Source organism: Ruditapes philippinarum, unplaced genomic scaffold (assembly GCF_026571515.1).
Source record: "Ruditapes philippinarum isolate M1 unplaced genomic scaffold, ASM2657151v2 ctg6136_1_1_1_1, whole genome shotgun sequence".
NCBI classification, from domain to species: domain Eukaryota; kingdom Metazoa; phylum Mollusca; class Bivalvia; order Venerida; family Veneridae; genus Ruditapes; species Ruditapes philippinarum.
In genome coordinates, this window is record NW_026856500.1 from 54 (window position 1) to 144,232 (window position 144,179).

The window sequence follows — 144,179 nt, forward strand, 5'->3', positions numbered from 1 at the left end:
ACTGTATCATTCAGATCATTTCATATTACAGTATAATTCAGAATCATTTTCTACATTACTGTATAATTCAGATCATCATTTAAATTACTTTATAATTCAGATCATCTAAATAACTATATCATTCAGATCATCTTCATATTACAGTATAATTCAGATCAATTTCTTCAGAACTGTATCATTCAGATCATCTACATAATTGTATCATTCAAGGTATCTTGAAGGAAATTCATTGTTTCCCTGGAATTTCATGAATGATGAAATTTCACTTTCATAAATATAAACAAAGCTTTGACCAGTATCAGAAAGATGACTTGTGGTCTGTTTTACTGCATTTAGAATAAATGTCCTACAAAACAAACAATTTAAAATGTTGATCAAACATTTTGTGACACTTTGATTGTACAAGAAACTTTTGCATTCATTAACTGTAACAACCCTGTTATCTTACTGTGGTCCCTGGATCATCAAAGAATTTGGTGTTGATTTTCTTGCTAATGATCTGTGTACGTATATAATCTTTCTTAGCAATACAAAGTCTCATCTGTTCTAATATAAACTCCACTTTCTCTTTCTTCTCCATTGAACCAAATGTTTCAACCTGCAAATATACAATATATTCACGTTCAGTCTCGTGTTAAAAAGATACCTGATACCTGAATTCAAATATTTTTTTACCAAAACACCGAAAAAAGTTTCTGATTTATGAACATTTACCTAAAGACTCAAAAATGTTATACCTTAGCCAATCAAACACTCAAGGTAAATTCAATATTTAATAATTCTTTTTTATATCAAAAGAGCCAACTTGAAACTAAGAGCCAACTTGAAACTTTCAATGCTCAGTGATCTCTTTCACTGAGTCTTCAAAGAACTGAATCTTCTTAATCTTAAACTCTCAATAAAATATTAACAACAATGTTATATGTATATTTAATATTTGTATATCTAACATCATCTGAATTTCATTTTTTGAGAAGCAATCAAGCTGTATTATTATTATATAACATTGTTGGCTAATCCTAAGGAGCATTAACTTCTATATAATTCAATGCAAATTAATGCACATGTATACAATGAGTCAACAAAAACTTCTTGAGAAGCAGTCAATATACTATAAACAAGCTTTAAAACAAAGAACTGCTTATTTGCCAGTATGTATATGAGTGGCAAGCAATACATATAGATAAACAATAACAGTTTGATTAACTGACCTGAAGTTCCTGGAGTATATCAGCTGCCTCTGCAATTTTCCCAGCATCCTCCCTTATTTTAGCAAGAGTTCTGGTGAGTCGAGCTCGTTCAATCTCAACATAGATCTGTAGTACACCAGAAATAAATATTCTACAGTACGATAGACATAAGAATACTATTTTTAAAATAATATAAAGAAATTCTTCAAATTTAGTTCTGTACTTTGTAAGGTATTATCATTATTTATAAAATATATACACTTGACAAATGTATTTTATCATAATGGAATAACAGATTTAAAACAATGCAAGATATTTGCAAGCAAACATGCTTATAAGTTATTATATAAATTCTAAATACTAATTCAGTTGGCTAATAAGTGACTATCATGTGTTGTTTAAATAAAAACCCAGTACTGCAGATTACTGATTAAACCATACCATGATGTAGAAATTGTGCAACGGAAATGTCTTGCTTTCAATTTGGAAATAGTCCATTTGTTATTTAAGAGATTTCAATTTCAAAATAAAACCAACAGTGTACAGGCTGGAAAGACTGAAACAATGTAAGTCTAGCTCTATACTGGTCAGATACTAATATGACAAAGATTTATTAGCTTTTTAGTGGCACTTGTAGTGTAACTGATGACGATCTTACCTTTCCAGCAGTCACTGTTCTGAGTGTATCAATTAACTTGAGTTTGGTGTCAAGATTTGGTGTCTTCTCAACATACGAACAGGCCTCCTGTATCATTTTTGTGACTGACTGAAAATTAAACACAATATTTAACATTCAATATTATATTTACTGTGTTGTTTATGTCAAATGAAAACTTATATAATGGACAAAGCCTAAGGTGGCTTGACATGAATTTTAAAGCTGCTTTTTCAAATATGTAAAAATATTTTGCTGTCAGCTTTATGGTGCACTAAGTCTGTCAATAAAATATTCATTTCATAAAGTTTGTATGAAAACGTCATTATATGCATAAATATAAATGCAAACAAGCTATGTTTGTTGATTTTCTTTGATGTTTGGATTACCCAGAAGTGGAGTTTCTCTTGCAAACAGAAACGCCTATATTACTCATTTTGGCTATCTTGACGCTATAATAAGAATGACAGCCCATATGTAACCCATTTTATTAACAAATTGTAGCTTATTATTTCTGTTTTTGTGAAATTTATAAAATGAAGCTTTAATAGGCTAAAGCTTCCTTACTGGATACGCAAAATCTTCCTAACTGGATATGGGTAAAGAAGAAGCCACCTAAATAGTTTGAGTAATATAACTGCTCACTATCAAAGTCAGTTGATAAGAAGTATAACACAAACCTGTTTGATCTGTCCTCTTTTCTTTGTCAGTAGAACAATATTCTCATTGAGGGCATCCCAACTTTTTGTCTCGAAACATAATCTTACCACTGTTTCTAGTACTTTACTCAAGGAATGGGTGTCTGCTCCCTGAAAAAATGTATTTTATTACAAATAAACTTGAACTGACTACTAACACAATATCAAAGAAAGGTGATGAAAAAAAAAAGAAACAAGCAAATGTTACATAGAAAACAGATGATTTTTATTTTCTCTCTCATCATGATCTATCATTTAAAAGTTAAAGGTAAATAAATAGAGGATATTGAATGAGTGTTTCTTTAGTACTAAATTTATTGAATAAGTTGAATAAAATCAAAATGTGCCAGCCTCTGACAAGCATAATATTGTTTAATTGGACAAGTTGATTTAATTTAGTATTGAATCTACACAAATATAATATTCTATTTATCACATATCTAAAATAAGAATGGTAAACTGTTAGAAAGAGTCATTTTTTTTATCGACATGCCTATAACTAAGATGTGCTACATGTATAAACTTTGTCTTATTAATAAAAACAAGAACGTGTTTGTTAAACACAAATGCCCCTGGCTCAGATTCTTGTCAGTAACAATATTTAAAATAAAGGCTGTATGGGCAAAAGTGTAAAAAATCTATTTTTAGCACTGGTGACCTTGACCCAACTGACCCCTAACTCCATCCAAAGGATGAATATCATGCAACTTATTTTCCTACCAAATATGAAATAAATCTGTCAATATATAAAGGCTTTATAGGCAAAAGTGTAAAAATCTATTTTTAGCACTGTTGACTTTGACCCAACTGACCCCTAACTCCATCCAAAGGAAGAATACCGTCCATGTAAGTTATCTTCTTACCAATTATATAACAAATCTGTCAATAAATAAAGGCTGTTTATAATGAGCAAAAGTGTAAAAATCTATTTTTATCACTGGTGACCTTGACCCAACTGACCCCTACCTCCATCCAAATGAGAATAATTCAATTTTATGTTCCTACAAAATATACAAGAAATCTGTTGATAGAATAAGGTTAATACACCTGTAAAAGTGTAAAAAATCTATTTTTGACATTGGTGACCTTGACCCAAATGACCCCTTACTAAAGGAAAAGGAAGAGGACCTCCCAATGGTATGACTATTATAAACATGAAAGACATTAACTTAAAAATAAAGGCTGCATGAGCAGAAATGTTTAGATTTATTATTTTACACAAGTGACCTTGACCTAGAGACGCCTAACGCTAGAAAAAATTAGAGGACTGTTAAAGGTATCCACCTACCAAATATGAAAGATATCATTAAATAAATTAAGTAATTAGGTGAAATTTTTTGATAAATCCAACTTGGCGGAATAGGTTAACCATACAAGGCCCTATTTTCAAAGTGATAAAAAGGGAAATTACTGGGAAAATGGATGGCACATTTATATAACTTGGCAATATCATGCACATTGTATTGATAAGTTAGTGTGAAAATTATTAAGCCATTAGTTCAGACAGAACATAAGATATTTCCAACTTGCCGGTTTAGGTTAACCATTATTCATTTTCTAAGTGCTGAAAAGGGCCATAACTTGGTGCAAATGGAAGCCATAGTTATGTAACTTGCCCAGATCATATACTTTGTATGGATTAGTAAGTGTGTAAATTATGAAGCCATTGGTACAGGTAGAACTTAGGAAAAATCCAATTTGCCGTTCTAGGTGAACCTCGTACGGATGGACGGACAGACAGACGGTTCAATTACTATGTGCCCGGGGGCATAAAAAACACTTCATACAACTGGGAGAGAATTCCCTCACATGCACACTTCTGTGGCTTAAAAACTAAATTAGTCAGTCATATCAGTGGAAATTGTAAAGAACTTGTCTGTTTGTTACCTTAGGAAAGTTTTCAAGTAAGAGAACTACAAGACTATCCAAAATATTAATTTATTCAATATGTTTACTGACCTACAAGTTACATTTCATTAAATTATAAGTCAAGACTCAAATTAAACGCCAGTGAAAAGAATCTTATAAATGTTGTCTTTATTTGTGAAAACTGGCAAACTAATATACATGTATATAAAAAAACCAATCACAAATTAATGAATCATGTAAAATGCTGCTAAAAAAAACGCATGTTCAGTTTGGCTTTACAATTGAAATTTTGGGTACTCACAAAAAAATTTCAAGTGCAAAAAGTTATATTCTAGACTTTAGATATTTAAAACATTATTATTTACATTTCTTTAATTATGACAAGCTACTTACAGTTCTTGTCTGTTTTTCAAGGATGAGCAAAATATCCAGGGCCTCCGTTAATTTCCCTTGCTGCAAATATAAAAGAAATATGTCAATAATATTAGGAAAATATATTACAGTAAATATACTGAACAAAATCATACACTTTTTTCTATACTAAATGATTCTTTCTTGTAAAAAACTTCTAACAAGATAATGTACTCTACATGCATGTAGTTAAATCTAAGTTAATTAAAGGATTTAAACATTATTTTAGTTTTTACAGATGTGATAGTTTAATTATTTTGTAAAATGTAATTCTTGTTCATGAACAGCTCAAAGTCTTGGAATATACTGAAAATCTCAGACATAAAGGGGTGCCACTGTGCATGATGTGTTAAAGTAACTTTTTATATTTATAATTGTTACTATAGTTCTTATCAATGAAATATATGTTTACTTTCTGATTTTGTACATCATTCTTTCACCGAAAGTGTTATTTAGCAAGTGTCTGCTAGCAAAAGTCTGAATTATGTAGACGCTCATTAAGCGCTGTGAAATAATTTTTTAATCAAATAATACTAGAAATAATTAAAATAAACATATAAAAGCATTATGTTGTTGACTTATTTACTTAACTTTATAGAAAACAAGAGCTGTCTGTAGGACAGCATGCTCGACTATTCTAAGTGCTTGATAGTAAAAGAGCCTTGATATTGTTAAATTTTTTAAGTTCACAAAAGGGCTAATTTTTTTTTATAAATTCATGTTATAGGCCTTAGAGAGAGTCTAATTATACAGAATTGGGTTGACTATTCGGAAGGTAATGTCACAAGGGTTTTTTATTGAGTATAATAATACTAATTACCTATGAATACATTAATTTGACAGAAAAGGTACAAAGGCTTGTTATTAAGATGTTTTATCAAGTAAATCACTACTTTATTATTATGAATGCATAAAATTGTCCAAAAAAAGGCACAAACCCTTCAGTAGTTATTGAGATAACAGCTTACAAGCAAAACTTTATCATGAATTTTTAAGTTGAAAAAGGGGAGAAAAATCAGCCTAAATGCAAGATAAGAATTATGGATCTTTGTCAGTGACCTACAATTATGACCCTAAATGCATATGTGAAGTTTTAAATAAATATCTTTAATAGTTATTGAGATATGTAAAACTTGCATGTAAACATTAACCAAGAGACTAAGTAGAAAAGGGGATATGAATCAGCCTTAATGCAAGATAGAGTTATGGAACTTGGTCAGTGACATACAATTATGACCCTCCAATTATGACCCTAAGTGATGTGTAAAGTTTTCAAGTAATATCTTTGAAGACCGTTAACCTTTAACCAAAAATTTCTAAGTTTCAAAGGGGTAAATAATTCTGCAAATATTGCAGATAGAGTTATGCAATTTTGCAAACTGATGTACATTGTTACTATAAAATAAGTATTTTAAATTTCAATTGATTATCTCAAGCAATAATTGAGATATTTGACTTTACAAAAAACTTTAACCAAAATTTCTAAGTTCCAAAGGGGCATAATTCTGTCAATATGGTAGGCAGAGTTATCCAACTTGTCAATCTGATGTACATTGTTACTATAAATAAGTATTGTAAGTTTCAATTGAATATCTCAAGCAATAATTGAGATATTTGACTTTACAAAAAACTTTAACCGAAATTTCTAAGTTAAAAAGGGGCATTATTCTGTCAATATTGTAGGCAGAGTTATCCAACTTGTCAATCTGATGTACCTTGTTACTATAAATAAGTATTGTAAGTTTCAATTGAATATCTCAAGCAATAATTGAGATATTTGACTTTACAAAAAACTTTAACCAAAATTTCTAAGTTAAAAAGGGGCATAATTCTGTCAATATTGTAGGCAGAGTTATCCAACTTGTCAATCTGATGTACCTTGTTACTATAAATAAGTATTGTAAGTTTCAATTGAATATCTCAAGTAATAATTGAGATATTTGACTTTACAAAAAACTTTAACCAACGCAGACGCCGACGCGGACGCCGACGCCGGGGCGACTACAATAGCTCTCATATTCTTCGAATAGTCGAGCTAAAAATGGATGTGGGGTGAAGTGTCTTACTAATTTTGGGGGGTGAAGTGTATTGAGGGGTGGTAAGGAATCCAGGTAATCCTCGCATGTATCATGCAGTGCTATACACTGGAATCCGGGTCAGCTCGGCCCTTAAACGTACTCGGCCCCCGAGTCAGCTCGGCCCTATTCCAACTCGGCATGGGTCAACTCGGCCCACTTTTCAATTATTAATATTTAGGTTTGTGTTATCACTATTTATTGTAATTATTGTAATCATTAATAATACACGGATTGAGAGTTTCCGAACTAGCAGCAGACATGCTTTTCTTATCAGTAGAATTGTGAGTAAAGATGACCGATTGAGTATCTCACTGTATTTCTGACTCCTGGTAGGTTTAACCGTAAATTTAAATACCTTCAGTGTCAAACAATGTGTTGAAATATATACTGAGAGGAAGCTAAGATCACCAGCTTTTAATAAATGTAATAAATTTTAAAATCGAACATTAAATCGCACTAGCGATTTAAACACGACTAAATTTGCATTAGTGAAACTAAGGGAAACAACTCTTGTTTTTTCACTCGATTTACCTCGGTTATTAACGTAGTTCATAAAGAGACTGTGGAGACAGAGAGAGTTTATAAATATAACAAAGAGCAAACAGTGCTAATATATAGAAGCTAATGATATTAAGTAAACACGTTTTTGTTTCATATTTTTTTGAATGTTACTTACAAACAAAATGCATCTAAGGAAACACATTTTTATTAGATCTATATTAATTTTATCGAATCTACAAGACAAATAAATAACATTTTTTTCTAAATATACTTTATTTCGACAGAAGTACAATTATAGATGATCAGATATTTCTTATTATTCATTTACCTTAACAACATGCAAAGCAAAGTTAATACGCGGAAAGTCAGAGCGGGGCCAAAGGCCCCGCGAGGGCTGTAGCGCTCTTAGATAACATGTATGACGCGTATCAATTAAAATAAAATCAAATTAAAAGTTAATGAAAATTTCAAAAAAAATATATATCCTATACCTAATGAGGTTTGAAAAAATCCTTAGTTAATGGGCGCCGCCATTTTGAAATCCTTTTGAGCTAAGTATAGATATCAGAGCACTTTTAATGAGCGTCTACATAATTTAGACTATTGCTAGCGTCTGCAAAATTACACTTCCGGTGAGAGAATGATGTGCAAAATCAGAAAGTAAACATGCATTTCATTGATAAGAACTAATGTAATGATTATTAATATAAAAAAGTGTTATTTTAAATATCATTTTTGCTAAATTAGCACATTAAAAAAAACTTTAAAACAACAACTGTGATTATAGATTTAACAAAAAATGGCGGACAAGATTTCCAAACGGTGGTCCCCCTTTAGAGATTTTCAGAATATTCCGAGCGCTCCGACGATAGGTTGAACGCCACCAATTTACGGTAAAAAATACCTGCAAGAATGATCTGGTTTACATGTACACTAAACATGTTATGCTCAAATCATAATTCATAAGAGCTTTCCGCGCCATAGGTAGCACCTAATTTCATATTAGTATTGTTATACATTTTACATGTCACAATATAAAAGCACCAGCAGTGTTTAGTTTGAAATGTCAGAACAACAATTGTATCTGGGACTTTAAATAATATTTTTTAGTCCCAGATTGTATGTTCCAAAATGTACACTTTATAAGTGGAAAGTCCGAGCGGGGCCAAAGGCCCCGCGAGGGCTGCTAAGCGCTATTAGATAACATGTATGACGCGTATCAATTCAAATTAAAAGTAAATGAAAATTTTCAAAAAAATATATATCCTATACCTAATGAGATGTGAAAAAATCCTTAGTTAACTGGGCGCCGCCATTTTGAAATCATTTGAGCTAAATATAGATATCACAGCGCTTTTAATGAGCGTCTACATCATTCAGACTATTGCTAGCAGACGCATGCTTAATAACACTTCCGGTGAAAGATTGATGTACAAAATCAGAAAATAAACATTCATTTCATTCATAAGAACTGTAGTAACAATGATTAATGTAAAAAGTTACTTTTAAATCCTTTTTGATAAATTAGCACATTAAAAATAACGTAAAAACAACATATGTGATTAGAGATTAACAGAAAATGGCGGACGGGATTTTCCAAACGCCGACGCATGCGCAGTGGTCCCTCTTCCGATGATAGGTTGAACACCACCAATTTATTCGTTTCTGTTTACGGTACAAAATACCTGAATTTACTTATTAACGAATTGCATTATAGATCTGGTTAACATGTACACTAAACATGTTATGCTTAAATCATAAGAGCTTTCCGCACCATAGGTAGCACCTAATTTCATATTACCGTATATATATTTTGTAAAGTGGGCTGAGTTGACCCGTGCCGAGTTGACCCGTTCCGAGATGGTGTAGGGCCTAGTTGACTCTTTTCCAGATAGAGGGCGCTCTACCGAAAGTAAACATTTTAGTCGTCTCAAAAAAAGTAAAAGAAAGGAAAGAAAATCTAAAATAATGCATGGATTTGATAGAAATGAAGCTGGGTAAAATATATTTGCAAATACTGACTTTTATTTCAATTGTTAAATCATGTGATAAGACCAACAGTCAACTATTATATATATTTTGTAAAGTGGGCCGAGTTGACCCTTGCCGAGTTGACCCGTGCCGAGATGGTGTAGGGCCGAGTTGACTCTTTTCCTATACACTGGGCATGTATACTGTGCTCCTCTTAGTTCACGGTACTTAACACTTTAAAACAGTAAAGAACACAAACAATAAACTTACACTACAAAAACGGTCATAAACTGTATTATTTAGTCATTTTTCTGCTATATGACACAAGGAAACAACAATATATTCAATCAAAATTAGTTTTAATTTGTCAGATGTAAACCGTGTGTCGGCCATTTTGAAAACAGTATGTCATCATTTACCTCGCGGTAATGGTGTTTCATTTCAGTTTTTCATGTTTCAGTTAAAATTTCTCTAAGTTATTTTACATAATTTTAAATATCAAAAATATTTTTACATTGTAACTCAAAATTTATTTTTTCAACAAACAAGAACATTTAGAAAATGATGATTGTTTCAGACGTATGCACAAATTAAGGACTATTGTTGTTTTTTGCAGAAGTTTGTAAAATGTTGTTCAGTTTTACGTAAAAATCTATAGATTTAAATTATTTTGCACAAAAACTTTGTTGTTAAGGTGTTTGAATAAAATATGTCAATTCTGACCAATTATAACACTGGTCACATGAAAATATGCCATTACCGTGAGATAAGTGATGACGAATTACGGACATCTCGGACCACGGACGTTTCGGACCAGACACTTCGGACCAGATTTTTTGGTCATTTCGGACCAGATTTTTGGACATTTCGGACCATGTGATGGTCATTTCGGACCATGATGGAGACACTTCGGTCCAGGTCATAATTATATTCCTTTTTATATGTAATTATTTGTTATTTCAGGATGTATTTAATATATTTTCTAATAATAAATGCAACAAATATTTGACAATTTTATATTTTATGATATTCAAAATGCATGCAGTAATGACCTGTCCGTCAATTTTAACCAAATTAAATCGTGTTCTAGCAGGTATTAAAGAACAACGACATCCTTGTCAATGCAGTTTTTCACACATTTTAATTGCTGAATAGAACTTGTTTAAGTTACGTTTCACTCAATTAAAGAAGTATATGTACAGTACTGGACACGCGAAACCCGCACAATTCGCGTATTCGCGGCGAACTCTCATGCTTTATAACGCGAGCGAATTCGCGGCAACTTGAGACAATTGCCGCGAATTCAACTCGCGGCGATTTTGCCGTGAACATTTGCCGTGATTCGCGGGGAATAATACATGTTCATTTGTATAATAAATGTAGATCTATTTATAATTGTACTCTGTGAACTTGAAACCAGATATACATGTACAAGTACGAAAATTAATTAGTAGATCTACATGAAGTTGTATCAAGAAAATCTTGTAATTTGCTAAAATGCCCTTTCTCTATTTATCTTTGATGCCAACAGCAAATATAAATAACCACGGCGAAATCAAATAACACCGTTAAAAACTTTCCGTGAATGGCGGAATCATGACCTCAATGTATAAATGCGACGCAGTACAAGTATGCGGCTCCATCGGCAGGTAAATAGTGTACATGTACACGTGTAAAAATATTTTTTAGGGGGGATACATATTGAGTTTAAAGTAGAGATATAAATATAATATACACATGTGTATGTGTAAAAAGATATTTAGTTACATAAAAAGATACATAATTGATACGACATTAACTTGTTCATTTCTAAATGTATCCCCATATTGAAAACGTTACATAAGACATAAATTCAAGCATGGTCAAATTACCGATGTGATAAACTAATCCTGCGTAAATATTCCCGTACGACCTGGAAGAGTTATAGTGGATCACCGGGACATTTCGTTCTCTCGGGTGATCATTACTCAATTTATTACACGTCTGTAAAAAATAACACACGCAAGATTTGTCTCCTATAATTTCTGAATGGCGGATATTTGCACCCCTGTTTTAAAAATGTTAAAATATTTAATTGTTAGTTACCGAAAATTATCGCCGATTGTTGAAATTCCATAGCGCTAAAAGACACAAAAACACTCGCGCAAAAAGAAGCATCCATAAATAAAAGGAATATAATGTTTCCATTGTAAAATAATAAATACAAAATTTACACACGAAATGACTTCTGACAAATGACTGGTCGGCTCTTCTGAAGAATCTGTGAATCTTTGATGTTTACACACCTGTAGTTGTTGCCGAATCATCAAAGAAATGCCGACACTCGATTGACTTCCACCTCTTTTTTATATATCAGAAAAAAACTGTCATTTCTTTTTGTCAAGGAATGATTACACATGTTTAATTATTGCTCAAGTAAAAAAAAATGTTGGATATTGATTGTGTCAATTATTGACATATTATTAATCGTAAGTGCATTTTGATTGTGATATTTTATTTACATTTTTATGATCTTGAAGATATTGTGCAATACTTGTGTCTGCTATCAAAACAATAATGCATATGAAAGGACCACAGCTTCCAAAAATTTATTTTTTCGGTCAATTTTATGACAGAATCCCCGCTGCTACCAGAAATGTTTTATTGCATGGGCTTAGTATTTAATCTGTGTCGTCAGTCATAAACAAACGAACATGTACCCCAAAGCACATTAAAATTACCACATGGTAAACTAGTGACCATATAAATGCTTTACAAATATTCATTAATTGAACAAAAAAATTTTTAATCCCGTTTCCACACCTTAATTTGATACGTGCTATTATTAGTTAATTCAACTTAATTGCCGCGCGCATGCAGTACTGCGTGACGTAAGGAAAATATCCTTCCCTGGTTGGTCGCTATTTATGTAAATACTTTAAATAGTAACACCCTAATTTTATGCACAGAATGCCCTCATGAATGGCATTTTTTACTAGTGAAATTGAAGGTAAAGAATGTCTCAATTTAAGTGATAAAACTTTTACAATTTTCAACAATCATAATTAGCGTATTAGACGTAATAATTAGTTACACCTGTGAATCGGTGCTAAATGTCGCTTTGCATTGTTCTAAAAATAGAATATGTGCGAAAGTAAACAATGGATTTTAATTACATTTGTATTATTATCAAAATAACAATTGGACAATTTGTTATCGTGCGTTCTTTGATGTAGTACCAATTACCTTTTGTAATTTCAATCTCGTTTTATTGTTAACTAATTTTCACCAGCACCTGATTGCTTTGTTTTAGTATACAAAATGTATACGCTGTACATGTTCAAATGCTAAATATTTATAAATATACATGGCATTTACAAGATTTTTTTAAAGTTTTAGAAATTAAAGACCACGGGAATGACCAAGTAGTACTTTCTAATACAATTCTTGCTGAAGATTCGCCGTAAATTACGGCGATACATCGCGGCGATTTTTCGTGAACCGCAATGAAATTCGGCGAACTTGCACGCGGCGATGTTTTACCGCGTAGTGACCTGTCGCGACATAGACTACACTCGCGGCATAACGCGACTTTTGCGGGTTTCGCATGTCCAGTACTGTATGCAATTTTCACCTAATTTGACAACAAATATTGAAATTGATGTGAATGCTATTAAAGTACAGTTTTAATCATCATTAAACAAAATGATTATAATTGTAAACAAGAGCTGTCAGAAGGACAGCGCGCTCGACTTTTTTAGTGCTTGCCTATAAAACAAAACTTTGACAGTTAAGGGCACACAAGACTTTAACTAGGAATTTCTAAGTACAAATCAAGAAACATTTTCACAGAGTTATCTTCTCTTGCTTACAGATAGGTCTCATGATGGCACATAAGAACTCCAACTTCCAAAGTAATATCTCAAATGGTTAGGTCAACAAGTGGACAAGAATGAAAATTTTAACTGAGTTTCTAAGTCAAAAAGGGCCATAATTCAAATAAAATCCTTAACAGAATTACCTTCTCCTGCCCATGTTTGGGACCATGATGGTAAACAAGTATTCCAACTTTCAATTTAATATCTCAACCAGTTCAGTCAAAAAGTTGACTGGTACAAAAAACTTAACCAAGATTCTAAGTCGATAAAAGGCCTTAATTTTTAAAACAAATCCCTGACAGAGTTACCTTCTCTTGCGTACAGATGGGGTAATGATGTGAAATAGCATTAAAAGTTTCAAAGCAATATCTCAAAGGGTTAAGGCAATAAGTGGATTTTACCCATATTCAATGTATTTTCTAAGTCAAAAAGGGGCATAATTCTGTCAAAAACCTTGACAGAGTTATGTCCTCTTGTCTGTTGATGAAGGTCGTGATGGTAAACAAGTATGGTCAGTTTCAAAGCAATACCTCCAATGGTTTTGAAATAAAGTGAGGTGGTACAAAAAACTTAACCAAGCTCAATACACTTTCTAAGTCAAAAAAGGGCCATAATTCTGTCAAAAACCTTGACAGAGTTATGTACTCTTGTCTGTAGATGGAGGTTATGATGGTGAACAAGTATGGTAAGTTTCAAAGCCATACTTGTAATACTTCTGAAATAAAGTGGGGTGGTACGAAAAACTTAACCAAGGTGTGACCCCAACGCTAACGCTAACGCCGACGCCGGGGCGAGTAGGATAGCTCCCCTTTTCATAGAAAAGTCGAGCTAAAAATTGATGTCCAGACTGCAATATAAAAATGTATTTTCTACAATAAATTGTTTGCAAACGAGTCATTAAAACGAAGTTTGTTTGTTTTTTAATTTTCTTCATTTATAGTGCAAAATATATTAAATCTAAATCGGGATAGGTGTAAAATCGTTCCATGGTGTCTCATATATTCTAAAGTTACACTTTAGTTTATAGAATAATTGATGCATAATATAGAAAAAAAATATTTATTCTGGTCCGAAACGCCCAAAATAATGGCCCGAAGTGTCTAACACATGATCCCAAGTTCAACACATGGTCCGAAATGTCTAACGCATGATCCGAAATGTCCAACACATGGTCCGAAATGTCCAAAAATCTGGTCCGAAATGTCCCTAAATATGGTCCGAAGTGTCCCAAAATCTGGTCCGAAATGTCTGGTCCGAAACGTCCATGGTCCGAAATGTCCTATTACCGTGATGACAACCAAGGGAGCTATTTTTGAATTTCAATAAGAGCTAGGGACTGGTCCCCGGATTCCCTTGTAACGCATAGCTGTCTCTCAATTCAATGTATACAATGTATACCTGTTTAGTGTTATCGTAAACGATTTTGAAGCAGTATGTAGATGTTAAGTTTTCGCAAATTTCCCCACCCACTCACAAATACATGAGAATGACAAGTCATTTTCTTGAAGTGTTATTATCCAGAAACTCGCACTCAAATAGAAAATGATATAAAAACTATAAAATAACAGTAAAAACCTTTGCCAATTTTTCGCATTTCGGTATCTTCTCATCAACAGTAGAGCTGTAATCTACTTCCATTTTTTGAACACGATCATCACTGCCGGTGTCAGCCATTTTGAAAACTTGACTGTATTTCTAATTTTATCAACAAAAAAAGAAAAATATCATAATGTGGTTACCATTCTATTGACTGGTCTTCAGTGTTGTTATATTTTCTGGTCCTTCGGGATCATTGATGCCAACACTATAAAGTGTTGAGAATTGAGTACCGCTCAGCCGGTGCTAGGGGGCGTGAGGGATGTTGCACTTACTCATTATCCCTCATGTACAGACTCAATCAAACCGAGTCTGCAATTCTTACGTTATTTTGTTGTGATTAATGCTTCCGAGGGATCACTTTGTTTCCAGAATTTTGTACTTCACAACAGCAGGTGTCAAGTGCAGTGTGGCAGCCGTAAAAAGTTGCCCCGTACTTCACTTCAGTGTTGTTATATTTTCTGGTCCTTCGGGATCATTGATGCCAACACTATAAAGTGTTGAGAATTGAGTACCGCTCAAGCCGGTGCTAGGGGGCGTGAGGGATGTTGCACTTACTCATTATCCCTCATGTACAGACTCAATCAAACCGAGTCTGCAATTCTTATGTTATTTTGTTGTGATTAATGCTTCCGAGGGATCACTTTGTTTCCAGAATTTTGTACTTCACAACAGCAGGTGTCAAGTGCAGTGTGGCAGCCGTAAAAAGTTGCCCCGTACTTCACTTCAGTGTTGTTATATTTTCTGGTCCTTCGTGATCATTGATGACAACACTATAAAGTGTTGAGAATTGAGTACCGCTCAAGCCGGTGCTAGGGGGCGTGAGGGATGTTGCACTTATTCATTATCCCTCATGTTCAGACTCAATCAAACCGAGTCTGCAATTCTTACGTTATTTTATTGTGATTAAAGCTTTCGAGGGATCACTTTGTTTCCAGAATTTTGTACTTCACAACAGCAGGTGTCAAGTGCAGTGTGGCAGCCGTAAAAAGTTGCCCCGTACTTCACTTCAGTGTTGTTATATTTTCTGGTCCTTCGGGATCATTGATGCCAACACTATAAAGTGTTGAGAATTGAGTACCGCTCAGCCGGTGCTAGGGGGCGTGAGGGATGTTGCACTTATTCATTATCCCTCATGTACAGACTCAATCAAACCGAGTCTGCAATTCTTATGTTATTTTGTTGTGATTAATGCTTCCGAGGGATCACTTTGTTTCCAGAATTTTGTACTTCACAACAGCAGGTGTCAAGTGCAGTGTGGCAGCCGTAAAAAGTTGCCCCGTACTTCACTTCAGTGTTGTTATATTTTCTGGTCCTTCGGGATCATTGATGCCAACACTATAAAGTGTTGAGAATTGAGTACCGCTCAAGCCGGTGCTAGGGGGCGTGAGGGATGTTGCACTTACTCATTATCCCTCATGTACAGACTCAATCAAAACCGAGTCTGCAATTCTTACGTTATTTTGTTGTGATTAATGCTTCCGAGGGATCACTTTGTTTCCAGAATTTTGTACTTCACAACAGCAGGTGTCAAGTGCAGTGTGGCAGCCGTAAAAAGTTGCCCCGTACTTCACTTCAGTGTTGTTATATTTTCTGGTCCTTCGGGATCATTGATGCCAACACTATAAAGTGTTGAGAATTGAGTACCGCTCAAGCCGGTGCTAGGGGGCGTGAAAGATGTTTCACTTATTCATTATCCCTCATGTACAGACTCAATCAGGCCGAGTCTGCAATTCTTACGTAATTTTGTTGTGATTAATGCTTCCGAGGGATCACTTTGTTTCCAGATTTTTATACTTTACAACAGCAGGTGTCAAGTGCTGTGTGGCAGCTGTAAAAAGTTGCCCCGTGCTTCACTTCAGTGTTGTTATATTTTTCTGGTCCTTCGGGATCAATGATGCCAGCACTATTAAGTGTTGAGAATTGAGTACCGCTAAAGCCGGTGCAGGGGCGCGTGAGGGATGTTGCACTCATTCATTATCCCTCATGTACAGACTCAATCAGGCCGAGTCTGCAATTCTTACGTTATTTTGTTGTGATTAATGCTTCCGAGGGATCACTTTGTTTCCAGAATTTTGTACTTCACAACAGCAGGTGTCAAGTGCAGTGTGGCAGCCGTAAAAAGTTGCCCCGTACTTCACTTCAGTGTTGTTATATTTTCTGGTCCTTCGGGATCATTGATGCCAACACTATAAAGTGTTGAGAATTGAGTACCGCTCAAGCCGGTGCTAGGGGGCGTGAGGGATGTTGCACTTACTCATTATCCCTCATGTACAGACTCAATCAAACCGAGTCTGCAATTCTTACGTTATTTTGTTGTGATTAATGCTTCCGAGGGATCACTTTGTTTCCAGAATTTTGTACTTCACAACAGCAGGTGTCAAGTGCAGTGTGGCAGCCGTAAAAAGTTGCCCCGTACTTCACTTCAGTGTTGTTATATTTTCTGGTCCTTCGGGATCATTGATGCCAACACTATAAAGTGTTGAGAATTGAGTACCGCTCAAGCCGGTGCTAGGGGGCGTGAGGGATGTTGCACTTACTCATTATCCCTCATGTACAGACTCAATCAAACCGAGTCTGCAATTCTTACGTTATTTTGTTGTGATTAATGCTTCCGAGGGATCACTTTGTTTCCAGAATTTTTTCTAATTATTTTTCACACAAACGGACATCCAAACCTACTCTCTACAAACCAGTCTAGCACAAATTACCAACCAAAACAAGGAAACGACCTGAAAATTATTGATCAAGTATTTGACATTTAGGTGGATGTGATTTTATTGACAGAAAGTGACAGTAGTTGCCTGTTGATCAACAAGTATTTTTCATCACAGAATATAAGTTTGCAAAATGTATCTCAAGGAATATAGAATTTGTATGCCTCTTACAGTTGACGAGGTTAGTGATTTAGTAGATTTCTAGTTTACAATTTATTTTGGAATAATTTAAAATCGTTTTTGTTTAAACGCATTAAATGATTTAAAGGCTGGCGCTCAAATAAGACCTAAGAGCCGTTGTTGTGAAATTTCAGGTATCTAATCATAGGTAGTTTTATTTATTTATTTTTTTTTTTTTTTTTTTTCATTTACCTTTATCTTCTCCTTCTGAGCATTTAAGCCAAGATGGCTTGTAAGCTCCTCCTATACAGTATTATCAAGATAACTTCAGTAAATGTCAATTGTATTAAATCTTTTACTTTGCCAGCTCCGGTCAAGTAAAGTTTTAAATGTCAAAACACTTTCACTGAGAACAATGTTTTCATCTAAATTATTCCACTGGTCAATGCATCTAAATGAAATTTTCCTTAGTGTTTTATTCACACTTGGTTTAAATAGCTGGAATATATGTCCACGTGTACAGTTATCATTGAACACAAAAAATTTATCCGGGTCAACATTATCAAACCCATTAAATATTTATTTTTTTTATTTATAAACTTGCATGTTTAAATGTATTCGTTTCAATTTTCATTCGTAAATGTTTATGATATCTTTTACCGTTTAAACGAAATCAGGACAATTCAGGGTGTCCGTTTGACCCTTGAAATGACTCTTTGACCCTTCAAATTTCCAAAAGGCCTGATTTGACAGTCAAAATTTTAACTGGAGGGTCAAATTTTGTTAAGTTCATGGGGATTTGGCCTTGTAGTCGGTTAAACTTAGTCAAATGACCCTCATGATTTCATGGCTAGTGAACACCCTGACAATTCTATCAATTCTAACTGATTAACTCCCATACGTAAAAAAACAGAAAATGGGTGTTTGCAACCCTCCACACAGCATCACCATGCAATTATAATCGCTCGTGACATTAATTTATACATTTTTGGCATATTTGATTTTCCTTTGATCTTTCAAAAGAGTGAAATGGGGATACAATGCAGAAAAATTAAATATGTGCCGACTCCCTTGCGATGAGCCCTGAACATTATTTATTTGTACATGTATGCATTTAATAGAAAGTAACTCCTCATTTGGCAATTCGAATACATGGTATAGCATAGTAAATAAAAGTACCACTGTTTAAACGGTTTCTTTTCAATTTTTAGCAATCATGTAAACGTTTACAAAAAATTGTAAATGTGAGAGCCTTACTTACAAGTAGTATATCGTCACCTTAGTGCAAAAACTCAATAACTGCATATAGATAAAGAAGCAGATATTGAGTTCTTGCACTAAGGTGACGATATCATTATCACATTCAAGTGGATGTTTCTAATTTTCCAGTAAATAAACTAAGGGTCTTTATCAAATTGCTTAAAGGCATGCAGTGTTTATGCTGTCAGAGTTTTATGACAGGAAGCTCAGCAGGGGTCCAAGCTGCAATTAACTAGAATTTAGTGACTTCAATTGTCTAAAATAGGGCCAATTTTTCTGAAACATTCATTTTACACTTTATGTCCATGTTTAGTTAGAAAAAAAAATCAACTGCCACCCCCTCCCCCAGCCCACTCCTCCATTCACAAAAAGTAAACATTTAAAATATTTTTAATGTACAACAAAGTGAAATCTAGGGGTCTTTGAAATCTTGTTCAGTCCTTAGGCAAGTCATGTTTTGCTTATACAATGCTTGGATACATTGCAAAATAAATAAAATGAAACAAAAATTCATCTCAAACACTGTGTCTCTTTTGTCTCTCACTGCTGGTTAAGAAATCATTGGTCTCTTATGAAGAAATTAGTGGTTAGTTACCCCTGAGGAAAGCCAGTTAGGTGGACTGACTCCAGAGATATGACCTAAACAAAAGTTTTTGGAAACTCAATGGTGTAAAAACTTATGGATACAGGAATGATTCTTTGTCACTTAAATCTTCGTTTTGACTGGAAAAGCCGCTTCTTACCTCTATTCAAATATAATAACTTAACCAATATGTTTCCAGTAAAGATAAAAGTACAACTTTATACTGTGGGGTTACCCAGTTGGGGCCTCAAAAAAACAACAACAAAAAACAACTTTATACTGCTTCTTGTAATTCAGCCTTATAATAATTGGCAAATTTTCATGGGAAAAGCGGTCAAATTCATAATACACATGTACATGTATTTATATATATGTGTATATTCAGCACAGTAAAGGTTTTCATCAGTAAAAAATTATAAAAACAACTGATCAAAATATGTTTTTCATATAAATAAACTGGAGTATATAATATTTTAACATTTTCCCATGCTTGATAAACATCTTTCAGTTTAATTGATAATAGGATGTTTTGCTTGACTGCCTCAGTCATTTTATGTGAGATAATTCACTATTTTGTTATGCAAGCCTGAGTTTTGAGAAAAAATCATAATGATTACCTTTTAAATTGATTTTGTTAAAAGAACACCTTTTTAGCTCACCTGAGCTTGCTCAGGGTGAGCTTTTAGGATCGATGAATGTCCGTCGTCCGTCGTCCGTCCGGCCGTCCACAATTGCTTGTGAACACTCTAGCGGTCGCATTTTTGCCTCAATCATCATCAAACTTGGTCAGGATGCTTATCTAGTTGAAAGCTCGGATGAGTTCGAACATGGGTCATCTCAGATGAAAAACTAGGTCACAAGAGCTAAAAATAGAAAAACCTTGTGAACACTCTAGAGGTCACATTTTTGACCCAATCTTCATCAAACTTGGTCAGGATGTTTGTCTAGGTGATAGCTTGGATGAGTTCGAACATGGGTCATCTCGGATGAAAAAGTAGGTCACAGGAGCTATAAATAGAAAAACCTTGTGAACACTCTAGTGGTCACATTTTTGAACCAATCATCATCAAACTTGGTCAGAATGCTTGTCTAGTCAATTGCTTGGATGAGTTCGAAAATGGGTCATCTCTGATGAAAAACTAGGTCACAGGAGCTAAAAATAGAAAAACCTTGTGACCACTCTAGTGGTCACATTTTTGACCCAATCATCATCAAACTTTGTCAGGATGCTTGTTTAGATAATAGCTCGGATGAGTTCGAATATGGGTCATCTCGGATGAAAAACTAGGTCACCGGAGCTATAAATAGAAAAACCTTGTTAACACTCTAGCGGTCACATTTTTGCATCAATCATCATCAAACTTGGTCAGGATGCTTATCTAGTTGATAGCTTGGATGAGTTCGAACATGGGTCATCTCGGATGAAAAAGTAGGTCACCGGAGCTAAAAATAGAAAAACCTTGTTAACACTTTAGCGGTCACATTTTTGCATCAATCATCATCAAACTTGATCAAGATGCTTGTCTAGGTAATAACTCGGATGAGTTCGAACATGGGTCATCTCGGATGAAAAACTAGGTCACAGGAGCTAAAAATAGAAAAACCTTGTTAACACTCTAGTGGTCACAAGTTTGACTCAATTGTCATCAAACTTGGTCAGGAAACTTGTCTAGGTCATTGCTGGGAATAAATCGAACATGGGACATCTCGGATGAAAAACTAGGTCACAGGAGCTAAAAATAGAAAAATCTTGTTAACACTCTAGTGGCTACTGTTGTGATCCAAATATTCTGTTAATTGGTCTGAAAGTTTGTTTTGATGATTTCTAAGTCAAGATCGATCATGGGTCATCTTGGATGAAAAACTAGGTCACACCGCCCAAATATGGAAAAACCTTGTTAACATTCTAGTGGTCACATTTTCGACTCCATTATCATCAAACTTGGTCAGAATGCTTGTCTAGGTAATTGCTTGGATGAGTTCGAAATCGCATGTGAAACTAGGTCACCGGAGCTAAAAATAGAAAAATCTTGTTAACACTCTAGTTGCTACTGTTTTGATCCAAGTATCCTGGAAATTGGTCTGAAAGTTTGTTTTGATGATTTCTAGGTCAAGTTTGAATATGTGTCACCTGGGTAAAAAACTAGGTCGCACTGCTCAAATATGGATAATCCTTGTTAACACTGTAGTGGTCACATTTTTGACTCACCTGTCATGAGACTTGGTCAGAATGCTTGTCTAGGTAATTGTTTGGATGAGTTTGATAATTCAGGTGAGCGATCTAGGGCCATCATGGCCCTCTTGTTATTGTATATTATTTAAACCAAAGTTTATTTCAAGAAAGGTTGATAAGAAACAAATATTTTCTGGAATCAAATAATATTTTGTGAAAAAAAAAGACAAGATTTTCCAGACTTCAGCATTCTACTTGCAAAATGTATGTATCTCCTCTCAGATGGTTAATTTACGGTCAAGTAAAAAAGCTTAACTTGTGAAGGCCATGCTACAAATCAGAACTCTGACAACATACATGACTGTATTGCCCAATATTGATCATACATATTCTCTCATCAGTGACAATTACATTATTGGATTGACGTCTTGTGATATTTCCTCACTATAGCTGAGCTTTTCCCTAAAACTGTTTGATCTTATTTCTCTAGATGGCTTTCACAATGTTGTTTTTGATATAAAAAACATATTGTTTCTTCCAAGTCATTAATAAAGATAAATGCAATCATTCCTGGAGACAAATTGTCATAAGTGTCTGTATTGATTTCTCCATCTTCTCTGAATATATTTGTAGCTTTAGTTCTATACAGGAAACTGCAAGCCACGATGTAGTTCTCACACTTTAGATAAACTGCTAAGTCATTTGAATAATTGTACTTTCAGATAATGTGTTTTATTATAAAAAAAATAAGTCTGAGAGACATAAGAGGAAATAAATTGTTGTACACAGATTTTTTATATGATTGTTTATCTTATATAATTTCAAATTACTTACAGATATAAAGAATAGCACTTCAAACTGCAGCAATCATTAATGAAGGGTAGTGATCTGTAAAGTGTAAAGTTGTATTTTTTCTTTTTAGAATTTGAACTTGAAGTTCATCTTTGATTTTCCTTGACTGTCAGGTTATTAATCAGTTCATTCATTCACATTCATTCATTCATTCATTCATTCATTCATTCATTCATTCATTTATTCATCAGATTATTTTCTTATTCATTCATCCATTTTCTTATTTATTAATTCTGTCATTCAATCATGTATCTTTATATTAGTACAAAGCAGAAGATCTCTTGTTAAATAATACTTACTTATTGTCATGTGTAAATACAATTTAGCAGGTCTCTTAAGGGTAATCGCTACATGACTGTGTTTGTATTGATTCTATTTATTTTTTTCCTCTTTTTCTTGAGAATCAAACCACTGATTCATATCATGTCCTGACTCTTTATTCATTTGAACATAATATGGAAAGTGAATTTATACCGGAGAGTTTTTTTTGTATAAAACATTGATTTTATTTTGTTCTTTGACAAGAATCATCTATTCAGCAGAATGCATTCATTTTTACAAGGAAAATTCCTAAAATGTCTGATAGATAAAAAAAAAATCTGGATGATATTCACGTTGATTTATATAATTTTGGCCTGATTTTGACAGTACAGTTTGCTATAAAATCAAAATAACTTTTCAACTCGCTTATAATTTGTAAAAAGGTCAGGCCTATGCTACATGTACAAGTATAGAGAGTGATTCATATATTCTCATTTTATTCTGTTTAATTTAAATTTTAAATTTCAAAGATCTGCAATTTGAATTATTACATTGACAACATAAGTTCCAAATTCAGGCTACAGGGTATGTCTTGGAAGAGACCCCGGGGTCTAAACCAGGAGTATATATAAGATTCATTTCGTTTTCTTTAGTGTATTATATACAAGTTTTATTTTTGAAATAATACATAGGGGTCTAATCCAGGAGATTGCCGAAATTCAAAGTAAGACGTGTCTAGTACAAAAATTATTCACAACTAAAGTAACTGGAAGTTGATGTAACAATTAAGAACATTATTATATTGTAGTCCATTAGTGAAAGATTTATAATGCATTCTATTGTCATTCTTGTTATCCATTTAGTTTATGTTATTTGTTTATTTTCAGTATCGGATAGGGCAGTTGTTTATGATAGCCAAGCATAGTCATGAACAAAGTCAGAAAGGTGAGGGTGTGGAAGTTGTTACTAATGAACCCTGTGAGCATCCTGAACATGGTAAAGGTCAATATACAGAAAAAAGAGTTCATTTATCAAGGTAGGTTAACACATCTAATATGAGTGACTCAGGGTACCATATAAAAATAGCTTACTGTAATGACAGCCATGTATATTTCATTATCAGAACACAACTGTCAAATGACATCACACTAGCATGACATAATTGTTTTAGATTAGAAAATGCAGAATGACTGACAAAACTTTTACAAACTATGCTGCAAGTTTGGTGCAAATGCACATTTTTCATGCATTAACGTCTGCAGAAGACCTCAGTCTTATTAATTCCCACACTCTGTGGGGTTGGCTTTAAATAACTCTTCCTGCATCTGCAGATGTAAATGCATGAAAAAAGGTGCATTCACCCTCTATTATAGCGTAATATTATACTATGCAATTGTGAAGATAAATGGTTCGTTGAAAATATTAAGGTAAATGGTTTCAATTACAATGTACAAGTTAAAAAAGGATAAACAAAATCACTGTACCATGTCTTGTGAGGGCTTTACAATTTGACAAGTGCCTTCTTCTATAAGTGTACTTTCATTTGAGCATATTTATTGTTACTTGTACCTTTCTTGGGAAACATAAAGTAGACTTGTTTATCCAATGTGATGTTAAACCTTGTTAGTTTATTAATCCCTTGACAAAAGGAAGTAGTATTTCTAAAAGCTTTGATTTTTTCAATTTATCAGATGATATTCCTTTCTTAATTTTTTATTTTACAGACGGAAAAAGTTAAATTGTACAATTTATTTCCTATACCCTTTGAGGTATTGCTTTGAAACTTTGAATATTTGTAAGTGACTTTCACCCCCACTTCTAGTCAAGAGGACATAACTCTGTCATAGATGTAAACAAAATAATGCCCCTTTTTCGACTGAAAATGATAATTAATTTTTGTTTTATTTATGTAACATTACAGCAAGTTGCCAGCTTGGATCAGGTCAATGATTCCAGCCATATTTTATATCACAGAAAAAGCCTGGAACTATTATCCTCATACAATTACAGGTATGTCAGATTGCTCAATATAATCTTATTATTGTTGAACATAAAGGACATTATGTTTGATTTGTATTTTATCGTTTATTTTATATTTGAAAAAATACTGATAATTGCTAAACCATTTTCTTTTAAATGTAAAACAAACAACTTTTCAAGTTTTGAGTACACACAGAGAAGATATTTTATGTTTTAAACTCTGCACTAATTAAACACAGTATAAAAACATAGTGTCATTGAAAAAACGGGTAATTTATTTTAACCCTTTCACTGCCATAGGGAAGGCATATGCCGTCCCTATTATTTTCGGCGTATTTGCCATATGAATGGCTTTTGCCGTTTCTATAATAATAAAATAATAATTATAATAATAATAATCATAATAAATATATAGATAATTATACCATTGACAATAATTATTATTATACTAGTAGATTTGGAAACATATATAATTATTATAATACTAATAACAAATAATAATAATAATATTAATTAATAATATAGTAATTTCTTAGAAAACCTTCTGGCAAATACGTGATCAATGAATGAATAACCCTTTGGCAGCGAAAGGGTTAAACAGAGGATCTAACTATATTTACCAGTAGTAAGGAATGCAGCTTCCCAAACATATCTCTTACTCAAATTAGACAAATTCAATAAGAATTTCCTACATTTTAATAAGTTTCTGTCATAAAAGTAAAGTTTTTTTTCCCAAAGATGAATTTACTTTTATCTCTAAAAGAGTCTTATCACTTTGTAAAAAGATAAGCCTCATATAAGAAACTAAATCAATGGCATGTGATACTAGTGTAAATGTGAACTAGAAAATCAATGTGTTGAGAGAATAAAGGTACTGATACTTCTAAATGTATGAATTTCAACCATGTCATATAAGATATTAATTATTAAGGTAATACAAGTATATATATAACGTCGTAACTATCTTTGTACAAAACCAAAGAAATAACAACTCTGTTGTGCATTGGTGAGAAATTCTTATGAAACATGTTATTAATTATTTAGATAATACAAGTATATATTACATAAAAATCTGATTATTTGTCAAATTTCTCACAACTTTGCATGCCATATAAAAGCTGAACAAGTGTAAATATGATACATATAACATGATATCTTGTCATCTTGCCATATCTGAATAGATCTTAGTTACATCTCCGATATTTTGTTCAACAAATAATAATTTTTATGACTTTTACTTGATTTAGTTATTGAGTGAGTAAATGTGCAATTTTACTAATAAAAAACAACTTCAGCCGTCTCTTTTTCTTTTTTTTTGAAAAAAAAAATAGCATGAGCATAATTATTATAATTTATGTTTTTGCTTTATCTCAAAAGAAAAGTTTGAATTTGCTAAACACTGAAATCTTACTGATTAATCATTTAAACATGCTTAGTTAACTTCATTTTACTAACTTTATTTGCAATGGAAAATATTAATTTGTAATGAATATTATATATATGTACATGCCTAAATTGCAAATATTTATATTTTTCATAAGCTTTAACTCAAAGCATGTGTAGATGGAATGGAATAGTACCAATAGTATAGTTTTTATGGTCCCCGAAAAAATTTTGGGGGAGCATATAGTCGCCGCCTTGTCGGTCCGTCCGTCCGTCTTTCCGTCCGTCCGTCCGTCCCCTTTTCTTGTCCGGGACATAACTTTGAAACAACAAGAGGTATCAACATGAAACTTTGTAGGTAGATAGATCTCATTGAGTAGGTGTGCAGTGCACAAGAACCGCAACTCTGCCGTGCCTAATTTTTGAATTATTCCCCTTTGTTTATTTTTACACTTTGAACTTTGTCCGGGACATAACTCTAAAAGTATAAGAGGTATCAACATGAAACTTTGTAGGTAGATAGATCTCATTGAGTAGAAGTGCAGTGCACAAGAACCGTAACTCTGCCTTGCCTAATTTTGAATTATCCCCCTTTGTTTATTTTTACACTTTGAACTTTGTCCGGGACATAACTCTAAAAGAATAAGAGGTATCAACATGAAAATTTGTAGGTAGATAGATCTCATTGAGTAGGTGTGCAGTGCACAAGAACCGTAACTCTGCCTTGCCTAATTTTTGAATTACCCCCCTTTGTTTATTTTACACTTTGAAATTTGTCCAGGACATAACTCTAAAAGTATAAGAGGTATCAACATGAAAACTATGTAGGTAGATAGATTTCATTGAGTAGAAGTGCAGTGCAAAAGAACTGTAACTCGGTCTTGCCTAACTTTGGAGTTATTGCCCTTTTTCAATTGAACACTTTGTACTTTGTCCAGGACATAACTCTAAAAGTATAAGAGGTATCAACATGAAACTTTGTAGGTAGATAGATCTCATTGAGTAGGTGTGCAGTGCACAAGAACTGTAACTCTGCCTTGCCGAATTTTTGAATTATCCCCCTTTGTTTATTTTACACTTTGAAATTTGTCCGGGACATAACTCTAAAAGTATAAGAGGTATCAACATGAAACTTTGTAGGTAGATAGTTCTCATTGAGTAGGTATGCAGTGCACAAGAACCGTAACTCTGCCTTGTCTAATTTTTGAATTATCCCCCTTTGTTTATTTTACACTTTGAACTTTGTCCGGGACATAACACTAAAAGTATAAGAGGTATCAACATGAAACTTTGTAGGTATATAGATCTCATTGAGTAGGTGTGCAGTGAACAAGAACCTTAACTCTGCCTTGCCTAATTTTTGAATTATCCCCCTTTGTTTATTTTTTACACTTTGAACTTTGTCCAGGACATATTTCTTAATGTATAAGAGATATCAACATGAAACTTTGTAGGTAGATAGATCTCATTGAGTAAGTTTGCAGTGCACAAGAACTGTAACACTGTCTTGCCTTCTTTTGTAGTTATTGCCCTTTGTTCATTTTGACACTTTGAACTTTGTCTGGGACATTATTCTAAAATTATAAGAGATATCAACATGAAACTTTGTAGATAGATAGGTCTCATTGGTAGGAAGTGCAGTGCTTAAGAATCATTACTCTGCCTTGCCTTATTTATTAAGTAATTGCCCTTTGTTTATTTTTACTTTTTGACTTTTGTCCTGGACATTACTTTAAAACTATTAGAGATATCAACATGAAACTTTGTAGGTAGCTAGATATAATTGGATAGAACTGCAACGCTTCAAGAACCTAAACAAAGCCTGGTGTAATTTTGGAGTTATTGCCCTTTGTTCATTTTTTTTATACTTTCCTGTGTCCAGAACCTTCTCGGGGAGCATCACCCGGTTCAACCGGTTCTTGTTTAAATATTGATAATATTTTTTACATTTATTTACATTAATATATTTCATATGTTTTCCTTTGCATGTGATGTATACCCCACCATACAGAATATACTGTAAGTATATTTATATTTTATATATAATTGTATTTCAAATGCTGTTTAGGGTGGAATATGAAACAGTTATGTTAGTTTTTCTGTCTAGGGCTCATGGGCTTACTTTTTAAGATGTTGTTGGGTCCCAACCATTTCTGTTTTGCACACGATAGCAGGACTTGTTAAATCTGTGAAGTGGACTCAAAATGAAGTGTTTGGCTTTTCTTAAACAAAAATTAGGGACTTGTTAGGAGCCTAGATACTAAGCTTATGTTTGCTTTACTTCATACATGTTGATATGTTTATTGTCCAACAACATGTAACAGCACAAACTTAATTTCCGAATAGAAATGCAGGTTCATTTCCATTTGTTTTACAAACTCACATAGCCTTAATTGGTAGGTGTAATAAGTTAGCTTTATTGCAGGTGCTTTGAATATATGCTACCATATTGCTTCATAAGTTATGTATTTTATTGCTTGATCATTTTCTAATGACACTGAATGTTCATGTTAAGACTTTTTTATACTGTTTAAATGTTTGTCCTCTTTTCATCGTTCATGTATATATATTTTCAGTGTTCATTCATTCCCAGATTTGTTGTCAATATTACAACAAGATATGAAAATAATAATGGGTCCACAGAAAATGTGAGTAGTATGATTGTTGGAATTGTTTATTTAACTTGACAAAAAGTAGATGCTGAAAATAACTGAATAACCATAAACAAGTCATATGAGCCGCGTCATGACAAAACCAACATAATGGGTTTGCGACCAGCATGGATCCAGACCAGCCTGCACATCCGCGCAGTCTGATCAGGATCCATGCTGTTCGCTTATCAACTCTATTACAAGTGGAGAAACTGACAGCGAACAGCATGGATCCTGATCAGGCTGGTCTGGATCCATGCTGGTCGCAAACCCATTATGTTGGTTTTGTCATGACACAAGTCGTATGCTCATTTGCCTGAAATAATGCACATTTGATTTAGAAAATCTAGGGTCTTCCTCCACCAGTACAGCTGGAATTATAGTTTAAACTACTGTAAAGGTAATAGACATTTTTAGTTGAACTATCACAGTAAAAAATGAGACCAACGTTAGGCAAGCTGCCATCTGCGCTTGAATAACTCTTGATTAGAGTTTTGTGTAAAACTTCATTTTTCATGAACCACACAAGATATTCACTAAATATTTACTTTTACTTCAAACAAATCTAGTTTTCCCCTGAATTATTTGACTGAAATGCTGAAAATCAATTACGGATGTTTACAGTATTATTTCCTTTTTTAAAATAGAAAATATCTAAATTATGATTTTTGTTACACTAACAAGCATTGAAAATAACCGAGAAAGTTGTTTCATGTTTTATGATTTCCAGATTTGATTTTTTTTTCTTATGGTTTTTCTGTTTTTGTCTATCAGTGTTTAGATTTAACAGAAGAAGAATTAGGAGTTCGAGAAGTAGATTTTGTAGATATAGTAAATGATCCAATAGATGAAAGTAAATATAAAGAGTCAGAGGTTTGTAACATGTAAATTTTTTAGTGTACATTTTGGCTGGACTATATAAAGTATATGGAGAGCTCTCCTGTCCACCCCTGCTTTCGATTGTCTCCTCTTACAGCTTTATGTTAATTGATACTTTTTTGGTAAGGATTTTATAAATGTTCACTTTTCCTGAAAATGATCTTTAATTGTTTAATTTAAATATGAAATACTTGTTTAATGTGAGAAAATCTAGACATTTATCTTGATACAGCAACATGTCTATATTAACATGACTTAATGAAAATTAGATTTGTTTTGTTGAAAAGCATGTGTGAATCACGTAAGGCTGTAATTTCTTTTATTTCAGGATCTCACAAAAGTCAAATCAAATAAAACAGGTAGAGGACCATTCTCTAAAGATTGGAGGGTAAGACATTATAGTATCTTATATCTTCCATCCTTTTATTTTGAACAAATAAAAAATCAGTTTTTAAAGTGTTTTTTATTTTATTTTATTCAATGTATCAAAATATTTTAATTGATTTAAAAAAAAGACCATTGAAGAGGATTCTTTATTCGTTGAACAATTTTCATTAGCTTGACTTTCTATTCATCACAGCTACAATGATGGCATAACACGTTTTAAAGGTTTCAGTGCAACTTCATTTCTAATCAACTATCAAATGTATGGATTTTGTTTTATTGTAAAACTGTTATATATTTTTCAGGATTTAAATCAAAACAAAATTACAAAAAAATAATAAGTAGTATGTGATTTTTAAATATACATGTGTATGTTCCAGGATACCACAAAACCAATTATGTGTTCATACAAGGTTGTACGTTGTTGTTTTGAAGTATGGGGTTTACAAACAAAAGTTGAAGGATATGCACAAAAGGTAATTGTCATTTTTTTCATTCTTAAAGATAATAGAGAATTAGTGAATATCTTTCGAAGTTGTTTGTTATATTTTTATCTATAAAAAATGTTTGATGGGTTATATGGCTGAGTATGAATGGATGTAAGCTGCAACTTGGGTAATATTGCAAACCACTATATGAGCCGTGTCACGACAAAACCAACATAGTGCGTTTGCGACCAGCATGGATCCAGACCAGCCTGCGCATCCGCGCAGTCTGATCAGGATCCATGCAGAGTGTTCGCTATCAGTTTCTCTACTTGTTATAGGGATTGTAAGCGAACAGAATGGATCCTGATCAGACTGCGCGGATGCGCAGGCTGGTCTGAATCCATGCCGGTCGCAAACCCATTATGTTGGTTTTGTAGTGATGCCGCTCATATATACATGGCCAAATAACATGTCACAAATTTATAACTGGATTTGAGGAATATCAAAAATTTCTAAGTAAATTGACAACAGCCTTGTATATAGATTATATAAATGTCAAAATAATGTGAATCAGATTTCCTGTGCAGTAATATTGCTATACTACTGCCCTAATTCATCAGTGTCAGAGTTTTAAGATTATGTATAAAATAAAAATTTTGGTAAAGAAATGCACTATTTTGTCCTTGCTTTTTATTTTATTCTGTAGTATATCTAAATTGATTGATAACAAGTGTACAAGAATACAAAATTAACAATATGGTATATTTGTATTAAAGCTGTCTCCAAACACATGGAGACATGTGAATCAGTAGACTGTTTGTTAATGTTTGACTAAGTGAATGAATGTTGTTTGTTTTCTAGGCATGTAGAGACATAAATCTTCTAGGTCATAGACAAGCAATTTCCTGGTTAGATCAGTGGATAGGTAAGATTGTAATTTTAAAACTTCATCATAACACCACCTTAGTACAACCATTCTGTAATTTCCATTTGAACAATAATATTGTAAAAATTACTTACTTAAGACCTGTGTAAAGACCACTTAGTCTGTTTACGTATATTACCTGTACTTGTAACTGTAAACATTCTTATTATAGTTGCATTTTGATAAAAAAAAAATAATTAGAGAGTGTTTAAAGCTCCATCAAGAATATATAATGAAATTACATCAGGAATGAATTTTTGTGTTGCCAGCTACTAAGTAGCGGTGACATATACTATAGTCATCACTTTTCTGATGTCTGTCTGTCCGTCACATAACTTGTCCTGTCTACCCCTCAGCAACTACTGGTGCAATTCCATCCAAACTTTACAGGAATTATCAAGTTCTTGTGCATATAAAACAGGTTTTCTGGTTGAATCATTTTGGCCTGAGTTATGGCTCTTGAATAACAACTGTTCTGGCCTGTTAATGAATTTTGTATCTCCTGCAAAACAATAGCTGCAGCATGCAATTGGCTATCATCAGGCAACAGATGTGATCATTGATTGCTTTTGTGTTTAATTTAAATAATCAATTGTTCATGAGGTTTCAAAAAGAATGAGTGTACAAAAATGTAATCTGAATTCTAATTCAGTTTGATATAGGTTTCTGTAATTCTGTGATGAATTGTTTTCAGACATGTCATTAGAAGATATACGTTCATATGAAGGTAAAATGCAGAAGGAAACAAATGAGAAGGTGATGCAGGAAATGGGCGAGGTTCCGCCAGCTCAAGAAATCAAAATTCAATAACATCAACTCTCTACAGAGCCTTTCATTAACATAATATAGTCTGTTTTTAAAATCAACATAGTGTGGATATAAAGTTCTCTATAGCCTGTTTCTGAAAAAAAATAATATGGAAATTGTGTGTATAATATGTCTAAACAGTGTTCTTTTTTTAAGTTTAATTAAATCATGGAATTTACTGAAAACACAAAAAATAATAGAAATAATATGTTAAAATTGCTTTATGATCTGCTTTTTATGCCACCGCAGCATCTGCGATGCGGTGGCATATAGCGATTCACCTGTGTGTGTGTTTGTTTGTGTGTGTGTGTGTTATATAGGTTATATATAGTGAACTTCAAAAATCTTCTTGTGAAAAACCACTAGTCCAATTTCAACCAAACTTGGCAGGATTGATCCTTGGGTGAAGGGCTTCCAAAGTTGTTCAAAGAATTTCATTCCATGCAGAAATCTGGTTGCCATGGCAACCAAAAGGGATTATAAGAATAAATTTAAAAAATCTTCTTGTAAAGACCCAAAAGGCCTAGAGCTTAGATATTTTGCATAAAGCATTGTCTGGTAGACCTCTACCAATATTGTTCAAATTATAGCCCTGGGGTCAAAATCGGCCCCGCCCCGGGGTCATTGATTTTAACTATATGTACATATAGTAAAAACTTAAAATACCTTCATGTAAATACCCAAAAGGCCTAGAGCTTAGATATTTTGCATAAGGCATTGTCTGGTAGACCCTTACCAAGATTGTTCAAATGATAGCCCTGGGGTCAAAATCGGCCCCGCCCCGGGGGTCATTGATTTTCACTATATGTACATATAGTAAAAACTTAAAATACCTTCTTGTAAAGACCCAAAAGGCCTAGAGCTTAGATATTTTGCATAAGGCATTGTATGGTAGACCTCTACCCAGATTTTTCAAATTATAGCCCTGGGGTCAAAATCGGCCCCGTCCCGGGGGTCATTGGTTTTCCTTATATGTATATAGTAAAAACTTATAGTAAAAACTTTAAAAAAAAAATTTCTAGCAATTGACAAATGCTAGAGGTTAGATATTTTGCATGAAACATTGTGTAGTGATATCAGCTGACCTAGATTTTGACAAAGTGTCTAACTGTGTTGTCCTTTGATGTAGTCATGAAATTAATAGGCTGTGTGAAATATGACCTTCACCACCAAATTCACCAGACTCAAGTGCATTGATATATTCCTACACTGATCTTTTATTGGATTAACAATAGATTTAACCACTAATCTGATAATAAGAATTAGATAGGTCAGGGATCTATGCATTATGACAATCTTCAATTGCATAGAAACAAAAAAAAATCTGTTCCTACACTACTATTTAGTGTTGTATTAATGCGGTGGCATAGCATTTTTCTCAAATGCAATCTTGTTTTAATAGTTTTTTTTTATTATTCATCATGTCATGGCAGTTAAAATCTACAAGTCATGGAAATTACACACAAGCAAATCATGGAAGTTACATGATTTTGTATTACAATATCAATAGTCTGTTTTGATTCACCAGTCACTTGTTCATTTAGAATTATTGTCTTTTGATACTAATTGTTAATAATCTGCAATATCTAACATTTTTGTCATATCTTACATATTAACAATTTTAAATATCTGTATTAAGGAAATAAAAAAAAATTTCATTTATTCATGGATTTCAAATTTTAAAAATTATACTTATTACTTTGAAAGGAAGGAATTAGAATGTTCTTTGTTGATGATAAGGAAATGAAATTTAGATTATAAAACTGTATTATATTGGATACGGAAATGATGTAAAAGTTGATATAAACACAGAATTTGTATGTTAAAGCATTAAACATTTTACAAAAATTATTGAAATTGTGAATAGAAAGGGAGATAATTGTAGATGGGAAGTGAAAGAACTATGTGTTTACAAAATTCTTAATCAGCGCAACCTTTTGATAAGGAGTCTCAGGTATATTAAAATGTGGGTATATTATACATGAATATTGAATATAAAGATTTATTTGCTTGCCAAGATAGAAAGATATATGTAATGACACCTCAATATGTTAGCATAGAAAACTCATATAACTTGTATAATCATTTGCATATATGAATGATACTCTTCTGTTACTTTATCCTTACCACACTAAGTATCTTAAATGGACTTGCCCATCTTTAAATCTGGACAATACCATTCATAATTTTCAGGGAATATTTCGAAATTAGAACCGACTGAATACCATGCAGACCGTGATTGATGGCTTAGATGTGCCAGCTGATGTTGGTATGCACATGTCACATGAATTCTTTCAGCCAGAAGTGTGAAGTTTAAGCTTGTTACGTCTTAAATAGAGGGATATTAAATGAGTGTAGGTTCAGTATTGAATTTATTGAACAAGTTGATTATATTATTAGTTTATTCAATGAGTTCAATAAATTTAGTAATGAACCAACACGAATATAATATTCTATTTATCATATATTCAAAATAAGAACTGTTTACTGTTAAAAAAAAAATTCCATTGACTTTTTCATTGACGTGCCTATAGTGTAATAATAATATTTAGCGAGTCTTTACGTTATGTTATATGCACAACGCAAATGACAACACGACAAAAAAAATCTATGGTGGTGAAATACTGTTTTTACAGAGTTGCAAAAGCAACATGGGTATGTGAAAGAACATGTCATTTTAGACATAATTTGTGTTATGATTCCAAACTGTTGTTAGTTACCTCAAAGGGTCATCAGAAGAGTTCTTATTGTAAATGCTTCTTGGAGTATATTTTAGCTGCATTTTTTTCTTGTAATCAAAATTCATCTTTTGCGAAGCTTTTTCATTGATTTGTCTTTAGATTTTATAATTGTATATAAGCAAAATTGCCTGCTTTGCAGTTTATCAAGAATTTTTTGCTTTGATAGATCTGTGTCAAAATATATATACCATAATGCTTAATAGAACTTCTGCTATTGACACAATGCAGGTTTTTATTATTTTGTTGTTTTTTGTTTTTTTGTTTGTAAATAGTTTTATTTTCAGTTCTGCTCAACTATTTATTCAGAAATCAAAACCGGTACTGATTTATCAATATGTGTGCTTTGTTTGAAACTTTTTTATCTGTGTGTCCAAGGTGTGACTGTTGAAAAGTTTCTTGAAAAATTGTTTCTCAAAATTCTTTTTTGTAATTAGATTTAAGATCATTTAATTTCCTTTGCTTTATAATTTATGCATAAGTTTTTAAACTTTTTGTGTGTGTAAACTTGTTTCTAGAATAATGTCTAGGTATTTTGACTACTTTTTCCTTTCAACTTGTATGTGAAATAAGTTAAGGTCATTGTTGTACACAAGGAGAAAAAACTCATTCATATGAAGGTCAAGTACCCACTGTTCTAGCAAAGCAATTTCTTTTGAAGAAGTTTTTATTACCTGCTGATCAGATAAGGAAAACATTTACTAACATCAGGTGTTATAGAAAATATTAACTGGCATTGATTAAACCCATTAGATTTAGAAGTGTAATTTTACAACTGTACGGATAGCTTTAAACACAAAGTAGATTAGACCATCCCTGTGAATTCAGATTTTTAAGTAATGTTAGTAAGACATCTAATAACTTAAGTGTTTGCTTTATTTTATTGTATGCTAGTAACATTTTTTTTTTTTGCTGAACATTCTGACGGTACAATTTGGAATTAGCATAGAAAGAGCTTGTGGTAAAAGTGTTAGCAGAACATGATTTTTTTTAATTCAGGAGTTGTGCAAAAGTCTCAATACTCATAGTTTATATGCTCGCATGATGATTAAAATAATTTGTGAGGCCATTGTTTAATGCATTTATTTAATGATTGCAATTAAAGTGGCATTATGCCCATCCAAAGGTATATAGTGAGTGAACGGGTGAAGATCAATATAGGTTTTCATTTTGCCATAATCCCTTTCAATTTAATAATTAAGTTCACATAAACATTAGATAACACACAGATCCAAATGAAATTTCTGTAAATATCCGTTAGAATTTACGTATAATGCTTAGTTTATAAAAAGAGTGGGGCAGTCTTTTTAAATTTTAGGTAGATTAATAATTTTATCCTAAACATTTTCCAATATCAACTGTTGGTCAAACACCATTTTGACAGTCAATCTTTAGAAATATAAAGAAAATTCAGCTAAACTTGACTATGAAAATATGAGCATAATGTCACTTTAAGGGAAGTATTGTTTTTTTGTTTTTTTTAATTTTTGAAATATTTTTTTTCCCCATCCTGGACAAACATATTGAAAATATTTTGGCTGTTGATTTTACCAGATATATTTAACGTAATAAAATGTCATTTTTCTGCTGGTAAGTTTATCTAATTTTAAAATGTAAACTTATTTAAAAGAGGTATTATTCTACAAATTGATGTAAAAATAATCTTAAAAATGCTTGGAATGTGTTAATCAAAGTCTCACTTATCAGTAATTGCTAACAACTCTGTATATTTTTTCAGTAGGAAATTGATAATGTTTTTGTGAATTATTGGTATTTTCAAGAAGCCAATTTTACCACATTGTTTATTATTTGAACCCTAGATGTTAAAAAGCATTTGTTTCTTGCATTTTTGTTGTTAACAATATAGTTGCACATGGCCCTAGTTAAATTTAATTTATATTGCTTGGCTGGAGTTTGAGGTAAATATCCTAGAGTCATTAGTTTTGACGCCCTTAAGCAGTTTAACTAATGCATTTTTTTATATTGAACTTGATCATTAAATAATATACAATATAAAGTTACTATGGCATGTTGTTTATCACTGCAAACCATTTTTATGTTTGTTAAAAATCCAAAATCAGTTAAGTTTTGTACTTAAGTAAACAGACCGTGGAGGCATCCATTGTTGTTTACAGTCATATGAAATGACGCCTTTTCATTGGGTGGTTATTTTAAAAGGATATGTCACTATAATGTAATATGAACAGCAAAAGAAGGTTTTAAATGAGCAAACCTGCAATGTAACAACATTGTGAAAACTTAAAATTATAATTTATTTCATATAAAACTATCCATTAATTAGGAATGCCACACACTCTGGCAGTGGTCTCATTAGGTGCAACTGTTTCTTTAACCTTGAATGTATTTACCATTAATCTTGATGAATAGCATCTGTATTTGGCTTAAAGGACTGAAAAATATATCTAAAATCAATGGTGTTGTAAAGATGTGTATATGTTGATTTGAAAAATGATTTTTTTAATTTCTTTTTTAAACTTTATATACAATTATTAACCCATTATGAATTTTACTCAGTATCAATTAAAAACCAATTAACGTTTTCAAACAATATAAGCTGTACACCTTATGCTACAGTGAATATTAAGGACACTTTGCAAAGTTTTGGTCACATGACACTCATTAGACATTTTAAAATGGAGGATAGAAACAGAAAAGTGTGGGTCAAGATTTTTCAAAGGCTATATTTGCAAAATTATGGCTTGCATAAACATCGATTGAATTTGCATTAGTAAAAAGATGAAAAACTACAGTACATATGATAAAGGTGTAGTCTTTTCAGTGAAATGTCTCTATCTTTTAACATGTTTTAGTTATACGTTGTAAATATATGCTTGCAGTGCAGTCAGCAAATTATGACGTCATACGAGGTCGTTTTCGTCATTTGCTAGGTCAAAACAAAAATGGCGTCAAAATAGATGAGCGTCAAAACACATGACCTGACGATATGTAAAAATGTTAAACGAAAAATCTAGATTTTTATATATTTCTAACATTATTTTGCCGGAATAGTTCAAAGAAGATTACAGTTCTGAATGATGTAATTTATGCGTAGGACACCCTGTGAGTATTTTATAAAAAAATAATCTTAAAATCAGATTGCAGATGAAATTTTTTACAATGGTACATAGCACGAATGTGCTTTCACATTATGGTAAGATTTTTTTTCTATTACTGCTGTGAATATATTCTGCTGAGTCCCAACATAAGGAAGCAGATTTACGTTTTAGGTAAATTCACTTTTCAATTTATATGTATATATATTTATGAAACTTATATTTTTAATGTTGCCTTTTTTGTAAAAATGCTGACATTTGTTATAAAGATATACAAGACAGCTATCTATTTAGGAAGTAATTTTCATTGTTTTTCTTAAAAAGGAATTTGCTGTTTTATAAAATTTTGTTTTATAGATTTTTGGCATGTTATATGACTGCATATTCTAAATGGTTGTTTGCAATATATAACCTTAGCTTAGCAGCTTTGGTTTTATTACCTTACAACTGCTGATATTGGGCTATATAACCTGTCATTGAAAATATGTACATGTACGGTATGTCTTTCTACAAAAGTTTATATAACTCAAAAGTTTGTCATGCCTTTTGAAATGGATCAAAATTAATCTGTTTTATACTCAATAATTTCATTAAATCATATCATTTAATATTTTACACATATCTTTTTAGTCACTTTTTTATACATTTGTAGTTTTCTTTACAAATTAGCGTTACATTTTTGTGACAAAAGTCAATTTAGAGAAGAAAAAAAGAGAGAGAGAAAAAAGGTTATTCATTTCAAGTGGTCATGTAATTTACATACCAATTAACAAATCTTGTTATGGTTAGCCTAACAAAACCAAAAAAATCTAAACAAATACTATATATAAGAAATGTTATTATGATATACATGTATTGAGAAATTTTCATCAGATTATCTTCACTTCACAGTTTTGTGTGACATACAATGTATATATGATTCTAGTTTACTGAGATTTAGTAAATGCCATTGAACAAGATTGGTAAAAGTGTATTATTACCGGCAGTTGATTTTTTATTTGTTAGTTATTTGCTCATCATATTTTTTAGTCTGGTTTATAGTTTACATTCCCCACCCATCCATTGTTATAATTTTTATAGTGTGTTAATATTTGGTATATGTTTAAGAGTTTGTGAAACTGGTGGATATAATTTTATGTATTTGAGTGTGTTTTTCAGTAAATGTAAATTGTTGCTTTATGATTAAATGCAAATATTAATGTTCTATCTATCTAACTCATGAGTACTGCCAACTCCTCTTGTGAGTGTTAAAGACAGGAGTAGTGCATGATATGTGTACATCACAAACTTGCGTCATCACTTATCTCACAGTAAAGGTGTAATTTTACATGGCCAATGTTAACGTAAGTCAAATATTGACCTGTATTTTTCATGCACCTTAAACCTTAAGTTTTAAGACAAAGTATTTTTAAGTCTGTGAGTGTCTTGCTGGTAAAGATTAACATATTAATCATTTCTGCAAAACATGTGTTAATATCAAGTGTGCCTGAAACATAGGTAGGTTTCTAAATGTTCTTGCTTTTAGATAAAATAACTTTGTGTTAGAAAGGAAAAAACAGTATAAATATTTATCTTAAGCGCTTTCCAATTAATTATTGTGTTTTACTGATGTATCATTGTCAGTACTGCAAGCTATGAGGAGAACAGTGTATGTTTGTAAATTATAGATACCTGGTATGTGTTTCTGAAAGTGTGTGTGTAAATGGTGGATATGACAGTAACAATAATAGTAAATGAAGTTCATATTTATAGATTTTAAATTGTGAACATTATAATTTTCAGTTTAGCATGTGTGTTTAGAAAGAAAATAAAAGATCATAGAAAGTGTCTGCTTTTGAGACAACCTGCATTTTACAGCTTGAAAATATAATCTGAAAGGTGCCTGTGTTCATACTTATTTCATATGCTAACAATTATTGCGCTTTGAATTTAACATTTGGTTGTTATGGTACAGAAATCTCATATTTTGGAGATAAAATTTGATAATTAAATAACATCTCATAATTTGAATGATTTTTATTTTTAGCTCGACTTTTCTATGAAAAGGGGAGCTATCCTACTCGCCCCGGCGTCGGCGTCGGCGTTAGCGTTGGCGTCACACCTTGGTTAAGTTTTTCGTACCACCCCACTTTATTTCAGAAGTATTACAAGTATGGCTTTGAAACTTACCATACTTGTTCACCATCATAACCTCCATCTACAGACAAGAGTACATAACTCTGTCAAGGTTTTTGACAGAATTATGGCCCTTTTTTGACTTAGAAAGTGTATTGAGCTTGGTTAAGTTTTTTGTACCACCTCACTTTATTTCAAAACCATTGGAGGTATTGCTTTGAAACTGACCATACTTGTTTACCATCACGACCTTCATCAACAGACAAGAGGACATAACTCTGTCAAGGTTTTTGACAGAATTATGCCCCTTTTTGACTTAGAAAATACATTGAATATGGGTAAAATCCACTTATTGCCTTAACCCTTTGAGATATTGCTTTGAAACTTTTAATGCTATTTCACATCATTACCCCCATCTGTACGCAAGAGAAGGTAACTCTGTCAAGGATTTGTTTTAAAAATTAAGGCCTTTTATCGACTTAGAATCTTGGTTAAGTTTTTAGTACCAGTCCACTTTTTGACTGAACTGTTTGAGATATTAATTTGAAAGTTGGAATACTTGTTTACAATCATGATTCCCAAACATGTCCAGGAGAAGGTAATTCTGTCAAAGATTTTATTTGAATTATGGCCCTTAACTGTCAATGTTTTGACTTAAACATTTCAAACTTTGCTGCAGTGTTCAAGGGTATCACACAATTCAGTAAAATAATTCTTCACTAAATATCTTAATGCTCATGGCCATTGTTCACTTTAAAAATACAGAGATTCTTGTATTGCCTTTTACTGCAAAAACTTTTTTTATTGGCAAGCAATAAAAAAGTCGAGCGCGCTGTCTTACGGACAGCTCTTGTTTAAAGAAAGGAGTTAATAAAGTAATCATCTTGTCACCTATATCAATAAATCTGATTTGATTTTATGACTATGTAGTTATTAAAGTGTTCATTTGGGTAAATATTATTTTTGGCAATAGTTTTGTTTATGATCTGTTATAGTACATGTAGTACTATATGTTAGTATTTAATGAGACTGTTTTTATAAGTAAATTTATAACAATATTAAAGGGTATAAGGTTATTGTTGGCTAAATATACACTCAAAATTCAAAAAACTGTATATTAATCAGATTGTTTTCATATTCATATTTTGAGAAGTGTCTCTGTTATTAAACACACACATTTATTATATTGGAAAACAGAATAAAACCATTCCACATAAAAAAAATTTTTAACTACATTGTATTGTTCTTAATATTTTTGGTGACATTTTCATGCATGAGCAATTCTCTTGATCATAAATATATTTGCTTCATTCTTTTAGTTATGGTATCTGGAGGGTCTGTTTGGGTGGGTTTTTTTGTCTGTTTTTCACTTCTTTTTTTAAAATTTGACCACAACACGGAAATCCTTTTAACTACAGCTACCCAGCAGATCCTTTAGAGGTTATAGGGTGAAAGGTCATCACTTGGGTCAAGGTCAAACATGTTGATAAGGTTTTGATCAAAATGTATTCAAATAGTTTGCCAATTAAAGATAGCCTTTGACAGCTTTATACCCTATAATGTCTTAGATTTTTAAATATCAAAACTTATAATGTTTGAGCAGATCATTTTCAGATCTAGTGTTGAGGACAGGCCATACTTAAAGGTTTGTGATTGTTGCATTTTTTGTGTATTTCAAGGATTTTGTTGTGTTATAATATTTGGAATATTCAAGTTTACAAATCCATATCTGTTGTTGCATAATGTGTAGAATTCCCCTTTCTTTTGAAAGTTTTACAATAGAAATAAAACAGTCACAATTTATTATGCATTTGTAATTCCATTGTATGTTTAATATTGCATATTTGTTGTTGTTTTCTTATGTTTTCTTTAACATTTACAAAATATAACAACACATTTATAATAAATGTGAATAACAAAATTATTATCAAAAACTTTTTGATATTGTTTACAGATAGGCAATGTGGAAACATTACTATATATATTATTTGCTGAATGTTTAATTAAAATCATACTTATTTTCGAAATATGCTTAAACTTTAAAGCCCCATTATGCACCAGAAATTTGATTATTCTTATAAAGGTATCTTGTTATAGTTTTAAAAAAGTTACTTTTTGCAAACTATTCGGACCACCTTATGCTTCTGTTCCTTTTTGGCATTTAGTACAAGTATAGTGTTTAAGTACTAGTATTGAGTATACTGCTATGTTTACATTTTACTACTTTAATTACAAACAATTTCACATTCATTGCTAATTTCTTCAGGTAATAAGCACCTAGCAGATGCTAAAATCATTATTTAAATGATATAAAACTCACTTTTGCCCTTTCTAAAGAAGGAAAAAGATATTTATTTCTGAGGCCTAGTGTGTCTTTAACTAGGAGGATAATCCTTTGAAATTGCATGTTGCTAAGAACTGTTTATGCTCATTCTGGTGCAATTCACACTTGCATTATATTTGTTGAAGTGGGAAAACAAAATATTCATTTTGACAGGATTCTTTATACATGTATATTGTCTTTAAATACAATTAAATTGAAACATTGCTGTATATTCTTAGAGATAATTTTCATAAGAAAATATATGCTGGTTTTTTTTCCATAATAATTTGAAAATTTATAGTCTTGAAAGAAAAGTATTCAGAAATAAAAGATTTGGGTGCTGACATGTTTTATCTTGTAACTTCTGCTATATAATTCAGTTAAACATTCTGTTACTGAAATATTGGATAAACGATATTTCATTGGTTTCTGATCTATAAACTTTTTTATATTTTTTTTTTAGTATTTTTCCCCATTTTTAAGAGAAAGTAGAGGTATCCGCCAAAATGTGTTGAATATAGCTGTGCGCAGAATTTATGAAAAAACCTTAAAAAAGTTTAAGAATTTGTTGGAGTTTTATATAATGTCATTTGTTAATAAATGTCAACGTTTTATGGAAATAAAAAATACTTGAAATATGTTCTTGTTATCTTGATTTTGTAACTTTATTTCTTGTGGAAAAAGTACATTTAATGTTTACCTTGTGTTGTCAATATCACCTGTGGCTTTACATAAAGAACATTCTATCCTGTTTTCACCTATTGCAGTTTGTGGGAAATACACCCTCAATATAAAGTACTGGTAAAATTGTTATAGTAGTTTTACAATAAGAATTGTACTTGTGGGCCCAGTATTAAACATGTAAATGGGAAAAGTTGCTCTTCCTAATAGCGGTTGTTTATATGATCATTTTAGGCCCTCGCCTTGATTTGCTGTTGTGTGTATGACAAACAAAATGACCTTCAACTTCAACCGAGTCAAATGTTCTAAATTTAGGAAATTCCTGATCTAAAAACAGATATTGGACAGGGACGTGTGTGTGCGTGTGTGTGTGCGTTTGTGTGTGTGTGTGCGTGTGTTTGTTTTTTTATAGGTCTTTGCCAAGCACATCTTGGTATTGAAGCACTGTTTTATTCTTTTAAAAAGATCCTTTCATAAACATTTGCACACCTTATACAGAACTCTTGTGACGTGTTTTGACATAAAGGGACTGATCTTTTTCTTATCAATAATATGTGTGTGTACCATTTGATCTAGGTATGGACCATGACAAGAATTTGTGTGTGTAAAATTTCTGGGTATATCTCTCTACTAGTTTTTGCATAAACATGTATTTCGTTTACCATTTGATCTATCCAATGGCACCGCAATTATCCAGTAACGCAGAAATGGTTTCAAATTAAATATTCTTAGGCGGTTGGTCCTAAGCTTTTAAGCCACATTATGCATCGGAAATGAATATTTTTTCTTTAGGAGATGGAGCAGATTTGGATTTTAATGATATTGTAATAATGCATTTAAAGTGTTTAAAGCTATATTTTATGAAATAATTTTAAAAGAATAATTTACAATAAAATTATATAATTTCCAAAATCTTATGGTCAATTCTTATAAGATTTATAACATACAATGTTTCTGTTATTTAACAAAATAAAAATTGTAAGAAGGTCTTATTTGTTAACGTTTCGTCGTTGAGCTTGATTTTAAGTAGAAGTCAAAAATTGGGGTCATGTTCATTTCCCCCTCATACGACACCATGCAGTACTGGTTAGTTCAACATGCATTCTCCTTATTTTTGTCCTGTCAATAAAAGGTAGAATTGTTATAAAGTAATTAAAATTTTATCCGTTGATAATCAAGTTCAGTACCCAACACCCGTTTACTTTGTATATAATCTCGTGAGTTAGGGTACAGAAGTTAGACTCCGGCATGATCAAACAATTTATAGGTTTTCATCACAATTAATCCAGATGAAACTGTTAAAACAAATTTAAATGTCATTTTTATCTTTCTAAAATAACACCTATATTTAATTTTATAATTACTTCCTCGTTTGATTTAATACTGTCAAAGGATCGTCGATCATATTGCACGCTGGACATTTAGTTTGCTCATGGCAAATGCGGGAAAATTTTATTTCGTGTGAACTTGTATTGTACATTTATAATAGCTGAAAATAAAGTATTAAGGAAAAGTATAAAGGTAAGGTGCAGCGCATTTTATTTATCTATTTTTATTCATTTTAGGTTTTAAACTAACTATATAATTGACATTACTATATAATAAAACAATGTGTGAAAAAATATTTTATGATTAAAATCACTTTTATCAATAAATAGAATACAGTTCAATCGTTTTAAGTTTAAAAAAACATTCTCTTCAGATTTAAATTAAATTTTACGTTTACATATAAGCATTTTTAATAAATTATATAAACAATCATTGGTATTTGTAGAATTATTCTGGTGATACGATGTCATCTACATATGGAGTACATTTCCGGACAATGTTCGTCGTTATTGTCGGAATCTCTGTGCTTATTTTACTCTATCTTGGAAATATGTTCCCAGATATTTTCTTCGGCGTAAATATTGTGGACAGAAATAATATGTTAAAACATATGGTAGACGGAATGCAGACGAAAAATTCAACTTTAGATAATGAAGTTCTTTTGAAAAAATTTTCAACACAAAGTGATGTAAATGACGAGACAGATTATAAAACGACTACTGGTGATCCACTCAAAACAGAGAATGGATTTAATAAACTATATTCACCGTATATAGATACAAAGTTCCATCTAAATTCGACAGGGGTGATAAAAAATAAAACGATTTTATGGTGGAATCCACCAGGCTGGTTGAAAAATTGGTTTGCTGATTTTAATATGGACCAGTGCGATTATAAAAATTGTCGGGTCTCTTTCAATCAAAATCACTTTCAACAAAGTGACGCTGTCGTTTATTCTATTGTTGATTCAGGTATGGGTCGTAAACCACCGATTCCCGCAAATCTACGGAATCCCGATCAAGCTTGGATATTTTTTACTCTGGAGTCACCAGTGCACGTGAAAATGGAGAAAAGAGAGTTTATGAACCCTTATTGGCAGAATGCATTTAATTGGTCCTGGACTTACAGGACGGACGCGGATATTTTTCATCCGTATGGAACACTTATTACCAAAGATATCGTGCCAAAGAAAAATTATTCTGACATATTCCGGAGAAAAAATAAATCTGCGGCATGGGCCGTCAGTCATTGCCGGACATACTCTGAAAGAGAAAAGTACACACGATTGTTAAACAAGTATGTAAATGTTGACATATTTGGCAAATGTGGACTTAAACCACCGGTGAATTTGAAAGAATACATTAACAATAATTACAAATTTTATCTTGGTTTTGAGAATTCACTTTGTGACGAGTACATGACAGAAAAGTTTTTTAATTATTACAAAATGGATATTATCACAATTGTTAGAGGGAGGGGTGACTATAACAAATACTTGCCAAAAGGTTCTTTTATAAACACGGCAGATTTCTCATCAGTTAAAGCTTTAGCAATGTTTTTACACAAGTTAGGGTCAAATGAAGAGGAATATATAAATTATCTAAAGATTAAGGACAAGTATAAAGTGTTTGAGAGAGATTTCATGTACAGAGATGCAACTTGCAATATATGTGAAAAACTGAACAATTTAGAACAAAATAGAAAAACTTACGAAGATATAAATAAATGGTTAGGATTGTGTTATGCAGCTAACGATTTGAAAGAAACAAAATAAAACTATTAAGAAATTTCCTATACAGTATTTGTTGTTTGTATCTACACCGATATCCATCAAGGAAAAGCAGGCCTCTGCGCATGTTGGGTTGTTCCTAAAGTAGATGGTTGGTTGGCTGGCTGGCTAGCTAGCTAGTTAAAATGAATTAGTACAGTGTGGCCACTCAGTGATCCAGAGTGAAAAACTACCAACACCACCACCAAATTCAAATAGCATTGCAAGCAGTAATATATATTTACATCCTCTAAGCACTTGTCTAAAACAAGATGTTTGTAAAACATGTATGCCCCAAATCGACAGCCAAATTAGTCATGTGGTCAAGTTATTGTAACTGACATTTGACCTAGTGCAAAAAATTAATAGGGGTTATCTACTGGTCATGACTAGTCACTACAGATCATTTTGACCGTAAAGGTTGTGTGCAGCAATTTTATGACAAAGTAATTGCAAACCTTACCAAATACATGCATATGCATAAATTTTATGAACCATGTAGGCCTCCTTAATGACAGCCATTTTGTTATATTACATTAGACCTTGATATGTGTATACCAAAAGCATGTTTAGTTTAATAAAAATATCAACCAAGGTAATTTGAGTTATTGGTCCGAAAAGGTCAATGTGACTGACCGTTGACCCTTAATTCAATAGGGACTATCTACTGGCTAAGACCAATGCACATGTAAAGTTTGAAAATAAAGGGCCCATGGGTTGTTGAGATATGGATCATATACCGTTGTTACCTACAAGGTCAATGTGATCGTGACCTCTGACCCTGAAAATCCACTGAGGTCATCTTCTGACCAAAAGCAATGCATTTGTTTGTTTTATTTTACGCCTTTTTCCAACAGTATTTCAGTCAATTGTGAAGTTTGAAGGTCCATTGGTTGTTGAGTTATCGATAGGCATACAAAGCTAATGTGACCTTAACCTTTGACCCCCTGGCCCGAAAATCAATAGGGGCTATCTACTGGCCAAGACCAATGCACCTATATAGTTTGATGGCCCATAGCTAGGTTTTCAAGTTATTGATCGCAAACCGTTTAAACCTTCCTTGACCCCAAAATCAAAAGAAGTCATCATCTTGCCAAGACCAATGCACCTGTTTAGTTTGAAGGTCTAAGTACCATGAGTTGAGGGTTTTTTTTATTGGAAACCATTTTGGCATTCAAGGTCAATATGCCCTTGTACCTCAAAAACAATAGGGCCATCTTCTGGTCATGACCAATCCCCAAACAAAGTTTGAAGTTCCTAGGCCTTAGCGTTCTTTATTTATTGACGAAAAACCATTTGGTCTACGGACCGACCGACAGAGGCAAAGCAATATACCAAAATTCTTTGAAGGTGGGGCAGAACTAATCGATAGAGCTATAGAATACCCAGCTTTTAAAAGCCACTCAATCACACGATCTAATGTCTGGGCATTTATGGTTGTAAATTCACAGAACACTTGTGCCAAGTCTATATAAATGTCAAGCGACATTCTTGGACGGGGTTCAATTTTAATCCGAGAAAGCTCCAACCTACGTTCTGCGCATGATTTAAATGCAAGTAACATTTCTACCAAATTCTTTTTATTTTCTCCTATCGGTTAAAAATTCCGGGCGGACACGAGATTTTAAAATTCATACATAATTTTGAGTGTGCCCTTGACCCGAGGAAGGTCAAACCTGCGCTATACACACAACTCATTATGCTTATACATCTCTGCCACCTTGCCAAGTCGTTTCGAATTCCTTCCATTTGGTTCAAGTTACACAGCAGACACACAATTGCTAATAGCCGGACCAACGACCAGGTGCATCTTTTATAAATACAATACGCACAGTTTGTTCGTATGTATATTATCGAGCTAACACAGTGTTTTTCAGGGGCTCATTAAAACAACAAGTCCAAACATTTGCACAGCAAATATTCACATGTTCTTGATAATCCCATTAAAATTAAACCAGCCAAGTACCTAGTATGTGCACGTACCTTAGCACTAAAGGATGGGAGGGGTGTACAAGTGAGTGCAGTTAAAGGATTAACAAACATTTTCAGTGATTTTTACTTTCTTTTTTTAATTCTTTTTTTTTACAGTTTTTACATCACATATATCATTTTTCACATGTAAAATATATGTTCAACAAAGTAAAGAGATAGAGAAAGAAAAATAAACTACACACTACCTGAAATGATAGAGCTGGCTCATAAAATTACAAAAATAACATCTCTTCAATGTCATGTAAGTCTATTTTATACACCATACTTTAGCCTTATAATGCTAAATATCTTTAATTGAATTTCCCATCCTACAACCTGAACAAAATTTCATACAATTTTACAGAAAATTTCAAAATATATACTGATTCAAAATGAACAGGGCAGACTACTATCAGACAGCTGATCTTGGTCTGCACTGGTCACGTGAGTATTCAGCTGCCATGAGCAGGCGAAATAATAACCAAATTATAAACTTAAACACAGATTCATAGTTACAGCTTGGATTTTCGCAAAGATATTTTAACTTTATTGACAAAATGAATAGTCTACTTTCAAGACTGTAGGTACATTAAATGCAGAAAAAAATTTATACCCCATTAACACATTAATAGATGACATAGTTTGTATTTGCATTCCCAAAATAACATTGTTTGTAATTTTATGAGCCATTTACATACATTACAATATATTACAATATCACATGTCCCCAATATGTATCAATTTAACTTCATTTACCAATTTTAAAGTAAATTTAACATGTTTACTAAAAAAATCATGATGTAACCCACAGCATAAGAATTTGGAAAAAGTAAATACTTTTTTCTTATTCCTGACAAATTTCTTAACATGAGCACTAATTCACAAATTTCTCAAAGTATTATGTGTATTTTGCAAGATAACACATGATACAGATTTGCTTATATTACAGTAATACATTAAATGCATAATACAAACCATAAACAATACCGCAATAGGTAAGAAAGCTAGTTCCTTACATCCTAAGGTATGTGATGCTAAACTGATTTTGTACAAAGTACATATTTACCTTCAATAAGATTTTTTCCCAATCCAATCCAAACCAAAATATCAATCAAATACAATATTACCACCCCCCCCACACACACACACAGTAAAATCGTGGTTCATCTTCATTGAGCTCACTAAGTACTCATTATCATTCTATATGATACGCTGTGATATATAAAACTTCAATATTTAAAAATCTGTCTTTACAAAAATATACAACAAATGTAGAACTTTATTAGCCAAAAAGACACACAGATTGATATTTAACAGTACTTTAGATAACGTTATGCTCTCTTTTGAGAAGCAGTAGAATTTAGATAAAATTCATTTCTGAAATAAATAGTTTTTCTTAAGTTAAATAAAACATGCAAATGCTATTCATAATTCATTTTCACTAAATTAAACTTTAAACAAAATTTAACAAAAAGGTCAAATTTGGCCTTTATCATTCACTTGGGAAAATAGAAAAGAAAATCAAAACGTGAAAATGGGACTCTCTTAATTTTGGAGAAGAAAATTTTAAGCTTTTTTCTTTTCATAAATGTCCGTGTAATTGAAATAGAGGACCTTTTGGCAATGCTTTATGCAAAATATTTTAAAGTTCTAGACCCTGCAGATTCTCAAAAACTGTTGTGGGTTTTTTTTTCAACTCCTGTGACTAAGAAGGAACCTTTTTTTTACAACTTTGTAAAGGTTCATCAAAGAATAATACCTAAGTAAGTATTTCAAATTGGTTCGAGTGACATATAAAAATTTGGATAACAATCATCTGATTATAAAAGCTCAACTCTGCACAATTAATGCTCAGGGAAGCAAAACCTAGCTGAATATATCCTTATTTAAAACAAAATATATAGATGTAGCATTTTAACAAATCATATTGAAAATGTTAACATGGTCATTAAGTTGTAAACCAAATAAATATAGCTATCAAAAAGAACAGTTTAATTTCATCGTGACTTGTACGATTGAGAACTACATCTATTCTTAGTATTTACAAACACTTACAACCAATTAACAGAACAACACATGCAAAATTTATGAATACATATAACATGTTAAGCAATGTAGAATCTACATCTTTCTTCAACAACAAAGAGTATAGCATTGTCAATGATGTATATACATATGTTTTAATACAGTTAACAAAAGTTTGAAAGACTTGTGGTAATATTTGTAGACATTGGAATCCAATCATCTCCTGCTGCACCAAAACTCACCATCACAAAAAACCCTGAGGGTAATCTGTGACGGGAAGTTTCAGTGAATGGTGATGTCTGTGAACTAGCCGTTTCTAGTAGTTGGTGGTCATCTTCACATCTTGTAGCCGCTGGAAACTTGAATCGAAGTAGAAATACCAGACTGGACAGCAAAATAATTCTGAAATGAAAGCAACTGCAAAGACTGCCAAGACATGGCATCATGGGTAAGAAATGGGACAGGACAGACGATGGCATTTTCACCTATTCCCTTGGTAATAATTATGCTTCGGTGACTGAAGATTCCCATTAACAGCCTTCAGAGTTGTGACAGTTGAAGTGAAGAACTCCTGCCATTTGCAGACGCAATCCTGTAGCAATAATTAATCCTGACGAAGTCCGTTCATCATATATTTAAGCAAGTCCATCTTGCATGATAATGCAATCTTCCAAAGCAGCAACATTTAGAAAATATTTGGAGAAATAATAGATATTCATTCCAGGAACTCAAATAGCAACCAATTTCTTTAAACATAAAATTTGTCCGTCGCGTGATGCTACAAATGCATAGGATTTCACATACGGGACAGAAAGCTTGCTTGTGATATTAACCATTTGACAACTTTAACTAAATCAGCAAACTACCAGCATCTTCTTCTTGAACCCTCATCTCTAGTTGACCTTTTTACTTTGACCAGATAGCTTATGAGCAAATGAATGGTAAAACAAACCTATCTTCCTAATTCAGCTAATGGCTAGTGCAAATCCTCTTCCGTCATCGATGTAGGTGCCCGTATTTGATGTAACTCTTTTATGACTTTTATAAAAATGTCAACAAAGGATGGTTGATTACATGACAGCTTTAAAGAATAGTCTTTAGATAAATAGCAAGCTTTAGACTCATTCAAAACTTTTCCCTCAAACTTTCTTCTTTTTACCATAAGATTACTTTTTCTTCAAGATTTCAAATGTCAATCTTAAATTTATTTTTAACCCATTTTCTTCCTCTGATGTGGTCATTATTAAAGCTGAGCATCTGGATTATTAATAATTTTAATTTTATTGTCTTATAATTTTTTATCTTCTTACAGATTAAAAATTGATTCTTGAACTTGACCATGTGCTTCACCAATTATTAACCATCAAGGACCAACCCGACATCTTATGTAGAACATTATAGAACTTTAACCTAAATGGGTGACAGAAGAATTTTGTACAACTTGGATTCCGCGTGCTTATATGCTTGGCTTGTCTACGCTGGACTTCACCATCTCACCTCTGGACGTGACCTTGCAACTCGCACCTCCTGTGTATCAGAACTCCCCTTATTTTAACCTTACCAGACTAAATGACAATAACAGGACGATAGGACAAGCTTTTACTGCATCTTCCTAGCCTTAAACCATATACAATCGGACTCTTAACTTTTTTTCTTACTCTCCTACTTCGGGCAAACAAGACACGCTACCATGCATTTACGACGGGTAAACTAGCTTTACAGTCAATTTTACTTTCATCCCCAGATAAGGTGACATTCATCTCTTTGAGAAATTCCAGGCATTCAGAGCGATCAGAGAAGCCAATTTCCGGCGCAATGAATTCTACTGGTAAAGTTGGACGATATCTTTATGAATAGGAATAGGTGAAGCATGTGGATGGGGGCCAACAAACAGCCAATGAAAAAGAAGAGAAACAAAACATGTTAGCATTCATAGTATCATAACAACAAACAACAACAACAAAACATATCACAACTTTACAAAACGAAACAAAACCTTAACAAAATATTACCAAAGTGTTGTCATCTACTTACCAAAGACATAGTTACGATTTACTTACCAAAATCGCATTTAAATCAATTCATTTAAATATTTATCTAAAATACATTTAACTAGTTATAATTATCCTCATTACTACTCACCCAAATAATCATTATATAACTGAATTACCTTGATAAATTCATAAACCAATAATTGGTTTAAGAAACCTTAAATTGACCTTCAAAATTTTTTTTTTTTAAATTTATATATATATCGTAATCAATTTTTTATTAAGTGGCTGAAAAGAAAAATGGTCACATTATGGTTATTAAATAAACATTTTTTTTTTCTGATAAAACCCACCTTTCAAAAAATGTAAGAAAGAAAACAAAATAGAGACATCTCATTTCTGTTTCAAGTCATATCCCTACAATAAGAAAGAAATATTTGATTATCATTAATTCTGCACAGCCATCTTACTTTAGAATCTGAAAAATTAAAGTCATTAAAAAATAAAGTTATAATTTACATCAAAGTAAATCCCAATATTGGATACATACGCTTTAATAGCAGCCTTCAGAGCTGACTTTCTAACCCGCCCTACAAACTTGTCCATTAGATATCCAGCCATTTTTGGGGCATTAAGATATAGCTGGAAAAACTTATGGTAATTACTTAAAGCCCAGGCTGATCTTACATGGAGGGCATGTTTGATACACTCATCCTTTCTATCCTCCTTACTGAGATCTGTCAATGCAGTATTTAAATCTGAATTAATAGTTAAGGAGAAACTACAGTGAATTACGATATTACTATTTCTTTTGGTTTTCACTTATCAATAACACTAACATCCATACTGTAAAGGTCATATGGCCACTCTCAAGCTTTATTAAAGATGCCTCAGATGCAGGAAAGACACATGATTAGAACCACCAACATTCTGTAAGCTACCTGGATAGATTCTTCACCTGAACGAACCCAGTCGCTGGCAGGTTTCGAACCAATAATGGCGAGGAACAAGTGGTTTGGAGTCAATTATCTTAACCACTCAGCCACCAATGTGTAACATATAATGTGTCATGTTTTATTGCAAAAAACATACATGCATTGCAAAGATGTTTCAGAGAGAGAAAAACAAAGCACAACTTTGCACAAAAGCTAAATCACAACTGTCCTGTCTTTGTCAAAATGAGACCGTTTTCACATATCTACATTGCTGATCGATAATAATTCAAAGTTTAAAAAAAGTTCCATTTGGTAAACCGACATATATTTGATTGTAAAGGATACCACCTAAATTGCTAGTGTAGATATAGTAAAGTATTCTGTAAGCTGTGAATTCCTGTCTGTTACCACTATGTCCTTGTTTATACAAGTTCTTCAGCTGTGTCTGGCATTGATTGTATTCCTCATGATCCCCCTGTAAAATATCATATTACATAATTTCATCTACATTTTTGTATCATAAGTATGTTACTTCACAACACAATGAATAAGCCTACATTCTTTTTGTGATGTTCAAGGGAATTTAAATAAATGATCAAAATCTACAATTAAACTTACCCTTTATTTAGGTTTAATCATGTTATTAATTAAAGAGAATGGGAGAAAAAAAAACTCATTGCTTATAATTAAATATGTTACAAGTAGGAAATGTAGAACTGAACACTAACCTTCTCCATAGCTATTCTAGCATGGGTTTCATAAACTTCCACCGTGAATTCATCCTGTATACCTTGAACCTGAAAAAAATTATTACATGAACTTATAAATAAAATATTACAGAGTATAAATCATTAAAATAGTTCATACAACTACAAATAATTGTGAAACAAAAACCAAATTTTTTAGGAAATGTTTCAGTCCAACTAAAATGAATAGTAGTCTTAACTATTTCAACTATTTAAAGGATATTAAGTTATGTCAAATATTTTAATGAAATCTTCAAACAATAAAGATATATTGTCTCCATAATCTTCTGGTTGATACTCAAAAGAGATGTAACATAGAATGTCATTTGATTTAACAAACATGAATATAGACAAAAAAAAAACAGAATAAAATGTTCCAGAACAAAATATCATACTATTATTTTACGAAGAGTTTTAAGTTTAGAAATAATTTCTTGCAGAGACAATTTGCTCTTTAAGACAAATATTTTGGAAGTATTGTTTATTAAAATGCACACAATGCTTTTGTAAACTAAAGGCTGCAGATATATAAAGCTTAACTATTAAATGTTAAATGTTCACTTACTGTAAGATCTTGTCTTATAGTTTTCATCTGTTCACAAGCATATCTGTAATCCATTTTGGAGGTCCAGTCATTTTTCACCATTACCAATGATTTCTTTAGCACTTCTTTAGGACGGATTTTGCTTGCATCAGGAGGCTATTAATACAAATGATCATCACTATAATAATGAGATTCCTGACAAAATATTCTAAAAATTTGCTTCCATCACATTAGCAGTTCAAACGGAACAAATTAGGGAGGGGGTGGGGAGAATGACCCTATTTTATGATGGGTGTTATGAATGTCATGAAATATGTTAGAAGTGGAAATACATAAAACAATATTATGAGCTAGCTTTCATGTGTGGCCTTGTAAATACTCAGTAACAAAAAAAAGAGAATATCATCTTTAACTCATGAGTAATTATGTAATCTACATGAAAGTATAAATGAATGTTTTATATACATACCCCTGACATTCTTAGATACTGTTTTTCAAGATCCTGACAGGTTCCTATGATATGATAACTGCTCCAGTCCATGTTGCTATCCTCATCCGACTATCAACAGAAAATAATATAAAATTTAACCACATAAGTTACATGCTTTTTACAACTAACATAGTAGTATAGTACACACACAATGTTTTGATACCAGACTGTTTTATGCACTTTGTAAAGAAAATTTCATGACCTATCAACCATCTTAAGAAAATAATTATATTTCCAAGGTGCCTATGACATTTGTCAGTCTTGCCCAAGAATTTTATAGCAAACTTATTTTTTGAACATGTTTTCATTAAATCATACCATTTATTTATAACTCCATTTTAAGACATCCTTCTATTATCTTTATTTAACATTATCTTTAACAAACTCATACTAATTAAAGAATAACCTGATGTATAAGCTTCAATACTGAAAAATAAACTGCAAAATAAACTTACATCATTAGTGGCATTAATTGAAGACACGGCAAAGTTAAGCCTTTGTTTAGGATGAGACTTGTCCAACTGATTGCCAAATCTCTTTGCTCTTGACATCAACTTCTCTGAAGATTCCTCACTGTTCTCAACTTTAAATTGGGGGAATCTACAAAAACATATTGTATCAAAATGATAAATCTAGTTAAAACCAACACATGCACCTTTTTATTACATCTTGTTACTTTTTGAATACAATTCCATTATACATGGTGCTCGTAAAATTGCATATTTATTAAGTATGTCAGAGAAACTTAGCTTACTTTTTTCCTTTAGGTGACTTGTTTTTCAAGTTCTGTTGTTTGTTTTGTTTCTTCTTCCCTAGGTTTTCGTTGGCTGGGTCTCCTGAACCTCTTCTAGTTTTGCTAGGAGTACCCCTACCTCTACCTCTGTCTTCCTTTCCACGACCCCTTCCACGACCAAACTTGCCTCGTCCTTTTGGATGCTCTACATTAAGGGAGTAGTAATCTCTTGAGGAACGACTTGATAATGAGCTACTTCGGCTACGGCTTCTACTGTGTGACCTTGACCTCCTACGCCTGTGTCTACCAGGTGAAGACATTCTTCTACGTCTACGTTCAGGTGACCTTGACCTAGATCTTGAGTATGACCTAGAAGGGGATCTGCAAGAAGCACAAAACTGTAATTATTATAAGAAAACCTTTTTTCATGCCTACATTTCTTAAATAAACATTGCAGTACTTTTATTAACTATTTGAATTTTGGAAAATTCTTCACTCACCTAGAGTAAGATCTTGATCTAGATCTGGACCTAGAGAATGACCTTCCCCTTGAAAATGATCTTCGACCTCTGCCTCTCTGGCCTGGAGTTCCTCGCCCACGCTGAAAGCGGCCACGTTGTCCACGCATGTTCATTTGACGAGCATTAAAACCTCTTCCAGACCCTGCTGTAGAAATACACATGATCATTAGCATGAATCATTCTACATAGACAAAGATGAAGTTTCAAATATTGAACAGAGCTTAAACTGCAATCCACATGTCGCAGTATGTGAAATATTAATTAGTAAGTATTCAGTAAATGCACATTTAGGGCCAGCAAAATCTGACATTGACTTACTAATCCGTTTTATCTAAAACCTTTTTTTACTTGTCCATATGATATTTATGAAGTAAACTCTGTAGAAATTTTCCTTGTCCTTACAGGCTGTGGGTTAATTTGGGAATACTGACAACCTCTGTTACATTGTATGACTAAATTTAACTCTCAAACTTTATCCATAAATATATCAATATTCAATAACACCGTGTTCCTCCAATTTCTCTTTAAAAGAAAATGATTACAGGGTCATTAAATTTACTAAATTTACTTAATCTGTTAATGTGAAAACATCCAAATAATCAGATACTACTATAGGCGTTTGATAGAATCTGATTTGACTGTTTACCTTGTGTCATTCCCATATCAGGGGATTTAGTTGCACTGCTTGTTGGCTGGGGATCCCATCTACTTCTTTTTGTTTTCGGTGTACCTCTATCCTGTACCATGCTGCTATTTGGTGTACTGAAAATGCAATATTACACATTAAAATACACTTTTTATTAGCAATTCAATTCTTAAATAAACATTTTAGTGTGTGTGTGTTTTTAAGAGTAAAATTACTATCATTGTTTTCTTTTTAGTTGTATATAGATCTAATTATCTATACAATCAGTCATATTCAATGAAATATTCTCATATTCTCATGATATTGACAGTATAAAAGTCCATCATGGACAGATTTCTTGTCATAGAAACTGGAATACATTTTGAGCTTTCATGAGCCATTTTCTACTATAAGCACAGTCATTACAACAATACATTTATGTATTATTAATCTTACAATGGAAGGGGTTCTACATCCCAGTTAGTTGTAAAAGCTTTTCCAGAAGTGAATGCATCTGTGAGTTTCTCCTTTAAGATAGCTTCCATACGATCCTTGTCTGGGTCATCTCTAACACTTGAAAATGCCTTCTGTACCCAGTTCCTGAAAATTATGTAAAATCTTAAAATTTCAGATAAATCTTTTTTTTTCTTCATTTTTTTATCTCAATTTCTACCTAAATCCAAGAGATTTCAATTTCAAAAGGGAAATACTTTTGTAATATATTTTGTGAAGAATGACATATGCCAAATAATTTTACCTTGTTTCTTTAACTTTTTATAGTTTTTTTGCCATGGTTAACAAAAAGAAGTACTGGCTATGTTCAGGGTAAATTGATTGCCATACTTTAATTAACAGATGTTAAATTACTTTTACTTAGTCATACACACCTGGCAGTATCTGGCATCATAAAAATTCTTAAATAAACATCAGAGACGCATCACTATAAAACCAACATAATGGGTTTTCAACCAGCATGAATCCAGACAAGCCTGCGCATCTGCACAGTCTGATCAGGATCCATGTTGTTCGCTTACAAACCCTATAACAAGTAGAGAAGCTGATAGCGAACAGAATGGATCCTGATCAGACTGCGCGGATGCGCAGGCTAGTCTGGATCCATGCTGGTCGCAAACACACTGTTGGTTTTGTTGTGACGCGGCTCATTTATAATTTTACTCACTTGAGAGCTGGTGGCCATTCTCCAGCTGCTTTTTCTGCCAAATCACCCTCTTTCTTACTAAAATCAGAGAGAAATGGGATAATTTATAAAAATAATCTTAGGGAAGGATATAAGTTTTATGCCTAACACACAAATTTTTCCAACACATTTCACATAATTTGAACAAAATGAAGTTGTAATAAAGGAAATGTTTTCAATTCTTATGTTATAAATAGAATCATTTTACTTCATACAACTGTCTCTTATTGTCTCAACTGTAATTGAAATAAAAAACTTATCCTGTTTTGTTATGTACAGCCAACTACGCTTATAACGAACTCAATGGGACATTTAAGCATTGTTCGATATATCCCAAGTTTGTTAAAAGCAAAGTAGCAACACTTTGCCGACTTGTTAGGGTGGGCAAATTTGTTGTGAAAAAGCCATATCTGTCATTGGTGTAATCAATATTTTACGGCAGCGGTAATTTAATGTGGGGCATTTTATTGAACAATATATTATGTACATGTATTTAGACATTGCTGATCATTAGGTCTACAAATTTAATCTAAAACTTACTTTGTTTGGTCATTTGACTGTTCATTGTTCTCAGGTTGTTTATTTTGTGGCATGTTTTGCACAGCAGGCTGGTTTGGCATGTTATTTGGAAACCGAGGTCGTGGACCTGAAGGACTGTAGAACCTCTGCTTATTCTCAAAGTTCGGTGGTGGACCTTGATTGTTGAAATTTCCTCCATTTTGCTGCATTTTATTTCTTTTTGGTATGCTGAATCTTATTCCTCCAGCACCAGGGTGCTGACCTGTAAGTGGTTATCAATTTATCATACTTAAAATATCCTTCAGTAGATGTTTTAAACAAATACATCAAATAAGATTGCTAGAAAATAATCTAATAATGGTGACCATAGGACAACTTTCCTTACAAAGACATGATTAGTCAAATGACAAGATGTTTACAACTCACCCATATTATTTCCATGCTGAAATCTTGGCCTAGAGTTCATGAACCTTGGATTAAATCCCCTTGGATCCTGTCCATCATGTCCTGGATGTGGTCCTTGAAAATGAGCTGGTCTACCAAATCCTCCTGACTGCAATATTAAAAACAAAACCTGAATACTAGTATTTTTAAGAGTTCCAATTTATTTTTTAACATGTTGAGATTTTAAGAAGCAAATTAAATATTTACATGCAATTCTAGAAACATTCATAGATCAAAACATCTCCCTGTAATTACAATATACATGTGTCTTCAGACATTGAAATATGCCACTATTAATAGTTATATCAGCTGGCAGATTGACAATATTTATATAGCAGGGAATTCCCCAGGCGCTTTTAGCGCATCGGCACCGATGCGCTAAAATTTCAGAACAAGAAATCCAGATGCGCTTAAAAGTTTCATAGCGCTTTAAAAAATGACCGATATCCCTTTCTTTTGTGTCTATAAGTTAACCCCAAATTAGCCCCATTTAGCCAAATAAACAAGCCAATATACATGTCCTGTGTAGATAATTACCCGAGGCGTATACAAACCCGATACACTGATTGCCTTTCGACTGTGTGACGTCACAGACACCTGTCATCGATGTCTGCAGACGACTGTTGGTGCACTTTCAGGTGTTGTCAATTACCGTGTATTGAGATGGGTGCAATTAAACGCGGCATGTGTGATATTTACATGTTTCAGGTAGGTGTAATAACTTTTATTGCTTTGATAATATAATTGGCATTAATTGACATGCGATATAACAGTTTGATATTTAGGTTCTTTGTCTTAATATAAGTGTAATGTTCAATTTCATCTTTCACTTTCTTATGATCGTTACGTCTAAGCAGTACTGTAGTATTAAGATTTCAAAAAAATAATATGTCTAACACGAATAAGGGAAGCCTAGTTCACTATCAATTTTAAGAGGTTTTTTTGTGAGCAATGTCGTTGAAACTGTCTCAGGATCATTTTGCTTTTTTTTTACTCTTGAATTAAACTGCATAGATATTCAGAAATAAATTTGGTTGATGGCTACTTTAACATTGAAAATATTTACGACTGTTGATTATCAACTTGCAAATGATTGAAAACAACAACAAAAACTTTACACCAACAATCCCACTTAGTGACAGCCAATTGGTCATTTTCTTTTTTAATTAAAAAAATATCTTGTAATCTGTTTCTGTTCATTGAATCCCCAAAATGAAAAAAATATTAACTTTGCAGGCCCTCTTTATTCGAGCCTGTTCATGGACAGCTTTGTGAAGTGCAATCTACTGTCCTACCCCTTAGCATTGGTTTGTCAGGACATACAGGAGCTGGCCTGCAGGCACTTTGGTGTAGATATGGAGCAGTGCCGCAGCCACTGGCACCAGGTACGTGCCAGTCTAAAGGGGACTGATCAGTCAGCCGACCAGACCATGACCTGGATTACTGGCAACCTTTCTACCAGTCATCCAGCTCTTTACAGAATTGCTGCTGTGGGTCTCCTCCTCCCAACCTCTACTGCAGGTAAGCATTATTAAATTCATTCATTCTTGAACATTAATGAAATTCCAATGACAGTTGCAGATGTATAACACTTTGCTAGATGTTTTTCAACATTTCAAATATAAATTTTTTTACTTAGTTAAGTTTAAACAGGCTGGAAGTTTTAAATTTTCAAATATTCACATCAAACAAACAATATAAATATAAGACATGAGGTTAACATAAATGATTACTTTCATTTATTAATTTCAGATTTTGAGCGAGGATTCAGCTGCCTGAAGAGAGTTAAGACTGAAAACAGGAATTGTCTCTCTGTTAAAGTTCTAAACTATCTTCTTGCCGTCTCCCTGTAAGGACCCCCATTAGAATCTTTCAACTTTGAGAAGGCAGTCAAGGCATGGAAGGACAACAAACTAGAAGACAGGCCCTCTTTTAATGATGTTATTGAAGAAAAAAACAACTGAAATATACTCATTTAAATAGGACACACACATACATATAAATGTTGATCACATTTTGTGAACTTGTGTTTATATATAATTGTTTATTTATTTGAATTGTTGGAAATGTAAAAAGTAAATAATAAAAATTAAGAAAATGTTTATCAAGTGAAAAGCTTTCATTATTTGTTTTAAAACAGCCCACAGCAGTATCTTGACACCTTAAATGGCAAAAATTTTCGACACGCGGTATGGGGGTCAAGACCCCCTCCCGCACCCACCCCCGTCTTATTAAAAAATTGTAGCGCTTAAAAAAAATCCTGGGGAATTCCCTGATATAGTTGTTATTGACAGCAGAATTAGTTTTTCAAACATATATAATAATGAAAACCATATAACAAGGAACACTTACCCACATGCCAGGTGGACCGTTGTTTTGCTGCATCCCACCAAAAAACCTAATGCAATATAAATTCAAGATATATTTTTTCGTTTCATTGTTATGAATATCTTACAGTTTTTTTTGTTGTTTTCTTTTAAGTAAAATGTAAATGTTTAAACTAAATTATAACTACTGTGTTTCATTTCCATAAAAGTTAAACCTCAATAAAATCGAACAGAGGCCATAACATAATAATAATAAATCTCAAATCCTCTACAGAATAATAAAAGTGTTATTTACTGGTATGTAATCATTTTCAAGTTGTTATTGCGTAGAAACCAAGCCATACAAATTCCAACAAAATAATAATCCTGTTTGTCCAAAATAAAATATATAAAGTACACATACGGTGGTTGATTGTGCATGTTCTGGTTCTGCTTAAAGTTGTTATATTGCTGATAGTACATTTCTTGTGGAGACATTTCTGGCCTGGGTGGCATTCCTCCACCATTTAAGAAGTTACCTCCACCACCATTCTGCATTGCATCTGATTGCTGATTTTGACCTTTCTTCGGGGATACTGCTTCAAGGGCCTTTCTCGCTGTCTCCCATATTGGGTTATCAAACACTGTAGGATTTTCCATTTCATTCATTTCCCGATTCTACAAAATAGAAAATTTCACTTGAATGAATTCTTATAAAATAGATAATAGTATGCAATATACAACAAGAGCACGGCTAGTGCCTTTTTTATTATGATGATAATTTAGAACATGGACCTTGCCAACTGATGACTTGATGAAGTATCTCATAATAATTTGTATACTTAATTGTGCCCTATGTTGAAGAAAATTGGCAGAAACATTCAATGCATTTTGATTTTTAAAAATATCCAACAGGTTTCATTCCTATTGGGCATCTGAGACTTCTACTTAATCAGAAGAAGGACAAAAAACAATGTAGGGCACAAGACGGTATGTGCAAATGAATTTTTATAGTTTCTCTGAAATTCCTGACAACTTCATCGTCGGATACCCACGGCCAAACCATTATCATTCATCAGCCGTGGGATTTTTTGCCGATATTCAGTCGATTAGAGGTGTGTCAAAGGCAGCTATTTCATTGGCTGCCTCACGATTTCATGAGGCGATTAAAACCAATCAAAACGCTCGTTCTGTACGACGCTCGGTATTACAGACAATATTGCGACAACCATAGACGACGTAAAAAGTTTAACATCGAAAAATTAAACGATTTCCAGCAAGAAAGTATAGATAATTTACTTTTACAGCGTGATTTTTCCTTTATGATTGATATCTGCTTGCAGAAGAACTAATTTGGCGATAGTTTTTGCCAATGATTTTAGCAAGACACGTGCAACAGTTTTTAACCGTGGGCGCTGCCATTTTTTTTTTCTTATTGTTTTTTACCTCCGCTATTGAAGAATATAGATTTGTTAAACGCGATGTCATTGGTAGATATTTTACGCACCTGTTGCTGTATATCGACGCAAATCGATTCATTTTACCCATGGTTGATTGCATGTTATGTGACATGTTTATCAATCGTGGGTATCCGACGATGGACAACTTTTCACAAAGCATTCTGATTCTCAGGACCAAGTGCTGTTAAAGCACATCTACTTCCTGAATGTAGGACAAAACCCCACCAGTTAAAACCCCACCACTCAAAATTTTATAGAGTGGACAAAACCCCACCACTACATTTCATAGAGTGGACAAAACCCCACCACTAAATTTTACAGAGTGGACAAAACCCCACCACTTCAGTTTTATAGAGTGGACAAAACTTTCTTGTAAACATGTTAAAAAACAAACAATTGTGCATCAGCAGAAACTCAAAATAATGTGTGAACAACTCATCAATAAGGAGTTACAGTTTGTAACACCTTTTTGCAATCAAAACATCAATAAATAATCTGTTTTGTTCTTCAGGAATTTGGATTAAGTTTTTTTTGTACAGTTTGTAACACCTTTTTTGCATATTGCACATGCAAGATGTACATGCATTGTTAATAAAATTGTTCATTCTTATATTACACAAATGTTATATTGAAATTAAAAAATAAAATGTGAAAAAAATGTGTGTATTATATATATTATACTTCATCAAATCTTGCCCAATAAGTGGTGGGGTTTTGTCCACTCTGTGAAATTTAGTGGTGGGGTTTTGTCCACTCTATAAAATTTAGTGGTGGGGTTTTGTCCACTCTATAAAATTTTGAGTGGTGGGGTTTTAACTGGTGGGGTTTTGTCCGTCTTCCCTACTTCCTATGTCATGTGACTAAATACATGATGTGTAAGCTTGCAATACAGTGATCAGAAAGTAATAGGTGCTGAAAATTACAACAACCCATACATAATGAATTGAATAGGCTTGTAACACAGTTATAATACCCTCATTCCGTTTTACCAGAGTGAAAAATTATGTTGAAAAACTGGCTTGGCTGCCAAGCTAATGCCTTTAAATGGAAATCGTATATTTATTCATAATTTTCAATAATAATCCATGACGATACCGGGACAATATCAATAGACTAGATCAGAGTGTGAGAGGGAGTATATGACTTGTACTATTTCATTATAATTTTCTGCTTTTTATGTTGGAAACGACATGTGAACGAAGCGAAATAATTTATCAGAAATATTGTGTCTAAATCCAGGGCTACAGTGAAATATTGCAACTAATTATTACGGAATATTGTTACAGAAATAACAAATTTAAGCATTCCACTGTACCTGTAAGTCGGAGAGAACCATAAGCAGCGTTTATTTTGTCGTTTTGCGCGTTAAATAATTCTTTAATCAAATAAAAATGGCTGCGTAAAATATTTCTGCCACTCGGAACACCTTGCCGATTATCTCAATCACAAATTTCCGGTAATTTCCGTGAAGGATCGGCAAGTAAATTTACGCATTCACCATTATTACCGAAAAGAACCGAAAAGAACATCTCGCAGGAAGTTTACCATTTGAAAATGTTAACATTCCACCACCCATGTTCACTCATTTTACAATTAAAGTACATGCATTGAAAATTTGAAATTGTATTTTGAAAAAAAAATAAAAAAAAAAAAAAAAAAAAAAAATAAATAAATAAATAAATAAACTTCTAAGTCCCAGGTACAATCTGTAATATCAGCGAAGTTTACCATTTGGAAATGTTAACATTTTTAGTTGTGAAACCACCACCCCTGTTCACTCATTTTACAATTTAAGTACATGCATAGTCATACAAATTTGCAAATTTGAAATTGTATTTTGAAAAAAAAAAAATAAATAAATAAATAAAATAAATAAAAAAAATAAATAAATAATTATTTATAAATAAATAAATGAAATAAATAAATAAATAAATAAATAAATAAATAAATAAATAAATAAATAAATAAATAAATAAATAAATAAATAAATAAATAAATAAATAAATAAATAAATAAATAAATAAATAAATAAATAAAATGCAAACTCTGTATCCTCACTGAAATTGAATACCCCTCAGAAATGAGTTTCTTAACCTAAGATACTGTACTGTATTTACAAGTTCAATATGTGGCATATGGCATTGATTATATAAAAAAAAATTAAATTGTCATTAAAAAGAAACGTTGTGTGGTTCCCAATTTGGCATGTTTCAGTTTTAATAAAAAAATGTTGCATGTGAACATAAAGCATATAGATTTTATTATTTAATGTACACGATATGGCTTTAGTTGTACAAAAATTGCAATATCAACATTTTAGCATATTTTCTGTGATGCATTGCATCAATGAATTATCTTTATCTTTTTCGTCGTCGGATATTCACGGCCGGACCATATGACATGTTAATCAACGATGAATGTTTTATAAGAAAAAAAGCAATTTGATTGATAGAATGGCTTGATTGGAGCATATTTGTCATTCTACCAGCGGAATTAAGGTGGCGTGCAATATGAATGAAAATTAATTGTTTAGTTTGGTTATATTTTCTTGGTTTTATTGAAAATATAACCATAACATTGAAATAAACATTTTAAAAGATAATTTATTCACTTAGCACTATATACTTGCCTAGAATTTTCAATTTAGATAAAAGAGAATTAAAATAGAAAACCCTGAATTAGACACGGTAATAACACTTGATGATGCGATGACACGTTTGCGTTTGTACGAAGGGGAATCATGAGATGAAAGAATGATGAAATAACGACATGACAGCCAATTGTTAGTATGCATGTTTGGCTTTCCAAAAAAAAAAAAAAAAAAATTTTTTTTAGAAACTGTGTTTACCTGTTTCAGCTTTGTTTCGGTCGATATGGCTCTACAACTAAACACATGGCCAAAATGTGAAAAAGCCACCGTTTAGTAATGGTGTTTGTCCAAAACTGTCTATAAATAACACAGTTATCGCACATTTAAGAAATTTAATTATTTGACCTTCAAGGTCATTGCCGTTTCAAAGTCAAAATACCGAATTATTCAAAATGTCTTTTTTGTTATTAAGTGATGTTGCCTTGTCCATGAATAAATCAATTAAATCCGTCTATTACAAAGTTATAGCCAATTCTAGCAAAATCTTCAAGGTCAATGTCATTTAAAAGTGTTGGTTAGATCCAGCTTGATCGCCTTGGAGGTGTTTTTTAAATACTTTATCATTAACAATGTTAATCTAATAGCAAACTTGAAGCAAAATACAATAAATCACTGTTATCCTGTGTACATACCACATAAATAATCAGGAAGCCTAACAATGTGATGAATAATTAGAGGATATACGCATGCATTTCAGTTCCCATCAGAATTTGTTGAAATCCAGTTAACAGTTGTCGGGAAATAGTGCGGATACTAATGTAACTGATTAATCGGGTATTAGTTGAATGATCCGAACGGGAAACGAAAATAGTCTGAATATCTCCTTATGCATGGTATTGAATGTCCCACAGAGGTTCATTTGATTGATTTGCCTCAGAAGTTCGAGATGGGATGTTACGAAATGATAGGAAAAATGAAAATCAGGTATTGCACCCTGTTATAGTGAGTATTAATGAAAGTAATTGGAGATTAATTGTAAACCAGATCGAGCAATCAGTGATCACATGTGTCGCCTGATGATAGCCAATTAAGCAGTTGTATTTAAGGGTGATTGACCAGTTTGTTCCCTATATGTCACCGATACTTTGTAGCATGTTGTAGCTACAGTGTAGAAGGCGACACAAAATCATCAACAGACAAAGACGACGGAGCCTTGATCCCAGCTACTCTGTATCATTTTTTGTCCATTGATTTTTGCTTTGATAATACTTAGCTAGCTAGTTTCATTTTATCCAGCATCTTTGCTTTATAATTATTGCGTTTCACATGAGTTTAAAGTGTGTTCATAAGAGGCGACTAAATAGGCTCCAATTACTGGAGTTTCTCCATCTCTTAGCTCGAGCAAGTGAGGTGGTTTTGACCCCTGGTGTTGCTTTTAAGTTTTTAACACCCGAGGTTAGCCAATATCATCTTTCTACGCCATTTCATTAAAATTGTGATGGTGGGACGTAAAAACAAACAAAATTAGTATTTATTCATTTTACACTTAATATAATAAACAATCAACATTCTTTCTATAGTCTGTTTTACAGCTGCAACGTTTATTAATCAAATAACAATACTTTTCATCAAGCAAACATTAATACTACATAGAGTAACTTTCAAAGAAACACACAACAACGTGAATAACTCCTGTCATACAATACAAATCTTTGCTTTGCAATATTACGTTATCATTCTTTCTTAAAAAGATTAAGGCAGCGGAATGAACAATAACAACATCATAATATTTATTCTATCTCACTTCTGGATCTGATATGGACATTTTAGGGTCACATGTAAATGAAATGGTTATAGCGTATCTCACTCCAGTCTCAAGCTTTTCTACATAATGAATATTTTCAGACCCGGATGTGAAAAATGATACACGACCTGAAAATAAAAGATATTTAAAACAGGTTTAAAGAATGTTTAAATTTGTGAAATTTCTTAAAATAAAAGACATTGAATGAAAGAAACCATTCAGTATGTGAGTAGTAATTACAGTTAGTATTTTCAAAGTTTTAGCACTTTGTATTTCAAATCACAGATGTCATCGTACATCACAGAAAAAAATACTCATAGAGTTACCTTTTCAAAAAAGTACTTACTGTACTACATATTATCATTTAAATTAAAAAAAATTAACTTAGTCCAACTATATATCTAAACTTGTTGAAAAGGAAGAATAATATAAAAACCTAATCTTGGTTCAATTGCTGTTTCTTTCTCCCCATCAACAAATATAAAGCGGCCGCCAGTAAAATCTGCACCGTATGTGGTTAGATATAATAATGATGTGTAATGAAATGATCCATATGTGATCTGAAAGGCGTACAATAAATACTTTAATAATGATAAATTACATGTACATGAAATGTCAATTATTTTTATGAAATATTTTAATAATTTTTTTTAAAAACAAAACAAACAACAACTGTAATGTTTGGTACTTTGTATGATCAATAGTCCACAATAATCCAATGACATGAAAGTCATGATATAAACAACTAACACGAAGTGTGTCTTGACTGATTAATTTACTAATTCCAAATTTAATGCGCCGGAGCTGCATTAATTTAGGCGGGAATACATGTTACAGAGAATCATGGGAAGTATAGACTCGCTATGGTGATGAATTATAAGTACATAATTCCACAACAACAACAAAAACAAGTACATGTAACAAGAAATCTTTATTTTACGAAATAATTACATTTGTACTACATATATGAAAAAAAACCCACAAAGGGCCATCATGATTCTGCCAAAAATGATTAAATAACATGAGGGCAACAATATACGTCAGAGCAAAAATACCCCAGGGAATGAAGAAGAAATTGTTTACACCCAGCCGCCCGCCGTTGATATTGTATTTCATTAATCTAATAACCAAAGTGTTCTTATTGTAAAATTTGGCAAATATAACACGAAAACATGACGAATGAGACCGACACCTCATTTTCATCTACAAAGAATATTTCTATACAGTTTGAATATATAAGGATCATACAGACTTCAATAAATACAGTCACTTGTTCATACCTTATCTATATGTTTGTGCCAGTACTCGTCGTGTGCTGTTTTTGCTTCAGTGGTATTCATACGAGAGAAAAACGTGGGCTTTGTCAAATAAACACTAGATTTCGATATTCCAAAATACTCCGATATTGCTTGATGTATTTTGTTCTTCACTCGTCTAAAAATATACAAGAAAAAATGTTAATAAAGAAAAACTAAATTTGGAACCCGCATCTACTAAAATGAGTTACATAAATTATTCATTCATTCAAAATATTATTCGACAATTGGGGAGTAATGTGCAAGATAAATTGAATGTATGCTTCATCAACCAATGCTCAAGTTAAAATTTTCATATCCCGTTATTAATAACAAGAGCGATCAGTGATCACATGTGTCGCCTCATGATGGCCAATTTCATGTTGGGACAAGTTTTGTGACAGACGGACAGACAGACGGACAGTGCACTACTAGACTTCGTACTGATCATTCCTGTAAAGTTTGGTGGAGTAGTCCGGACAAGCTTTTGTGAATCTGGCAACACACAGAAAAAAAACACCTTTTTATCAAAGGGCCATTACTCGGCCAAAAATCATTCAACAGGAAAACCCGTGCAATATGCGCAAGGACTTGAGCTACAGATCAATCCTGTAAAGTTTCATTGAAATTACATTAGTGGTATAAGAGAAGTAGTCCGGACAAACTTTAAAAATAAAAATTATAAAAGGGCCATAACTCTGACAAAAATCATTGATACGGAAAATGCTGACAATATGCACAACTAGACTTGGTACTGATCATTCCTGTAAAGTTTGGCTGAAATTGCACCAGTAGTTTATGAGGAGTAGTCCGGACAAGTTTTGTGACGGACGGACAGACGGACAGACAGACTACGGAGAAGTGATCCCTATATGTCGTAGAGGCGACACAAAAATTATACATTTAAATATCTAATTGTCATCTAGTAAGATTTGTTTTTAGTTTTATCTATATCTATAAAAGACAGACCTATACATAGCAAAATCTTCTTCTTTGAAACCATCTCCATCCGGTAAGATCCTATAAAAAGTAACAATTCAGTTGAATATGGAATATTGTTTTTTGATTGATTTTGTTTTGGTTTTGCGTCGCAACTTTTCCAGCGAAGATCTCAGGGCACTTGAGTAGAACCACCGACGTTCTGGAAGATAGATGGATAGCTTTCTCACATTATGAAAGAATCCGAAGACGCTTGCGCCGGTCCAGCCTACAGCGGTAAGTGAATACAATGTACTGTGAAAGGGGATTTATTTACGAGTCGAAAAAGTACATCAATTTAAATATGCACTGCATACATTCTACATGTAAAAGGCGGTAAGTTAATTTTCTTTAAATATCAACTGAATATCTTACTTGTATATATTGACGAATTTTTCACCCATAGATAAAGCACCTGAATGTAAGTCTAGAATTGATGCCTGTAAACAAATCACCAACATATAATTATAAATCTCATATTACACTATAGAACTAAAGCAGTCATATGCCACAGCAATGGCACTCACAGAACATTTCTGGGATGCTAGATCTAGGTGAAAATTACAATTACATCAGCTCATTTTGATTTTATTTTATTTAACAGTGCAAATTATTTTTACTTTGAGACATAGGAACTATTTATAAAAGGAACGATGCATCCTATTTCTGGAAAGAACGTTTTTCATTGCTGATAAAATATTAACTTTCTGCTGCATATATTTTGCAGGTATCAAAACAGGTATTTAAAGTAGCAAGCGCTCAATTTTTTTTAACCATTGCATACCAAAACATAGCAAAAAAACCCTTCCACATGAATTCTATGCTAAAAAATTTAGTTAGTCACTAAACACAAATTTTTGAAATAAAAATATAGATGCAAAAAGAACATTATTAATTTAATTAGTTACGTACCCCACCAGTAGATCCACCGTATGACAAGCCCTTTTTAGCAAGACTGAAATTAGTAAACATTGCTAGATTAATGGAAGAAAAGACAATTTGCGATGCGTTTGCTAGCATAATCTACTATATAAACTAATGTGATGAAGATACAAATAAATCGTTTACGAAAAAAAACTTTGAATTTTAACAGCTCCAAACCACAAAAGCAAAATAAACAAGGTCGTATCGACTTAGTTTAATGAATTATAATTTATATGTAAGTATTCTCTTGCCAGACTAAACATAAAACATAACTAATATTGATTAGGAAATCGGTATAAAAACTGCACAATCATATTTTTTTTAATATAAAAAAAATCAAATAGTCCTGTCACAATAATATGTAGAAACCATAAACATGTACATGTACATTTGTATACCTTAACAAATACAGTGCCTCTTCTTCAGTCACTAAGTTATCCATGACAACACGTGCACATTTTTTTGGTTTGCATTCTACAAAATTATAATTGACTATGATTTAACTACTATTTAACAAGATATTTACACGATCGTCGTCCGACATACTGACATACTTTCTATAAGAACTTTGCAAAAGGGCGGGCTAGACAGGCATGTCAATGTTTTTACGGACGTACTCACAAAATGGTACTTATGTGACTTTTCCTTTGATCTTTTTTGCCATTTTTTAGTTACACAAGGCTTAAAAAAGACACACAAATAAAAACGGAATGAATAGGATCAAAGAGAATATACTGTTTCCCATTGTTCTCTAAGTCACACAAGTACCTCTGGGTTCGTACGTCCCTTTTCATTAAATACTCGTGACGTATATAGTTTTATAGACACGGCTGCTACCAATTTGTTAAGAAGAAATCAATTTTTTTTCTCATAAATAAAAGAAATTTGCTGTATTATAAAAACGTCATGATGATTCCTGACAGGTTATATGGCCGTATATAAACGGTTGTTTCATTTTGCAATATTCTCGTCTGGCGGCTCGGATTATATATACAAACAACCGTTTATATAGGGCCATATAACCTGTCGAAAATCTAATAATGTACCTGTTTCTCTACCTGTTCATTTCCGTTTTACAGATAAATGCAGGCATCTGGCACACGGTAAGCCTATAATAAGGATACATGTAGGTGTTTGGCTAAAACACAAGAATTAAATTTGATTTTCATTCATTAATATTACAAGTTATCTTAGTAAACATCGGCCATTCCAATTCTACAGTGACGTAATTATTTACCTTCAAAAGTTTCCTTTTTGTAATCACCGGAGCAGTTAACAGAATATGTAAGTTGACTGCTTAGTTGAGCTGCTGGTGCAAATGTTGAAATTTTACTACTGGGTTGACTGAGAAATGTCAAGTATATACCCAAACATATTCCAATGACACTAAGAACTGCTAGAATATAACCACGTGACGTCTTGCCATCTTCTTCCCTTCTAAAAAAACACAAATTACATGTACATTGCATATATATTCTGATACTGGCTGTACATGATACATGCAAGATTCATAATTAATTGTTTTCTTGATTTAACTAAAACATATTAACCATTTTACCGTTGCATACAAGGCTTAAACACCTCTGCGGATGTTTCTAAATTCAAGATTTTACCATTTCATGTTAAATCGGTGCTAGGGGGTATGGACGGTAGCTTGCGCTCTTCAGTGCCACCAATGAACAGGCTCAATCAAACCTAGCCTGCAACATTTTCAATTTTGCCGTTCGAGGCTTCTTTAGGGATTCTTATTCACACTATTTAATGCAGATAAACTTCTGGCCTAAAATAAGAGAAATGCCGACATACTCGCTTTAGCTACCGGCTTAAAAACTTCGTACCCAATGCAATTCGTACCAATCATTACTGTGTTAGTAAAAGTTTATATTCAGATGTTTGCTTCATACATGCAAAACGATTACATGTTATGGGTTTCAAAATAGAATTTTCATTACACATGCATTTGACTTAACTTAATGGTAAAGAATAATTTGAATTTAACATTTTAATTAAAGAGTTTAAATCGTAACTTTTTGAGTATCGACATTCATTTACATTACAAACCTTTTCGTTTTTCCTTTCTGTGAAACTTTGTTGCTGCCAGTGCCTCTAGATTTCCTTTCCCGTACCGGTTGTTTCATTTTAAAGCATGTATCTTATAGTGATCATTATATAAACAGATCTGAAAAGCTAAAAAGAAAAATACACGTGAAACGAATGTTTACATTCTAGGCGGAAGTTCACGCTTTTCCACGTTACGTAGAGCGCTGTGGTGAATTCCGATGCACTCTCGGTAGTAATCGGTAATACTCGGGGGTTCTCGGAATTCTTTTAAAGAGGCTTTCTCAAATGCATGATTTGTACTTTTCGCTTGAAACACGCAAGAATTTCAATTCAGTTGACGAAACGGTTAATTTATATTTGGATTTTGAAATAAAGAATTATTCTTTGCTATTTCTATATTCGACACGATATGCCATGTTATGATTCGATATTAGGTATCTAGGTGTATATAAATCTAGAATTTTAATGGAACACGAAAATATTTTACTCAGCTTAGGCCTACTTTCAAATACGTTCCCACTACTGTGAGACAAATAAGTAATAATTTTCAGCATATTGTTTGATTTGAAACAATCTGATAAAAACATTTTATTCACAAAGCAAAATAGTTTGATGATCGTAACCCCAAATACATATGTACAATTTTATAATTATACGTCATAGGTCCTATATAGGCCTGCCTACATGTATGTTTATTAAGGATTTCAAATCTACAACATGCTGAGAAGTTATGTTTCTTGGACTATTAGAATCAAAAGCCTCTCAAAAGATTATATTAACCGGTGAATGGCGCTATCTAAACTTCTTAGTAAACGAGTCTTGGAGAAACAAATACATTTTTTCTGACAAAGCGTCTTGCGCTAAAATAAAGTGCATGCTCTAAAGAACTGAAGTGGTCAGATTTCACAGTTATTGATGTTGGCCGGTCGCCCACATTCCACGCTACATCAGTATTTCTGAATAATATACTAGTCTTGACCTTTTCCGTCCTCGTGCACATCTTTATATCCCATTAACTGACCTCTTTCGCCTTTCTCATCATTTCTTTACATTATTACCGTAGCAATTTACTTAATACGCTCATTTTGTATGCGGTCATATTGTGCTATGGGTCTCTCGCTGGCAATTTTGTTTATTAATTCAGTCTGTTAAAGCCATGTATTTCCTGTAGATTTTACCAGACAGTGATACCATTTGATAGCAAACGACGAGAGATTTGCGTTAAACGATTTCTGGGACTTGAATGTACAGCTTGTTCAGATTACTTTTAGGATATATATTGGAAATACGACAGACACGAGTAAGTTTTGGCTTTATTTGATCGATATTTTTTGTGTCAGGCTGATCTCTTTGGGTATATTTAGTAACAGTCTGCGAGATTGCCCAAAAAGAAAAAAACTTCATTAATATTCAATTTTTGTAATATAAGTCTATTTTTATAAGAATTGTGAATATACAATTGAAGAAATCATTGCCATGCATTATCGGGACGCAAGCTGCATGCAGGGTATGCATTGAAAAAAAAGAGATGTACTTAGATAATATGTTCAATTTATGTTGTTTATTATAACTGTCCCCTGATACAAAAATCGAGGACACTCGAGGGCATGTGGGTAAGAAGTACAAACGTATAGTTATTATTCATTGATCATAAATTAACATGGCATCCTGCTGAGATAAAATTTGAATCCCCCCCATCACACATTTTGTTTAATATTTCACTCAGTGCAAATTGAGTTTTCTCGTTCAAGAATCATATTGTTTGAAATTGAACTTTTATATCTAGAAATGTGAATAAACCTCTTTGACTTTGGGTCCTTGATTTAGAACAGCCAAATCGTTTATGCAAATGGGTGTGCTCCGCTTTGAATTTGGAACTGCATACATTTAAAATTTTAAGGGATTTCAAGATCAAAATGCTAACACCCTGCCACTAGAACTCAGATAAGAGTAGAAATTTAAAATCACAGCAGACGAGATAATTAAAATCACAGCAGAGGACAGCAGGCACTTATAACGTACGGTTTTAGAAGTTTCCGGATTTCAGAAGTTCCGGAATTCGGAAGTTACACTGTATTGTGCTTTTTATGCTAAGAGGATTATTATAGCATTTAATTTTCAGAAACAATGTCTGTAACGTTTGTATTGATCACTTCCTGATTACGAGAACTGTCAAATGTCACCATTTTATCACACATGCGGTTCTCTTACAGAGTAAAATCGAACAAGTGTTGTGCTTATTCTCATCAGGTATTACCATGATTCAAACAGAAACATTATATCCCTAATCATTATCAATGAAGCTGTGACCAGGAGACACAATTTCTCGTTGACCTCTTTCACAATTATTTCTAACTAAAGGCATTTCAACAGCATAACAGATACCAGTGATACTCATTAACTTGATCCATCTGAAAACCATATCACTGCCCTGGCAATAACGTAGAACTATTTTGTATCCGTGACTGTACGTACCTGGCATCGGCATCCTCATTTCTGCCACAAATTCGATCCGTTTTAAAAGTTCTGGTTTTTCTACGGTTCTACATTTGTCATCAATATTGTCGTCAAAAATGTTATACATGATGTCGTTTTAATCATCGTTATATCATCTCTTCATCACCCTGATCACACCATCGTATCATATCCTCACAACATCATCATAATTATCATATCCTCACCACACTGTCATATCATACCCTCATCACACCATCATATATCATATCCTCACCACACCATCATATTCCCTCATCACGCCATCATACCACATCCTGATCACACCATCATATCATACTGTTGTCACACCATCATACCACACCATAATACCATACCCTCATCACACAATCATACCACACCCTCATCACACCATCATATCACACCCTTATCACCCCATAATATCATATCCTCACCACACCATCATATCATACCCTCACCACACCATAATATCACACACTCATCACACCATGATATCATATCCTCACCACACCATCAAATCATATTGTTGTCACACCATCATACCACACCCTTATCACACCATCATATCACACCCTTATCACACCATAATATGATATACTCACCACACCACATCATCATATCATATCCTCACCACACCATCATATCATACACTCATCACACTGTCATATTACACCATCGTCACACTATCATATCAAACCCTCATCACACCATCATACAATATCCTCACCACAGCATCATATCATATCCTCACCACACCATCATATCACACCCTCATCACACCATAATATCATACCCTCATCACACAATCATACCACACCCTCATCACACCACAATACCACACCCTCATCACACCATAATATCATATCCTCACCACACCATAATAGCACACGCTTATCACACCATAATATCATACCCCCACCACACCTTAATTCCACACCCTCATCACACCATAATATCATACCCTCATCACACCATAATATCTCACCCTTATCACACCATCATATCATATCCTCACCTCACCATCATACCACACCCTCATCACACCATAATATCATACCCTCATCACACCATCATATCACACCCTCATCACACTGTCATATCACACCCTCATCACACCATCATATCATATCCTCACAACAGCATCATATCATATCCTCACCACACCATAATATCACACCCTCATCACACCATAATATCATACCCTCATCACACTATCATACCACACCTTTATCACACCATAATTTCATACCCTCATCACACCATCATATCACACCATCATATCATACCCTCATCACACCTTCATACCATATCCTCATCACACCATAATATCATACCCTCATCACACCATCATATCACACCCTCATCATACTGTCATATCACACCCTCATCACACCATAATATCATATCCTCACAACAGCATCATATCATATCCTCACCACACCATAATATCACACCCTCATCACACCATAATATCATACCCTCATCACCCTCATATGACACTCTTATCGCACCATAATATAATATCCTCACAACAGCATCATGTCATATCCTCACCACACCATAATATCACACCCTCATCACACCATAATATCACACCATCACCATCATATCCTCATCCCACCATCATACCACACCTTCATCACACAATAATATCATATCCTCACCACACCATAATATCACACCCACACACCTTCATCACACAATAATATCATATCCTCACCACACCATAATATCACACCCACACCACACCATAATATCACACCATCACCATCATATCTCTCATCACACCATCATCACGTCCTCCAGTAAGTTCTGTTTGTCACAGTCCTTACATTCATCATTTATACCAATGCAACTTATAATCCTATCTACCATTACCACCATCAGAATAATCATTTCCCTTCTGTCATTTATAGCATCATTATCTTAGTTATTATATTTGATATCAGCGATGCAAATGTCCAGATCCTCGTTGATGTCATTACTGGTATTGTGTATCTTTAGTCACTATACTTTATCGTACTATCTGGTTTAGTTATGCTTATCGCAACCCTGTCACCACTGTCATCATGATTTTCTTTATCATCATCATCGTCGTTGTCACCATCATCATCATCATCGTCGTCATCATCATCGCCATCAGGACAAGGCAGTGACTTTGACGAAGACGACGAGTGCAATACCCAGTGTTTCCGTATTAGCTGGAAATCAGATAATTAACAAATGAACCGCGTCATGACAAAACCAACGTTATGTGTTTGCGACCAGCATGGATCCAGACTATCAGTTTCTCTACTTGTAATAGGGTTTGTAAGCGGACAGCATGGATCCTGATCAGACTGTGCGGATGCGCAGGCTGGTCTGGATCCATGCTGGTCGCAAACCCATTATGTTGGATTTGTCATGACGCGGCTCAAATGCATATGACTACAATTATCGCTGTCCATGGAATAATTTACATCACAATCATCACACTGTTACTCCTTCATTATTCATAATAAGCACGTAAAAAATGGACTTTGGGTAAATATTTCCATGCCACCGAGCCATTTATATATGAATTGGTTAATAACCAGCCACTCACGGTTTACATTTTACCATAGTAACGACATTTCATTTTTTTTCTTTTTCAGATTTTAGTGGTTATTAGACGAGTTGAGTTTAACAATGGCAGATATCCAAATGATGGAGGAAAAATGGCGCATTGTCTTCAAACTTATTGATATTGATAAAAACGGACTAGTAACCGTTAAGGACCGCGACGACTGCAAAAACAACTTTAGTAATCTATCGCCACAAGATTGCGTTCAATTGTCCGCACATCTAGACCAGTTCTGGGACAACTTGATCTTCCATGGAGAGAGTCCAAATTGGAGTCAAGAGATCAACGAGGACGAGTTCGTTTCAAGGTTCAAGGACGTTTATCTAAAGGACAAGGCAATAGTACAGCAAAGAGTGGGTGACGCATTGAACAATTTACTTCATGCTGCTGACTTGAACAAAGATGGGGTATTCACATTTGAGAAGTTTTTCAAATTTCATGAGGCATTTAATTTAGGACATGACGTCGTCGTACGAACCACCTTTGATTTGGTCGGCCCTTCTTCTGATGACACTTGCACTTTTGGAATGGTATACGATTTCTATGTAGAACTCTTCATCGGTGAAGACAAAGAAAAGTTTGAATCTTTGAAAAATGCGTATCGTGCAATTGGCATGCTATAAAGGAAAACTATGAAATATGATGGAAATTTGTATAAAGTTACGGTTATTGTTGCAAAGGTCTTTTATATTTGAACATTTATACATGTATTAACTTTATTATTTAAAGTGTGATTTTGAGAATAAATTTTGTGTAATACTCGCTTTAAATAGTGTCATTTTTTTTAAACATTATATTCACGCGTTTGCGTGTGGTCAAGAATGTTCCCTCATTTTTGGTTGCTTTGGATACAAATTGGTCAGTTTTGTTTTTTCTTCTCAAAGAAACGAATAACAGACCATTATACGCTATAAATGATGAAGACTGTATAAGATCTATATTGTGATCTGTCATTATCTCTTTAATTCATAATTGATGAGGCACGTTCACCATTCCAGAGATTGTATTACAGTATCTATACTTGAAGTCGAAAAGACAATGGTAAAAGTAATTTACAATTATATATTAGAGAATTTGCCTAAAGTAATTTTCGAATCCTACAAGGCCAATTTATAATGTGGCGCAATGAAGACGCATGAAATCACACTAGAGAAAAATCAGTTTCTTTAAGATAGTGCTCTGCCATTCTTTTCTTTCCGCCGTCACTTCTATGTCAGCAACAGGTAGTTAGTTCACCAGTAGTCCAAAATGTTGACGTAACAGTTTATTAAGCGGTAATTTTCTCAAAGTAACGTCATATATACGTGACATAAGACAAGCATGAAAATAATAAACAACAACAATAACAACAACAAATCAAATAAAAAAATGTTGTTTTTATTTTTCTATATGAATACGTTGTAAACAAATTTTGTTTATTTGTTCACGTGTTATTACAAAATGTATGTTATAAAATAACAAAATAAAAGTTATGCTCTCTTCTGTATTTTTACTTACACCTTTCTATCAGTAACTTATATTATATAGTTCTATGACGGGCTCATTTTGTAATGTTTATTTTGTTTATGTTTATTTTGCAATGTTATTTTATAACAAGTTTATAAAAATATGACTGCTCTGGATAACCATTTATCTAAAGTATATTTCCACTATTTGTACTCAGAGTTATTTTGTCCGATCCCTATCTGAACACATCGGATGTTTGAAAAATCACCAGTTCTTTCTGAACGTTGAATTAAGCTGAAGCCCGTGCTCAATCAAACCAACATTTTCAATTTTGGCGTTTTGGAATTTATTTTTTATATATAGGGATTATGTTTTTCTCAATTTTAAGACATGTGTATGCAATATCACTTCGCGATTTTGTAGATGGACAATATTACTGTCTTTCCAAAAGGCCAATTTCATCCATATAATAATTTTTCTTAAGAACAACGTCGTTTGCTACTTTTTTTTAATTAAACGATTTTAGAATTTCTTCTTGTCTTAACTCACTAAATATACATGATGTTTCTTAAATGTTTTCCGTCATAAAGTATCATAAACATAGAGTCGTAAATTGTCGAATAATATCACCGTTATAAAAATGAATGAATACTCTTTGTTTTGTAGTACTATAAATTTGTCAGTTATTCATCAAGGTGTGAATAATTTCTTAATTAAGCAATATATCTAATTGTAAGTAATTCATCATTTTGCAAACAACTAGAGTAAAATTCACTGTGTTTATCACACCTAGGGGTATATAGTAATTGGTGATGAGCGCAGGCTGCATATGTTTAACTGAAGTTACAATTGTACGCTAGATTTCAGGGATAGTTTTGATTGTAAATTGAGTAGCCTCCCTTAGACCTTTGCGCGTGAGAAAATAGCTTACCTGTCCGTAGGTGGCGCCACTGAGGAAATTCCTAGGCTTAAAATAGATTAGGCCTGTGTACCTGAATGATTTCTAGGTCAGTTGAAACGTCAAACAATGCGTGGAGTGAAACAAACATATTTGTGGATTAATAAATGTACTTCGCCACTTTTCTAATTGTGAATTTTGTACTTGTCGGATAATCGAGGAGAAATTTACTGTGTCTATCGCCGACGGATTATTGTAAACCTACAGTATAGAAATTAGATATTTTACAACTGTTTAACAGGTGGGAGCGACAGAAAACATTTGAAATTCAACGATTTGTTTGTTTAAACGGGGGCGTTTTGATGATGTGACAAATTAGTTCGTTGTATGAACATTCATCCACATGTTTCAGTGTACATGACATGATCATCTACAGTATTTGTCAAAGCTAATTGATGTAGACCCAATTTAAAGCTCCATAAATTACTGTACATAAGTTATGGGAGGCAATACATCGACCCAAGTTGCAATGCTTGGATTAGATTCATCTGGAAAAACGACTTGTCTTTATAGACTAAAATTCAATCAGTATACATCTACAAACCCCACTGTTGGTTTTAATTGTGAAAAAATAAATGTGGATAATGGAAGTGCGAAAGGAAGTGTATTCACTATTTGGGATGTAGGGGGACAGGATAAAACCAGACCCCTTTGGAAATCTTACACAAGGAAAGCAGATGGAATTATATATGTTGTTGACAGTACAGACAAAGAGAGGCTTGAGGAAGCTAAAATTGAGTTAACAAAATTATTAAGATGTCCAGAAACTCTCGGATTACCAGTTGTTGTTCTTGCAAATAAAAATGATTTACCGGGTTCAATAGACAGTGCAGAAGTTGAGAAGCTGTTAGCTTTACATGAATTACCACCAAGTCATTTGTGGCATGTAGAATCAACATGTGCTATCACTGGGGAGGGGCTGGATGAAGCTGTTGAAAAGATGTGCGAGTTGATAATTAAAAAGAAGAAAGCGAAACGGAAAAGATGAACAGTTTAAAAAAAGTGCTTGGTTCTAGCTTAGGTTGTGCCCACACACTAACACCGCGGTAATTCAGAAATATTACCCCATCAATCCGTCCAAGGATATTATGGATTCTACAAAGACTGTGCCATTTTATGACTGAACAATGCAGGAAAGGTTCCAAGGATATCCAGTAAAAACCAAAAAGGGAGCATCCAAACATATACACATGTGTATTAAACATGAAATAGTGTGCAATTAAAAAATGCTGACTATTTCAAAGCAGCATGTTGGAACAAGAAGAGACGTGGAACCTACAGGGGAGCAGGAAGTGATTTTGTCAACATACGTACATTTACCTTCATTTTACTTACAAGTTTTTGTCTACATCGATCTGTTATATGTATCATAAAACCAGTTCTTTGTTTTTGATCAGAGAATAATAATTATTGAACATACATAGTTATAATATATAAAAAAAACAGTTAATTTCTTTTTATTTTGTGATAAATTCTATTCAAAGTTTCACCGATATTCTTGTGAAAATTTTGTTAAATTTTTTTGACATTCCTATGTATATGTGCTAGAAAACTTCTCAAAGTTATTTTCCTAAAATGTGATATTTTGTTACAATTTAATGATACTTCGCAAAGATCTAATAGAGTTCTAATTTTCTATTATGAAAATCCCCAGCCTATAATTTTTATCCTCTTGATGGGGCTATAAAATCTTGGCAGACCTGAACATTTGATAAGTGAAAGCTGATACCCCTGACAGACAGTCATATATTATTCACATACTTAAAAACTCTGGACTTGAAAACAGCTTATAACCATTTTCTTTATCGATTTGTTCTACATTCCTTCACAAATCTTTTAAACTTGAATTTTTTTCTTACCAAATATTTATAAGGTGTTCTACACAGATTTGCCTTGTCTGATTTTTTGTAAAAAAAAATTCTCATCTAACCCACCACAGACAAAGAGATTTTTTCCTCTTATTTTTTTAAAGTATAAGAAACTTCTTGTCCGATTTTCCCTGTTGGAAAGCAATTGTCTGGCATTGTAATTGGATGATGTGCAATATATTTATAGGGTTTTATTAGTGTGAATTACTACACATGCCTGTCATATAAATCAGTTATTGTGCCAGTGTCTTGTTTAATCATATATCACATTGTTACAACATTTTTCTCTAAAACATAAATATTCATTTTAGGCCTTCCATAGATTTTTATCATTGAAAATCACTTTCATTTGTTTTTACACATGACATAAAACTGAATGAGATTTTTTAAATTTAAAGGGTTTATAGTATCTTAGTATAACGAATTAAGTCACAGAAAGTACATTCACATGTACATCATACGATGTATGTGTATGACAACTTGTAAGTAACTTAAAAATATCCTAATATATTGGATATAAGGATTAACTTTCAGTTTACTGACAGCAACATTTGTACTGCCCATGTGACCAGTGCAAACTTAGATCAGCTGGGACTTTCATACTGTCAGATCATGGTCTGCACAGTTTGCTATTCACTGTATTCAGTTAGTACATATTTTGAAATTTTCCCTGAAAATAACGAGAGGTTATGTCTGGATTGAGAGATAGACAAACCCATTTAAGATATTTAGCGAGTTTAGGTGTATTTAAAATTTTAAATAAGCTCAATATATCTCAAAACTTTTAATGTCTGATTTCAACCTTACAGACTATGGCCTCCTTTTTTCTAGACTAGTTACGACTGACTTTCAAATATAAACTAGTTTATATATTCTCTCCAGTTTGAAATGTTAATTACGTATTTACCAAACATAAAACAGCTCGGTATTTATTGTATATTATATAGATAACAAACTGATTTTAAAATTAAGTATAACAACTATGTGTAAACAAATTCAGTACATTTAAATGTATTGTAAATTTACCTGAAGCTTGAATATTTTGATAATTCAGCTATGACCTATGAATTTATCGTTTTACAGCAGAATGTTGATCATAGCAATGATAGGTGTGAAAATAAACTTTAAGTTTTCATAAAGCTATAATATAATTTATGGCAAAGCTATAATAATTTCAGCTATCTATATGCTGTAGTACTCCTGAGATAAAAGCTTTAACGATTCTGACTCAGTATCTCTATCCCAAGTATACAATCTGTCACATAAAATCTGATATGTTTAATATGTGACTCATCATAGTATTTACCTGTTTACTCCATTTTATACAGAAATTTTAACATTTTTATATAAAATTGTGTTGCTTTTTTGATACTTTGAGGGAGGCTTTACTAAAATGTATTTGTGCATGTAATTTGTGCAAATGCAGTATATGAAATCCTGTTGAAGTTAGGTTAAAATAAAGTTATGGTGACTATATAAACTTGTCACTATGGTAACAAATGTCTATTTCAGACATAAATGTAAAAATGAAGAGATGCATTTACAACAGATGGGGATTTTTGATAGCATTTGACACTGTCTATTAAATGAACCATGGGAATGACATGCTAGCTCTTTTGTCACTGAATTTTGATAGGGAAGGATGAAAATAATACCATGAGCATCTATGAAAAATACATACACACAAAATAACTGGATAATTTAGCCTAAAATGTCCCTGCATAAAGATAATGCATTAATTCAGTTTGGCTGAGGAAAGTTTATATCATTAGCATTTTTATGCATCATCTCTGCTTTCATCACTGACTAGACATTCACTGTAGAATTTCTCATAGATTTTTTGTTAAATAACTTCTTTAAAATTATTTTACCATGAAAAATGACTCAATTTATACAAATTAAAAGGTATATGAGATGCAAGTCCGACTTTAAAACTTGGATGACCAACTTTCTAATCAAATTTCACCTCACAGGAAGGTAAAATAGACCCCACTATCTATATCAAATATCAAAACATGAAAATTTTAATAAGGAAATTTGTTATGGCCCAGTTTCATAAAACAAAAGAAATTAATTATTAGATACTAATTGCGGTTATTTCTGACAGGGTTCATAGTCGTTATGAGAGTTTATAGACATTTTTTTCAGTCTTGACACAAATTTTTGACATAACCTTACAAGTTTGTGCCAAACAGTTGTATTAAATTGTATTAACTTATATTTCATACCTTTGAAAAGAATACTTTGTTCAGTGTGCGTTAAATTTAATATCATGTTCTTTTACCCCCTGGTGTAAAGAATATTTGTTCAATGCGTTACATGAAACCATAAAATTGTTTGTTATTTGAAAAAGTATTACCAATTGATCAGCTATTTGGGAAGTTTCTTTTGAAAAAATAAGCTTTTCTTTTGGCAAGGTAGATAAAACACAGTTATCTTCTATCATTTTTTCACAAATTACAGTTTCAAACCAATACAACATACCAACGTTTTCTGTATAGATCTGTAATGGACTTAACAATATGCCTAATCATGTGAAAACTTGTTAGTTTTAAATATTTATTCGTTAATGCTCTAAAATTGTCTTTTCAAGTATCTTTAGTTTACGTGTTAACCAACTTGGTTTATTTTGTGAAACACACTTTTGTAAAGAGATTATTGAATATATATCAATACAAACTAAAGAGTGCCTGTAGTTAGTTTAAAAATGATAATACTTGAGAGATATTTGTAAAACAAATTTCATGTTATTGTAATTTTTGTTAATTCTATGATTGAGTGATGATTAAAGTTGTTATTGATAATAAGAATTGTTACTTTTTAAAAAGCTAGAAATTATGATAAGTTTAATGATATAGTAAAGAAATGGCGTTATTAAGCTCTAAATATATGTATAATGTATCATTTCTTTTTCAATGTTTGGAGAATTATATTTCATGTACGTAGTTCTTAAAATTTTTGGCAATATGCATCGTAAGAGTATAGTTTTAGAAAGATTTTGCATCAGATTATGGCAGGTTTTTATATAAATAATGTGGAAAAACCTGTAAATGCAGATTTGTTGATATTGCTATCACTATTTTCTAGGCGTTGTCACACATTGATTATGTACACATGGCATGGTAAAACATTATTAACTCTAGAAATATCTGCACAATCTGTTACATGCTTTTCCAGTCTTAAAACGATAATAGGTTTTAGTGTTGTTAATGTTTTTGTTGTTAACTTTAATTCTGAAAGTTAAATGTTTATTGAATTTTGAATTTAAACAATTGTGAAAAAATACCATGGTTTTACAAAAAAAAAAATCAAACAAAAAAACCCTTCTTTTTACAGATATGTTATCTTAAAAAGCAAACTTTTGTTCTACCAGATGTTTTTAAATCGTCAAGTGGCAAGGTGCAAATCTTGTAGCACACCAGTCCTGTCTGTAATATTTATTAAGTTAAGTGCACTGTGTTGTTTTTTCAAGAGAAAGGCATGTTATATTTATACAAACAGCTATAATACTAAACACTATATAATTTTCAAGGTTGAATGGTTTAAAACTTTACTGAAAAATCAAATCTTTTTCCATAAAATTAGTGGTGAAATAACAAACTTGATCATTTTATATATATATTTATCTAATGTTTACCTGTCACATAACCAGATTTGCTAATTTGATAATAACTGCATTACAAATGCATAATTTGTTATTCAATTGCACCCTAGGGGTCAATTCTGATGACTGTAAACATTTTGTATTAATTAACATGTGGTATAGATGAACCTTGCCAATCAGTACAAATTATCTAACAATATTTGACAGGTGTCTTGTGCCCTGCAGGACATTGGTGTGAGACACTCACCCCAGTCTATGTAAACAAAATAAGTGAAATTTCTTATTGACACTTAAGCTTTCATATAGATTGTGTTTTATGCATATTTCAATGGGTGTATTCATTCTTTAATTTATATATGACTAGTCTTTTTTTATCAATACAAAAATTTTATGTTAGTATCAGTTTAATAGCCTTTCACTTAAACAAATGTTTATCATACATGTAAAATTATTCTACACTGGCCATCTTAGGTAAATGTACTATGCGATTTTTTTTGTAATAAGAAAGCAATTTTAACCATGGAGTCTCTGAAAAACATACATAGTAAAACATATGTCATAATAATAATTATATAATATCATTTGAAAAATGTTACTAAACTCCTTAACATTAAGTTTAGTAATATAATTGTGGCTGTGCCATTGATATGAGATTAACCAGTCCACTCTGTTTATATATCTTACAAAATGTCCATTTTTGTTGACTGCTCATGTTTTGGTATAAACTACTGCCAGGGCAGGTTCAACATACAAATTCGATTCAGCAGGCTTTACGGTTTATTACAGTAGTAACATTTTGGTAAGCTTCATTAAAGTTAAAACAAATGTATCATTGCAGTATTTGTATCATTTCTGTTTTGTCTGCATGTTTCTTCATATATTTCATACATTAAAAGAAAATCACCTTGAAAAGTCTCTTTAAACAGTCATACTTTGTTGTTCATTTTGACATCCAAGAAGTTGTTATATCAAAATGCATTTTTTGATGATTATAAAGTTTATTTTTTACTCTTTGTTGTCCTGTGTATGTCCGCCCTCCCCCACTCTGCATCTAAGTGCTTCTGTTTTTGTATTTCCGTTTCTAATGCTTTAATATACTTGAAATCAGAGATTATAATTATTTTATGCAATTTGTTGTATTTTTCCCCCCTTTTTGTGATTTAATGTTATAGATGTTTGTTTTTGTGTTTATTTTTATCTCCTTTCTTGTCGATTTGTATTCCAAAAAACGTTTTATTTTTTGTAAATCAGGGACAGTTGATGTATATTTTGATTTATATGATATTAAAAATATGAAAAATAAATCTGCAGATTGTGTTTGATTGTTTATTTCTCTTGTTAAAGGTTGAATGATTTGTTAGCTGACTGGGCCTGCAATAATGCATAGTGGTCTTCACTCAGTAAAAAACTTGGAGGTTACTTTAAGACTAAGTTAATATTGTTTCTGCAACAAAATTTGAACAAGACAAATGAATGAAAATGCCAGCATTTGAACTATTTTGCCCTGACATCAAGTTAAAAAAAATAACTTTATAATTTTATGATAAATACATTGTACATGTATATATATGTATATATATTCACACACACATGTATATATATTATGCTTACAAAATGAAAGTAAGTGGAGAACAACAAATAATACCTGGTTATTGCAATGTTCATCTGTCACTAAGGTGAGTGGAGGGTAACAGATCACCTAGTATACTGATTTTAATTTTAAAGATTGATGCAACTCCAGAAAAGTTGCTTAAACTAAAAAAATAACCTTATTTCATTAGCTCATTTAATTACACTTCAAAACGACTGAACTTGTTGCTTTAATGCTTTATAGGTAAAACTTTTGACATAATCTTAGAAAATTTAGCATGAAAATCAACATTTTGCTAAGGAGTAACAAAAATCATTTTCAGTATCAACATGGAATTTGAACTTTGATCAGTTTCAATGAAAAACAGTTCTTCTTTCATGGAATTTTATACATGTAATTTGTTCTGGAATTAATGGCATACATTAAGTTTTTATGTACCAGTACATGCACATTTTAATGACTTTAAATAGACCACAGAGGTCTATATATACGGGTAATTGTATTTAATTTAGACCTAGTTAAAACTTAGTTTTATTTCAAGGTTTCACACTGTCAGCAAATCAAATGTAATCAGGGTTATTAAAAAATATAATGTTCCTGGTGTTATCAAATGATTTTTTTGTTCCGTTTAAATTTGAGGATATCAAAAATCCCATTATATTTTATACAAGCTGAGGTTAACTTAAAATGGATTTGCTTTCATAGATCAGCTGAGGCACTTAAAGTTAAAGCAAACTAAAACATGCAAAAGATAATTAAGAAATATTCCCAGAAGTATATTAAAAATTGTATTTTTGTGCTGATCTTTACCGTATTTTAGTGAAAAGCTTGCAATTTTGGATTGAAATAATTATTGTATTTTTACCTGACAATTAAAATGATGGGAAAATGAAGTACGCAGATTATCAGAAAATTTTTAACAAAATTAAATTAATGTGATATGATAAAGCAAATTTTGTTTAAGAGCAAAACTATATACTACATAGAAAAAAAAATATGTACAACATAGAAAAAAAAAAGAAAAAAAATATTCGATCTCGGCAGGACTCGAACCTGCAATCTCCTGATCCGTAGTCAGGCGCCTTATCCATTGGGCCACGAGACCCTTGACGTAGGAGGCAATAAATGTTTAATATATCCTTAGGTATAATCCTATGCGCTGCGCGGGAAATACAAATTGGCGCTATTCAATATAGCGCTAAAAGTTGTTTATTAGTTTACCATGAAGTTAACCGCTTTAAAAGATAAAATGATTTTTATTGAGTCTAGTTTGATTTTAAAAAATTAAGAGAGCTAGAGCGTTGGTATATGTGAACCATCGGGTATTTTGGACCGCACTTCATTATAACGTTTAGAAGTATAATTCCATTAAGTTATTCCACGGATTTATATTACATGTAATATAAATCCGTGGTTATTCAATTAGAAATAAAAAGCAACCGTCCTTTTGTCTGCTGGCTTCCACCCAGTGCCTGTACATTAAGTAAATGTTATTATTTTTTGCATGATGTGGAATTTAGGAGAATCATGCCACTGTTTTATAATAAGCTTAAGAAAAAATAGCCGATAGTTAAATTCATAAAACCTGTTTATGATATATTTTGCAGAAGTAAACTATAAATTTAGGATGAAAAAAATCCCCTGATCAACATGTGAGCATATTTTAGTTGTAAATACTACTTGATTCATCATAAAATGTGGTTCCAAAACTCCCGACAACATTTTATTGATGTAGGGTTTTTTGGGACACGTGAATATCAAATGTTTATTATGTTATTAGATATTATAGAAACGTATCATTAACTCAGTGAAGTTGTATTTGTATGTCAGATATGTTTAAAAAAAAAAGCAAAACAAAAAACATCCTAAAACAAATTTATAGAAAGGGATAAAACAAATTGACCCGGACTTAAAGCGGTAAAAACTGAAAAGGGAACCCGACTCCTTAGAGATTCCGACAGTTTATTGTGATGACAATAATCTTGCAGATATGGATACTTAGCATTACACTTTACATGCTTCTCCTGCAATATTCCTTTTCTTATTAAAGATGCTATATAATATGCATGTACCAGCACGTTTAAAGCATAGCACAATCTATGGTATCATAGTACAAAATAAAGACAAGGAAACCAGTAATTGCTGATTGACGTTTATTGCCCAAGAATAACGCTAATTAATGCACTTTTTTCATGCATTAACATCTGCAGAAGCCCTCAGACATTTTAAATCCCTCACTGTGCTGTCTCAGACTTTGACTGTGTCTTCATGCTTCTGAAGATGTAAATACATAAAGAAAGGGGCATTAACCCTCTTAAAGTACTTAATCGAAATGAACAGATAAATCAGACCATTTGACCTCACATACTCTATAGATCTATAAAGCATCATAAAATAGTATTATATTTGGTTTAGACTTGTTATTTAAAGAAAATTGAATGAAATTGAACTGTGCAAAATTAGATTTACTGCTCTATGTTTTGTTACAAATTTTTTACACTAAAATTAATTTATCCCAAAAAGCCCTTCTTTCTGTCCATAAATACCCGACGTGTCCCAAAACTAGCTCCTCATGCTCTTCTGTTTAACAAGGTATATTACGTTTGTTTTGTATATGCTTATGATAGTGGCCCATTATAGACGATAGTCATACAGAGCTTATCCAAAGTATCCAATGCCACTACAGAAATAAGCATATTTAAAATCACAGTAACAAATATGCCTTTGATGTCCCAATATACCCGACATCGCTCTATAGATTCTAGATTCTATAACGATTTTTTAGACAATTTCAAAATCAGATTTAGATTCTAACTCAAGACTAGATCTAGATTCTAGATCTAGAATCTAGATCTAAATAATCTAGAGCTGGATTCTGTCTGGGACTAATAGATTCTAATAATGTAATCTAAGTAATAATAGAAATCTAAGTGTATATGTCCCAATTTCTGTAGATCTATCTATTAGTTTACAGTAGAATGAACATGACTCTATTTTAAATGGGTCTTAGAACACCAGGGCTGGTCCCAGACCTAGATTCTATTTACTCTATTCTGCCTGGGATAAATTACATTGTACATTTGCAAAAGGGAAGCTTGTATGATTAGATCTAGGTTTCCTTAATTAGGTCGATCAAATTTATGTTAAAAATTAAAGGATGTTGATGCTCGTCCAATAGATCTACATTACTCCAAAAATCTTGAATGAAAGAGAGAAACAATTTTACGGTTCAACTTCTTAAACAGTCTGCTTATTATTGAGATAGATCTAGATAAAACTATTTTTTAAAGTATGGAAAAATAGAAAGCACAATATGAATAACTATAAAATTATGCAAAAGAGTGCTGTTGTCGATAGAAACTGCCTTTTGCCTAGATCTTGATTCTATAGTGTTATCAATCGATATAAGTTATGGCCAAAAATAAAGTATAAAAAAATGCAATTTAAGAGAGTTTTGATTCGTTGGCACAACATTTCTTCTCAATGAGATGTAGATCTTACAACCAATGAAGTTTAAGTTCCAAAATTGTGATCCATTTAATTACCTGACGGGCAGATAGTTATGAGGATAATAAGAGAGACCTTTCTGTGGTGACCTAAACAAACTGTTCTCTAACTTAGCTCAGAGTGCCGTTTTTAAAACTGATACATATGACTGTAAATTGTCTTAAAATGTGTTTTCCTTCCACCATAACCTAGAATCTTTTAACGCCCGCTTAGCTCAATATATTCAGGGACCACTGGTTCGATCTTATGGAGAGGGACACGTGATCTCGGACATCGACGTAGTCTAATGACCATTTTTAACTTACGGAGAAATTGGTAATTACTGGTAGGTTATTCAGGAAAGCCAGTTATATGGACCGACTGCGAGATAAACTAAAATGTGTTAAAATTGGCGTAAAAACGAACAATCAAACTTGATAATAAATTTCTTGAACATTTCAAACATGGGCATAACAAATGGATGACAGAAATTTGATAAATTCTACTAAAACTCATTCTGAAGGCACTGCTAACCGGGATTCAAAGTTCAAAGTACCTTCCCACTAAGCTAGCTTATCATCAGGATTTTCTCGTCGACATTGATCGATGGCATGTGATATTGCTTTAACAAATTTGTAATTCTAAGTATAAACAAGCAGATATTTATATACATGTACTATACGGTGCATTTTGATTCTAAATAAAGTATTTGTGTTGAAAAAATGTACATTAGCAATATTCAAACCCCCAATTAAGAACATCGTCACTAATACTTAAACGTATTTAACAATTCAAAAAAATAATGCACTAGCTCTATATTTGTTTAACTCTGCTTTTAGAGCACGCTACTTTTAAATGAGGACAGTTCATTTTCACTTCCTTTTTAACCCTCCTTTAGCATTTTTGTTACTATTGGTAGATTCTAACCAGATTTGTATACTGCCAAACCGTTACGTTTTTTCTGACATGTCTTACTAAAATACGTTCAGGTCAAGAGCTTGCTGCGAAGATACCTTCAATCTGGGACTAATAATCTTTCTGACCCAGCTTCTATCAAGCTGACTGTGGAACCCTGTACGGACCTTCATTTACAATGTCTAAATATTTCTGTATAAATGGATATAAAACACAATCTGACACCGCATTTAATTAAGCCGGTGTCTATAATATAATTATCTAATTGACACTTTCTAAATAAAAATGTCATTGTCATTTGAGGGGGTAACACGTTGACTGTTCTGTTATTTAATAAAACAATGTGGTCAGTTGAAAAGATATACAGCTTCATTACAATGCAAACGTTAATGGTGGAAGAGTATATTTGCGATAAAGTTTGTTCATTGTGACGCTTATATTGCTGTCACAGGCCATTTGCTGCTGACGTGAATGGGGGAGGAGCGGGGGCGCTGCGGAATGGGGACAAAAATCTGTTTTATCTAGAGAAAAAGCCCCCGACATGATATTATGCTACTGCCTTTTTGCGTTCCTTTATATGGTTGTATAGATTCTTCCTTTCTCATCAACACCGACGACGGCGACGACGGTAACAACAACAAAAAAAATGCATTAAGCTTTGAGAATTTATCACTTTGAGTTTAACTATAAAAGTTTGCAAGGCGCCACACCTATCAACAACGACTTTATATACACAGTAAAGGCTTTTTAAGTAATAAATATTTCTGTTTAGGCACAAAATGTTTGTACTGTAACGTGTTTGTTAAAAAAAACTTTGACATTATATGGTCTTACATAAACGGTTGCTTGCATACATAACCCGAGAGGGATCCGTATTTCCAGTGTCTAAAAGGGTGATTTGACCCTTATTAAGCTTAGAACACATGCACTGTATAAGACCGAACGCTGGTGAGTGAATACAACTTCTCAGCAGTGACCTACACTCAAATTATAACAATGCATATTTTTTTGTTAAAAATGGCAAGGATAGAACATAAACTTGATTCTTGGCCTTAAATAAAGATATAGACGCAACGCAACATAATGCTCAGTTTCAATTTTCATTTAGATACATGTCGGCAAAAGTAATGACATTGTGTGATCGTTCTATATTATCTTCATGATATAGTGAGAAAAAATTGTCAAGTGTCGAAGTGACCTCGAAGAATGTGATCAACATTAATGGGTTTATTGGATTAATCTACTTAAGTGTAAAGAATGGAATGCGAAAAATATGCCATCATCTTTAATACAAACAAATATAATTCCATTTTGAACATCATCAAGTATTTGTAATATAAAAATCTGGATAGTCATGATTGTATAATCTTATTAGTGAATTTTAACGTCGGTATGAGATATGAAACAGACCTGATATAACATGCCATTGCAGCCCTGATAATGGAAATATCAATGTACATGTCGATGATTGAGATGCCCCTATATATATTGTTGCTTTTAACACTGCCAATTTATCTCTATCAAAGAATCACTATCATGCGAAAAAACGATTACTTTCCTTTTCCGTACCAATCAGTACGTATATAACGATACTGTTTTGGGGAAAACGTATAATTTAGTGGTTATTAAAGGCCCATTAATCCCCCCCATAATGCACTTTCTAAAAAAGACTCTTATTTTTGTTATGTTTACAGTTTCAAAAAACTTTCTTGTTTGAATTCAATGCGTCTTTTTCTTCTTTTGCTCTTTTGTAATTGGTGAAATTATAATAATTTAGTACTTTGTGTGAAAGTCAAAACACTACTTTGTTACTTGTCCTGACTGAAGCACGATGTGCCGGCTTGAAAGGCAGGCACTTTGTTTGGCACCAGCAACAAGTTTCAGGGATACCTCCTTTCATATATTTTCAGGTTACTGTACAGTGAGCCGTACAGTAACCTACTTTTGGATTTGGCTCCGTGGAATTTGCCTGAGCTAAATTATCACCGTTATTTACTTCAAAATTAACACTTAAAAGACATGTGGAGTCCGTACTCGACAGCTGTGCCTTAACGGGCATAGGACCTCATTAAAGATAAACTACATACATTTTTACATACTTTTACAGAATTACTGCATTGTTTAGCGAAAGAGGTCGCGAAAGTCTTGAAGAAAAAACATTTTGGATGTTAAGACTCGCTAATAGATATTTAATATTCAGGCTACTGCGTTATATTATAAAAATATATTATAGGCTATTCAGATAAATCGCACTCCCTGACTCGTATGCCAAATTCACAATACTTCTTAATTAACATTCAATTTCGTTTCCCGAATGCTAGATTGCCAGCCCATCCGTACTTCTGTACTTTGATTATTGTCTAACAAACAACTAGTGTAAATTTAAAAATACGACAAGATTTTTAAAGTTTTTATATGGCACATTGACAAAAACATTTTTATGACAATAGATACAATCGGTATTTGTACCATTTAAAAACCATTAAAATATTCTATATCTTCATGAAGATGAATAGTAGAAACGTGGTTAAATCTGTTTAAAGTAGACCTTTAACAAAGTTGTATCTTAAAATGTATAATAACGAGCACAGTGACAAAAGCGAGGAGATTGATCACGCAAATTGTGTACTAAGTTTAACTTTAACTCCACATTTATTTAATTTTAAACCTGAAATTCAAAAAAGACCCCCCCCCTCCGAAAAGAAAAAACAACAACAAACAAACAATACATACATAAAAAGTGTAATATGTTTTAACGCAAATATCACAATGCTGCATCAACAATGAAGTTTTTCTTTTCGAAGAAACTTACAGACGTCTATAACTTTATGTTTTAAGAAGTTTCTCTAGCTATATGATTCCTTTTTCTTCATCTCTTACAAAATAATTTCTTATTACGCAAATTTACGCATCATTTTCAACCTAATTTAAATCACGAACAATTCATCATTTAATTTGAGGATGTCAATTTCAACATTTTGAAAATTAATTCCATACCACGATAAATATCTTAAATAGATCGGAAATGCATGCACTCAATAAACGTAATTACTAATGTAAGTATATTAATTCATTTAAGCGTAGGAAATCAATGCGTAAGTATTGAAAATAAATTTGAAGCTGATTTTAAAAATTCGAATGCTTCAGTCACGCAATTCAAAGGAAAATAATTAAAAAATGAACGGGATGAACTTTTTCAAATACTGCACTCTACGGTATTCAAAACTAAATATGTAGCTTTTGAAATTGTGGTTTGCTTTGTTTAGATTATCATCGCTATTGCATGAAAATATTTAAAATTATGGACTGGATAAAAACAGAGACACACTATCCTATGATGACACAGCTCTATTCCCAAAACCAACTAAAATGAAGAAATAATTGTACATTGTATATGAGAGGTCATTTTAAAGACTTAATACTACTAAAGTGTCATATTTTATTATTGTGACTAATACAAAAAGTACAAAATATTTTTTATATTTATTTTCTATGTTTTCATTGGATGGTCTTTTATTTACCTATGTACATTTGCGTCATTATAATAACTGTAGGCGCCAAAGTAACTCTGCGCGAGTTCTTTAAGTACAAGGGTGTTCGAGTTACCTCCCTTATTTTTCAAACACGCACTGACTAATATTTTATATATGAAAGTGATCCGTAGTTTTGTAGATAATAATAATAATAATAATAATAATAATAATAATAATAATGATAATAATTAATAATAATAATAATAATTTCTTTCTTTCTCAATTTAAATGGGTTTTATTTGTATTTTTCCCCATTCAAAATGAGTTAAAAAATCGAAGAAGAAAATGAAAAAATAAAGTTTAATATACTTTAGATTTCAAAAAAATATGTGTTTGGATTTCTTTTTCTCCTTTACAAGTACCTTATTTAACAGTGTTATTGAATTGTGAAATTGTACTATTTTATTTAATAAAGTTTGTTCCGAACCGACCAGACAAAATAGAATTGTCGAAATCACTGTCCAAATTTTATTGTCGAAATCGTTTTTTAAAAATAACATTGCTAACGTCTGTTCAAAATTATATTTTTGGCAATGTTAACATATGCCTAAAATCTGTGTAAGATAACCTTGTCGACGTCTGTCCAAAATAATATTGTTGGAATCATTTACAATCAATAACAATGTCAGCATTTTCGTCCGGAATAAATTGTGAATAGTTGTAAAAAAATAACATCATTAACAACTGCCCAAAAAACTCAGAGGTTATGAAGCCTGCATATCACACATAAGCTGCCAAAATACAAATTTAAAAAGCAGGTCACATATTCTATGGGTGATTAAACACTATTCAAGTGAGAAATACTGGAACCACCCGACTAGGAAAAGTACCAATTGGAAAAAAACTAAAATTTATTGCTTCCTGCATATATAAAATGCAACCATTGATTGAAAAATACTTGTTTATAATTCGTTATATGTAGGACATACATTGTTAGTTATATTATGAACCAATTTCAATTTAATAATAAGCTGACATGGGCTTTTTAGGTCGGAGAAGAGGAGTATATTTGGCGCTCTTTTTATGCCTAGAAGCACACTGTCAGTCGTTTAAGTCATCATTCGTTTTCTGCGAGCTTGTAAGTGAAGTATTGTGTTGGTGAGAAAGCTGTTTGATTATCACAGCGATCGAAGGTCAGTGGTTCTATAGAGGTTCCTGATCTTAACGAATAGAGTGCGTGGATGGACACCAGAAGACTTATTTTTCCCCACATAAGTTGGAATCTCTTCGTGACATTTACTATAATGCCGATGTGACTCTGGAAGAGAATGCTTATAACTCACAACTCGATATTTATAAACTGACCCATATGGTAAACATGAGTACAATTACAATAAATCAACAAAAGAGATATATATATATTACATCTTATCGCATGATATGGCGATTTGTCTTAGATGTTCCTTACGGCCTCGATCATTTTTTGTAGACCCTCGATGTCACTCCAGGCCATGATATTTCCACATAACAGTCTATAACAAGCGCTCACATGAAGTTAGAATGACCTTTGACCTACTGGCCTAAAACTCAATAGGGGTCATCTACTAGGGGACTGTTATAAGTTGAAGTTTTTATCATTTTATCTAGAATGATATTATTCTACATCTCGGTGAATATTTTCTTTTACCTTATGGTGAACTTTATGATAATAAAGACATTAATAGATTACAATAAAGAAAGGATGTGTGTTAAAAAGAAATGAAGCTATAGCTTCAACTTTAGGCAAAAAAGTGTAGGATTGATAACTGCATTTACGTCTATGACTTTTCATTTGGTTGGTTGTAAGTAATTTATGTTATTTATGATGTTTTTACTGATATTTATGCAAAATTAGATGATAGTAAAAAATGTATTTCTTCGGATAAAAAAAACATAGCCACTGAATTACAAGGTTTAAGCTTTAAAAACACTTTACACAACGCTAATTCTATTAAAATAGGCAGTCTAAATGTTTGCGGTTTGAAAAATAGAAGTAAATACCCAGACTTTTCTGATCTTATTAAAGACTATGATATTTTTTGCGTGGAGGAAAGCAAACTTGATGCATACGACATTATAGATATACCAGAATATACGTTTTTCTCGAAACCTAGAAAAGATAACTACATCAAAAAATCAGGTGGCATTGGTTTTTTTATTCGAAACTCGCATGTCAATTATATAGAAATAGTTGAATCTGATTGTGAATATATTTTCTGGGTCAAAGTTCATGCTAATATGTTCAAAAATCTTGATAGCGATTTTATTATTGGTGCAATGTATATACCTCCAATGCAGTCACGTTTTTACAACGATGACGAATTTCTCAAGCTTGAAAATGAAATCTCAACTACATGTATAAAATACAAATATTGTCTTATTTTAGGGGATGTAAATGGCCATACCTCTAACGCTGATGATTTTGTCATTATAGATGATTTTCTATCAAAACAGTTCGAATTTGATGAACAATTCATGAGTGTATTTAACTCTTTCGAAATACTCGAAAAATGTAATGTCCCGCTTAAAAGAACTTCTATGGACACGAAAAACAATGCTGTCGGGCATAAGTTCCTTGATATATGTAAATGTAATAATTTATACATATTAAATGGTAGAGTAGGTAAAGACCGAAACAAGGGAAACTTCACTTTTAGAAATACTTCCGTTATAGATTACATGGCAGGCTCAGTTCACTTGTTTCCCTTTCTATCAGATTTTGAAGTTAAAGAAGTTGATGCATTATTTTCGGATGGACATTCATTGTTAACAGTCGAAATACATTTTTCGTGTCTTGATAGCCAAAGTACAGAAACGGATCATAATAAAACAACGTCAAGTCAGTTTATAAAGCCGCCGAAATGGAGGAATAACCTCTCTTCTGAGTTTGTCCTAAATTTAGATGAAAAAGACCTCAAATCGATTGAACTATCCTTAAATGAACTAAACGGTGAAATATCAAAAACTCAAATCAACATAATTTCAGAAAAAATTGCAGACCTCTATAATCATTCGGCATTTAAGACTTTTCCGTCAAAACCTCCTTTAAACGATGATCATTTTTTAAATAAAACATCTAACAAACAAAAAACAAACCAATGGTTCGGGCCTCAATGTAATAAAGCGAGACGTAAATATAACCGCGCACGAAAAATGTACAGCTTGCATAAGAATGACCTATATAAATCAGAACTAAATCGTGCCGCTAGATTTTATAAACAAACAATGAATACATATATACGTCAGCATAAAACACGAAACGAACGTAAATTAAGAGAAATGCATTCTAAAAAACCGAAAGATTTTTGGAAAATTTTGAACAATTTGAATAATACATGTCCTAATAATACTACGCCAGATATCAATGAATTTTATAATCACTTTAAAAAAGTAAATTCCGACCCCGATTATGATGATTGTATACAAACTAATCAAGCGGAACCAAATATAACTATAGATGACAGTATTTTGAACGCGCCCATTACAGAAATTGAAATATTAAAAATGATAAACAAATGCAATAATTCCAAAGCAGCTTCACCGCAAGATTTCATTTATAATGAATATATTAAAAGTACTAAGTCCATTTTGACACCAATTTACATTAAATTTTTTAATAAAATTTTTGATACTGGGATTTTACCTGAAAAATGGCTTATCGGCACTATAATGCCAATCTACAAGAAAAAAGGTTCACAATTAGACCCAGTAAATTATCGTCCAATCACAATATTAAGTTGCCTTGGGAAAATATTCACTGCCATATTAAACGAACGCATAAACTCTTTCTTAAGTAAACTAGATATCCTTAAACAAAATCAGGCCGGTTTCAGATCTGGGTTTTCAAACACAGACCACATTTTTACTCTTAAATTTCTCATTGACACCCTTAAATCACAAAAGAAAAAACTGTTTTGCTCGTACATAGACTTTTCGGCCGCTTTTGACAAAATTTGGCGTGTAGGATTATGGAACAAACTGCTTAAAAACGGAATAAACGGGAAACTATTTAATGTTATTTTCAATATGTATGCAAATATTAAATCATGTGTGTCTTTAAACGGTAATATTTCCCCCTTTTTCAAAAGCATGAGTGGGGTACGTCAAGGGGAAAATTTGTCCCCCGTTCTCTTTTCAATATATTTAAATGACCTTGAAGAATATCTTAATAGTAATAACGCGGGAATAGAACTTAAACGAAAACATGGAAGCATCGATGTGTATCTGAAAATTTTTGTACTATTATATGCAGACGATACTGTTATTGTAAGTGAAGACGAAAAAACTTTTCAAAACATGTTAAATGATTTTCACCAGTATTGTAAACAATGGAAATTGACAATTAATATGCAAAAGACTAAGATCATTATTTTTGGAACCAGTAGACCTGGAAATTACATGTTTACCTTAAGTGGCGAAAAAATAGAAATTGTTAAAGAATATAAATATCTGGGCGTTCTTTTTTCATCATCGGGTAGTTTTTTTAAAGCGCGAAAACAGTTAATAATTCAAGCTAAAAAGGCATTACATATCCTATATATGCGTATAGCTAACATTGACTTACCAATTGACGTACAGATAAAGCTTTTCGATCAAACAATTGTACCTATACTAACATATAACTGCGAAGTTTGGGGCTTTGAAAATTTGGATTTAATCGAAAGGGTTCACACCGACTTCCTCCGCAAAATAACAAACAGCAAAAAAAGTACGCCCCTATACATGCTATATGGTGAGCTAGGTCGTTATCCGCTTGAAATAGTCATTAAAACAAGAATAATAAATTATTGGTGTAAACTTCTTATGGGCAGTGATTCTCAAATTTCAAGGCAATGTTATGAGTTTATGTTGAATTCAGAAATTAATTACAAATGGTTAAATTATGTAAAAAATATTCTTGATTTTACCGGAAATACTAACTATTGGATCAACCAGAAAATTTTCACTTTAAAGAACGTAGGCAAATTAATAAAAAGAACATTACTTGACCAGTTTATACAGAAATTCAACGAGAATTTAGCAAACTCATCGAAAGGAACAAACTATAGGTTATTTAAATCTGATATTAAATTTGAACCATATTTAAATATATTACCCCCAAATAAAAGACTAACAGTATTCCATTTTAGAACAGGTAATCATAGATTGCCAGTAGAAACAGGCAGGTGGCGAAATTGTACACTACCATATGAAGACAGAAAGTGTATGTTATGTTCACTAAATGACGTGAGTAGTATATGGGTCTCTTTAGGGCCACGAATGCGCATGCGCGGCGGCCATTTTGTTTTCTATAAATAGTAACTCATTTGCATAGAAGAAATGACCTTACTACACATGCACGGCGGCCGTGTTGAATAACAGACGCGCGGCGGCCATTTTGGATTCTTTTTTAAGAATGGCATCATCACGTTATAAATAGAAATAATATCTCCCGGAAGTATACGGAGCTGACTCGTATACACGATCTAGGGCCTGAATCGCGGACATTGAAGGTCAGGTCCTTGGCCCTAGACGGGGAGATAATCACCATTATTATAACTACAGATAACCTTTGTATAAATACGTGCTTAACTACACATATCAATTAATAAAATCATTGTTGGAATAAATAGAGTCTCTTAAAAAAATGCAAACGGCTTGATTATATTTCTAATTAGTATTAAAAACTGACTAAATATTAATATATTATTTTTAATGTGTTTTTCTATAAACATTCCAAATTAAAGAAAATACATTAGTAATAAGATATAATTGAAAACTGACTGACTAATTGACTCTCTATAATACTATAAACAAGACAATTAATTTATTACTTTAAATTTGATTCTTTATAAATTTTTAACATATAACAAAATATATGAAATTTATTTTCAATTTAATTCGATATTATGACTCTGTCAAATAATATTTCTATATAAAATAATAATAAGGACATTAACTGTAAAATAATTTAATAAATATCTGCGTAAAATACATACATACGATGTTGACTCCTCGGCGGTCCGAATCCAAATGACACAAATCATCAGTGTATTATTTCTAAATGCTCTGATCACGAGTGTAAAGTCGCCACAATGTATGGCGTGTGTTTATTTAGGGACGGAAACACTAACAATGGCCTATTGAAATGTTAAAGTTAATCCCTTTAAAGTAGCCACTCGGTCTGGCGTATGTTTATTTAGGGACGGATATGCGGACAATGCTTCATTCAACTGTCAAAGTTTACCCGTCTAAAGTAAAAGCGGGTAAGCAATAAGCTATTGAAGTGTCAGTTTACCACTGGGACATAATTTTAAACTCATTTTCGAAAAGAAATGCCAACATGTTTTGAAAACTGATCATCACGAATGTGCAAAATTATAAAAAAAAAAAAAAAAAAAAACTATAATTAATGTTAACTAAAACCGAACAAAAATACAACAGAAAAAGCGTTTTTCGTCTTTTGTGCAACATTTTACGATATACATTTTGATTTTTTTCGCATCAAATGATAGACCTGACAGAATGCTTCAAAATAAACCCTAGGTTCTCGATTCGATTTTTAGCCGTTCTCGAGTTATGGCCAATTAGCGATTTTTAAACCAATTTTTCAAAGTTCATAAAACCCTTAGATTTATATGTTGTTTTAAAGATCTCTGCGAGTAGATACAGAAAATGTATTATTATATGGATCTATCTCTTACTATTTCTGAGATAGGAGAGTTTGAATATGGCAGACAAAATCACTCATGCGGAAAAACGCGCATAACTTTTTCGTTTATGAACGAAACATAGTCGTGTTTGGTATCAAATTGAAGGTCTTGACGAGTACATTTTAGTCACGCGATCAACCGGATGTCAAGTCACTCGTGCGTGAAAGCCATTTTTCTCCTCAACCAACGGACCGATCTTATCAATACCTGTATCGAACGAAAGGTATTACTCACTAGATTCAGAAAATGTATACTTTTGTATCGCTGACTCGGATAGGGACCGAGAAATGAAGTAAAATCACTCCAGCGTAAAATGTGGATTTACACCTTTATTAGTCAATATAACCCGGTCATGTTTGGTATCGTACGAAATGTTTTAAGGCGCTCTTTATGAATACTGACTAAAAATCACTAGTGCATAAACGCTCTATTTCTATTAAACATTCTTCATTGAAAATACTGTACTTGAAATATAAACTCAACTTACTGCGTTAATGATGTTAACTCTATGACGTTCAATCACCAAATGACTGAAGTTACCACTGCCATACATCATACGCATGCGTTGATCTAAATTTAGAAATGACATTGTCCAATCTAAAAGCAGTTTCTCTTTTCTTACGGACTAATGTAACCAATCAGACAAAAGAATTATTTGACCAATGATTTTGATCACGTGACTATATATAACATAAATAGATGAATAACGTCATGCCAAAAATAGCAGCCAATCAGATTTTAATACGTGTGTATATAAATGAATACTTAGCGTATTGGCATAAGCAAGATGAACGCCACTGACTGTACATCCTTCAACCAAAACATGGAATACTACGAAATTAGACTTAAAACGTTCGATACGTATCCAAAACAATTACTCCCAAATAAGTACGAACTGGCAAGCGCGGGATTATACTACAGTGGGAAATCAGACTTGTGCGAGTGTTTCAGATGTCACATAAAATTAAGCGCCTGGGATAGATCGGACATCGCATTGAGAGAACATCACAAGTGGTCACCCAATTGCGAATATATTAAAATAGTAGGCGCTCCTCAACAAAAACCGCCCCCAATAGGCGGATTTGGCGCGTTTGTATCAACGACTAGGTCAACACCTTGCGGTTTTGGAGGATTCGGTGGTTTAAGTTCAACGACATCTACTGTATCAAATTAGACGAAAAAAATGTTGACATTCGTTTGTATAACCTTGTCTTTTATTAATCTCCTGCTCCTTCACCACCACGTCCACCACCTTCACCACAACCACCACCTTCACCACCGCCACCACCACCGCCACCACCACCACCTCCACCACCGCCACCACAAACAACACCACCACCACCACCGCAACCACCACCACCTTCACCACCACTGCCACCTTCATCACCACCACCACCACCTCCTCCACCACCACCACCACCGCCACCACAACCATCACCACCACCACCACCACCACCGCAACCACCACAACTTCCACCACCACCACAACAACAACCATCACCACCACCACCACCATCTCACCATCACCTACACCACCAACAACAACAACACTTCACTCTAACGTAAGAAGGGTGACTAACCAGTATAAGAACGAATACTTCAGTGTACTTCTGTGTCTTTTTTTTAATAATGAATCAATGTCCAATTTGTCAACAACTTTTCTCAAGACGCCATGTTGAGACATCATCGTAACCTGCACGAGACTGACAAAATTGTAAGAGATAACCATCCATCACCACAAATAACCCCTGGGTCAGAAAAGATGACGTTTCAGCATCCGTTTTCGATGGTCGTCTCCAGGCCTAGCGGTAGCGGAAAAACTGAATGGACAAAAACATTGCTTTTATCCGATATAGTAAGTCCGCCACCGGAGCGCATCATTTGGTGTTACGGTCAATGGCAGATTCTATACGACGAACTTCAGCGTAGAATACCCGGGATAGAATTTGTACATGGCATTCCCGACTACTTGAATAGTCCAGAGTATATTGACGGGCGTAAAAGGAACTTGATCGTTTTTGACGATTTGATGACAGAGGCCAAATGTGACCAGAGAATTGCCGATCTTTTTACCAAAGGCAGTCACCACAGGAACATATCTATTGTGTATCTGACTCAAAATTTATTTCCTCAAGGAAAAGCCTGCAGAGATATCGCGTTGAATACGCAGTACCTAGTATTATTCAATAACCCTATTGACAGACAGCAGGTGGCTACGTTAGCGAGGAGAATATATCCTTCCTCCGATAACATCTTTATGAAACGCTTCGAACGAGCGACAACGAGACCGCACGGTTATTTAGTGGTAGACTTGAAATCCTTTACTCCAGAACATGACCGTTTGCGCGAAAACATTTTTGAAAGTCAAGGTAGGAAAAGACAGCCTGAAGATGATTCCGAAAATGAGATTAGTGAAGAAGAAACCTTGTCTGACAATACTTTAAATGATGATGTTGATGATGATTATGAGGAGGAGGAGGTGGATGAGTCAGACGACGAAAATATTGGAATGAAAAGAAAGTCTTTCTTTACGGGACCCCCTGGTAAGCGTATAAAAGAAGAGCTCAAAGAAGAACGCAAACGTCATAACATATGGGATAGAAGATTTCAAAAGCCTTTACGACAGTTTTGTAAAGAACAATTTAAAGACGGGCTAAACAGTTACATAGATCAAGAATTCTCTTTTGATGAGGCTTATGCTCGCACTGCTAATGATGTGTTGCCACATTTGAGAAAGAAGATGAGACAAAATTATGCCCAGTTTTTGATTGACTTTTACGCATTACAATAGGACCCCTCTCAGCAACAAGTTCTCCAGTCAGCGAAGAAACTTAGACATCAGCACGACATGACAATTGAAGAATCTATCCAACAAGCCGTTAAACTTAGAAAAGACCTGTTTGAGACGTTATGGCCCAATCACGACATCAAGGATTGTAATGGTGAGAATAATAAAGATGATGACGATGAAGATCACTTATTAGATGAAGAATAAAAATACCGTAAGAATGATCTTTGCTCCTTTACTTTCAAAACACAACATGGGTTCCATAGAGGTGTACGATCATACACAACAAAAATGGGTGCCGTATATAGATGACTTCGAGAAATGGTATCAGCATTTTAAAGATTTGAGAGACGGTTACGTGACACCCGATCATAGAGGCCGTTACATTATCGGTAGCGGTAATTCGCGTAGAAGGCTCGTGACACTAGAAACGAAACTCAAAGAAACGGAGAAAAAGCTTAAAGAAACGGAAGAGAAGCTTCAAAATGCACAACGCCCTGTGGTCAATATGGTTAGCCCCGTGACACAAGCGGTTGAAATGGCAAAGTCGGAAGTTAAACGATTACGTGATTCCAATATAGAAAAGTCGGCGCCTAAGAGGCGTAAAACGGATATTGACTGGACTCGGTTCACTTTCTAAAATGGATAATTACCAGCTAGAAAATATATTGAAAAGATAATAGTACCTAGTGACAGTGTGTGCGGCTGTTGAAATTCATAAACAAAAAGGAAGATTTGTGATTTCAAATACAGACACGAGTGAAGGATCTGGAAAATATTAGGTCGTGGACCAGACAAGTCTTTTAATTCATTGAGTAAACGACCCAGTCAGTATACTGTTCACTTTGAGGAATTGTTGCAAAGAGCCTTACTGGATGAATTGCAGTCAAATACAGGATTCAAATTCGAAAATATGCGGACTATATTGTGTATATTACATCATGTATAGAAACATAAAAGACCTTTTAACACAATTTGATGTACAATGCAGGAAATTGAATGACGATTTTATTCGATTTTGTTTTAGTTTCATGTATAATGAATGTAAAGGTATCCAATAAAAGGTTGTAAAGAAAAATATTGCCTTGTTATGTATAATGATACCATGTAAATGTAATTGATTGATACGCTTAAAATATAAAGAAGACAAATACTACTTCAAGTCAAATATGTTTATTTTCTATATGGTAACATATATAATTACAAAGTTATATATCATTTTACATAATGGGCTTTTATGTATGTCGTTTTCAGTTTAAACTGTTCTCTTTCAAGATAGAGCTTCTTTTCTCCAACACACTGTGAATATGATCAATAACTTTAGAAATTTGTTGTCCATTTTCGTGAACGAATTCTTTCATATTTGTATCGGATACAGGCATTGAATATAAAAAATGGGGGTGTGTATACTTTACATGAACCAGTATATGTACAGGTAACAATCCATTCTTCTGTCCTATTTCTTTTGCGCGTGGATACCATACATTAAACAGTTCATTCATTCTATGTAAACACTTGCGTTGAAAATCGACCTCTATACAGTCATACACCCGGAAAGGAACACCCATACTTATTGCCAACATTGACAATGAACTAGGTACCGCGTTATTTAAAAAATAACTTTTCAGTTCTGCCCGAGTATTAAGTTTCTCAGTAGTTTTTGAGCTTAATGTCATAAATGCTTGTTCCATTTGGTCGACTTGACACAAGTCTGTAGGTGTATATTCAGTCCCGAAATCATCATAGTCCATCTTGAGGGTTAGAATTCTAAAGACAGAATGAGAAAAATCTTAGATTCTGTATTTCTTTATACATGAAGGTTTCTCTTGATTGATCAGTTTATTCAAGCATTTGATTGCAAGTTATTTTTAGCTCATGACTTCATGACCTATATATAGAAAATCATACCTTGTTTTTCTTTGACCAATATCATTAAAATCGATTCATGCATAAGTGAATTATAGTAAGTTCAATATAAAAAATATATATTTATTACGTATGAGTAATTTTGACTTCCAGTATGAACTTTACTATCAACAGCGTCTGAAAGTACTCTTAAATACCTTTAATTTGATACCAAGATGGATAAAATCGACCCATAAATAAGGACGCCACACTCGCTTGAATATTTTCAAACAATTTAGTGCAATAACGCTTTATCTAACATCGGTGGTTAAAATACACTAAGTCTATATCTGTAATATCTCAGTAACTCATAATGATAGACCCATAAACCTATACATTTTCTAAATCTACTCATGGAGATCTTTTTAACGGTATATAAATTGAAGGGTTTTGTAAACTTTGAAAATTTGGGTTTAAAAATCTTTGTTACGTAATAACTCTGTAACAGTTGAAAATCGAATCGACAATGGGGGTGTAAATTAAAGGTATTGAACTGTTCTTTCAATTGGTAGTCAACAATTAAAAATCATATCGTATTCGGTTGCTCAAGTAACCAATATATATATTTTTACGCATGAGTGATTTTGACTTCCAGAATGAACTTTATTATCAACAGCGTCTGAATGTACTCGTCAAGACCTTCAATTTGATACCAAACACGACTATGTTTCGTTCATAAACGAAAAAGTTATGCGCGTTTTTCCGCATGAGTGATTTTGTCTGCCATATTCAAACTCTCCTATCTCAGAAATAGTAAGAGATAGATCCATATAATAATACATTTTCTGTATCTACTCGCAGAGATCTTTAAAACAACATATAAATCTAAGGGTTTTATGAACTTTGAAAAATTGGTTTAAAAATCGCTAATTGGCCATAACTTGAGAACGGCTAAAAATCGAATCGAGAACCTAGGGTTTTTTTTGAAGCATTCTGTCAGGTCTATCATTTGATGCGAAAAAAATCAAAATGTATATCGTAAAATGTTGCACAAAAGACGAAAAACGCTTTTTCTGTTGTATTTTTGTTCGGTTTTAGTTAACATTAATTATAGTTTTTTTTGTTTTTTTTTTTATAATTTTGCACATTCGTGATGATCAGTTTTCAAAACATGTTGGCATTTCTTTTCGAAAATGAGTTTAAAATTATGTCCCAGTGGTAAACTGACACTTCAATAGCTTATTGCTTACCCGCTTTTACTTTAGACGGGTAAACTTTGACAGTTGAATGAAGCATTGTCCGCATATCCGTCCCTAAATAAACATACGCCAGACCGAGTGGCTACTTTAAAGGGATTAACTTTAACATTTCAATAGGCCATTGTTAGTGTTTCCGTCCCTAAATAAACACACGCCATACATTGTGGCGACTTTACACTCGTGATCAGAGCATTTAGAAATAATACACTGATGATTTGTGTCATTTGGATTCGGACCGCCGAGGAGTCAACATCGTATGTATGTATTTTACGCAGATATTTATTAAATTATTTTACAGTTAATGTCCTTATTATTATTTTATATAGAAATATTATTTGACAGAGTCATAATATCGAATTAAATTGAAAATAAATTTCATATATTTTGTTATATGTTAAAAATTTATAAAGAATCAAATTTAAAGTAATAAATTAATTGTCTTGTTTATAGTATTATAGAGGAGTCAATTAGTCAGTCAGTTTTCAATTATATCTTATTACTAATGTATTTTCTTTAATTTGGAATACATGTTTATATGGAACTCAACGCTAAGTATTCAGCCGACGGTAATTAATAAAACTATATATTTCTTGATCTATTTTTAATGTACGGTATGACCCCTTGTCTACCGCTCAGATTTTTAGGGAGTCACTCAAAATGTCGAAATATATAACTCCACAGTCTTCGTTGTAGCTATTTTTAAGAGCTCATAATTGTATCCTGTGCCTCATACAATGTTCATTTAATGAATTTGGAATTATGTCGAAATGATTATAAGGCACCGTCAATTTCCTCACAAATGAAAGTCTCATAACGTTATGACTTGTCCGTAAACCTGGTTTTATCGTGTGTAAGTAATGACCTATTCTTCCAACCGTGATCTACCGAGGGGCCAAGAGAACCGACCTACATATCGCTCCGCTCATTCAGGCCCATAGATCCGTTCCGAATATACCGACTCTCAGTCTCCGTATACTCCCCGGGAGATATATTCTATTTATAAACGTGATGATAACAATGCTCTAAAGCTAGAATCCAAAATGGGCCGCCGCCGCCCTTCATGTATCTCATGCACACGTTCTCCTCGGGTGTCTATGAACCAGTTATATATAAGCGTTCATGTCTCTCTATGCATAATGAGCTATCTATTATAAAATATCAATAGATAGACAAAAATGGCTGCTGGTGCAAGCGTGCCTCGCGACATCGATGGTCTCCTTAAAGTAACCCTACTATACTATTTTATAATCTGAGTGTGGGATCCGAACGAATTGCCACTATCTTCTTAAAATTCCCTTGATAATGTTACCCTGATGATAAGATATGAGAATTATATCGAGCGAAAGGTTCATCAATATGGAGCAGTATGGTATGCATCAAAATATAGGGATGACGTATAGCCAAGAGACATCAAATATGAGGTGGTTTCTCTTTCATAATCTGAGTACTTTCTTACACTTGATAATATTTTTTTCCGAATACTTGTCCCTAGAGAAATATTATTATTCAGTCACTTACCCAGGTATCATATGCATGTTTAAATCCATGTTTGTTTTCGCCGTTGTAATCTCAAGCAGACGGTTTTTTTGTTATTTATTTTTGATAATACAGTTCACTATCGTTCGTACTTATTTACTATTGTCATTTAATGTTTGTTTATTTTCTCTATCACTTAAATACCATGTAGCATGTAATATCTATTGTTTACCGTTTCTAAAATATCCCAGTCAATGACATACGTTTTCCACTATGTTTTTCTCGTGGTATAATTCTCCCAACATATCCACTAGTCAATGAAATACCTTTCCTGATCACGATTTCCACGTGATCCAATTCTCGTAACATTATTTTGTTTTCTTATCACGATTTACCCGTGCGTACCCCAATTCTCCCAACGTGCCTATTTGCCATTTAAATTACAGATAATGAAATTAACAAGGTCTACATATTTTAAATGATTGTGTTAAACTTGACTGGAGCATTTATATTACTTATTAATCTCTTGTAATTTATCTGTCCCATCTATTTACCATATTCAAATTAAGACAAAAGAATCATTGCTATACATGGTCTGTAATCTTGGATATTAATAAAAGTAATTGTTGTTGTTGTTGTTGTTGTTGTTCAAAATTGTACATATATCGCAATTGTGACCAAATTTGACATTTTTGTGAATGAAAATCGTCTGTATATATAACATATCAAAATAAAGAATCCACAATTAATCGACATCTTGTTTTAGACACATATTCACCTTAAGTACATATTATGGGCATAGTAGATTTCATATTAAATCAATATAGTGCTAAGAAAGACAGTCACTACAAAAGTTATGTCCTCAAGTTTACGCATTTAACTAGCGATTTTATTTGTTGTCATATAATTTATATGGAAACGACTCATGCGTTAATCAACTTAGGAAATAAACTAACTCTAAAACCAAAATTGGCTGTAGGCCTATTTATGTTTTACAAGGAACACATATACATTTGATTTGATATGGCTCTACGGCGATTTTTTTTTATCTTTTTTTCTAATTAATTATTCTTATATTCTTATAATTGAGATCCGATACCGGTTGTGATTTTGCTTATTTCAGTTCTTTAATTTTTCTCTTTCCCATTATTTCTATTTCATGGACGAATGGCTGTAAAATCGTTTTTAAAAAAATGTCCCATCGGAAGTACGATAGCTATTATCCATAATAGACCCTAATTTGACGTCCTTATCCGTAGACTGACGGAAAGGGCCGAGTTGTTGCGATTGCGCCGGTACGTTACGGTACCGAAATCTACTTGATCTACTTGATTTCGGTAACTTTACCGAAATCTACTTTTCATTCTAGAATTGTAAATATGTTAAAAGTCATGTATGAAAATGTTAAAACATGTGTAAGAGTAAATGGCTCCGGCGATCCTTAAGTGAATTTTTCGATTGTAACACAGGCGTTAAACAGGGAGAACCATTATCTCCTGTGTTGTTTACATTTTTTATTAATGATATGTATGACTTTTTATACGATGACAATATTGATTTTTTCTCTATTGATGATTTAAAATTATTTCTTTTATTGTTTGCTGATGATACTGTGTTGTTCTCATATACAAAAGAAGGATTACAAATATTATTAGACAAACTACATTTATATTGTCAAAACTGGGGAATAACTGTTAACCCCGACAAGTCAGTTGTAATGATATGTAAAAAGGGCAATAGGCCCTCAAATGATGTTTTTCTTTATGATAATAAAATTCTTAATATTGTTAAAAACTTTGTATACTTGGGTGTAACAATTTCCTCAAACGGTAGCTTTAATCAAGCACAAAAATGTTTATCTGAGCAAGCCTTCAAGGTTTTATATGCACTCAACTCTCTTTTTGATAACTTGTCATTGAATGTTTCTGAAAAAAAATAAACTGTTTGATTCTATGATAATGCCTATTCTTAACTATGGGTCTGAAATACGGGGCTTTCATAATTCACCAGATATTGAGCGAGTACATAAAAAGTTTATGAAGCAAGTTTTAGGTGTTAGACAACAAACATGTAATGCTACCGTATATGGTGAATTAGGTAGAGTTCCCCTTCTTGTTTTACGTAAGATTAGTATTGTAAAGTTTTGGTTTAGAACTGCTAAGAATCCAGATTTATTTTTGTATAAACTTATGATGATGACAGATAATAACAATCAGTTTTTTAATAAATGGACCAATGATGTAAAATGTCTCTTTCAAGACTTAGGCTTTTCTTATTTATTTGATAACCCTCATTCTATTTTTCTTAAGTCTTTTATCCAACGTATATATGATCAATATTATCAACAATGGTTTTCTGAAATTAATAATTCTAGCAAACTTGATACGTATAGTTTAATTAAAAACACGTTTGGAAAAGAGAACTATCTTGATTGTATTATAAATAGTAAATATAGAATAGCCCTTTCACGTTTTAGATGTTCTGCTCATAAATTAATGATTGAAGAAGGAAGATTTAGAAATATTGAAAGAAATCAACGATTTTGTTTAAAATGCAATATGAATGTAGTGGAAACGGAATATCATTTTTTATTTGCTTGTCCGTATTACATTGATCTACGAAGGGAATATTTACCTAAATACTACTGCTCTTGGCCAAATGTACACAAATTTAAAATGTTAATGAATAACTCACAACAGAATGTTATAAAGAAATTATCTCAATTTATTTATTATGCAACTTTAGCTAGAGAAACAACTGTAGCTAATTCCAACTAATTTCAAACATTAATTATTATAGTCTTAATATTTATTTCATGACTGTTATTTATGTAATATTACTTTTCTCGTATTTAGATGTTTTATCGATTGTTAATATGTTTATATGTTTATATGTATGTATACACGCCATTGTTGTTTATGGCAATGGACATTATGTTTGTGCCTTAATAAAATCTTGAATCTTGAATCTTTCATTACCGAAATATCAACTCATAAAATTACAATTAAACATGAATAATTTTTTAATAATTAAGTAATATGGGTTGAAAATCACTAAAAAATAATAGATATTGATGATGTTAGAGACGAAAATATATTTTATGATGTTTTCCCCTACCTAATGCAAACCGAAATCAACTTATCATTACCGAAATCAACTCATAAAATTACAACTAAACGAAATTATTTGAATATTTTTTGAATAACTAAGTTATATGGGTTGTATTGAACTTATATGCAAAAAATCACTAAAAAATAATAGATATGATATTAGAGACGAAAATATATTTTTATGATTTCTTCCCCTATCTAATGCAAACCGAAATAAACATTGATATACAGAAATCGACGTGTAAAAAAGCAAGTTTGAATAATTTATGTGAGACCTGTTTTGATATTTAATATTAATGAAGATTCAATTTGAGAAACAAACAAAGAAAAATAATAAAAAACGTGATTTTGATGATCTTATCGATACCTGGCACATTTATATTTAAGGAGTACATATCAAAATAGCTCAATTACGCCCCTGCTAAGTGAACGATTTTTATTGTTTTCTACAGTGAATTTGGAAAAAAGTTACCAGCTTAAATGCATGTACCTCATATATTGAACAGATACGTTACCACACTTAAGGTAAACCTGAGTAAGAGTAATATGAACTTGTAACATATTAATAGTTTGCTATTGAACTCAAGTTTTATCATATTTCATAATTCAAAAATAATTTTGGCTACAATATACATGCTAGAACCACAATGACTTTGCAATGATGAGGCAATTTGGATTATACTTTAATGTGAAATAAATACGTTACCATAATATCCCACTGAGAAACATTTACTATTACCAGCACTTAAAAATAGGATCTCATTTATGCATTATTCAAACATATGCTAAATATAAAACTTTATATTTGATCTATTTGGCAAACATATGTGTATATCTGATAGATAATAGATGTAATAGATACGTTACCAACAGATACGTTACCAACAGATACGTTACCAATATCTATTGTTTGAATCTTAATTGGCGATTTTGCTCAGTTTTGAAATGGTTTCATTTAAAAATCACAGCATAACGTACGTGTAGCCGATAAATGATGCATTGATCTCGATTGTATTGGAAAACTGAAAATGTGAATCAGGAATTTGAAATTCAAGGATTAGTTGAGTTTTCTAGAAAATAAAATGTTGAAAAAACAGGAAAGAAACATATAAAGATTTACTGTTTTATTTCCTGGAATAAATATATGTTGATATCTTTTTGGTTTGCAAAAATTTGTATAAAAAATAAAATGTAGAGGACTGTATAACTTCTGGTAACATATCTGTTTATCATTGTAACGTATCTGTTTAGAAAGAGATTTGAGTACTGTTTAATATATATAACTAAATCTTCAACAAAACTTTGGTTTAAATTAGTAATATATGGTTAGGCAATATATAACAGCACTGTAACGTAATGAAAAAAAAAACCAACATATTAAAGTATTTTTAAATGAATGCCAGTTAGTTTCCAAATTTTAGTCAGCGTCGTATCAAGATAGTCTGTCTATGGTAGGAATGGACTAATTTGGATATAGATCAAAATCTTGGAGGTGCACATATATATGGATTGATTATAATACTAAGTTGGGTTTTTAGCTCACCTGTCACAAAGTGATCGCTTTTCGTCCGGCGTCCGTCCGTCATCCGTAAACTTTTACTTTAAATGACATCTCCTCATAAACCAGTAGGCCTATTTCATCCAAACTTCACAGGAATGTTCCTTTGGTGGTCACCTTTAAAAATTGTTCAAAGAATTTAATTCCATGCAGAACTCTGGTTGCCATGGCAACCGAAAGAAAAAACTTTAAATACCTTCTTTTAAAAAACCCTAAGAGCTAGAGCTTAGATATTTGGCATGAAACATCTTCTAGTGAGTGTCTACCACGTTTGTTCAAATAAAAGCACTGGGATCATAATTGGCCCCGCCCCAGGGAGTCAATGGTTTTCCCTATATGCATAAAGTAAAAAGTTAAAAAATCTTCTTTTAAAGAACCCAAAGAGCTAGAGCTAAGATATTTAGCATGAAACATGTTCTAATGAGTGTCTACCAAGTTTGTTCAAATAAAAGACCTGGGGTCAAAATTGGCCCCCCCCAGGGGGGTCATTGATTTTCCCTATATGCATATAGTAAAAACTTAAAAAAACTTCTTTGAAAAACCCCAAATAGCTAGAGTTTAGATATTAAGCATGAAACATCTTCTAGTGAGTGTCTACAAAGTTTGTTCAAATAAAAGACCTGGGGTCAAAATTGGCCCCGCCCCGGGGGTCATTGATTTTCCTTATATGTGTATAGCAAAAACTTAAAGTCTTCTTTGAATAAACCCAAATAGCTAGACTTTAGATATTAAGCATGAAACATCTTCTAGTAAGTGTCTACAAAGTTTGTTCAAATAAAAGCCCTGGGGTCAAAACTGGCCCCGCCCCAGGGGTGTCATTGTTTTTAACTATATGTGTATAGTAAAAACTTAAAAAATCTTCTTTTAAAAAGCCCAATGAGCTAGAACTTAGATGTTTAGCATGAAACATCTTCTTATGGGTGTCTACCAAGTTTGTTCAAATAAAAGCCCTGGGGTCAAAATTGGCCCCGCCCCAGGGGGTCATTGATTTTCCCTATATGCATATAGTAAAAACTTAAAAAATCTTCTTTTAAAGAACTCAAAGAGCTAGAGCTAAGATATTTAGCATCAAACATGTTCTAATAGGTGTCTACCAACTTTGTTCAAATAAAAGCCCTGGGGTCAAAATTCGCCCCGCTCCGGGGGTCATTGATTTTCCTTATATGTGTATAGCAAAAACTTAAAAAATCTTCTTTGAAAAAAACCCAAATAGCTAGTTTAGATATTAAGCATGAAACATCTTCTAGTGAGTGTCTACAAAGTTTGTTCAAATAAAAGCCCTGGGGTCAAAATTGGCCCCGCCCCGGGGGTAATTGATTTTCCGTATATATGTATAGCAAAAACTTAAAATCTTCTTTGAAAAAACCCAAATAGCTAGAGTTTAGATATTAAGCATGAAACATCTTCTAGTAAGTGTCTACAAAGTTTGTTCAAATAAAAGCCCTGGGGTCAAAACTGGCCCCGCCCCAGGGGTGTCATTGTTTTTAACTATATGAGTATAGTAAAAACTTAAAACAATCTTCTTTTAAAAAGCCCAATGAGTTAGAGCTAAGATGTTTAGCATGAAACATCTTCTTACGGGTGTGTGTGTGTGTGTGTGTGTGGGGGGGGGGCTATATACAGGTGAGCGACCTCAGGGCCATCATGGCCCTCTTGTTTTAGCGGTACCATTGTTTCTGATATAATTTTGTTAAATGTAGATAAGCATATACATGTAGGCTTACTCATATAACCAAGTATAACACAATCATTGAGGATCGAGATTGTACCAGTATATAAAGACAATTGAACAGCAGATGAACCAAAAAGACAAACGAAATACAGAATGTCAATTCACACTATGAAACACTCACATTAATCTAGCTGTTACATATTCTAATAGATGGGTGTCTTTATTTAAATGTTCTTGTTAAAGTCGCAATGTTATTTGACTATTTTAAGCTACAGTCAGAAAACAATAAAACCTAAAAAAAACTGGAAAAGATTTTGTGTGTTCTATCTAATATTATATATATTATATTTTGTAATTAAAGTATTTTTATCTAGTCTCTGAAAGCAATTGGAACTAGAAATGTGTCCATAGACACGGATGCCCCCACACGCCACTGTTCTGTCAATCTCATGACTCTAGGTCAAATATTTTTTGGACTACATGTGCCACAAGTTGAAAACTAAAAATCAACAAAGGGCCATAATTCTGTTTAATTTGGTCGCAGCAAAAATTCTTTCCTTTACTACAATCTACACATTAAGGTTGTTAATCCCTGGAAGTTTAAGCAAAATCTGCCATCCGGTTTAAGAGGAGTTCCGTTCACAAAATTTCTACATAGTATATAATAAAAAAATCAACAAAAGGCCATAATTCTGTTAAATTTGGTTGCAGCAAAAATTCCTTCCTTTACTGCCATCTACACATTAAGGTTATTCATCCCTGGAAGTTTAAGCAAAATCTGCCATCCGGTTTAAGAGGAGTTGCATTGACAAAATTTCTACATAGTATATAGTGAAAAAATCAACAAAGGGCCATAATTCTGTAAAATTTGGTCGCAGCGAAAATTCCTTCCTTTACTACCATCTACACCTTAATGTTGTTCATCCCTGTAAGTTTAAGCAAAATCTGCCATCCGGTTTAAGAGGAGTTGCGTCCACAAAATTTCTACATAGTATATAGTGAAAAAATCAACAAAGGGCCATAATTCTCTTAAATTTGGTCACAGCAAAAATTCCTTCCTTAACTACCATCTACACATTAAGGTTGTTAATCCCTGGAAGTTTAAGCAAAATCTGCCATCCGGTTTAAGAGGAGTTGCATTGACAAAATTTCTACATAGTATATAGTGAAAAAATCAACAAAGGGCCATAATTCTGTAAAATTTGGTCGCAGCGAAAATTCCTTCCTTTACTACCATCTACACCTTAATGTTGTTCATCCCTGTAAGTTTAAGCAAAATCTGCCATCCGGTTTAAGAGGAGTTGCGTCCACAAAATTTCTACATAGTATATAGTGAAAAAATCAACAAAGGGCCATAATTCTGTTAAATTTGGTCACAGCAAAAATTCCTTCCTTTACTACCATCTACACATTAAGGTTGTTCATCCCTGTAAGTTTAAGCAAAATCTGCCATCCGGTTTAAGAGGAGATGCGTTCACAAGATTTCGGGACGTACGGATGGACTGACGGATTGACGGACGGACAAGTGCAAAGCTATATGCTCCTACATTGTGGGGGCATAAAAATGGTAACGTATCTGTTTCTTGCACAAATTTCGAATTCTTGGTGTCTCTCTCCTATTAACTAATATTAATTAACAATGTATATTTAGCATTAGATTGCCATACACATACATATATTTGTACAACTACATAAAGTACAACATGTTATTTATATCTGAACATGTCTTTAATATATCAAAAGAAGGTAGATTTAAGCTTAAATTAAAGTTTTTTTTTAAAGTAAAAGAAGATTAAACATATTAAACTTGTTATTTTTCATAGAGGAGGCGTACTGTAGGGAGTAAAACGACTATAAATTTCCTAGTTTATTGAGATATATAGAAAATAATAAGATTATTAACATATGAGCCGCGTCAGGACAAAACCTTGCGACCAGAATGGATCCAGACAAGCCTGCACATCCGTTCAGTCTGATCAGGATCCATGCTGTTCGCTTACAAACCAATATAACAAGTAGAGATACTGATAGCGAACAGCATGGATCCTGATCGGACTTCGCGGATGTGCAGGCTTGTCTGGATCCATGCTGGGTGCAAACTCTCTATGTTTGTTTTGTCATGACGCAGCTCAAATACTTAAGGTTTATGTATGTTTATTAATGTTTAAAGTATGGTCTGGCACCCAGGTAAACAAATAATTTGTATCAGGGTTCAACATTTATCATAGTATGTTTTAAGTTTCTCTTCTGACAGGTTATAAGTGTTATTTAAGGAGTGAATAATCATTAAATAAAGTAGTTTAAGGACATTTTCTAGAATTTATTAACACTGTAGACCTATCACAGCACTTTTCATATGATTATATTCACACAAACTAAGTTTAAAACATATCATAGTGTCATATAAATCATATATGTGTTTGTTATAAAGGGGAGAGCAGCTATTTAGTGGTACATTTGTATTTTCATTTATTGGCTATAAAAGTTTCTTTTTTTCCCTATATTATTAAAGAATCTTATGTTGTAATTGGTTATATTAACTCTTTTAACTCTCAATAAGTTGTATTCAATTATATTGGATATATCTTGTGTGTATAGAACTACTTATTTAGTTAATTTAATATGCATGCTGAAAAATCAGTGCGCGGTCCATTTTCATAGTTCTCTCCCTTGGACTGTAAATGGCCATTATAATTGATTATGTCACAACTTATTTAGTTTCCGATGGAATTTAATGGGGTTTTCTTCTCCAAGTCAGTAAAACATTGTTGTTAATAGATATTATTATATCAAATTAATAAACTATAGACCTTTTCTTGTAGGAGAAGTTAAATTAGGGTAAAATAACCTCATTTATTGTTGGATAGACTTCTTATCTTGAAATTGTTAGGCTATATAGGAGAATCATTGTAACTTTTATACAAGTTCATAGAATTTCAAAGGGATTTTTTGGTTTAGACCCTTCAAGATGTTTGTTAATAATTATCATACAATTGTACAGATTTTTATAACTGTTATGGTTATTTTTGGGATTTATTAAGCCTAATCTTATTAAATTAGGGTTATTTCACTAAATATTTTCTATTTTTAGGAGAATCTTAATGAATTTGGTTATTTAAGTAAAAACATGATCCTTATTGATTTAATTTATAGGGAATATCTATAGATTAATTTGGCTCTTCTATAGTTTAGGTTATTAGGTGATATTTAATGCAAAAAAACTAATCTGGTATGGACTTTACTAGAGATACAACTTACAAATTATATGAAATAAACAGGTGTCAAAAAGTAAAAAAAGGACTAAAGTAAACAAACTGGGTCCCCATAAACACCTGTTTTAAGTGATAGATAGATAGATATATGATGGTGAAACATTGCAATAAATAGAGTTTTGATGATATCTTCAGTTTAATGTCAGAAGGGAATAGGAAATGCATGTTACTTTAAAGACCTGTCATGACTTTTAATACTATAGGTACTACTGGGATCTTTATCAAAATTATATGTAAATAAACAATTCGTCGCCTTATTCTAAAAATGTCCTAACTCCATTTTTACCAAAAATGAGATAACTGCACATTTATTTTAGTATTAGTTTGTTCTATCTCCAAAACAAAACTTGTGAAGATTTACGTCATACTTTTGTAGATATAGCGTCTGTATTTTGTTCTATGTCCAATGGAAAGCTTTGCTGTTAGCCTTTTTTCGTCGTATCTCCAACACATGTAACACTTTTAGGCTAATCTTTCGTGCCAGCCAATCAAGTTGAAAAGTATATGTCATGTGACCTGAAGGGGCCTGACAATATAATTGTTCTAACTCCAGTGATAACAACAACAATCGTATCTAAATCAGCCAGCTAACTAGGAAAGTAACAGTTAAAAAATGATTTCTGAAGCATGTAAGTAATATAATTTAGCTTTTATACGTTTTATAAGTGAATTTATATTTTGTATTAGTATTTGTTTCATAGTATTATCATTATTTTATATATATTTCTCAAAGTTTCACAATCACATAGTTTCGGATAACTATATTCGGATATTCGTATGAACTATTTGGAACTATTTGGAGTATCGAACATTGTTGTTGTTTAATTGTTAATGATAATATTTTGTCCATTTCAGGTCAGACTTACTTACATTATCAGACGTTGTCCTTACAGAAATGTTGTCTCTTAGAACTTGTGACTGCAGTTAGCAGAACTTCCACAAAACTATGGAATTTTATATCAACAACATCAAGTCTGTGAGGAAGTTTTGACTTGCCATCAGTTTCAGATAAATCATTGTTTTAAGTCTTAAAATATTCACAAAATAAATAGATATTTAACATTCCAATGGGATCGGAATACCACTGTCTTGTCAAAACATAGATTTTAAGTTTGCATGCGAGTTTCAGTGTTCTCCGGGTCATCAATGATTATATTTATTAGATAATAGCAGAATTCTTAAAGCACAATACGGCATGATCTAAAATGTTGCCGGCTCGGTTTGATTTAGCCTGTTCATGGAATGTCCAGTATCTACGTTGTGCGACAAAAACCAATATGGGAGATCGCAAAATTCACTGGATGTAAAATCTTGAAAACGACAATTTTACAATCTTGAAAGATTGTTAAGAACTTGAGCAGATATTTTTTCATACGTTGATATTAAACCACAAACAATACTTGAGACTTTGAATGCATGTGGTATTGACTTAAATTGTGTGAATTAAAAAGAATTATTGGTAACATTTTAACATTGATAGAAACGATGGCAAATGTAAACTATGTATATATAACTCTATTGAATCAGAATACCACTTCCTTTTATGTTGTCCAATTTATACTGTTATAAGAACCAAATATTTAGGAAACATTTCATGGCCTACTATACAAAAATGTTCGACTATATTGTCCACTAATAACAAAAAGCTTATTCTTAAATGTGCTCACGTACTATGTTCATAATGCATTTAAGTTGAGGCAACAGTCTCTTGAAGATGTAAATGCTTCTTAATTAGTTTCATTCTTGTACTCTTTTTGTTATATATTGTATGATGTAATGTTTGTAACTATTTAACTTTTGGCCATATTTTTCATGATACTCTGTTAATGGCCAAAGGTAATGTTTATTTGCCGATTTGCCAATAAAATGAAATGAAATGGTAATATAATTTATATCTGTATCATTTAATCACAATATTATAGATGGTTACAATCATTTCATTTTTCATAATGGTTCAAAATATGTCAGTTTGTTTTAGCAAGTTCATTGATTAAAAATTTTGTAAAATGTTTGTTTTTCTTTTTTTTATGGCACAATTTTATATTGTTATTATCGAGAAAGGCCCACGTTGGAAATCACGTGAATGAATTTACACTTTGACATAGTAATTTACGAAGATAAAGTGATTCAGTGTCAGCGGTTCAACCACTCTGGCTGAAAATGTTCTTTAGAATGTAAAAATCTACTTATATTCTATAGTAAAATTATTACTCTTAAAAAATGCTAACTCAAAAAGTATTTAAATTTTAGCCTTACTTTGTCATATCTCCGCAAACTCATTTTTAGAGTAATTTTTTAATCTAAAAATAAACATTTTTGGTCTATCTCCAAATTTTTTTTTTAATTTTTACAATTACTGCAAATTATAAAGGTATATAACAAAGTGCTTTCATCACATGTTGACATCTATAATACCAATCCAGAAGTCCACACTGTTAGGAGTTATTAAATAAAAGTTACAACGTCTGGAACCTTTAACCCCTTTTTCCCAAAAAAGAGGAAATTGTAGATACACCATTTTTAGAATAGGGCGACGAATTTAAGAGCTTAAATCGCACTACTATTGCAAATGAAATAAAAAGTCATAAAATGTAAAACATGTAGAACATCAGGTTAATATTGTCTGCACTTAAGGCTCGAACCCTGGTTTAATAATAAGAGTTTGTGACTTTCTCCTAATTGATAGGGGTAAAATACCGGCTCGAAGAACAGTGTTCCAAGGGTTAGCTAGGTGTTTGAGCCCCTGTCAGGCTGTGACATATCAATATCAATCGTTAATAAGAATAAAATTGGAAGTGACGGGCAGCATATATGCAGACTATAATTATTCTCTCATAATATCAGTATTTCTTAATTGATACATTTACATGTATAATGGGAAATATTACAACACTATTCAGAATTTGAGGGCAAAATCAGGAAATGTTTCAAAATCATCATGTTTGTATTTTTCTGGGTTTTTTTTGTGTGAAAATAAATTAATGTATTTATTTCTTAACACTTTATGTTCACTGATTGTCATCAGTTTAAAGAAAGTTTCAAAGGTTTATTGATATTGTTGACTCGGGTTCATAAATCTAAGGCATTCAAAATTGAAAGCAAAATTCATGTGTATACATGTATATTATATACACCTGGAAATAAGTTATAATAAATAAGCACTACCCGGAAATTTTATATGTGATTGAAGCAATGTCATGAGATGATGTCTTGATTGAGCTAGGAAACAGTAATTTGATAACTAGTGATACCAATTTAGTAATCATAAACCAGTAAATTTATGAGTTATAGTAATCATAAACTAGTAAGTTTATGAGTTTAGTTTATTCTTAACCAAATTATTGAAGCATAAGGAAATGTGTTGGTTATTTTTACCAAAAATGTAAGTGTTTATGAGCATGATGTTAGAGCGTTAACAAAACATTTACTGGTGGATATTTTGGGTAAATTTTGTTGATTATATAACTTAAAATGACATTATGTAGCCAAATTTTTAAAAATTTGTAATAACCGCCATGTTCCCGGATGACAGCCTCAATCCTTCTCTTCATACAACCAGAAAGGCGTCTAATGCGATATTGAGGTAAATTTTGCCATTCTTGGTGCAGAGCTTGTTCTAGATGGTGCAGGTTGACTTGGTACCATCGCCCAAATAAAATTTAAAATTTCAATTGTCATCTTGTCCAAATTGAGGCAAAATGCCGGGTGTGCTTTTAACTTATTTCCAGTTGTATATGTACATAGAAATTATAGAAATGTTTCAAATTTAGAAACTAAGAATTCTAATAATATTTTAAAACATTTCATATTAAAAAGACATGTTACCTGGTATATATATTTGATATGAGTGACTCACATTTTCAATTAAGAAACTTTAGATACATTTACATACAAACATGTATTTTAAAACATAACTCATTAAAGGGATATGCTACACAAAAAAATGAATAACAAAAAACAAAAACAACATTTAATTGATATTATTTACTCAAAAGACATTAAATAAATGAAATATTAAAACTTCCCAAAATGTTTGTCTATATAAATAATATATAATGAGGTTTTGAACGTATATATTATAAGTTAATATATGTGAATATATTACCTGCCAAGATTTTATATTACCAAAGCCATTAGGCAAGGTTTTTTATCTTTGCAGGTAATATATCCACATATATATCACTCCAAAACCAAACTAATAATTTTATTACCCTCCCCCTGCCGAGTTCAGACGATTTTAAAATAAATCATTGCTACTTCAAATGAAACGTCGAAATAAGATTCCCTTTAGGGTACCCCTTCACCACAACGTGACGTCACATAAATACATGACTAACTTTCTTTCGAAACAAGAGAAAAAGAGTAGTATGTTGAACGCATTTTTTTGGAATTAATATCAAGCTTTCACAAGGTCATATTTGTTTTCAATAGTGATGAGAATATGTATCATTACTCTATTTTGGTAAATATTTATCATTTGACAGTTAAAAACTGCTTGTAAATCGGAATTAACATCGTGTAAAATCAAAATGTACGCGCATCGCCACAGCCCATGTTGTTTACAACGTGGGGTACCCCATGGGGAAATTTAGTGCGTATATTACCCGTCTGGCTCGGTAATATCAATTTCTTTAGGGTGATCAATATCCAATCAAAAAGGCAGAAAAAATCTTGAAGTGTAATAAATGAACATATGTTAAACGAAACTAAAATGCAGATGTTATCACAGAGTAACTTTTAAACACATCATGTAACAAGCGCTACAAAAACAAGCATGGCAAAAAGTACAAGTGTGGAACATCATGTAACAAGCCCTACAAAAACAAACATGGCAAATATTACAAGTGTGGAACAAGTCTAAGTCGTTACATAATATGGATACTTTTATGGTCCCAAAGTTCACTTCGATATTTAACGCAAAAAAATGAATTTCTGAACACTGGTCAAGTACAGACCGCCTGTTTTTTCCTTTATAAGGAGAAATGTTTTGGTACCTGTGACTGCTTAGTGTATTCATTTTGAGGACATCAATACAATATTGGATGAAAATTTCAGAAATAAATAAACAAGAAATGTCGAATGATACATATGCCCCCCACCTTTCTAGCCCTTAACTCACATTATTGGTATATTCTGTTATAGAAACTTGCCATAAAAGGGTACATGGAAGTGTTCAGTTGTGATAAAAAGAAAAATAATGAAGAGTTTGCCATAAAAAGTTTTCAAGATAATGAATGGAAACCATTCTGACAATTAAGGTACCTGTGACCTAGTGACCCCTTAATCAATAGGGGTTATCTTGTAGTTAATGAAATATGAAGACTTTGTGATCAATACTTTATAATATAATCAGCGAAAACCATATGGTCTACCGATGGACAGAACGACAGACATTAGCAAAACAATATCTCTTCAAGGGGACATGAAAAATTGCCTATATATCCTTTTAAAACATATGAGTACATTTCACAGAAATGTTTGGAATTATATAAATCAGTAAATTTACAGTTATTATTCATTTTTTTAACATCACACAATAAAATACATGTAAAGTAAAATACATTTCAAGGAAATAAGTGAAATCCTAAGAATCCTAAGAATCAGAAACTTAAGGTCTTTATACATTTATAACATTTTTCACTATAACAGACAAATTGCAGTGAATGCTTCACATGATTCAGATTAACTTGCATGTCTTATTTATTACACATCAAAACAATTGTAACAAATTAATACATATAAGTTAAACAAGAAGCAGTCAAAATCTGCCAAATCCCCTGTCTATAAAAAAAAAATTGATCCATTTCCTACCATGACATAATACAACAAATCAAAGGGCATTAACGCAAAAGGTGAAGGATAAAACACTGAAGATTCAAGATGATATTTCTGATTTATTTTTGTGTTGTAGCTTGGATAAAATTAGGATACATAACAGTTAATTGTGAGGTTATCATCCTAGAAGTTTGCACTCTTTCACCTCATGATTTTAATTAATAATTCAAATTTACTCTGTGATCTGATCAAAACTGTCCAAGCCAAAATTAATAAAACTCAATTACTGTTATTGCGCAATGCATTTATGATATTAATGATGGATGGATGTATTGAAAGATAGATAGACAATTTAATTGATGTAAACAGTACAGTTTTTGGTCATACATTTGCATATACCTATACAACATAATTTTAACATGTGATTTAACAAACAGTAAACACAATTTACATGGTCAACATGTTGTTTGTGGAGGATGAATAAGATGTTTACATACATATCAATACCCTACACAAAATCCATAAAATTCCATATTGGCAAATTTAACAAAGCAAAGACTTCCTAAGTATAAAAGCTTGATGTTCACTCTTAAAAAAATCTGTAAACTTTGTAACAGTTGCTCTCCTATAATAAAAGGCTTTAATATATTGTTTTCTAAAATGTTCGTACAACATACATTATATATCGAAATGTTATTCATCTCCAATATCTCTGTTTTGACAAAAAATACAATAACACTCATTTCTTTCCACTCTGTTTCTAGAATAGCCTACAGTATCAAAAGCCAGTTTGTGTGAAAATAATCTTAGTTTTGATAAAGCATTTCTTAACTTGAATGGCAATATATGTAAATATGGTCCAAATCTAAACTCTGTTTTAAATTGCTTTTATATATAGCCTTAATGTTCCACATTCCTGAAATCGTTGGAACCAGTTTCGCTAAGTATCTAGCCAAGCTATAAAAATTAGATGAAATTTAGCTGAATCAACACAAGATGTGTTGTTCCAAAATCATAACAGTCCAACAGACTTTTTACTGGATTATACATTTTGAAGATCCAACATTTTTACACAACATAGCATGTATGACTTTATGAACCATAAAATATCAAAAGAAATTATAGTGTTGAAATGGAAAGACAATAATATGAAGTTCTTATACACTTTTTTCAAACAAAATTCTAAGTTTTAAGAGGAGATACCTCCTAAAATATAGATGAAAGAGTTATAAACCTTATAATAAACTAGAAATGTGTCCATAGGACACTGGTGCCCCCACCGCGCCACTGTTCTGTCAATCTAATGACTCTAGGTCAAATATTTTTTGAAAACTAAAAATCTTTTACTAAGTAAAGGGCAAGAACTTTACAAATACTGAATTAATCCACAAGCAAACCCCAAGGTGCATAAGTACACATGCTGACCAACATTCTTGTAAACTTTCAGGCCTTCAAGTGAAACACTTTTTGAGCTATGCATGAACAAGTTGAAAATTGCAAATTTATACTACTGTAACTCAAGGGCAATAACTATAACAAAACTGAAAAAAATCCACATGCAAAGTCCCAGGTGCATAGCTTCACAGTGATGTGAATCATTATTCCTGTAATTTAGTGATGTTGATCATTATTCCTGTAAAGTTGGTTGATTCTAACTCAAGCACTCAAGGAACAGATAACATAATGAAACGGTTTTTACTAAGTCAAGGGAAATAACTCTTCAAAAAGTGGATAAATCTAAAAAGCCAAACCCCAGGTGCAAAACTTAATATGCTGAGCAACCTTCCCGTAAGGTTTAATGACTCAAGGTCAAATCCTTTTTGAGATACATGCGACATAAGCTGAAAATTGCAAAAAATTTCTAAGTCAAGGGCAATAACTCTAAAAGTACTAAATAAATCCAGACGAAAACAACCGGGTGCACAACTACACATGGTGATCAACATTCCTGTAAAGTTTCATGACTCTTGGTCAAATACTTTTTGATTTACATGCAACACAAGTTGAAAATTGAAATTTTTTTACTAAGTCAAGGGCAATAACTCTAAAAATACTAAAAAAAATCCAGACGAAAATACCAAGGTGCACAACTACACATGCTGATCAACATTCCTGTAAAGTTTCATGACTCTAGGTCAAATATTTTTTGAGTTACATGTGACACAAGTTGAAAATTGCAAAATTTTATTAAGTCAAGGGCCTGTAAAAATTTCATGACTCTAGGTTAAATACTTTTTGAGGTACGTGCGACACAAAAGAGAACGGCCGGACGGACAAGGGTAAATCTAAATGCCCGCAACTAAATGGGGGAAAATAAAAGCAATGAATAAGAGCATTTATCATCAGTGAAAAATAGATACTAAGAAGATAAATGTAAAATTCTAAGTTCAAAGTAAACATAATTATTGAAATAGAAGCCCTTCAGATACAAACACTGTCACTGAAATGTCAATATTCAAACACAATTTTTTCTTGTTTTACGGATCAAATCCCCAATTTCCACTTCTGTCTCTCTGCAGCCTTCATCGGCCTCTAAGTAGGTTATATTCTTGTAACAGGCTACGATGAAGGCCAAAGCTTCATTCAAAAGCAGATAAGCCGAGTAATTGAGTGATAGTCTGAAACTAGAACTATCGCTGAATGCGATTCATACCCCCACCAATGTCCTTGACAGAAGACCACTTGGAAAGGTGGTTAAGGGAATAACTTATGTGGCACAAATACATAAAAAGAAATTATCTCTGGTGAAAAAAAGACTAATTGTACAGGTAATAGTATAAATATATATTATCAAATCATGTTCAAAACAGTTACAAATAACCTTTCATTTTCCCAATGTATTAAACATTTTATTTATAAGTCAATTTTGACCTTCAAGTGTGGCCTTGACCTTAATCTGGCACAAGGGTAAGATGGGTTTTGCACATCACCCAGTTTGGTTGAACATTTGAGTAAAGTTTGAAGAAAATCCTTCCATTAGTATAGAATTTATAGAGTAGACACAATATATTGTCTAGTATTGGTTGTATGTAAATTTGATGACTTAAAAAGGGGCATAACTTTGTCAAAATGCAATACAGAGTAATGAAACTTGGCCCGCATATCTTATTTGCCACACCTCATATATCTTTTAAGTTTCAAGCAAATGCCTGTGCTAGTTTCAGAATTATTCAAGTACATGTTAAAATTTAAGAACATTTTCTAAGTCAATTTTTGACTTTCAAGTGTGACCTTGACCTTTAGCCGGCACAAAGGTGACATGGATTCTACACATAACCTTGTTGAGGTGAACATTTGAGTAAAGTTTGAAGAAAATTCTTCCATTAGTATAGGATTTATAGAGCGGACACAACATATTGTCTAATATTTGATTGTATGTAAATTTGAAGACTTAAAAAGGGGCATAACTTTGGTAAAATGCAATACAGAGTTATGAAACTTGAACAAACAGCATATCGGAATTGTGACCCTTCAAAAATATTTTAAGTTTCAAGCAAATACCTTTTCTAGATTTAGAAATATTCAAATAAATGTTAAAATTTAAGAATATTTTCTAAGTCAATTATTGACCTTAAAGTGTGACCTTGACCTTTAACCAGCAAATGAGTGACATAAGTTCTGCACATCCCCTGGTTGAGATGAACATTTGAGCCAAGATTGAAGAAAATATTTCAATTAGTGTAGGACTTACAGAGCGGACATGACATACTGTGTAATATTAGATTGTTTGATATTTGACCTTCAATTGTGACCTTGACCTTGAGCTGACACATGGGTAGCATGGATTCTGCACATCCCCATGTTGAGGTGAATATTTGAGCCAAGTTTGAAGAAAATCTTTCAATTAGTGTAGGACTTACAGAGCAGACACAACATACTGTGTAATATTTGATTGTTTGATATTTGACCTTCAATTGTGACCTTGACTTTGAGCTGGCAAATGGGCAACATGGGTTCTGCACATCCCCTTGTTGAGGTGAACATTTGAGCCAAGTTTGAAGAAAATCTTTCAAGTAGTCTAGGACTTACAGAGCGGACACAACATACTGTGTAATATTTAATTGTTTGATATTTGACCTTCAATTGTGACCTTGACCTTGAGCTGACACATGGGCGACATGGGTTCTGCACATCCCCTGGTTGAGGTGAACATTTGAGCCAAGTTTGAAGAAAATCTTTCAAGTAGTGTAGGACTTACAGAGCGGACACGACATACTGTGTAATATTTGATAGTGTTTGATATTTGACCTTCAATTGTGACCTTGACCTTGAACTGACACACGGGCAATATGGGTTCTGCACATCCCCTTGTTGAGGTGAACATTTAAGCCAAGTTTGAAGAAAATCCTTCATTTGGTATAGGAGTTATAGAGCGGACACGAAAATGGAGACGGACCGACCGACCGACTGACGGACCGACCGACCGACGCGACAAAGCGAATCCATTTTAGCCCCCCCCCCCACATTTTGTGGTGGGGGTATAATAATCCAAAGATAACTGGTGCTACATCATTTATATTATGAGTTTTATTATCGGATAAAAGTAGCATAATTAAGAGAAGTAAAAAATCAGCAAAATACTTATTCAGTGTTTTTCCAAAACAATAAAATAATTTGTAGTTAACAGAAGAACAAATGTACTAAACATACATAATTTTTACATCAACTTGTTTTCAAACTAAAAATGTATCATCACGCCACGGATGCCCCCACATGCATCCATAATTTCAAATGTTATGAAAATATAAAATTCCAAATTTGCTTGCACAAACCATTTTTTCATTCTAGGTCAAAGCCCTTAATTTTATTTTAGTGTCATGATTTTTTTTCAAAGAGGTTTACATCTTCATTTTAAAAATTTTGTAACATGTTAGTGCCATGGATTTATTTAATCTACAATGATGTTAAATTTAGCAATAAAAATTCTCTCACCAGTGATAATAAATGCAATTTTTTTCAGTTAAAAGGTAATTAATTGTATATCAATTTGTTTATTTTCTAGCTAGTATACTGTTATGCCAGTGTTTCCTATGTAAACAATAGTTAACATGACTAGTAACATTTAAAGGATAGCATTCAGGGACATACGTTTGGTTTCTGCAGAATAACTTGTACAGACATGAATTTGTCTGTACACACATCATCATGTGGATTCTTAGTCCTGTTGCTGGATACCTGCAAATATAACCATAAAACTGATTTTTGTAAGTGTAGGTTATTTTTCATTAGTAAGCATTCACAAAGTAAAATTGCTCAAAAATGAAGCAGACACTCGACCTTTTTAATTTCGTAAAATGCTTACAAACGAATACTAACCAATTTAGTGTTAGAAATGCTTTTTTTCAAATCTTATTAATTATATGGGAACATTCACAGGTGGCAGTATCGGTGTTTGGACACCCCACCCCTATCTGCCCCTGGACTCCTACTACAACCCTGAACAAAACAAGAACTGTCGGAGGACAGTATTGGCTCGACTATTCAAAAATTTGTCACAAGAGTGTTTATTGAGTATAATAATGCTAGTTACCTATGAATATATAAAATTGACCGAAAAGGTACAAAGGCTTGTTATTAAGATGTTTTATCAAGTAAATCATTGCTTTATTATTAATAATGCATAAAAATGTCCCAAAAACTAACAAACTCTTCAATTGTTATGGAGATAACAGCTTACAAGCAAAACTTTTCCATGAATTTCTAAGTTGAAAAAGGGGAGAAAAATCAGCCTAAATGCAAGATAGAATTATGGACCTTGGTCAGTGACCTACAATTAAATTCTTAATGCATATGTGAAGTTTTAAATAAATATCTTTAATACTTATTGAGATATGTAAAACTTGCATGTAAACATTAACCTAGAGACTAAGTAGAAAAGGGGATATGAATCAGCCTAAATGCGAGTAGAGTTAAGGAACTTGGTCAGTGACATACAATTATGACTCTCCTATTATGACCCTAAGTACATGTGTAAAGTTTCAAGTAAATATCTTTGAAGACCTTTAACCAAAATTTCTAAGTTTCAAAGGGGCAAATAATTCTGCAAATATTGCAGACAGAGTTATGCAATTTTGCAAACTGATGTACATTGTTACTATAAAAAAGTATTGTAAATTTCAATTGAATATCTCAAGCAATAATTGAGATATTTGACTTTACAAAAAAACTTTAACCAACATTTCTAAGTTATAAAGGGGCATTATTCTGTAAATATTATAGGTACAGTTATCCAACTTGTCAATCTGATGTACATTGTTACTATAAATAAGTATTGTAAGTTTCAACTGAATATCTCAAGCAATAATCGAGATATTTGAATTTACAAAAAACTTTAACCAAAATTTCTAAGTTAAAAAGGGGCATACTTCTGTAAATATTGTAGACAGAGTTGTCCAACTTGTCAATCTGATGTACATTGTTACTATAAATAAGTATTGTAAGTTTCAATTGAATATCTCAAGCAATAATTGAGATATTTGAATTTACAAAAAACTTTAACCAAAATTTCTAAGTTAAAAAGGGGCATAATTCTGTAAAAATTGTAGACAGAGTTGTCCAACTTGTCAATCTGATGTACATTGTTACTATAAATAAGTATTGTAAGTTTCAATTGAATATCTCAAGCAATAATTGAGATATTTGAATTTACAAAAAACTTTAACCCTTTACCACATATATACGCGAAACAACGCATTTTCGACCCCCCCCTTTTTTAGGCCTCAAATAGTGAAAAAATGTCCTATTAGGGCCCCAAACACATGTTTTCGTTTGAGAAATGTTGGTCAAAAAATTGAGCACTTTTTCGGCGCCGCCCCCCATCCAAAAGATACATCAGGGGGTTGCCAGAAGGGGGATGTGCCCCCTTCTGTTAGGGGGGTGTGAAGGGGGGCGGAGTCCCCCTCATCGCCAAGAAAATTTTGGACTTGTGAGAGGCTAAAAATGACCCCAGGTCGATCATAATATAACGTGTAACCAACGCTGAAAAGCCTTTGACTCTATATCAATCCCTTGAGAAGTTGCAGCACTTTGAAATAAATTTTGATTGAAAAAATCGAGGCAAAATAGTGATTTTTGGCAATTTTGAGATGTCCCCTCGTTGCCATGGTAACAGGAAATTTAAGACTGAGCATGTCGTCACAAAGGCAATGGTCCAGTCAACATTTGTGCAAAGTTTGATTAGTATTGATGCATTTTTCATAGTTTCATAGCAGTTTGAACTTGTAAGAGGAGGCTTTTCAGTAAAAATGGCCATTTTTCACAATATGCTCATGGGGGAAAGGGTTAACCAACGCAGACGCCGACGCGGACGCTGACGCCGACGCCGGGGCGACTACAATAGCTCTGATATTCTTCGAATAGTCGAGCTAATAATTCAAAACGCTAAGCCTTACTATAATGTACTGAATACAAAACAACCGATAAATTATATATTAAAAAAATGTCCACTATCAAAATTATTGTTTAGATAACTATAATTTTGATAGTGGAATTTTTTTTTCTTTTTTTCTTTTCTTAAACGGCCACCTGTGGGAACAATTTGATGTTAAGTTTGATTGAATAAAAGTGTTAACTATACAATTTGTTATTCTTTTTTCGTATGATAGAATAAATGCATGTACTTTGTATATCAAATCATTTACGTAAGTGGTTACTTGTGCTGGAAATACAATGTTTACTCATATGAAAAAGTGTGTAATGCCAAAAAATTGTGAATATCAAACTTACTTTGGGTCCAGCATTTGAAACAGGAAATGCTTTTGTAAACGAAAACACAGTTGTTCTATAGTCTGAAGAAAAATATAATAATATTAACACACAATTATACATTATAAAACGGTTAACAAGGCGTCCCATAACAATATTACACAAGAAATATGATGGAACATATGAAATTGAGGCTGTTTGTTGTGTACTAAATTATCTAATTTTAAAAGAAGTTAGCATAATAGGTATTTTTTCCAAAATTTTATAACAAAATGAAACAGAAGATATTATGTTTTACATGTATTTTTTACTTATTCTCCAACAAAAAACAAAATATTCATTTTGTATAGTTTTCATATTAAATTATCAAGTTTGGTATCAAAAGAATTTATATTGAGAAAGAGTATCAATTTCATTAATAGAACCTTCTGCTAATATTGCTTGATTTATAAATTTTTACTTAAATATTATTCAAATTATTGAAAGCAGCACACCTCAAGATTCATGTTAATTTTCATGAAAAATTTGAAAATGGGTTTAAAAGAATGATATTGCCAAGAAACCATAAAGAAGCAATTTGCGCATTATCTACGACACCTACAATCCATGTACCAAAAAGAGTTAAAATATGCTAAAATAGCCCTTACTGCGTTAGTGACGTAGTAGGAATATACTTAAAAATACTGAAATATCAGTCATTAATTGCCCAAAATATGTAAATAATTATTTGTATCTGGAATATTTTGTCCTTGACAGTCAAGGTCAATTTAAGGTCAAAGTCATATGTAAATCATTCAATATGTTTGTTTGGTAGCAAGTCTTGTTTAGTCCAAGTATAAATCAAATCCATACATTAATAACAAAATAATGACAATTTAACAAAAATTCACTAATTTTACCTTTATGGTCAAGGTAAGTAAAGGTCATTTCAACCTTTAATAACATCATGTCCAAAATGTTGTTTTGTCAAAGGATGAAGAAAATCAATTTATTTACCACCAACTTACAGTCAATTATATCATAAATCAGTGAAAATTCAATCATTCAACCTTCAAGGTCAAGGTCATAGAACAGCCAAATATTCCTGCACCAATCAATATTCAAATTATCTGTCAATTGTATGTATTGAAATACATATGAAAACCTTTAAAAGTAACTGTTTGGAAAGACCATGTATAATTCTGACATTAAAAAACATAAAGAACAGTACTTAAAACTTTTCTTTGTACTATTTCAGGTATGCTAAAATTATATTGATTTCCTTTTAATATTTTTAAAAAGTAATGTGCCTGGCATGCAAGTCATGTTCAATAATATGTGAAGTAATTTTTTATTGGAACAAATGGCTGATGAAATGGCCTTGATATAGTATGGTTACTTACATATTGGACAGTAAAGAAATTAAAATAACAAGACAAAAATACAAGATTTATACAAATATACAGATGAAAAGGTATGTGAAATATAACAAATATGAACAACATGACATATATCTTACTTTAGGCTTGAAGTAATTGACACCATAAGAATGTTTTCTCCTAATAACATTTGCATAGTTTTCATCAAATATGTGATGTCTTTGATGACTTTCTTTTTTGCTGTAGAGAAATAAACATTTTGCAAGCATATAATTTAATCATGGTGCAGGTAAATGTTTTGTTTCTTCATTTTTCACAGAAAATTCTGAAGTCGCTCACCTGTATATAGGACCCCCAGGGCGGGGCCAATTTAAACTAGAACTATCGCTGAATGCGATTCATACCCCCACCAATGTCCTTGACAGAAGACCACTTGGAAAGGTGGTTAAGGGAATAACTTATGTGGCACAAATACATAAAAAGAAATTATCTCTGGTGAAAAAAAGACTTATTGTACAGGTAATAGTATAAATATATATTATCAAATCATGTTCGAAACAGTTACAAATAACCTTTCATTTTCCCAATGTAACAAACATTTTATTTATAAGTCAATTTTTGACCTTCAAGTGTGACCTTGAACTTAATCTGGCACAAGGGTAAGATGGGTTTTGCACATCACCCAGTTTGGTTAAACATTTGAGTAAAGTTTGAAAAAAATCCTTCCATTAGTATAGAATTTATAGAGTAGGCACAATATATTGTCTAGTATTGGTTGTATGTAAATTTGAAGACTTAAAAAGGGACATAACTTTGTCAAAATGCAATACAGAGTAATGAAACTTGACCTGCATATCTTATTTGCCACATCTCATATATCTTTTAAGTTTCAAGCAAATGCCTGCGCTAGTTTCAGAATTATTCAAGTACATGTTAAAATTAAAGAACATTTTCTAAGTCAATTTTTGTCTTTCAAGTGTGACCTTGACCTTTAGCCGGCACAAAGGTGACATGGATTCTGCACATAACCTTGTTGAGGTGAAAATTTGAGTAAAGTTTGAAGAAAATTCTTCCATAAGTATAGGATTTATAGAGCGGACACTACATATTGTCTAATATTTGATTGTATGTAAATTTGAAGACTTAAAAAGGGCCATTACTTTGGTAAAATGCAATACAGAGTTATGAAACTTGAACGAACAGCATATCGGAATTGTGACCCTTCAAAAATAGTTTAAGTTTCAAGCAAATACCTTTTCTAGATTTAGAAATATTCAAATAAATGTTAAAATTTAAGAATATTTTCTAAGTCAGTTTTTGACCTTAAGCCAGCAAAAATGTGACATAAGTTCTGCACATCCCCTGGTTGAGATGAACATTTGAGCCAAGATTGAAGAAAATTTTTTAATTAGTGTAGGACTTACAGAGCGGACATGACATACTGTGTAATATTAGATTGTTTGATATTTGACCTTCAATTGTGACCTTGACCTTGAGCTGGCACATGGCCAACATGGATTCGGCACATTCCCATGTTGAGGTGAATATTTGAGCCAAGATTGAAGAAAATCTTTCAATTAGTGTAGGACTTACAGAGCGGACATGACGTACTGTGTAATATTTAATTGTTTGATATTTGACCTTCAATTGTGACCTTGACCTTGAGCTGACACATGGGCAACATGGATTCGGCACATCCCCTTGTTGAGGTGAATATTTGAGCCAAGTTTGAAGAAAATCTTTCTATTAGTGTAGGACTTACAGAGCGGACACAACATACTGTGTAATATTTGATTGTTTGATATTTGACCTTCAATTGTGACCTTGACCTTGAGCTGGCACATGGGCAACATGGGTTCCGCACATCCCCTTGTTGAGGTGAACATTTGAGCCAAGTTTGAAGAAAATCTTTCAAGTAGTGTAGGACTTACATAGCGGACACGACATACTGTGTAATATTTAATTGTTTGATATTTGACCTTCAATTGTGACCTTGACCTTGGGCTGACACATGGGCAACATGGGTTCTGCACATCCCCTGGTTGAGGTGAACATTTGAGCCAAGTTTGAAGAAAATCTTTCAAGTAGTGTAGGACTTACAGAGCGGACACGACATACTGTGTAATATTTGATAGTGTTTGATACTTGACCTTCAATTGTGACCTTGACCTTGAACTGACACATGGGCAATATGGGTTCTGCACATCCCCTTGTTGAGGTGAACATTTGAGCCAAGTTTGAAGAAAATCCTTCAATTGCTATAGGAGTTATAGAGCGGACACGAAAATGGAGACAGACTGACCGACCGACGCGACAAAGGGAATCCATTATAGCCCCCCCCACATTTTGTGGTGGGGGTATAACCAGAGGGATTTTATTTGAACAAAGTGGGTAGACACCCATTATAAGATATTTCATGCTTAAAGGGACTCCACTGAGGTTTTTTGACAGGATGAGACTGAAAATATTTTTTCCTGATAATTGTACCATTTGATGTAGGTTTAGACCATTAATCTTTGTGCAAAACTTCAGATCATCCTTGCACTTCGTTTTCCCCAAATAATTATTCAAATTGAAAAAGTATGACCCAAAATGAAAAGCGTTTAAACGCTTTTCACTCAAATCGGGCTAAGAAAAACATAAAAATACGATTTTCAATTTATTTCAAAGTATATTTCTTCACTATCTTTGCATATATTTCTGTTTAAAGTGCCCCAGCTCATTTATGTAATAAATTCAAATGTTATGTTTTCGGCTTTTTACCCTCCGTGGAGTCCCTTTGATATCTAAGCTTTAGCTCTTTGATTTAAAAAAAAGATTTTAAGTTTTTACTTCACACATATTGGGGAAACAATGAACCACCCCCCCATCCTGCAGGTCCAATTTTTACCCCAGGATTTTTATTGGAACAAACTTGGTTGACACTCACTCGATGGTGTTTCATGATTAGTATCTAAGCTCTAGCTTTTTGGGTTTTTATAAAGATAAGGGGTGAAACAGGTAGTGATAGATGTGTACTCGACTGATGACATGTACGTTCAGCAGTATATCTGTATTTTCAAACCATAAAGTCCAAATTTGTATAAAATATTTTAGTATGTATGATCAATAACTAATACGTAATTCACATATTTTCTAAATATGCATTGTCTTCAGACTGCAACATTGGGACCGACCAAGATACCCTGGTATTTTTGGTTGTTTTAATTTTGCAGGTTTGTTAAAGTGTTACCCTCAAAAGGAAATATAGGATCATTATTATCATACATGTATGTTAAATATTTTTACATACCAGTGCTCTTGGTCATCAAAAATAAAATGGTGTTTTCCCACTGAAAAAACAACAAAGAAATCTCCACATTTTTTCTTCTTTTTTTTCTTTCTTTTTCATAGTTTTCATGGACAGGTTAATCCACGATTTAAGTTAAATACACCACATCTAAACACAACATTTAAATCTATGAAAGTATAACTTTCTATAAAACCACTAATTTCATGCCCATGAAATTTAATGAATTCAATGAACTGCATGGTGATTAAACAGATTCACAGTATATTCTTTGGTCAATACCCCTGTTGCAATGTACAAAATTACATGATGCACTGCTAAATGTTTCCAGCAATAACATATGCTCACAATAGATTTTGAAAATGTCAAATAGAGTTTTACCTGAGAGTTTATGAAATTGACAGGTATAATTTTTCATTCTGTCTGTCATGTCCATGAAATTCTTCCTCTTAAAAAAGAATGTTAATGATTTTGAAACTAATTCTTTGAACTGATAAGACTTTGATGTTTAATATTCATCCTAGATATAAATAGCTGAGTTGTGACTATGAAATATTCATTTTAAGTGCCAACACAATATCATTTATTTTTAAATGTTACTTGACAGTTATGAAAAGAGTATAAGTATTAAGCAATTTATACTTAAAATGATTTTGTATGCATGAACAATATTTGGTAATAATTTGTTCAAAATATTTACTTCAATATAATTCTCATTGAGATGAAGATAAATATATTGATGCAAAAAGTACAGTATACAGTTATTTCATATGTGATTTGGGAACAGTCAAACTGTTGGCCCGAGGTGGAGGGGGGTAGTGTTTTGAACTGTTGCCCAAGGCCGTAGGCCGAGGGCAACAGTTCAAAAAACTATCCCCGACACCGACGGAGGACTGTTTGACTGTTCCCAAATCATGTATGAAATAACTGTTTTATTACCTGATCAACTACTGTTTTAATAGTACTTGCAGAAGGAAAAAGGAACAATTAAGAAAAGAGTTTTTTTCAAATATGTTAGTAATTAAACTTAATGCTTTAACTATGTCACATCACATCTGGTTTATGATCAAGATCGATGGACGCTTCAAGTGGGAATCCTCTATGACGTCAATGGCGTCAGAGCTCGCGAGGGAAACAGTCCAAACTATTGACCGGTCAACAGTTCGCGAACGTGGACGTTTTTAGAATTTCAGAAAACAGTAAAAAATACCAAATTACATTTATATAAGGTATCAGGTAATAATAATTATTAATTTATGTAATAACTGTCTTACCACTATCACTAATTGGTTGTTCTACAACTTCATCATTGGGTTGTTCATCATCATTTATAACTACCACCTAAATGTATATACATAAATTAAATATCATTTGTATGGAAGGAAGCAATCAAAAGCAAAAAATAATACACATTCTAAAGCCTCTTTGAAATTCATTTAACATCACATAAAATAAATGATTAGGAAATAGATATTTTAGTTCAATGTTGTTCTGAAGAAACACATTTCAATACACATTCTGTTCAATTATCCCATTACCCGATATACACACCTTTTAATGACTTTTTCGACCCCCCCTTTGTTTTTGTTGAGAAATGTGGATTAAAACAAGAGCTGTCTGTAGGACAGCACGCTCGACTATACAAGTCCGGCACCAAGTCGGAATGCAATTAGACCTATTTCGCTTCGTTTTTTTTTTTTTTATATATACTACGTTTGCGCTGAAAGTTTCTAAACGAAACCGGGTGCGACAATTGGCACTGTGTTCGAACCGTAGGTCCGATTCGCATGCAATTTGCACTGTTGGAATTGATAGAGGGTCTGGTACACAGCCTGCAAGTTTCATGGCCGTAGCCCAAATACAAGGCCGGCACCAAGTCGGAATGCAATTAGGCCTATTTCGCTTCGTTTTTGTTTTTTTATATACGTTTGCGCTGGAAGTTTCTAAACGAAACCGGGTGCGACAATTGGCACTGTGTTCGAACCGTAGGTCCGATTCGCATGCAATTTGCACTGTTGGAATTGGAAGAGGAAGTAGTACACAGCCTGCAAGTTTCATGGCCGTAGCCCAAATACAAGGCCGGCACCAAGTCGGAATGCAATTAGGCCTATTTCGCTTCGTTTTTGTTTTTTTATATACGTTTGCGCTGAAAGTTTCTAAAAGAAAACGGGTGCGACAATTGGCACTGTGTTCGAACCGTAGGTCCGATTCGCTTGCAATTTGCACTGTTGGAATTGTAAGAGGAAGTAGTACACAGCCTGCAAGTTTCATGGCCGTAGCCCAAATACAAGGCCGGCACCAAGTCGGAATGCATTAGGCCTTTTTCGCTTCGTTTTTGTTTTTTTATATACGTTTGCGCTGAAAGTTTCTAAAGAAAGCGGGTGCGACAATTGGCACTGTGTTCGAACCGTAGGTCCGATTCGCATGCAATTTGCACTGTTGGAATTGTAAGAGGAAGTAGTACACAGCCTGCAAGTTTCATGGCCGTAGCCCAAATACAAGGCCGGCACCAAGTCGGAATGCATTAGGCCTTTTTCGCTTCGTTTTTGTTTTTTTATATACGTTTGCGCTGAAAGTTTCTAAACGAAAACGGGTGCGACAATTGGCACTGTGTTCGAACCGTAGGTCCGATTCGCATGCAATTTGCACTGTTGGAATTGGAAGAGGAAGTAGTACACAGCCTGCAAGTTTCATGGCCGTAGCCCAAATACAAGGCCGGCACCAAGTCGGAATGCATTAGGCCTTTTTCGCTTCGTTTTTGTTTTTTTTATATACGTTTGCGCTGAAAGTTTCTACAGAAAGCGGGTGCGACAATTGGCACTGTGTTCGAACCGTAGGTCCGATTCGCATGCAATTTGCACTGTTGGAATTGGAAGAGGGTCTAGTACACAGCCTGCAAGTTTCATGGCCGTAGCCCAGATACAAGGCCGGCACCAAGTCGGAATGCAATTAGACCTATTTCGCTTCGTTTTTGTTTTTTTATATACGTTTGCGCTCAAACTTTCTAAAAAAAACGGGTGCGACAATTGGCACTGTGTTCGAACCGTAGGTCCGATTCGCATGCAATTTGCACTGTTGGAATTGGAAGAGGAAGTAGTACACAGCCTGCAAGTTTCATGGCCGTAGCCCAAATACAAGGCCGGCACCAAGTCGGAATGCATTAGGCCTTTTTCGCTTCGTTTTTGTTTTTTTTATATACGTTTGCGCTCAAAGTTTCTACAGAAAGCGGGTGCGACAATTGGCACTGTGTTCGAACCGTAGGTCCGATTCGCATGCAATTTGCACTGTTGGAATTGGAAGAGGAAGTAGTACACAGCCTGCAAGTTTCATGGCCGTAGCCCAGATACAAGGCCGGCACCAAGTCGGAATGCAATTAGACCTATTTCGCTTCGTTTTTGTTTTTTTATATACGTTTGCGCTCAAACTTTCTAAAAAAAACGGGTGCGACAATTGGCACTGTGTTCGAACCGTAGGTCCGATTCGCATGCAATTTGCACTGTTGGAATTGGAAGAGGGTCTAGTACACAGCCTGCAAGTTTCATGGCCGTAGCCCAGATACAAGGCCGGCACCAAGTCGGAATGCAATTAGACCTATTTCGCTTCGTTTTTGTTTTTTTATATACGTTTGCGCTCAAACTTTCTAAAAAAAAACGGGTGCGACAATTGGCACTGTGTTCGAACCGTAGGTCCGATTCGCATGCAATTTGCACTGTTGGAATTGGAAGAGGAAGGAGTAGACAGCCAGTAAGTTTCATGGCCGTAGCCCAAATACGAGGCCGGCACCAAGTCGGAATGCAATTAGGCCTATTTCGCTTCATTTTTGTTTTTATATATACGTTTGCGCAGAAATTTTCTAAATGGAAACGGGTGCGACAATTGGCACTGTGTTCGAACCGTAGGTCCGATTCGCATGCAATTTGGACTGTTGGAATTGTAATAGGAAGGAGTAGACAGCCAGTAAGTTTCATGGCCGTAGCCCAAATACGAGGCCGGCACCAAGTCGGAATGCAATTAGGCCTATTTCGCTTCGTTTTTGTTTTTTTATATACGTTTGCGCTCGAAGTTTCTAAAAAAAACGGGTGCGACAATTGGCACTGTGTTCGAACCGTAGGTCCGATTCGCATGCAATTTGGACTGTTGGAATTGTAAGAGGAAGGAGTAGACAGCCAGTAAGTTTCATGGCCGTAGCCCAAATACGAGGCCGGCACCAAGTCGGAATGCAATTAGGCCTATTTCGCTTCATTTTTGTTTTTATATATACGTTTGCGCTGAAAGTTTCTAAAAAAAAAACGGGTGCGACAATTGGCACTGTGTTCGAACCGTAGGTCCGATTCGCATGCAATTTGCACTGTTGGAATTGAAGAGGAAGGAGTAGACAGCCAGTAAGTTTCATGGCCGTAGCCCAAATACGAGGCCGGCACCAAGTCGGAATGCAATTAGGCCTATTTCGCTTCGTTTTTGTTTTTTTTTATATACGTTTGCGCTGAAAGTTTCTAAACGAAACCGGGTGCGACAATTGGCACTGTGTTCGAACCGTAGGTCCGATTCGCATGCAATTTGCACTGTTGGAATTGATGAAGGGTCAGGTACACAGCCTGCAAGTTTCATGGCCGTAGCCCAGATACAAGGCCGGCACCAAGTCGGAATGCATTAGGCCTTTTTCGCTTCGTTTTTTTTTTTATATACGTTTGCGCTGAAAGTTTCTAAACGAAACCGGGTGCGACAATTGGCACTGTGTTCGAACCGTAGGTCCGATTCGCATGCAATTTGCACTGTTGGAATTGGAATGGTCAGGTACACAGCCTGCAAGTTTCATGGCCGTAGCCCAGATACAAGTCCGGCACCAAGTCGGAATGCAATTAGACCTATTTCGCTTCGTTTTTTTTTTTTTATATACGTTTGCGCTGAAAGTTTCTAAAAAAAAACGGGTGCGACAATTGGCACTGTGTTCGAACCGTAGGTCCGATTCGCATGCAATTTGCACTGTTGATGAAGGGTCAGGTACACAGCCTGCAAGTTTCATGGCCGTAGCCCAGATACAAGTCCGGCACCAAGTCGGAATGCAATTAGACCTATTTCGCTTCGTTTTTTTTTTTTATATACGTTTGCGCTGAAGTTTTCTAAACGAAACCGGGTGCGACAATTGGCACTGTGTTCGAACCGTAGGTCCGATTCGCATGCAATTTGCACTGTTGGAATTGGAAGAGGAAGTAGTACACAGCCTGCAAGTTTCATGGCCGTAGCCCAAATATAAGGCCGGCACCAAGTTGGAATGCAATTAGGCCTTTTTCGCTTCGTTTTTTTTTTTTATATACGTTTGCGCTGGAAGTTTCTAAACGAAACCGGGTGCGACAATTGGCACTGTGTTCGAACCGTAGGTCCGATTCGCATGCAATTTGCACTGTTGGAATTGATGAGGGTCAGGTACACAGCCTGCAAGTTTCATGGCCGTAGCCCAGATACAAGTCCGGCACCAAGTCGGAATGCAATTAGACCTATTTCGCTTCGTTTTTTTTTTTTATATACGTTTGCGCTGGAAGTTTCTAAACGAAACCGGGTGCGACAATTGGCACTGTGTTCGAACCGTAGGTCCGATTCGCATGCAATTTGCACTGTTGGAATTGGAAGAGGAAGTAGTACACAGCCTGCAAGTTTCATGGCCGTAGCCCAAATATAAGGCCGGCACCAAGTCGGAATGCAATTAGACCTATTTCGCTTTTTTTTTTTTTTATATACGTTTGCGCTGAAAGTTTCTAAAAAAAACGGGTGCGACAATTGGCACTGTGTTCGAACCGTAGGTCCGATTCGCATGCAATTTGCACTGTTGGAATTGATGAAGGGTCAGGTACACAGCCTGCAAGTTTCATGGCCGTAGCCCAGATACAAGTCCGGCACCAAGTCGGAATGCAATTAGACCTATTTCGCTTCGTTTTTTTTTTTTTATATACGTTTGCGCTGGAAGTTTCTAAAAAAAACGGGTGCGACAATTGGCACTGTGTTCGAACCGTAGGTCCGATTCGCATGCAATTTGCACTGTTGGAATTGGAAGAGGATCTAGTACACAGCCTGCAAGTTTCATGGCCGTAGCCCAAATACAAGGCCGGCACCAAGTCGGAATGCAATTAGGCCTTTTTCGCTTCGTTTTTTTTTTTATATACGTTTGCGCTGGAAGTTTCTAAACGAAACCGGGTGCGACAATTGGCACTGTGTTCGAACCGTAGGTCCGATTCGCATGCAATTTGCACTGTTGGAATTGGAAGAGGAAGTAGTACACAGCCTGCAAGTTTCATGGCCGTAGCCCAAATATAAGGCCGGCACCAAGTCGGAATGCAATTAGGCCTTTTTCGCTTCGTTTTTTTTTTTATATACGTTTGCGCTGGAAGTTTCTAAACGAAACCGGGTGCGACAATTGGCACTGTGTTCGAACCGTAGGTCCGATTCGCATGCAATTTGCACTGTTGGAATTGGAAGAGGAAGTAGTACACAGCCTGCAAGTTTCATGGCCGTAGCCCAAATATAAGGCCGGCACCAAGTCGGAATGCAATTAGGCCTTTTTCGCTTCGTTTTTTTTTTTTTATATACGTTTGCGCTGGAAGTTTCTAAACGAAACCGGGTGCGACAATTGGCACTGTGTTCGAACCGTAGGTCCGATTCGCATGCAATTTGCACTGTTGGAATTGGAAGAGGAAGTAGTACACAGCCTGCAAGTTTCATGGCCGTAGCCGAAATATAAGGCCGGCACCAAGTCGGAATGCAATTAGGCCTTTTTCGCTTCTTTTTTTTTATATACGTTTGCGCTGGAAGTTTCTAAACGAAACCGGGTGCGACAATTGGCACTGTGTTCGAACCGTAGGTCCGATTCGCATGCAATTTGCACTGTTGGAATTGATGAAGGGTCAGGTACACAGCCTGCAAGTTTCATGGCCGTAGCCCAGATACAAGTCCGGCACCAAGTCGGAATGCAATTAGACCTATTTCGCTTCGTTTTTTTTTTTTATATACGTTTGCGCTGAAAGTTAAAAAAAACGGGTGCGACAATTGGCACTGTGTTCGAACCGTAGGTCCGATTCGCATGCAATTTGCACTGTTGGAATTGATGAAGGGTAGGTACACAGCCTGCAAGTTTCATGGCCGTAGCCCAGATACAAGTCCGGCACCAAGTCGGAATGCAATTAGACCTATTTCGCTTCGTTTTTTTTTTTTTATATACGTTTGCGCTGGAAGTTTCTAAACGAAACCGGGTGCGACAATTGGCACTGTGTTCGAACCGTAGGTCCGATTCGCATGGCAATTTGCACTGTTGGAATTGATGAAGGGTCAGGTACACAGCCTGCAAGTTTCATGGCCGTAGCCCAGATACAAGTCCGGCACCAAGTCGGAATGCAATTAGACCTATTTCGCTTTTTTTTTTTTTTTTATATACGTTTGCGCTGAAAGTTTCTAAAAAAAAACGGGTGCGACAATTGGCACTGTGTTCGAACCGTAGGTCCGATTCGCTTGCAATTTG

General features: G+C 33.1%; 9 protein-coding genes and 1 non-coding gene across 11 annotated transcripts; 5 read left to right on the forward strand and 5 right to left on the reverse strand.

Annotated features, from left to right (window-relative positions):
• Nucleotides 1-424: 424 nt before the first annotated feature.
• Nucleotides 425-14,961, reverse strand: LOC132746750 (26S proteasome non-ATPase regulatory subunit 12-like). The gene is made up of 6 exons (XM_060736000.1): nt 14,806-14,961; nt 4,806-4,865; nt 2,526-2,654; nt 1,849-1,956; nt 1,212-1,316; nt 425-598 (listed from the first exon to the last, which is right to left on the reverse strand). Exons 1-6 carry the CDS (start codon nt 14,902-14,904, stop codon nt 440-442), a joined length of 660 nt encoding a protein of 219 aa, XP_060591983.1. The 5' UTR covers nt 14,905-14,961; the 3' UTR covers nt 425-439.
• Nucleotides 14,962-17,485: 2,524 nt separating this feature from the next.
• LOC132746751 (cytoplasmic phosphatidylinositol transfer protein 1-like) lies at nt 17,486-32,337 on the forward strand. The gene is made up of 10 exons (XM_060736001.1): nt 17,486-17,724; nt 23,680-23,828; nt 24,714-24,802; nt 28,167-28,174; nt 28,732-28,803; nt 29,581-29,679; nt 30,014-30,073; nt 30,450-30,545; nt 31,359-31,422; nt 32,117-32,337. The coding sequence occupies exons 1-10, from the start codon at nt 17,677-17,679 to the stop codon at nt 32,230-32,232; spliced, it is 801 nt and encodes a 266-aa protein (XP_060591984.1). The 5' UTR covers nt 17,486-17,676; the 3' UTR covers nt 32,233-32,337.
• Nucleotides 32,338-44,591: 12,254 nt separating this feature from the next.
• Nucleotides 44,592-46,841, forward strand: LOC132746746 (alpha-(1,3)-fucosyltransferase C-like). Its single transcript, XM_060735996.1, has 2 exons — nt 44,592-44,681; nt 44,935-46,841. The coding sequence occupies exon 2, from the start codon at nt 44,953-44,955 to the stop codon at nt 46,261-46,263; it is 1,311 nt and encodes a 436-aa protein (XP_060591979.1). The 5' UTR covers nt 44,592-44,681; nt 44,935-44,952; the 3' UTR covers nt 46,264-46,841.
• Nucleotides 46,842-48,306: 1,465 nt separating this feature from the next.
• On the reverse strand, nt 48,307-64,233 carry LOC132746752 (leukocyte receptor cluster member 8 homolog). 2 transcript variants are annotated; one of them, XM_060736003.1, is made up of 17 exons: nt 64,081-64,233; nt 61,730-61,983; nt 61,352-61,397; nt 58,982-59,108; nt 58,577-58,817; nt 58,019-58,075; nt 57,295-57,438; nt 56,860-56,975; nt 56,193-56,355; nt 55,714-56,073; nt 55,415-55,559; nt 54,939-55,028; nt 54,491-54,625; nt 53,908-53,976; nt 53,525-53,654; nt 52,795-53,002; nt 48,307-52,098 (listed from the first exon to the last, which is right to left on the reverse strand). In XM_060736003.1, the coding sequence occupies exons 1-17, from the start codon at nt 64,099-64,101 to the stop codon at nt 51,939-51,941; spliced, it is 2,466 nt and encodes an 821-aa protein (XP_060591986.1). In that variant the 5' UTR covers nt 64,102-64,233; the 3' UTR covers nt 48,307-51,938. The 2 variants fall into 2 exon arrangements, with proteins under 2 accessions (XP_060591986.1, XP_060591985.1); XM_060736002.1 differs by having other exon boundaries at nt 56,193-56,358.
• Nucleotides 59,572-60,929, forward strand: LOC132746747 (uncharacterized). The gene is made up of 3 exons (XM_060735997.1): nt 59,572-59,707; nt 60,236-60,520; nt 60,752-60,929. The coding sequence occupies exons 2-3, from the start codon at nt 60,259-60,261 to the stop codon at nt 60,850-60,852; spliced, it is 363 nt and encodes a 120-aa protein (XP_060591980.1). The 5' UTR covers nt 59,572-59,707; nt 60,236-60,258; the 3' UTR covers nt 60,853-60,929.
• A 2,690-nt stretch (nt 64,234-66,923) lies between the features above and the next one.
• Nucleotides 66,924-72,619, reverse strand: LOC132746748 (2-oxoglutarate and iron-dependent oxygenase domain-containing protein 3-like). The gene is made up of 9 exons (XM_060735998.1): nt 72,418-72,619; nt 71,594-71,793; nt 70,755-70,830; nt 70,345-70,387; nt 69,808-69,872; nt 69,424-69,474; nt 68,440-68,593; nt 67,596-67,719; nt 66,924-67,287 (listed from the first exon to the last, which is right to left on the reverse strand). The coding sequence occupies exons 1-9, from the start codon at nt 72,492-72,494 to the stop codon at nt 67,151-67,153; spliced, it is 927 nt and encodes a 308-aa protein (XP_060591981.1). The 5' UTR covers nt 72,495-72,619; the 3' UTR covers nt 66,924-67,150.
• Nucleotides 72,620-73,134: 515 nt separating this feature from the next.
• Nucleotides 73,135-78,851, forward strand: LOC132746749 (sarcoplasmic calcium-binding protein-like). Its single transcript, XM_060735999.1, has 2 exons — nt 73,135-73,717; nt 77,526-78,851. The coding sequence occupies exon 2, from the start codon at nt 77,560-77,562 to the stop codon at nt 78,115-78,117; it is 558 nt and encodes a 185-aa protein (XP_060591982.1). The 5' UTR covers nt 73,135-73,717; nt 77,526-77,559; the 3' UTR covers nt 78,118-78,851.
• Nucleotides 78,852-79,894: 1,043 nt separating this feature from the next.
• LOC132746755 (ADP-ribosylation factor-like protein 4C) lies at nt 79,895-86,680 on the forward strand. The gene has a single exon (XM_060736004.1). The coding sequence runs from the start codon at nt 80,338-80,340 to the stop codon at nt 80,884-80,886; it is 549 nt and encodes a 182-aa protein (XP_060591987.1). The 5' UTR covers nt 79,895-80,337; the 3' UTR covers nt 80,887-86,680.
• Nucleotides 86,681-87,993: 1,313 nt separating this feature from the next.
• Trnar-acg (transfer RNA arginine (anticodon ACG)) lies at nt 87,994-88,066 on the reverse strand. The gene has a single exon. It is a non-coding gene; the product is annotated as a tRNA-Arg (tRNA).
• Nucleotides 88,067-122,669: 34,603 nt separating this feature from the next.
• LOC132746756 (uncharacterized) lies at nt 122,670-138,013 on the reverse strand (the record flags this gene model as incomplete). Its single annotated transcript, XM_060736005.1, is given in 7 exon segments — nt 122,670-126,939; nt 129,410-129,496; nt 132,047-132,108; nt 133,524-133,623; nt 136,676-136,715; nt 137,054-137,120; nt 137,947-138,013. Coding segments are annotated over 6 exon segments (507 nt in total). The 3' UTR covers nt 122,670-126,776.
• Nucleotides 138,014-144,179: the final 6,166 nt, after the last annotated feature.

Excerpts from the sequence above, each read along its gene's own strand:
- LOC132746750 (XM_060736000.1), bottom strand. The coding sequence starts at position 14,904 with ATGGCTGACACCGGCAGTGATGATCGTGTTCAAAAAATGGAAGTAGAT. Across the intron at positions 4,866-14,805 it reads AATGCGAAAAATTGGCAAAG|CAAGGGAAATTAACGGAGGC; the intron begins GTTTTTACTGTT and ends TTATATTTGCAG. Across the intron at positions 599-1,211 it reads ATATACTCCAGGAACTTCAG|GTTGAAACATTTGGTTCAAT; the intron begins GTCAGTTAATCA and ends GTATATTTGCAG.
- LOC132746751 (XM_060736001.1), top strand. The coding sequence starts at position 17,677 with ATGTATCTCAAGGAATATAGAATTTGTATGCCTCTTACAGTTGACGAG. Across the intron at positions 17,725-23,679 it reads TGCCTCTTACAGTTGACGAG|TATCGGATAGGGCAGTTGTT; the intron begins GTTAGTGATTTA and ends GTTTATTTTCAG. Across the intron at positions 28,804-29,580 it reads ATAATGGGTCCACAGAAAAT|TGTTTAGATTTAACAGAAGA; the intron begins GTGAGTAGTATG and ends TTTGTCTATCAG.
- LOC132746748 (XM_060735998.1), bottom strand. The coding sequence starts at position 72,494 with ATGAAACAACCGGTACGGGAAAGGAAATCTAGAGGCACTGGCAGCAAC. Across the intron at positions 70,831-71,593 it reads CAAAAAGGAAACTTTTGAAG|AATGCAAACCAAAAAAATGT; the intron begins GTAAATAATTAC and ends ATAATTTTGTAG. Across the intron at positions 67,288-67,595 it reads AGCAATTGAACCAAGATTAG|GTCGTGTATCATTTTTCACA; the intron begins GTTTTTATATTA and ends TTTTATTTTCAG.
- LOC132746755 (XM_060736004.1), top strand. The coding sequence starts at position 80,338 with ATGGGAGGCAATACATCGACCCAAGTTGCAATGCTTGGATTAGATTCA.
- LOC132746749 (XM_060735999.1), top strand. The coding sequence starts at position 77,560 with ATGGCAGATATCCAAATGATGGAGGAAAAATGGCGCATTGTCTTCAAA.
- LOC132746746 (XM_060735996.1), top strand. The coding sequence starts at position 44,953 with ATGTCATCTACATATGGAGTACATTTCCGGACAATGTTCGTCGTTATT.
- LOC132746752 (XM_060736002.1), bottom strand. The coding sequence starts at position 64,101 with ATGGTTCTCTCCGACTTACAG. Across the intron at positions 58,076-58,576 it reads CAGTCAAATGACCAAACAAA|TAAGAAAGAGGGTGATTTGG; the intron begins GTAAGTTTTAGA and ends CTCTGATTTTAG. Across the intron at positions 53,655-53,907 it reads CTAGAATAGCTATGGAGAAG|GGGGATCATGAGGAATACAA; the intron begins GTTAGTGTTCAG and ends GATATTTTACAG.
- LOC132746747 (XM_060735997.1), top strand. The coding sequence starts at position 60,259 with ATGGACAGCTTTGTGAAGTGCAATCTACTGTCCTACCCCTTAGCATTG. Across the intron at positions 60,521-60,751 it reads CCTCCCAACCTCTACTGCAG|ATTTTGAGCGAGGATTCAGC; the intron begins GTAAGCATTATT and ends TATTAATTTCAG.